The sequence below is a fragment of the Microcaecilia unicolor genome, unplaced genomic scaffold (assembly GCF_901765095.1).
Source record: "Microcaecilia unicolor unplaced genomic scaffold, aMicUni1.1, whole genome shotgun sequence".
In the NCBI taxonomy this organism is placed as follows: domain Eukaryota; kingdom Metazoa; phylum Chordata; class Amphibia; order Gymnophiona; family Siphonopidae; genus Microcaecilia; species Microcaecilia unicolor.
Window position 1 is genome coordinate 25,076 of NW_021962892.1, and position 144,179 is coordinate 169,254.

General features: G+C 45.5%; 1 protein-coding gene across 1 annotated transcript; it reads right to left on the reverse strand.

Annotated features, from left to right (window-relative positions):
* Positions 1–10,788: 10,788 nt before the first annotated feature.
* Positions 10,789–96,839, reverse strand: LOC115458636 (sodium-dependent multivitamin transporter-like). The gene is made up of 10 exons (XM_030188479.1): positions 96,784–96,839; positions 96,194–96,486; positions 74,613–75,272; positions 65,578–65,643; positions 55,838–55,889; positions 53,905–53,972; positions 42,808–42,962; positions 41,979–42,119; positions 19,677–19,806; positions 10,789–10,881 (listed from the first exon to the last, which is right to left on the reverse strand). Exons 3-10 carry the CDS (start codon positions 74,940–74,942, stop codon positions 10,789–10,791), a joined length of 1,035 nt encoding a protein of 344 aa, XP_030044339.1. The 5' UTR covers positions 74,943–75,272; positions 96,194–96,486; positions 96,784–96,839.
* Between the last annotated feature and the right edge of the window lie 47,340 nt (positions 96,840–144,179).

Below are 144,179 nucleotides of genomic sequence, written 5' to 3' on the forward strand. Positions count from 1 at the left end.
TCGGATCTTGCAACTTATTGGCTTCCAGGAAATTCACTATCCTTTCCTTCAGCATCGCTTCCATTACTTTTCCAATAACCGAAGTGAGGCTTACCGGCCTGTAGTTTCCAGCTTCTTCCCTATCACCACTTTTGTGAAGAGGGACCACATCCGCCGTTCTCCAATCCCTCGGAACCTCTCCTGTCTGCAAGGATATATTAAACAAATCTTTAAGAGGACCCGCCAAAACCTCTCTGAAGTCCCTCAATATCCTGGGGTGGATCCCGTCCCATGTTTTGTCCACCTTTAGCTTTTCTAGTTGTTGATATACAGTTGTAAGCATCAGACTACCTAACAAAGGACTTGTTACTTGAACAGATTTTTTACCTACACTCTATAATACAGCAAGATAATGGGAAACTAAAGCATGATTTTTCATTTCATTAATCATTGTTCATTTACAAAACATTATGCCATAATCACCCATCTTATCTGTCTTCTCCTTTTCAAATCCCCAAACACGCACCTCCCTCACCAATCACCAGTGGATGCAGCGACTTACCCAGGAGTTTGGACAAGAGGGTGGCTCGTGCCTCCGTGATGCCTGGGAAGTAGGGCTTGATTAAGTCTGTCATGGTAACTGTTGCTAGGGAGTTAAAAGCCGAGGAGATTGTGCTGCATGGGAGGCAAAAGATACAGAAATCAATAACGGACACTAACATTCAAAGAATGACTAATATACACAGCACCATATACTAGAATGAAGAAACAGGCAAGCAACACGAGGTTATGCAAATATGCTTTACATGTAGTGCCTTGGAAAAAAATGCAATTCCACTAGGCCAACACCAAGAACAGAGATTAAGATGGCAGAAAAAAAAGTCATATGATATTTGATCTACTCAACAGTTAGGCTCTACAATTCCTTCCTCTCCCTGTGAGATCCTCTGCACTTGTCCCATTTTTTATGAATTCAGATACTATCCTCATTTCCATTACTTCTACAGGGAAGATGTTTCATGCCATCTACCATCCTTCAATCTCTGATTTAGATACTCATGAAATAACTGAAATTGGATTAAACCAAGAGTCCCTGAACTTTTGAGATGAGGGCCCTGCTGGACCTTTCAAATCATTGAGAAGGCTGGGGGATGAGGGAACATGCCTGACCCTTTTGATGATTTGAAATTTGAGGATAGAAGGGAGGCAGGGGACAGGGCTTCCAGGGGTGTTGCAGTAAGTAAGAGCATCAATAACAGTTCTAGATTTATCAGAAGTTGGTATCCTGTCACACACACACATCTCACTCCCCTCTCTCTCACCCTCCTTTCCATTTTCACCACTTTTACTCTCACCCCTCCTTCCCCCTTACTCACCTCCTCTTCTCCCTTCAGTCTCACTCATCCACCTTTCATTTCCCATCACTTTCATCCTTCCCCTCTACCTCACTACTCATCTCTCCTATCCTTCTCCCTCTCATCCTCTCTCCCTTCCCTTCCACACTCCCCTCTCTTTCATTCCTCTGCTTCCTCCCATCCAAGTATCTCATACATCACGTTGATCTTCAACTGCCAGGAATTCTTTAAAGTGCAGTTTAAGATTCTGCACTTCACTCAATTTACTTTTTAAACTGGGTATCCTTATATCTATCTAGTCTGCCGACTCCCAATAACCCTGTTAGGACATTTTGGTTCTTACATGGTGACCTTCTTTCTATCCTATCCCCTGTGCCATATGATTGGAAGTGGCTTGATGAATATCCTTTATATATACTTGCCCCGTCTCTCTGGAATAAACTTTCAGAGAAACACAGGCTTCAGATTGTCTAAGACTAAACTTAGCTTGATTATTTGCTTCTTCCTATGGGCCTTTCCCTCCTAGAGCTACTTCTTCTACCTCTTCTGCTAGATGCACTGTATTTGTTGTGTTACCCATTTTCTAGGTTCCTATAGTGCAACTTGTTGGTCTTTTTCATCCAAAGTTTTCAGGTTTTTGTTCTTTTGTCTTTGGCTTACATTATTTATCTAGTATTTGTTATTATATACTGCCTTGTTACTGGAATACGAAAGGTGGTTTACTGAACCAATTAAACCTTAAGAACAGCATTGTAGAAAGAACAAATCAGAATGTAGATATTTAAAAAAAAACAAAACTTACTATACCGCCTTTCTAGCAAGGTCAAAGCAGTGTACAGACTAAAATCAAAACAGAAAGAAACGTCATTGTTTAAAAAGGACAGGGTCATACAAACCATACAACCAGGGAAAAAGGAGAAAAAAAAAGGGGAGGGAGACCAGAGATTCAATCACTGGATTGGAGAAATAGACTGACTTTGTCCTGGAGAAGCTGTGCAAGACTGCAAAGTGTCACAGGATTTCGGTCTGCTCCAGAGTGCCGACAATGGGCCTTTTTCAGCACAAGATGCTACCACTTTCGTTCACTTTGGTCTTGCACCATGCTTGTGGTCCTTTATTGTAAATGGCAATTACAATATTCCTTAGGAGTGTGAATTTTGGCATATTGCTCCTCCTCAAACCAGTGGAACAGTATAGAGGTACTCTGTGCCAATAGTCAAGATGTCTCAGTCGAAATATGTGCTTTGTTTCAAAAACTGTATGGTGTTCTCCTTTTTTCACAGGCACTCTTTAGACCATTGTTGGAAGTACAAAGCTGGACTATTTTTCTTTATTTTCACATTCATCCACAGTCTGAACAGTTTTCTTGATGGTGAGTAGGCCCGGAGCGCGACTTTAAGCGCTGCTGTTTTCACACCTGTGACTTCTGGGCACTGCTGTACTGGCGCCCAACTTTTGGGCACCCATACGGGCAGCTTCTAAGAGTCCTCCCCCCTTCTCCACACTCACTGGGATCTAAGCTGGAGGATGTCTGGGCCGGCAGAGGTGCGGTGCTGCGGGTAGGGTGGACTTTGGAGCATAAGGGAGTGCATAGCTGCTTCAGGAGGTGCCTGTGAGAGAAGACAGGGCAGGATCTTCCCTCAAGGGCACTGCCTGGGGTAGCTATGATCTCCTTTATACTCTGAGGAGCAATGAGGGAGGACATCTTCTCTCACAGACACCTCCTTGGGCGGCTATGCTCTCCCTTATGCTCTGAGGACTGCCCATACTACAGAACCATGCCTCTGCTGGCCCAGCCCCTGGCTCAGATCCCAGTGAGTGTTTGGGAGGGGAGGGGACTTTTACACACCTCTCGGTTGAGTGCCCAGAAGTCCAGCACCAATGTGTTTAGGTGCCCAAAGGCAGTGTCTATGATGCAGCTCCTATTCCCTTGCACCCAGTGGTGCCCAAAAGTCCTGCTTTAGAGTAGGCCTCAGGCAAATGACTCATGTGTATCATGCTTGTCAATTTTTCTGGTTTGCTTGCACCACGGCTCTGTGTTGAACAGTTAGCCAATATGAGTTCTAACACATTTTTCTTTTACTTGAACTAATGGAAAATAAACACACACAAAAAATTGATGAAAACAGCATTGATGGAATATAAAGAAGATATTCTTCAACAAAATTTGTGGACGCAAATGATGGGCAATTCTATAAAGTGTGCCTAAAGTGGAACGCCAATAATATGCACATGACACTAATAATTGGCAATGATGTGTGTAAGTACTAGGCACTATTCTATAAAATATGCACTTAGGTTCCTTAGCATGTAACTGTATAAGGGGGGGGGCATTAACCTCGGCAGACTATGTGTGTCATGTGCATTTTGATTAGCAATGTGTGCAGCTTATAAAAAATATATGTTGCACGCATGCCACACTTAGGGCACTCATGTCTGCCTTTGAGTTGATACAAGTGATTGTGCCTATATTTTGATATAGAATACAGACAAAGTGGCATTGGTACAACAGCTTAGGCACACCTAAGCACCTTTATAGAATTACTGTTAAATGTGGGTTTTTTTGTGGTGCCTAATTTATGGTGCTAGTTTATAGAATTGCCACCTTAGTTTCTGTATCTGTTCAACAGAACAGAAAAACCAAAACTGAGGAGACTGCTCTGTGCAGAATGTCCACTCATACTCAGAAGGAGATCTGAGTTCTGGAAGAACTGTTCTGTCCTGGTGCTATCAGATGACATTACCTATTTGTGTGCCCGACTCCTTCCTTCTTGTTGACAGATTAAATTAAAACAGATTCAGAAAGCAGCATGGACAATCTTGAAAGTCTGACAGTCTAAGCAATGAACAGAACAGGGGAGGCGACCCTCAGGGGGAGGAATGCTGGCTTCGGCCTAACCCCTGGTAAGCCTTTCCTCAGCTGAGAGGTGCCCAGCTCTACCACTGGCTGCCTTTCAGGTGCTGTGGAGGACTTGCAGCTCATCTGCATATCCTTACAGCCTTCTCCGGGGTGACACCCAGGTCCACTCCGATCCACTCAGGGCCTCCGCTCTAGGTGCCGCGCATTTTTCTCTTTACATCTAATCTTCTTCCCAGTTGCTAAAGTACCTCAGTCACTTATGGCCCCTATTCACATTCTCTTCCTAGCCCTGTCCCTTCCTAATCTTTTCCCTCACCCCCTACCTCTCTCTGCTACAGGAACTCACTGCCCATCCATTGTCTTCATTACCTCACCTTCTCTCCTACCCTCTTCCTCCCTCTTGGCTTTTAATCTCCGCCTCTTTCTTCCGTCCATTTTGCCTTCCCCATTCCACCTAAATACCTCTCGCCTTCGACGCCTTCATGGCCACACCTCTCCTACTCTCCTCCGCTCTCTTTTACTCCTTCTCTTACTCTCAGCCAGTGACATCAATCCCAATCCTGGCCCCCCCTCACCAACTATTATCCCAACTCTACAGATCTCACCGCAACCTCTCTAACTTCATCTCTATTTCTCTACTCCCCTCCTCTTCTCTGCCCTTCTCTTGCGCCCTATGGAATGCCCGCTCTATCTGTAACAAACTCGCCTATATCCAGGACCTCTTTATCTCACGTCACCTCCATCTGCTCGCCATAACAGAAACCTGGCTCTGCCCTGATGACTCTGCTTCAGTCGCAGCCCTGTGCCATGGCGGTTATCTATTTTCACATACTCCTCGCCCTGCTGGCCGTGGGGGCGGTGTTGGACTACTTCTCTCTTCCTCCTCCAGATTTCAACCCCTTCTTCCATCTCAATCTCACTGTTTTTCCTCCTTTGAAGTCCACTCTATCCGCCTTTTCTCTCCTCTGCCTCTTCGAATAGCTGTCATTTATCGTCCCCCTGATAAGTCCCTTTCATCAGTGTTGCCAGGTGGGCAGTTTTCCCGCCCAATTGGGCGGTTTTCCGCAACCCGCCGCGGGCAATTTTTGCCCGCGGCGTGTTGCGGTTTTTTGGGGTCTTTCGGCGGTTTTTTTGAGTGGGTTTTCGGGCCATGGAGGGCGGGGCTAGTGACGTTTTGGGCGGGGTTAGTGACGTTCTGGGCGGGGCTGATGACGGGGAGGCGGGCTGGTGACGGAAGAGGTGGGGCCGGTGACGGCGAGGGCAGGGTTGATGACGGCGGGGCGGGGGTTGATGGGGGTGGGGGTGTCAGGGGCGGGGTTTGACTTTGGGCGGGTTTTGGGCTGATTTGGGTGGGGAAAAAATTTTCCACCTGGCAACCCTGCCTTTCATCCTCTCTCAGTGACTTTGACGCCTGGCTTGCCTTCTCTTCCATGATCCTTCCTCCCCCTCTCTCATCCTTGGTGACTTTAATATTCCTGCTAATGATCCTTCCAACTCTTATATTTCCAAGTTACTCGCTTTAATGTCCTCCTTTAATCTCCAACTATGCTCCACCTCCCCCACTCATCAAAATGGTCACTGTCTTGATCTTATCTTCTCCTCCAACTGTTCACCCTCTAGTTTCCTTGCCTCTGATCTTCCCTCCTCTGATCACCATCTTATAACTGTCACACTTAAATCTCCTCCCTCCCAGTCCCGTCCTATCTTATCTAATTTATCTAGGAATCTTCACAATATTGACCCTTCATCTCTATCCTCCCATGTTTCAAACCTCCTCTCTACTGTGGCACCATCCACGTCTGTCAACGAGGCTGTTTCTTCTTACAACAATACTCTATCCTCTGCCTTAGACACTCTTGCACCTTTGATGACCCGCCCTGTAAGGCGTACAAAACCCCAACCTTGGCTGACTTCTAATATCCGCTACCTATGTTCCTGTACCCGCTCCGCCGAATGCCTCTGGCGGAAATCTCGGGCCCTTGCTGATTTCTTACACTTTAAGTTCATGCTGACCTCTTTCCAATCTGCTCTTTTACGTGCCAAACAGGATTATTATATCAAACTGACCAACTCTCTTGGCTCTAATCCTCGATTTCTCTTCACCACATTGAACTCTCTCCTCAAGGTGCCCCCTCCCCCAACTCCCCCTTCATTATCTCCTCAGACCCTTGCTGAATTCTTTCACAACAAAGTTCAAAAGATAAACCTTGCTTTCTCTACCTCACCACCTCTCCCTCCACTAGTCCGTTCCCCTCTCTCTCCTTCCCCTCATTCCCTTTCCTCCTTTCCTGAAGTTACTATTGAGGAAACTACACTTCTCCTTTCTTCCTCAAAATGTACCACCTGTTCCTCTGATCCCATTCCCACCCACCTTCTTAATGCCATCTCTCCTACTCTTATTCCTTTTATCTGTCACATTCTCAACCTCTCACTTTCCACTGCGACTGTCCCTGCTGCCTTTAAACATGCTGTGGTCACACCTCTCCTTAAGAAGCCTTCACTCGACCCTACTTGTCCCTCTAATTACCGACCCATCTCCCTCCTTCCTTTTCTCTCCAAATTACTTGAGCGTGCTGTTCACCGCCGCTGCCTTGATTTTCTCTCCTCACATGCTATTCTTGACCCACTACAATCTGGTTTTCGCCCTCTCCACTCAACCGAAACTGCGCTTACTAAAGTCTCCAATGACCTATTACTGGCTAAATCCAGAGGTCAATATTCCATCCTCATTCTTCTTGATCTTTCCGCTGCTTTTGACACTGTCGATCACAGCATATTTCTCGATACCCTGTCCTCACTTGGATTCCAGGGCTCTGGTCCTTTCCTGGTTCTCTTCCTACCTCTCCCTCCGCACCTTTAGTGTTCACTCTGGTGGATTCTCTACTACTTCTATCCCTCTGCCTGTCGGCGTACCTCAGGGTTCTGTTCTTGGTCCCCTCCTCTTTTCTATCTACACTTCTTCCCTTGGTTCATTAATCTCATCCCATGGCTTTTCCTACCATCTCTATGCTGATGACTCCCAAATCTACCTTTCTACCCCTGATATCTCACCTTGCATCCAAACCAAAGTTTCAGTGTGCTTGTCTGACATTGCTGTCTGGATGTCTCAACGCCACCTGAAATTAAATATGACCAAAACCGAGCTTCTCATTTTTCCCCCCCAAACCCACCTCCCCGCTCCCCCCGTTTTCTATTTCTGTTGATGGCTCTCTCATTCTCCTTGCCTCCTCAGCTCGAAACCTTGGGGTCATCTTTGACTCTTCTCTTTCCTTCTCTGCTCATATCCAACAGATTGCCAAGACCTGTCATTTCTTTCTTTACAACATCCGTAAAATCCGCCCCTTTCTTTCCGAGCACTCTACCAAAACCCTCATCCACACCCTTGTCACCTCTCGTTTAGACTACTGCAATCTGCTTCTTGCTGGCCTCCCACTTAGTCACCTCTCCCCCCTCCAGTCGGTTCAAAACTCTGCTGCCCGTCTCGTCTTCCACCAGGGTCGCTTTACTCATACTACCCCTCTCCTCAAGACCCTTCACTGGCTCCCTATCCGTTTTCTCATCCTGTTCAAACTTCTTCTACTAACCTATAAATGTACTCACTTTGCTGCTCCCCAGTATCTCTCCACACTCGTCCTTCCCTACACCCCTTCCCGTGCACTCCGCTCCATGGATAAATCCTTCTTATCTGTTCCTTTCTCCACTACTGCCAACTCCAGACTTTGCGCCTTCTGTCTCGCTGCACCCTACGCCTGGAATAAACTTCCTGAGCCCCTACGTCTTGCCCCATCCTTGGCCACCTTTAAATCTAGACTGAAAGCCCACCTCTTTAACATTGCTTTTGACTCGTAACCACTCGCCTCCACCTACCCTCCTCTCTTCCTTCCCGTTCACATTAATTGATTTGATTTGCTTACTTTATTTATTTTTTGTCTATTACATTGTAAGCTCTTTGAGCAGGGACTGTCTTTCTTCTATGTTTGTGCAGTACTGCGTACGCCTTGTAGCGCTATAGAAATGCTAAATAGTAGTAGTAGTAGTAGGATACAATTTGGATCTCTTCTTGAACCATAAGCCTTCACTGCCCTATGACATTTGGCAAACTACAATACTTAGAAAGAGTAAGAAATGGAATAGCAGCTCAGCTTTAATATCCAAGAGGAATACAATCATTTCCTGCCACCAAAACAGAAGTAGAAAGATGACCAACCCCACTGGGGGTAATTCTATAAATCAGGGCAGTTAATTCTGAAGAGGCAGACAAGTTGTTGTCTAAAAATCCTTCTTCTCATTGTAATTTGGATATATGTCAGACTTACCTTCTTAAATTTCTATCAGCAACCTTTTTTTTCGTTATTATATTTTTATTCATTTACAAATTTTTCAAGTCAAAAAGAGATGATTAAGAAATTTGAAAATAACAACTTAAATCGATTATTGATGATCCATATTAACAATTATGCAGAAATAAATGTGTCACTTTCGACCATTATATTAAGGCAATTTTGATCCAAGAAAAGGAAAAAAAGAAAAATCAAATAGTAATTTAATGAAACTAGTAATTAAAGAATTAGTTACTACTTCCCACCAAAACCTCCTCAAGCCTATCATAGAGTGTGCTGTTAGTTAACTATTACATTAACATCCTCTTTAGTTAACAAAAATTCCTCTAGTTGCTTAGGATCAAAAAAATTGAAATTGCCTGGATTGAAACAATATTAGGCAAATGCATGGAAATTTAAGTACAAAATTAGCCCCAAGGGCTAAAGTCTTCGGGCGCAGGGCCAAAAAGGCCCTGCGCCTTTTCTGAGTTTCTCTGTAGAGATCGGGATAGACTCTTATTTTAGATCCTAAAAACAGTGAGTCCAAATGTTTATAGGAAAGTTTCAAAACAGAACCTCGGTCCATCACCAGGGCAAAAGAAACCACCACAGTAGTTCTCCGAGTGATAACTTCCAATGAAGATTCTAAAAATGATGTCAAGTTCATGCCTTCTCCTGTTTGCGGTTGAGAAATTCCACCATCCAATTTTCTGTTACTTCGTAAGTACTGTGCTCGAACTATAGGAGGCAGTGAATCACTTAGCATCCCTAATATTTCTACCAAAGTATTTCTTTACCATATCTATTGAAGATATTAAAGGGGATCTGGGAAAATTAGTCTCAAATTAAGTTTTCTAGATTGGTTTTCCAAGTATTCTAAATGACGAAAGGTAAAATTTCTATCCCTTGTTGAGACTTGCCCCAGAGTTTCTAATGTTTGTAATTTTCCCTCTAATTGTTTTAACTCAGAGGTATGTTGGGCAGTTGTCTGCGCCTGCAAGAGGACTGCTTCAGACAATACCTTTATTTCAGCAGTATTTTTTGCAGTTATTTGTTGCAAAGAGGAATGTAATGTAAAGGTCAAATCCCAGAGTGACTCCATTGTCACTAAGACAGGTTTAACCAAAGTCCCCAGAACTGAAGCAGGAGGGGGCGCACCCAGAATCTGGTTCAACATACTCACAATTTGTGAAGGCATAGTTTGTGGGGAAATTCGCTCTTCCATCAAGCCAGTCCTAGGCGTATCGGCATGGGCAGGTTACCTCCCTGCTCGTTTGCGTCCCCGTCTGGAGTCCAAATTGCAGGACCCGCCTCTGCGTCTATCCCTCTTGGCTGTGGGGAAGCCGCACGCTGAACAGCACTCAAGGAAACTCCGTTTACACTGCTGGCCAACTCAGGAACGTCAGCGCCGATAGCAAGAGAGGAGGCTTGCCTGGGACCAGTCGTCATCCCAAACTGCTCCAATGTCAGCTGCTGCTGGAGGTAGGACCCAGTGGGGGTAAGGAGATTATCCCGCACTTTGCCTCTCCTTTTCCCCATATCGCAGGCGATTCAGAGAGCCTTCGCAGCATTTGCTTAGAGAGAGTCTGGGCGCATCTGAAGCCGTAACTCACTATGTGGCCATCTTGGATCCAACTGTCCGCCTTTCAGCAACCTTTTTAAAATGGTTGATGTCCTGGTTGAATTTGTGCTTGGAACTGGGCAACTACCCGGTAATCTGGGCCATATTAACCTTACATCAATTTTAAAGAACCAATCTGGGCCCAAACTTCTGACTAGTAATTACAGACCTGTGGCATCTATCCCCTTGTTTGCAAAGATTTTAGAGGCAATAGTTACACAACAGCTTGTGGAGTACCTACAACAACAAAATATTCTATCCTCTTCTCAATCCAGTTTTAGGAACAATTTCAGCACAGAGACAGCTGTGTGCTTTGATAGCGGAAATGAAATACTGCTTGGTAAAGGGTGCCAAGTGCTACTGGTTCAGTTTGATCTATCTGCAGCGTTTGATGTTATTCACCATGAGATTTTTATGGATGCTAGATTAGATTGCTATTGCAGCTCCTGTTTTAAAATGGTTTAACTGATTTTTATTATTGAGAACATACCAGTTTAGGATGAGAAGTGAACTTTCTTCCCCCTGGGGCCCGGAGTGTGGTGCGCCAACTGGCCAAGGCCAGAACGGCTTATAACCAATAACTGGCTCTATCAGCTGGAAACAAACATCTAAAGCAGAAACTGTAGAAGGAATAAATAAAGGAGCACTATGATGTTACCTCAGAGCACCACTGAAGAGACAGGCAACGAACAGACCAGGTAACCCAGGCAGATCCTTCAGAATGTCCATCACAAAATATAGAACCATCTGAAACCAAAGACAGGAAAACAGATAGTTAAAACAATACAACACATATAGGACGATGCTGACTATGGTTCCAGAGTAGTGCTGCCCACTGCAATGTGCAAGACTTGGGTTTAGGTTCTTCACTTAAGTGGTGGATGCAAAAAGCATTACTACGGATTTAACATGGTTAAACCATGGGTTTTACTGGCTGAGCAATGCAGTAAGAGTTTCAGTGTAGGTATGTTAACTTGCACGGAAATCCTTATCGCAGACTGCATTAAAAATGCATGATAATACGGTCATGATATATTCTGCAGCCATGCATTCAACTGTACAGTACTACTACTTATCATTTCTAAAGCGCTACTAGACGTACGCAGCCCTGTACACCTGAACATGAAGAGACAGTCCCTGCTCGACACAACTTACAATCTAATTAGGACAGACAAACAGGACAAGCAGGGTCAGTCAGCCATATAAGGGAGACTACCAGTAGAGGTCACGGTGGCCATTCTGACCACAGAGCCATAGAGACATGAGTGAATGGGATTCATTCTTGCCACCACTGCCCCGTTGGACCACCAGATAATTCAAGTAGGCTCCGGGGGGCCATCAGACCTGATGAGTGTGGGTGGGAGGAGAGAACATCAGAGAAATGTACTGGCCAGTACCGGAAGTTATTTTATTTTACAGAATTTGATATACCACCCAATCTAATACAGTGCAGTAGAGTGGTTTACAAAAAAATAAAATAAGAAATGAAAAAGAAAGGAGAAATTAGGTCTTTTTTGCTAATTTTCTTTCCTTTAGGCTCTCTAGATGCCTGGTTTATGCAAGCCTACAAGCAGATAGAGACTGAGAACACCTGACTTTGAGAACTGTATAAGAATGCTGTATAGGTCTTAGCCAGTCAGTATATTAATAACAAAGTAGTTGGAACAGGATTAAAAATGGCTGTTCCCTTGACTTGTAAGATTTTAGACATTTTTTTGCCCCTTGTTTTGAACCACAGTAGCAAGTGCCAAGAATAAAAACCAAAAACAAACAAGAAAATCGAGCTATATACATAGAAATCAGCTGTACTAACAGAGTCCTTCTCAATAGGGCTCTGATCTGACATCCATACTTCAGCATCTTCCATCACTTCTCCACATAATTAGGTTATACCTGCTATAACCTAATTATGTGGAGAAGTGATGGGAGATGCTGAAGTATGGATGTCTAATGTAAAGAAAAGTAGCAGGTAAAGCCTAATTTTTCCTTCCTCGCTAGCCCTCCAGACTGGTCCATATGCTTGAGAAGAAGTTAAAAGCGAGATCCTCAGAGGCCAGAAGACAACACTCCAGCATCAAAGGCTGCATCCTGTTTTACTTGCACGTCAAGCCTATAAACCTTTACAAAGGAGTGCAAGGAGGACCAACCCCCACCCCCACCCCCTACTGACAGATCTCCTGTGATGGAGTAAGATTGCTCTTCGTCCACAAGGCTGAAACTCTCCTCACACAATGAGCTTTAAGAGCTGACGGCACTGAACAATCCTTAAGGAGATATGTCAATACTATTGTCTCCTTAAGTCATCGAGCTATGGTCATCTTAATCGATGATGATCTCTTGTTCTGACCTCCAAAAAGCACAAACAATTGATCCAAATGCCAAAATTCCTCCGTCCTGAAATAATCCAACAAGACTCTTTTCACATTCAACCACAACAACCAAGAGTGCTCTTTATCACCATTTCCATCCCCTAAGACCAACAGAAAAATGGACCAATTTACATGAAAGTACATAAGTGCTGCCATACTAGGACAGACTGAAGGTCCATCAAGCCCAGCATCCTATTTCCAACAGTGGCCAATCCAGGTTACAAGTACCTAGCAAGAACCCAAAATAGTACAATACAGTTTATGCTGTTTATCCTAGAAATAAGCAGTGAATTTTCCCCAAGTCCATCTTAATAATGGCTTATGAACTTTTGCCAAACATTTTTTAAACCCCACTAAGCTAACTGCTTTTGTCACATTCTCTGGCAATGAATTCCAGAGTTTAATTACACGTTGAGTGAAGAAATATTTTCTCCAATTTGTTTTAAATGTACTACTCTGTAGCTTCATTACATGCCCCCTAGTCCTAGTAATTTTGGAAAGAGTAAACATGTGATTCACGTTTACCCATTCCACTCCACTCATTTTATAGACCTCTATCATATCTCCCCTCAGCCATCTTTTCTCCAAGCTGAAGAGCTCTAGCTGCTTTAGCTTTTCCTCATAGGGAAGTTCTCATCCCGTTTATCATTTTTGTCACCCTTCTCTGTACCTTTTCCACTATATCTTTTTTGAGATGCGGATGGCCAGAATTGCACACAGTATTCGAGGTGCGGTCGCACCATGGAGCGATACAAAGGCATTATAACATCTTCATTTTTGTTTTCTATTCCTTTCCTAATAGTACCTAACATTCTATTTGCTTTCTTAGCCAAAACTACCTTAGGGAGAAAGGAAAGAACCAGCTGCAAGGTCACCTTCTCTCTGGAAAACACCAAGAAAGGCTCCTGCCATAACAAGGCTTGCAACTCTGAAAACCAATGAGCCGAAAAGATCGTGACCAAAAAGACTGTTTTTAAAGGTAATATCTTTGCAGATACATTGTGCCAAAGGTTCAAAAGGAGACGCAGGGGACAAAATTAGATTTGTGTCCACAGGGTAAGGGAGAGTTTGAAGGCTTATTGGGACCCATGGTTCAAATGGGGACCATCTCCCAGATTTATCATTGTTTAAACCGCAAAGGGCCTAACTCAACATAAGTATATGGACCAATGGGGAGTCTGATCTTACAGCACTTTGTTGCTTTCAGGTGTGCTCCTTTGACAGGGGCTGGAGTCATTATAGAAGTTTGGAAGAGTCCTGTGGATTTTCCAGGATTACGAGCTCTATTTGATTTTGTTAGGTGGTTGCCTTTAGGGGGTGGGGAGGGGTGGGGGTATTGGACTGTGGTACTTAGGTTGTGCTTGTATTAGATAGATGCATTGAAGGAACCACTGTGTAACTGTTATGCTTTGTGTCATTTCTGTTTATGTTAGGTTTGCTAAAAACAAACCAAATTAGATTCAGGTACCACTGAGGGACCAGCGGCCGATGGGGAGTGCGAAGGAGTTTGACCACTCCAAAGAAAATGCACCACATCTGGAAGAGACGCCAAGGATTTTCTCTGAATCATACTTTGGAAACATGTCAAGACCACCATTTGCACCTTGGAGGAAGCCAAGGCCAACCTCTATGCAAACCATCCTGTAAAAACTCTAAAATCTCTGCCACTGATGCACACAAAGGAAGATAACCCTTCTCGTGACACCGGGCTTCAAATATACACCAAACTCTCACAAAGGCCAAAGAAGTAGATCGTCTAAGCAACTTCAATACTGTAGCTATTATTCTGGAGGAATATCCTCTTCCTCAACTGTGCCCTCTCAAGAGCTAAACTGTAAACCAGAATGGAGATGGATTCGGCACCCTCTGTCCTCTGCAGGCAAAGTGGGGCACCCTCTGATAGGCACATCAAGTCCTTGTACCATGGTCTTTGAGGCCATTCCAGATCCTCTAGAATCACCAGACTGACATGCAACTCTATGCACTAAGCAACTCAACCCATTGATGGCCACAGGGAAAAAAAAAAACATACAGAAGAACCTGGGCTGGCCATGGAAGAATCAACTCATGGATGCCCTGACAGTGTATGTCTCCTGCGACAGAAAAACCAGGGCACCTGCGCATTGGTTGCAGTTGCTGTTGCCATCAGCTCCATTACCCCAGGGACAAATTATGCTTTCAAAGGCCTCCCAGCCTAGGTTCCATTACCTGGGATCAAAGGTGTGCCTGCTCAGAAAATCTGCCTGCATGTTATCTACACCTGCCACATGAACCACCAAGAGATGCAGGAGGTGAGTACTGCCCAGTCCAGAAGTCATGTTGCTTCTTCCGCTACCTGATGGCTCTTCATGCCTCACTGATTCTTATAGGCTACCGCTGTCACATTGTTGGAGAGCACTCTTACCAATTTTTCTTCGAGAATCTGCTGGACCAATTTCAGAGCTAGAGAGATCGCCCGGGTTTCCAGTCTGTCAATAAACCACTGAATTTCTTCCCCTGATTACCACCCCTGCACCACTTGACTGGGGCAGTGGGCTCCCTAGCCCTTGAGACTGGCATTCATAGTAACCATAGTCCACTCAAAAGATTCCAACTTCATTCTCTTCTGAAAACTGGCACTGCTAAGCCACAACCAAATGCTGTGCTTTGCCTTCCCCCAGAGGGGAAGCCACATCTTCCTAAGTCCTGACACTGAGGAGCCCAACATGAAAGCAGAGAATGCTGAAAGAGACGCATGTGCGCTCTGGCCCATGGTACCACTACCAGAGTAGCTGCCTTTGAACCCAGACTTTGAAGGTAATCTTGGGCTCGGGGTCTCTTGCCAAGAGAAGACTGAATTTGTCCCCGCTGCTTCAGGATCCTTGCCAGTGGGAGAAACACTCGACCTACCTGCATGTCATACCACACCCCCACATATTCAAGGGTCTGTGTTTGAGAAATATGACTCTTGGAGGGGACTGCCAGAGAAAAAATATCCAACACAAACTCATCATGTTCAGGGGAAGGAGGTGGAGGACTGCTAGCAGAGCTCACCAAAGATTCCTCTCCTAAAATCAGCCCAAAGTCTCCATGGTGTTTTTCTTTTTTAAACTATTGGTATCTGCAGTACAAAGGGCTCTCAAGGCTCCAGACACATGAGCTGAACCACAATGCAGTCCTGCTGGCTGAAGAGAGAGAAGGGGGAGGAGAGACCTAGCTACCTGGGTATGACACCCCAGGGATAAACGTGGTTTCCACAGACCAACACTGAGAAGCCTCAAGGCACAGTCATGAACACAACCAAAACTGTATTTTCTCTCTTTCTCCTTTTTAATATCAAAGGAAATTCTATTTTATTCTACGATTTCTATTCCGCTTTTAACTTACGATTCAAAGCAGATCACAGAGCAAAGAGATATCCCAAATGGATAGAATTACATTAAAATGAATAATCTAATCTTAACAAAAAAAATCCATCTAAGTCATTTTTATAAAACATAACATTAAAAAAAGAACTAATAAGTTTTTAAGACCTTTCAAAAAGAACTGTAAGGAGCAGTTAAGTGAACTGTTTAGGTAGACTATTCCATATTTTTGTGCTTTGCAAGGCAAAAGAATTTTCCCAAACAGACTTCACTTGCATGTTTTTCACAGAAGTGACATTGATGCCCTCTATGACTTGGGAATATAAGCAAGTTTCCTACCATAACTGAATTAGCACCATAAACACATTTACAGACCAGACAGGCTATTTTAAATTGAATTTGAGGTTCCAATCTTAGCCAATGTAAGTTATTCAACATGGGGCTAACTTCACAAAACCTGCCTGATCCAAAGATTAATCTAGCAGCTGAGTTCTGCAGAAGTTGGAGTCGCCACATGTGTTGTTTATTTATGCTGCAATATAAAGAATTACAATAAACCAATTGTGACAGAACAGTGTGTTTTAAGCCTGTAAAACTGCTTTTACAGGCTTAAAACAAACTGTGGAGGAGTGGCCTAGTGGTTAGTGCAGTGGACTTTGATCCTGGGGACCTGAGTTCGATTCCCACTGCAGCTCCTTGTGACTCTGGGCAAGTCACTTAACCCTAGTACAAAATAAGTACCTGAATATATGTAAACCGTTTTGAATGTAATTGCAAAAACCTCAGAAAGGCGATATATCAAGTCCCATTTCCCTTTCCCTTTATTGAATCTTGAAGTGCATTTCTCTAGTTTGGCCAGTAGGTGGTGCATGGTTTATGTTATAGCTGTCATAGAAAAGTGAATGTCCTCTTTTAGTTTCACTCAGTGAAGAAGTGAATCTACAGGACTGTGAGCAGTATTCTTTTAAACTTGTTGACTGGGTTCTGATTGGCCCAGGAGCTCATTTTTCTTTTGAACAGAACTAGCTGTTGCTTCAGTCTTAGCCCGGGAGAAAAGAGAGACAGATCTCTTTGATGAGGCTCGGTGAATTATATGTCCTGATCTTCCTAGGTACTGTTTAGACAGTATGCAAATGTTTAGTTAGTGTTACAAGTGATCCATATTTCAGTTACCTGTTATAGTTTGCTGATTGCACTTTGTTCCACTGTACAGTTTTTTTAGATAATAAACTATTCTGATTGTTGATTCTGCTGTCTGGACTGATAAAGAATCCTGGTGGTTTGTGTGTTGGGTCTGTGAGTGCTATATGGAAACTGTGGGACCACTGGGAGTGTGGCTCTAGAAATCACTGGGGATAATTTGAGAGCAGGAGACTCACCCAGAGGCAGTTGTGACCCAGTCAGTGAGAGGAGAGTGCTAATGTAGAGCACAAGCGGCAGGTGCAAGTGGACCTGAGCTGTGCTGGGGATAGACCTAAGTGGCCACGGGGTAACCCCAAGCAGGTGGCTAGGCGTTTCGTGACACCAATAATGGAAGCAAAATTGCTTGTACTATTGTTTAAAAGTCCACCAGGGCTTAAGGCTGCCCTAATAGCTCTTAATTTCCTTAGATGAAAAAAGAATTTCCTTACCAAAGCATTAAGCTGGTGTTCATAAGATAGCTTAGAATCTAAAATTATACCAAGTACTTTTGATATATTATCAAATTTTAAAGAAGTACCTGAAGAAAGATTTATAACTTTGTTTTCTGCACATTAAGTTTAAGAAATTTAGCTGAAGCCCAATCTTCTACTATTTTTATATAATGCTTTAGTAATAAAGAAGCATTCCCCAAAGAATCTTGAACAGGGCACAAAACAAAAATGTCATCCTCTATGATGACGACAATGTTTAAAGACAGTAAGTAACTTCTCAAATGGCTACCGTAAACATTAAAAAGTTGAGGTGACAATGGAAACCCTTGAGGAATATTGCAGTTCAGCACACTTCCAATCCTTTTGATGCTACACAATTCTTCAAAATGCTATACTGTCTATTTCTCAAGAAGGACGAAAATCATTTAAGAACTGATCCCCCAATATCCATTTCACTCAATCTAAAAAGCAGCAAATCGTGATCCACGGTGTCAAACACTAAAGAAATATCAAAGTGCAATAGGACAGCTGCCTTAACCAAAGCTATGTATCGCTTTATTTCTGTTATACACACTATAAGCATTGTCTCTGTGCCAAATAGATCGGACATCTCTACCCTCACCCTCCACCCTCACCAGGGATAGACAGGATTAATCTAAGAAAATATGCATAGAACAGCATCCCAATGGAAGTAGTGAACACAATGAGAGTTTTGTAATTCAAGAAAGCATAGGTCAAGCACAGGGGGTCTCTGTGGGAGAAGGCAAAACTGTAGAGACTAGGCTGTTGCTTTATGTATGTATGTACTTATTTATTAGAATTTATTTACCACCTTTTTGAAGGAACTCACTCAAGGCAGTGTACAGCAAGAATAAGTCAAACATAAGCAATAGACAATTACAGCAGTAAAAATATTCAAACAATACAAAGTATGGCATAGTATGCTACATTACAATGTCAGTACAAAACATAATAAAACATTCTCATAGATAGCCTAGAGTATAAGCAAAGATGGAACATATATATAGATAGATAAAATAGAGTAACAGGAGTAAGAAAATAATGGAATTAATTTAAAGAAGGTTGCAAATGAGGTCAGATAGGTGCTTGAACATTGATGTAAAAAGACTGGAAGCAGTGCAAAGAAAAGCTACAAAGATGTTATGGGATTTGCGTTGCAAACTGTACGAGGAGACATTTGCTGACCTGAACATGTATACCTTAGAGGAAAGGAGAAACAGGGGTGACGTGATACAGACATTCAAATATTTGAAAGGTATTAATCCGCAAATGAAACTTTTTCAGAGACGGGAAGGCGGTAGAACTAGAGGACATGAATTGAGGTTGAAGGGGGGCAGACTCAGGACTAATGTCAGGAAGTATTTTTTCACGGAGAGGGTGGTAGATATGTGGAATGCCCTCCCGCGGGAGGTGGAGGAGATGAAAATGGTAATGGAATTCAAACATGTGTGGGATAAACACAAAGGAATCCTGTTAAGAAGGAATGGTTCCGTAGAATCTTAGTGGAGATTGGGTGGCGACGTCAGTAATTGGGAAACAAAATGGGAGCTGGGCAGACTTCTACGGTCTATGCCCTGATTGTGACTGAATAGATAGGGACGGGCTGGAGTGTAAATTTTAAGGGGCTTTGATGTTAGCTCCAGAACTTAGTACAAGAACAGTGCTGGGTAGACTTCTATGGTCTGTGCCCTGAGAGAGGCAGGGACAAATCAAATTCAGGTATACATTTAAAGTATCACATACCATGTGAATGAGTTTATTTAGTTGGGCTGATTGGATGGACCATACAGGTCTTTATCTGCCGTCATTTACTATGTTACTATGTTATCATAGCTAGGTTAGGAGTGAGCAAACATGTCCTGCTATAGTACTGCTTTAGATTGACAGACTAGATAGGCTTTGTGCCATCATGCTGTGTGTGGATCTTCACCTGCAGAAAGAAATTATCCTTTTGCAGTATTGCTCACAATGAGATACTGAACAGAATCCACCTCAGGAGCAGGCCCCAAGGCTCTCCACTAAATTATCCTTTTTCCTCTGAATAAACTATTAATCATTACCTTCTGTCTTCTCCCACTCAAACAGTTTTTAATCCAATCTACCACTTTGGGGCCCAACCCCAGCATGCCAGGAGCCAAATACAATTTGTACCACTTGAGGTACTTATCACTTACCTGATCTGATGAGGGAAGATTCTGCAGGTGTGTGTCATCATTCTCCTTATAATATGCAAACATCACCAGACCCATTAAGCAACCAAGAGCCAATACGACCTGCTGGCAAGGGAAGACAGCGTAGCAAGAACTGTGGGAGAAGGAGGTTAAATCAGACATTCAGACCGTATAAGTGCTTGCTGCAATAGCTCACCATATATAAGTACTGTTAGGTTCAAGGTCTCAGGGATCACAAGTCAAAAGGGGAAAAGCTGGTGGCAAGCTCCCAGAAGAGTACAGAGGTGGTTAGTTAGAAGAGCATTGGAGTCTGTGCTAGCTGCCATGATATAAATAGGCCAAACAGTGGCGATCCTAGCCTAGCTGAGGTCTATGCTTCAAGGACCTTCCAGAGCCTTGCAACCCTAAACTTGACCACTAGAAGCTGACACTGTACAATGACTGGGACTGACTTTTTCCTCTTGGGTCACTGAACAATTGCTTTCACAGCATCCCTAGCCTGTTCCGGGGCAGAGGGAGCTGCAGCAAAGTTAGCAAAGTCAGCAAACTCAGCTGACAGGCGCGCGCCGCAGCACCCCCCCAGCGGCGTGCACCCGGGGCGGACCGCCCCCACCGCCCCCCCCTTGGTACGCCACTGAGGCCAAACAAAAAGTAATTTCATTTTTTCCTTCCAAAAACAATTATAATGCCTAAAACAACAAAAGAGGGCCAACCTAGGGACTCAGCAGCAGAATTCAGCATTGAAATGTGGAGAACATGAGTTTGATTCCCAGACCAGGCTAGGGATGCTGTGAAAGCAATTGTTCATTGACCCAAGAGGAAATCAGTCCCAGTCATTGTACAGTGTCAGCTTCTAGTGGTCAAGTTTAGGGTTGCAAGGCTCTGGAAGGTCCTTGAAGCATAGACCTCAGCTAACAATTGGGCAAAAATAAGTTGGCAGGGATATAAGTTAAGATTTAGATTTAGACTTAATAGGACAAAAGCAAGGTTGCTGCCAATGGAGGCTCACAGTACCAGATCCCAGCCCTGTCTCCAACTCAGCTTTAAGCCTAAAAGAGCAGGAACAGCCAAGCCCAAAACACCCAATCTCTTCCTGATCCCCTTTTAAAAAACAGCCCTCAACGATTATTCACTTTAAAATTTAGACAATATATACACTGAACTTGCCTCAACACAAAGGTTCCCCCTTCTCAAAACAAAACCACACACCACAATGTGTTGTGTCTATTTCATGAGGACCTTGAGCTGAAGGAGCAGAGCTGAATCCAAGTATACCATCACTATCAGAGGCAAGATGCTTAAAGGACAGCAACTTTATATCATGTTTCAAACACAAGAGGGATATGCAGGATAAAACCTGTTTTACTGTGCACAAAAGAATGTATTAACTAGCTCTGTGCCAATTTATAATCAGTTCTACATATAAATATTGACTGGTCATATTCTAAGTGATTTGAGCGGGCAGGAGAGCTCCTACCCACTAAATCACCTGTGGCTGCCTACCCCCTGGTATTCAGCACCAGCACCACTAAACCAGGCAGTGCTGCTATTGCCTCTGACCGCTCATTAAAAAATGGGCAGGTCATGGGCAGTACAGGGGATAGTGTTTGGGAGGAATCAGCAGTAATGTGCACTTCTCAGCCCATGAGAATCAAAGCCTACCTAGATCTCAGGGTAGGGGGGAGGCTTTGATTCTTGTGAGCTGGGAGAAGGGGGTAAGAAGAAGAAGGGGTTTCGTTGGAGGCCAGGAGGAGGATCGGGGCTTCTTTTAAAGTTAAAATATAGTTATGCAGGTCCCAGTCAACATTCATCTGAGGCTCACATAACTGTCTTGTGGGCCCCATAGGCTCTGGTGGCCATCCTCACCAATTTTAGCCCCCGATATTCAGTGCCACTGCTCGGCCATGGCCTGGCACCGAATATTGGGGGCTGAGTTATCTCAAGGAATTGTCAATCTTTTCTTCAAGTCAGCATATTCAAAGTCCATTTACTAGCAAATACTCAATTAAATGAACGTATAAAAAAACGTACTTATCTGAAGTCATAAATTAGCATATTTTCCCAATCTTGTAAATCTACTGTGTTCTAATAACAATATTCTTCTGCCTGCTACTGGTACCATATAAGATTATGTTTTGAAGCGAAGTTCTGCATCAAGAAAACATTTCTTTGAAGGGGTGAACAAACATGTGGATAAAGGTGAGTCGGTTGATATTGTGCATGCCTTGTAGCGCTATAGAAATGTTAAATAGTAGTAGTAGTGTATCTGGATTTTCAAAAGACGTTTGACAAAGAACCTCCAGAGGAAATTTGAGAGTCATCGGATAGGAGGGTAGTGTTCTATTGTGGATTAAAAACTGGTTAAAAGATAGAAAAGAGAGCAGGGTTAAATGTTTAGTATTCTCAATGGAGAAGAGTAGATAGTGAGGTTGCACAAGAGTCTGTGCTGGGTCCACTGGTTTTTAACATATTTATAAATTATCTAGATGGGAGTAACTAGTGAGGTAATTAAATTTGCTGACAACACAAAGTTATTCAAAGTTGTTAAATCACAAGAGGATTGTGAAAAATTACAAGAGAACCTTACATGATTGGGAGACTGGGCGTCTAAATGGCAGATGATGTGAGCAAGTGCAAAGTGATGCATGTGGGAAAGAGGAACCCGAATTATTGCTACATAATGCAAGGTTCCACGTTAGGAGTCACCGACCAAGAAAGGGATCTCGGCGTCGTTGTTGATGATACGTTGAAACCCTCTGCTCAGTGTGCTGCGGCGGCTAGAAAGCAAATAAGAATGTTAAGGTATTATTAGAAAAGGAATGGAAAACAAAAGTGAGTACATTGTAATGCCTTTGTATCAGTCCATGGTGCAACTGCACCTTGAAAATTGTGTTCAATTCTGGTCACCGCATCTCAAAAAAGATATAGTGGAATTAGAAAAGGTACAGAGAAGGGCGATGAAAACGATAAAAGGGATGAGATGACTTCCCTATGAGGAAAGGCGAAAGTGGCTAGGGCTCTTCAGCTTGGAGAAAAGATGGTTGAGGGGAGATATGATAGAGGTCTATAAAATAATGAGTGGAGTGGAAAGGGTAGATGTGAATCACTTGTTTACTCTTTTCAAAAATACTAGGACTAGGGGGCACGTAACGAAGCTACAAAGTAGTAAATTTAAAACAAATCAGAGAAAATACTTCTTCATTCAATTTGTAAACAAGTCTGGAATTCGTTGCCAGAGAATGTGGTAAAAGCAGTTAGTTTAGCGGGGTTTAAATGGAAAAGTCCATAGACCATTATTAAAATGGACTTGGGGAAAATCCACAGCTTATTTCTAGAATAAGCAGCATAAAATGTATTGTACTGTTTTGGGATCTTGCCAGGTACTTGTGACCTAGATTGGCCACTGGGCTTGTTGGACCTTCGGTCTGTCCAAGTATGGCAATACTTATGTACTTATGATAGTCTTATTTAAATTTCCCTCTCCCCGTGCAATATGTTTTTAAAATATGTTTTTAAACTAATGACCCAAACCACAACACGAAAAATATGGGTAGAGATATAAACTACCAAAACCATACAAACTCTCCCAAAATGACAAACAAATGTGTATAAACCACAATGGGAGGCTAGATACTGCCACAGCATTAAAAAATGCTCTATAAAACAATAGAGAAATCACTGGCACCAATTCACTCAATGGACATACTAAGCCCAACAGCTTTATTATCTCATAGAAAGTAATACATCATAAAAACTTGCCTCCCAATAAACCTTAACTAATCATCTCACACTGTGAAATATACACACATAAGAAAATCACTCAAGGTGAAGCACACTTTTCAAAATTACCCCACAAAAATGTCATTAATTTAAGTGTCTTATAAAGCAACCACAAAAAAAAGAACATCCAAACAACCACAAGCCTCTCTAATCTCAGCTAAGATCAGTGTTCATGACCCCACAATAAGAAAGACAAGGCAAAAATGGGATTCATGAGAGAGTAGCAAGGCAGAAACTGCTTAGAATATTGTTTCTGGAATTACTGCAATGTCCCAAAACGGGCTGGTGGATCCCACAGGCGGAACACCACTTAACTGCCTTCATGGGAGTCGCCATTCACCCTGTCACACAAGCACACCATAACTTGTCCCAAAGTGGTGAGTCAGGATCACTCTCCTGCACCAAGTAGAACTTGCAGCCCTCCAAGCGGTTCAGAGTCAAATCTTAGTTGGACTTACCACTGCTGGCTGCTTCCTTCAAACTCACAGTCTCCACAAGTTATTACCACCGATGAGAAAGGCTCAGGCTGATACTCTGTTCTACATTCTCCAGCAAATCTTTTTCTTTCTCCTTTCTCTTCGTTTCTTTTTTATATTGTTGTGCTAGGACAGGACAGCTCCACAGGAAACATGGGAGAAGTGAAGGGAGGGAAGAAGTAAATTTGTGGGGCACCACAGACAGAGTTCTGAAGACCTCCAGATATGACTCTGCAGACTCAAGCCACCCGCAAAACTCAACTGGGGACCAGCTGACCAACTGCACCAGGAGCAAAGCACTCAGAACCAGAGGCTGAAAAGTGTGTCCATCCACCTTCAGGAGATAATCCAACTGTGGCGTGGGCAGCAGCTCGTTTGCTTCCCTCCAACTCCCCTTACATCCCTCCTCCAATCCCCTCCTAATAGAGAGAACGCAAAATCTAGTTTGCTATTGTTTTCAATGGTGCTTGCTATTGTGTTGGACAAATGAAGATGGTGGCAAGCTCTGCCAACTGGCTTCAGCCCATGTAACAGGCCCATGTAACATGCCATCTTTCTGTTAGAAAATATTAAAGAGATTGGATTATCTCTATATTTCTACTTTTCCCCCCTAGAATTGTGTTTTTTTTCTTTTCTACAATGCCTGCCCTCGTCATTGTCACCTATGTACACCTTCACTCCAGTTCCACTTATCTTTAAAGCCCCTTTTCTTGTGGTGCCTTGTATGGGTGAAGGTCTCCTCTAAGCACCTGAGGGACCATCACTGCACACAGCTTTCTCCTGTCTCACACAACACTGATGACGTCCTCTTTCAGAGTCTGATTCTGCGCCATCACGACTTCACAATCCTCTTTTCTTGCTGTACTGATTTGGTACCCTGCCTACAATGTTATCATGGTCTTTTCCCTTTTGCAATAACTAAGTATCCTACTGAAAAAAGTATGAGAAAAATCCAAATAAATAAATAAAAACAGAATAGTTGTTGATAGCACACCTGAGGAGCCTGGCCAAGGTGCTTCATCCTTTGCTTCCATCAACATACTCATTCATGTCATGGTACTATTTTATTTTCAATTCTTTATTGAATCAATTATATATAATGTTTCTTCTGTCACAACATATTATACAAATTAATACTTTTCTCCAAAATGTGTGAGAACAGTGCTCAGTGCATCCCCATCATTCCAACCCAGGAACATGATGGTTAACAGATAATAATCGTTGCACCAACAGCTATAATTGTAAAATATTTTAAAAAATTGTACTTATCTTAAGGCGTGGAAACCAATCAGTTCCTTATCAAGCTGCCGGTGTCTTCTACAATTATGTTCCAGAGAAGAAATATATCCCATCCTTGTGCAAAAAATCATTTCTTCTCCTCATAAGTTAATTCTCTTAAAGAATGTCCCCAAAAAACACATGTCCTAAGAGATTATCTTCATGAAAAGCGAATGCTACATACGTGTAGAAGGTATTCTCCGAGGACAGCAGGCTGATTGTTCTCACTGATGGGTGACGTCCACGGCAGCCCCTCCAATCGGAAACTTCACTAGCAAAGGCCTTTGCTAGTCCTCGCGCGCCCATGCGCACCGCGCATGTGCGGCCGTCTTCCCGCCCGAACCGGCTCGTGTTCGTCAGTCCCGTATGTAGCAAGACAAAGACAAGGGAAGACACAACTCCAAAGGGGAGGCGGGCGGGTTTGTGAGAACAATCAGCCTGCTTGTCCTCGAAGAATACCTTCTACAGGTATGTAGCATTCGCTTTCTCCGAGGACAAGCAGGCTGCTTGTTCTCACTGATGGGGTATCCCTAGCCCCCAGGCTCACTCAAAACAACAACCATGGTCAATTGGGCCTCGCAACGGCGAGGACATAACTGAGATTGATCTAAAAAATTTACCAACTAACTGAGAGTGCAGCCTGGAACAGAACAAACAGGGCCCTCGGGGGGTGGAGTTGGATCCTAAAGCCCAAACAGGTTCTGAAGAACTGACTGCCCGAACCGACTGTCGTGTCGGGTATCCTGCTGCAGGCAGTAATGAGATGTGAATGTGTGGACAGATGACCACGTCGCAGCTTTGCAAATTTCTTCAATAGAGGCTGACTTCAAGTGGGCTACCGACGCTGCCATGGCTCTAACATTATGAGCCGTGACGTGACCCTCAAGAGCCAGCCCAGCCTGGGCGTAAGTGAAGGAAATGCAATCTGCTAGCCAATTGGATATGGTGCGTTTTCCTACAGCCACTCCCCTCCTGTTGGGATCAAAAGAAACAAACAATTGGGCGGACTGTCTGTTGGGCTGCGTCCGCTCCAGATAGAAGGCCAATGCTCTCTTGCAGTCCAATGTGTGCAGCTGACGTTCAGCAGGGCAGGAATGAGGACGGGGAAAGAATGTTGGCAAGACAATTGACTGGTTCAGATGGAACTCCGACACAACCTTTGGCAAGAACTTAGGGTGAGTGCGGAGGACTACTCTGTTATGATGAAATTTGGTGTAAGGGGCCTGGGCTACCAGGGCCTGAAGCTCACTGACTCTACGAGCTGAAGTAACTGCCACCAAGAAAATGACCTTCCAGGTCAAGTACTTCAGATGGCAGGAATTCAGTGGCTCAAAAGGAGGTTTCATCAGCTGGGTGAGAACGACATTGAGATCCCATGACACTGTAGGAGGCTTGACAGGGGGCTTTGACAAAAGCAAACCTCTCATGAAGCGAACAACTAAAGGCTGTCCTGAGATCGGCTTACCTTCCACACGGTAATGGTATGCACTGATTGCACTAAGGTGAACCCTTACAGAGTTGGTCTTGAGACCAGACTCAGACAGGTGCAGAAGGTATTCAAGCAGGGTCTGTGTAGGACAAGAGCGAGGATCTAGGGCCTTGCTGTCACACCAGACGGCAAACCTCCTCCACAGAAAGAAGTAACTCCTCTTAGTGGAATCTTTCCTGGAAGCAAGCAAGATGCGGGAGACACCCTCTGACAGACCCAAAGAGGCAAAGTCTACGCTCTCAACATCCAGGCCGTGAGAGCCAGGGACCGGAGGTTGGGATGCAGAAGCGCCCCTTCGTCCTGCGTGATGAGGGTCGGAAAACACTCCAATCTCCACAGTTCTTCGGAGGACAACTCCAGAAGAAGAGGGAACCAGATCTGACGTGGCCAAAAAGGAGCAATCAGAATCATGGTGCCTCGGTCTTGCTTGAGTTTCAACAAAGTCTTCCCCACCAGAGGTATGGGAGGATAAGTATACAGCAGACCCTCCCCCCAATCCAGGAGGAAGGCATCCGATGCTAGTCTGCCGTGGGCCTGAAGCCTGGAACAGAACTGAGGGACTTTGTGGTTGGCTCGAGATGCGAAGAGGTCTACCAAGGGGGTGCCCCACACCTGGAAGATCTGCCGCACTACACGGGAATTGAGCGACCACTCGTGAGGTTGCAACATCCTGCTCAACCTGTCGGCCAGACTGTTGTTTACACCTGCCAGATATGTGGCTTGGAGCACCATGCCGTGACGGCGAGCCCAGAGCCACATGCTGACGGCTTCCTGACACAGGGGGCGAGATCCGGTGCCCCCTGCTTGTTGACGTAGTACATGGCAACCTGGTTGTCTGTCTGAATTTGGATAATTTGGTGGGACAGCCGATCTCTGAAAGCCTTCAGAGCGTTCCAGATCGCTCGCAACTCCAGAAGATTGATCTGCAGATCGCGTTCCTGGAGGGACCAGCTTCCTTGGGTGTGAAGCCCATCGACATGAGCTCCCCATCCCAGGAGAGACGCATCCGTGGTCAGCACTTTTTGTGGCTGAGGAATTTGGAAAGGACGTCCCAGAGTCAAATTGGACCAAATCGTCCACCAATACAGGGATTTGAGAAAACTCATGGACAGGTGGATCACGTCTTCTAGATCCCCAGCAGCCTGAAACCACTGGGAAGCTAGGGTCCATTGGGCAGATCTCATGTGAAGGCGGGCCATGGGAGTCACATGAACTGTGGAGGCCATGTGGCCCAGCAATCTCAACATCTGCCGAGCTGTGATCTGCTGCGACACTCGCACCCGCGAGACGAGGGACAACAGGTTGTTGGCTCTCGCCTCTGGGAGATAGGCGCGAGCTGTCCGAGAATCCAGCAGAGCTCCTATGAATTCGAGTTTCTGTACTGGGAGAAGATGGGACTTTGGATAATTTATCACAAACCCCAGTAGCTCCAGGAGGCGAATAGTCATCTACATGGACTGCAGGGCTCCTGCCTCGGACGTGTTCTTCACCAGCCAATCGTCGAGATATGGGAACACGTGCACCCCCAGCCTGCGAAGTGCCGCTGCTACTACAGCCAAGCACTTTGTGAACACTCTGGGCGCAGAGGCGAGCCCAAAGGGTAGCACACAGTACTGGAAGTGACGTGTGCCCAGCTGAAATCGCAGATACTGCCTGTGAGCTGGCAGTATCGGGATGTGTGTGTAGGTATCCTTCAAGTCCAGAGAGCATAGCCAATCGTTTTCCTGAATCATGGGAAGAAGGGTGCCCAGGGAAAGCATCCTGAACTTTTCTTTGACCAGATATTTGTTCAGGGCCCTTAGGTCTAGGATGGGACGCATCCCCCCTATTTTCTTTTCCACAAGGAAGTACCTGGAATAGAATCCCAGCCCTTCTTGCCCGGATAGCACGGGCTCGACCGCATTGGCGCTGAGAAGGGCGGAGAGTTCCTCTGCAAGTACCTGCTTGTGCTGGAAGATGTAAGACTGAGCTCCCGGTGGACAATTTGGAGGTTTTGAGGCCAAATTGAGGGTGTATCCTTGCCGGACTATTTGGAGAACCCACTGATCGGAGGTTATGAGAGGCCACCTTTGGTGAAAAGCTTTCAACCTCCCTCCTACTGGCAGGTCGCCCGGCACTGACACTTGGATGGCGGCTATGCTCTGCTGGAGCCAGTCAAAAGCTCGTCCTTTGCTTTTGCTGGGGAGCCGAGGGGCCTTGCTGAGGCGCACGCTGCTGACGAGAGCGAGCGCGCTGGGGCTTAGCCTGGGCCGCAGGCTGACGAGAAGGAGGATTGTACCTACGCTTACCAGAAGAGTAGGGAACAGTCTTCCTTCCCCCAAAAAATCTTCTACCTGTAGAGGTAGGGGCTGAAGGCTGCTGGCGGGAGAACTTGTCGAATGCGGTGTCCCGTTGGTGGAGCTGCTCTACCACCTGTTCGACTTTCTCTCCAAAAATATTATCCGCACGGTAAGGCGAGTCCGCAATCCGCTGCTGGATTCTATTCTCCAGGTCGGAGGCACGCAGCCATGAGAGTCTGCGCATCACCACACCTTGAGCAGCGGCCCTGGACGCAACATCAAAGGTGTCATACACCCCTCTGGCCAGGAATTTTCTGCACGCCTTCAGCTGCCTGACCACCTCCTGAAAAGGCTTGGCTTGCTCAGGGGGGAGCGCATCCACCAAGCCCGCCAACTGCCGCACATTGTTCCGCATGTGTATGCTCGTGTAGAGCTGGTAGGACTGAATTTTGGCCACGAGCATAGAAGAATGGTAGGCCTTCCTCCCAAAGGAGTCCAAGGTTCTAGAGTCCTTGCCCGGGGGCGCCGAAGCATGCTCCCTAGAACTCTTGGCCTTCTTCAGGGCCAAATCCACAACTCCAGAGTCGTGAGGCAACTGAGTGCGCATCAGCTCTGGGTCCCCATGGATCCGGTACTGGGACTCGATCTTCTTGGGAATGTGGGGATTAGTTAATGGTTTGGTCCAGTTCGCCAGCAATGTCTTTTTGAGGACATGATGCATGGGTACAGTGGACGCTTCCTTAGGTGGAGAAGGATAGTCCAGGAGCTCAAACATTTCAGCCCTGGGCTCGTCCTCCACAACCACCGGGAAGGGGATGGCCGTAGACATCTCCCGGACAAAGGAAGCGAAAGACAGACTCTCGGGAGGAGAAAGCTGTCTTTCAGGAGAGGGAGTGGGATCAGAAGGAAGACCCTCAGACTCCTCGTCAGAGAAATATCTGATGTCTTCCTCTTCTTCCCACGAGGCCTCACCCTCGGTGTCAGACAAGTTCACGAACCTGTGTCTGCAACCGTGCCCGGCTCGACTCCGTGGAACCACGGCCACGGTGGGAGCGTCGAGAGGTAGACTCCCTCGCCCGCACCGGCGAAGCTCCCTCCGCCGACGTAGTCGGGGAGCCTTCCTGGGAGGCGACCGCGGGACGCCGGAGACCTCACCCCGGGCGATGGACCAGCCGGCGCCACGCTCGACGGTACCGGTGGCGCAAGCACCCCCGGTACCGGAGGGGTAGGGCGCAACAGCTCTCCCAGAATCTCTGGGAGAACGGCCCGGAGGCTCTCGTTCAGAGCAGCTGCAGAAAAAGGCATGGAGGTCGATGCAGGCGTCGATGTCAGAGTCTGTTCCGGGCGTGGAGGCTGTTCCGGGCTGTCCAGAGTGGAGCGCATCGACACCTCTTGGACAGAGGGTGAGCGGTCCTCTCGGTGCCGATGCCTGCTGGGTGCCGACTCCCTCGGCGACCCAGAGCTCTCGGTGCCGACACGGGAAGGGGACCGGTGTCGATGCTTCTTCGATTTTTTGGAGCGAAGCACGTCACCGGCGCTTCCCGGCACCGACGAGGAGGACGTAGAATCCAACCGTCTCTTCCTCGGGGCCGAGACCGAAGAGGGTCGGTCTCGGGGGGCTGTACCTCAGGAGCCCTCAGGGTAGGGGGAGACCCACCCGAAGGCTCACCGCCACCAGCAGGGGAATGGACAGCCCTCACCTGCACTCCAGACGAAGCACCACCGTCCGACGACATCAGCCGACGAGGTCCCGGTACCACCGACGTCGATACAGTTGTCCGATGTCTCAGCGCCGATGCAGAGGGTCGATGCCTCGATACACTCGATGCACTGGCGGCCGAGGATGAAGGTCTGGACGCTGAAGACATCGATGCACTCGATACCCCCGGTGCCGATGCCGACGAAGAGCCCGAGAACAAAATGTTCCACTGGGCTAACTTCGCTACCTGAGTCCGCTTTTGCAAAAGGGAACACAGACTACAGGCCTGAGGGCGGTGCCCAGCCCCCAGACACTGAAGACACGACGCGTGCCTATCAGTGAGCGAGATTACCCGGGCGCACTGGGTGCACTTCTTGAAGTCGCTGGAAGGCTTCAATGTCATGGGCGGAAAAATCACGCCGGCGAGATCAAAACTCGAAATGACGAAAATTGGCACCACAAAAATAGGGAGAAGAAAATTTCGACCGAGGCCTAACTGAGGCCTACCCCGACGACGAAAGAAAACTTACCGGGGCAAAAAGCTCGAAATACGGGAAGGGAAAAACCAAAAGGGGTCTTCCCGAAACACTTTCTCAACTTTCTCAGAAGAAACGAATCGAAAACGACGCGCGAGGTCAACTTTCCTGGGCACGAACGGCGAAACACGACCGTACCGAGCGCGGACAAAAGAAGACTGACGAACACGAGCCGGTTCGGGCGGGAAGACGGCCGCGCATGCGCGGTGCGCATGGGCGCGCGAGGACTAGCAAAGGCCTTTGCTAGTGAAGTTTCCGATTGGAGGGGCTGCCGTGGACGTCACCCATCATCAGTGAGAACAAGCAGCCTGCTTGTCCTCGGAGAATCCCAGAATAAGTTCTAAAAAAAAAAATCCACAAAAAATCTCTCTCAATTCTCAAAAATTCTTGCTCCATCAACTGAAACCGTCCACTGTTAAGACTAAGATGCCGCTTATGCCTCTCTTAAGCCACGGTAACCTCTCTGACTTACGCAGAATAAATGGGGAGAAGACATTCAAAGAAAATTGCTTTCAGAGAAAATTGCTTTCCAATGAGCAGAGACTCATTTTTTTCATGGAATACAGTAAGCCCCAATGGACTTTATAAAGAAGTAGATTGGAGTGTTATCACAATGGGATAGTCAATCAAAACAGAGGCAGCGAACCCTAGTTGCTATCAAGAGGAACTTGAAGGTTTTGTACATGCTTGGGCGTCTTGGGGAGGAGAGCGCCATTACCTGAAAGGCTTGTAGACATGTCTGGCTTTAGCAGTTGGTAAATGTTTAATTCAATAGTTTATGATGTGAAAAAAACTTTTTAGAAGACTAATGCTTTCATTTTTATAACAGTGAAACATGGCCAATGTTGAGACCAAAAACGGTTGGGAAGGATTAAGAATTAAGAAGAGTGCAGAGCAGTGCCGGCATGGTTTTAAAACACAGTGGAGTTCATGTGGAAAGAAAGGTTTCCGCATAAGTCAGACAAGGAGGTTCCCATGGCTTAAGAGAGGCATAACAGTGGATGGTTCCACTTGAAAGAGTAAGAATTTTTGAGATTTGAATTATATATTTTGTGGATTTTTTTTTTAACTTATTCCGGGACTTTATGAAGATAATCTCTTAGGACGTATGTTTTTGGGGGGCATTCTTTAAGAGAATTAACTTATGCGGAGAAGAAAAGTTTTTTGCACAAGCATAGGATATACTTTTTGCACAAGGATATGCAAAGTGGGGATCCACAAGAAACAGTGCGTTTTACTTTTTGGCTCTAGCATTGTTAATTCTTTACCTCAATATATCCAACTTGAAAGAACATATACAACTTTGTTCCCTTCTGAAATCCTCTCTTTTAATTGACCTTCAATTGTCCATGACTGTTGATGGGACTTGTTTAGGATGCTGGACAGACTTGCTACAGTCAAGAGCACAGAGTAAACTTGGTCTGATGTTACCTTTACTGTTTTCTTGAATGAAATGAGAGACGCTTTCCTGGAGTCCTTTCAAAAGTTACTCTTGCTTTCTATTTTCATTTTTTAACTGATGTTTAGCCGTTTTTAATGTTTAATGTTTTTAATTCTGTGAACTGCTTTGGTTTATGTGACAAACTAAATGGTATGTCCAGTTGTATAACAGCTCATCACATTTGTCCATGGAGAAAATAAGGTTACTTATAACAGAGTTTCTTCATGGACAGCAGGACAAGTCAGCCATACAAACCTGCCCACTTTTCCCTCTAAGATGATCCCGCTTACAGTTCTAGGATGCAATGGGTAGGCGGCACATACTTGGAACACCCCTTCTCAGGCCTTTCTGAGCTTTTCCTGTTCCGAGGGAATGAATCCTCAGAAGCTTAGCTGAGATTAGGTGGCAGAGCTGGTGGTGGGAGGCGGGGCTGGTGGTTGGGAGGCGAGGATATTGTTGGGCAGACTTATACGGTCTGTCCCAGAGCCGGTGGTTGGGAGGCAGGGATAGTGCTGGGCAGACTTATACGGTCTGTGCCCTGAAAATGACAGATACAAATCAAGGTAAGGTATACACAAAAAGTAGCACATATGAGTTTATCTTATTGGGCAGACTGGATGGACCATGCAGGTCTTTTTCTGCCGTCATCTACTATGTTACTATGTTACTATTCCACTCCCTTCACCCTTGCCCATCTCTACCTACCTATCTCTTTTATTATTCTGCTTTAATTAACTTATATTTTCTTTATCAATACTCTGTAATCCATAATATTATGTAAGCCCCATTGAGCCTGCCTTGAGTGGGAAAGCGCAGGGTACAAATGTAATAATAAATAAATAAATGACACACTGCAAAGGACAAAGAGGTGGCCATTCTATGAGAAAGGCTGAACAGACCCGGACCAAATATAAGGCAGGGGTGACATTTTAAAAATAACTTTAAAAAAGCAAAGTTACCCTACCTGCAGCGGTGTTCTCCAAGGACAGCAAGACTAATATTCTCACATGTAGGTTGCATCTCCAATAGAGAACCGCTGGGGATGCTACCCAGTGTTTCTATCACTTTAAGAAGCTTTTGATAGGCCCACATCGCGCATGCGCAAGTGCCTTCCCACCCACCAGCGTCATGCGGGATCACCAGTCTAATCCAATAGAATATAGACAAGAATGCAATTCCTAAAGAAGGTGGGAGGGTATGTGAGAATATTAGTCCTGCTGTTCTCGGAGAACACCTGCCACAGGTGAGTAACTTTGCTTTCTCCAAAGACAAGCAGAACTTATTCTCACATGTGGAGAATCCCTAGATACCAAGCTCACCAAAAACAACAAACAATGGTCAATATGGACTTGCAATGGCAAGGCCAATTAGAACCAATAAATCTATGAACAAGAAAAGAACACCAAGCCTGTTGTAGAGGTGCAGCCTGGAACAGAAAAGAATGGGCCTAGGAGGGCGGATTTGAATTTTAAACAACAAACAAGTTCTACAAGACTGTCTGACCAAACAGACTATCATGTCGGCTTTGCTGCTCAAGGCAGTAATAGAATGTGAATGTGTGGACTGAAGACTACATCGCAGCCTTGCAGTCTCCTCAATGGAGACAGACCTCAAATGGGCTACAGACACAGCCATGGCCCTGACTTTGTGGACTGAGATATGCCCATCCAGGGTCAGCCCAGCCTGGGCATAAGTGAAGGAGATGCAGTCCACTAGTCAATGGGATAAAGTGCATTTACCGATGACTGCCTCAATCCTATTGGGGTCAAAAGAAACAAAAAGCTGGGTGGACTATCTATGGACTTTAGTCCACTCCAGGTAGAAGGCTAAGACTCGCTTGCAGTCCAAAGTGTGCAGCGCGCTCTTGCCAGGATGGAAATGAGGCTTGGGAAAGAATGTTGGCAGGATAACCGACTGGTTAAGATGGAACTCCAACACCACCTTAGGAAGGAATCTAGGATGAGTACAGAGGACTACTTTGTTATGATGAAAAAGTGTATAAGGTTACTAGGGCCTGCAGCTTACTAACCCTGTGAACTGAAGTGACAGCCACCAAAAACAAAAAAACTTTCCAGGTCAAATACTTAATGTCACAGGAGTTAAATGTTTCAAAAGGAGTTTTCATCAGCTGGGCAAGGATGACGTTGCGGACCCTTGAAGTGAACAACTAGAGGTTGTACAGAGATGAGCTTACCCCCACCGACAGCACCGAGGTGAGCACCTACAGATTTGGTTTTCAAACTAGACTCAGAAAGGTGAAGGGGGTATTCAAGCAGGTTTTGTATAGGGCAAGAGAGCAGATCTAGGGCCTTGCCTTCACACTAGACAGCAAACCTCCTGCATTTAAAGCGTAACAACTGAGTGGAATATTTCTTGGAAGCCGGCAGAATCCTGGAGACACTCCCAGGCAGCTGCAGGGAGTCAAATTCTATGCTTTCAACATCCAGGCTAAGAGGGCCATTGACTAGAGGCAGGGATGCAGAAGAGCCCCCTCGTTCTGTGTGATGGGGCAGAAAGCAGCCTAGCCTCCACCAGTGACAATCCTAGGTCGGCTGCCACCTGGGGCGGATCACAGATGCGCACCCCCCCCCCCCCCCCCAGGGTGCATTCTTGGCTGCTGGGAGCAGCCGTGCAGCTCTCGGTTCCGCTGGCTCCCTCTGCCCCAGAACAGGAAGTAACCTGTTCCAGGGCAGAGGGAGCAGGGAAACAGTGGAGCTGACAGGCATGCGGCTGCTCTCTGCACCCCTTCAGCGGCGTGCACCCGGGGCGGACCTCCCCCATTGCCCCGCCCTTGCTACGCCGCTCGCCTCCACAGTTCTCTGAAGGACAGAAGTACAGGGAACCATATCTGCCTTGGCCAGTAAGGCGCTATGAGGATATGGTCTCTCGATCCCGCTTGAGTTTCAGAAAAGTCTTCCTGATCAGAAGAATGGGAGGAAAGACATATAAAAAAACCCTTCCCCCAACGGAGGCGGAAGGGATCCGATGCTGGTGTGCCATATGACCCGAGTCTGGAACAGAACTGAAGGACCTTGTTGTTGAAATGAGTGGCAATGAGATCCACTGAGAAGGACTATCATCTGATAATTTTCACACTTAAACACCCTCCCCCCAGTCTCGTCCACTCTCAACCAATACATTTATGAATCTTCAGACTATTGACCCTTCTACTCTGTCCTCCAGTGTTTCAAATCTCATAAGTATTGCCATACTGGGACAGACCAAAGGTCCATCAAGCCCAATATCCTGTTTCAAACAGTGACCAATCCAGGTCACAAATACCTGGCAAGATCCCAAAAAAGTACAAAACATTTGATGCTGCATATCCCAGAAATGAGCAGTGGATTTCCCCCAAGTCCATTTCATCTCAACCACCATGTTATACAAGTCTGTCAAAGAGGCTGTCTCTTCCTATAATACTACTCTCTCCTCTGCTCTGGATACTCTTTCTCCTCCCATTCCCTGTTCTGTAAGGTGTACCAAACCCCAGCCTTGGCTGACATCTAGAATCCGCTACCTACATTCCTGTGCCCATGTTGACTTCATACATTTCAAATTCTTGCTGACCTCCGTCCAGTCTGCTCTTTCACTTGACAAACAGGACTACTACAGCCAGTTGACAAATTCTCTTGGCTCAAACCCTTGACGTCTCTTTGCCACACTGAACTCTCTCCTCAAAGTGCCTTCACCTCCAACTCCCCCTTCACTTTCTCCCCAGACTCTGGCTGAGTAAGGTTCACAAGATTAAACTTGAATTCGCAACCAAGTCACTTCCACCTCTCCACTTCCACTTCCACCTCTCCTTCCCATATTTTGTGAAGATCCTGGAAGCAGATGCTAGGCCAAACAGCAGGATGTGGTACTGATAGTGATGTTTCCTTATTCAAAACCCAAAATACTTCCTATGACCTGGGAGTATCTAACTGTAGATGTAAACATCCTTAAAGTCCAGAAAACATAGTCAATCATTTGCCTGAATTATAGTAAAAAGGGTGCCCATGAAAGCTATACTGAACTTTTCCTTAACAAGATATTTGTTCTAGGTCTAGGATGGGACAATATCCCAACTGTTTTCATGAGCAGGAGGAAGTACTTGGAACAGAATCCCATCCCGTCTTTCCCTGGTGGAACGGGTTCGACCACGTGGGCTGTGACAAGGGAGAAGAGTTCCTCTGCAAACATTGCCTGATGCTGAGAGCTGAGGTTTGACACTTTTGGTGGGCAAGTTGGAGGTCTCTCATGCCAACTGAGTGTGTAGCCCCACCCGGACAATCTGAAGAGTCCACCGGTCTGAGGTTCTAAGGGGCCACCTTTTCAGGAATCGGTACAGCCATGTTTATGGTGGTTATGCTCTCCTGGAGCCAGTCAAAAGGTTGTTTTCTGTTCAGACTGGGGAGCCGGTTTGGACTTCTGAGCCCACTGCTGCCGCAAACGGGAGTGTTGTGGCTGGGGTTGAGTGCAGGAAGGCACAGAGAAAAACAGAGGCAAAAAACCTGTGGAAAACATGACGCGAGAAAGACAAGTCTCGTCAGCTTTGTGGAGAAAAAAAAAAAAAAAAGACTGGCGGCCCTGTGTGACTCCGGCAGTCAAGAAGGCACTCAGACATGCACAGTGCAGGCTGTCATGTCTACCACGGCATTAGGAGAGTTCCAGGGAAGTGAGATGCCCTTAGATCCATGGGATGCCTCCAGTGGCAGTTCTGGATAAGCTTATAATCCTTTGGAGACTTAACAGCACATGAGTCAATTGTAATACACAAAAATAAGGCAGTGCATGTTGGGGATCTGGCGCAACAGTGCTCTCCACAGCCACAACTTTGCCAACCCAAATGTTATTCATCAAAGTCCCAAAAGCAAAATAAAAAGCTTTTTGCAGGGTTGTAGCAGCATAGCAGTATTTAAACCAGGTCCCCTTTCCAATCAAAAGTATCAAGCAGGGCAGCTTATTTCCCAGAGTATCAGCAGGCAAAGTTCTAGCGGGGGGGGGGGGGGGGGGGGGGGGGGGGGGGGGGGGGGGGGGGAGGGGGCGGAGGAAAGGGAGAAAAAAAAACCACACACACAGAAGTTCCTAAATTTCAAACCTTTCAGTCAACCTTGCAGGGAATATGTTGCTGAAAGATCAAGGCAGGCATTTTATTCTCTTTGGCTATAAGTAATATTATTAGAAACAGAGTTTTCAAAATACTGACTGCTTTTCTTGCCAGCAACTCCAGATTCTGCCCCTCCCTCCTATGGCTCACAAACACAGTATCTGACAACCAAATAACCCCCCTGGTGTGGTGCAGGAAAATTAGCAGCCCTTGCTTATACAGAAAATATCTTGCTTATGTAACCCAGGTCTGCCCTTCAATTCTGCTCAGCTCAGTTCCTTCTACATCCTCCTACTACTACTTATCATTTCTATAGCGCTACTAGACGTATGCAGCACTGTACACTGAAACATGAAGAGGCAGTCCCTGCTCGATAGAGCTTACATCCGACCCTGGTCACAGGGATACTATTGTTTTACCATAGCATGCTCTCACTCACTCTGCACTCTCTATTCAACACAGTCCTTCCAGTTCGAGTTTGGGAGCGGGTAAATGGTCCGGAATAGATATCAGGGCCTTGGGAATTTAAGTGGGGCTTCTTTTGAATATCTCAGCAGTCCCAGAGCAAGCATCCTCACTCCCGTTTCAAAGGAAACGCACAGCACTCCGATAGTGTCTTTTGATGCAAACTCAACTTCACTGAACTTTCTGCAAACGGCAGTCAAATCAACTTTTATAACTCCATCTGTACAGTAGAACTCCTCCTGTCCATTCACGATTGTGTAATACAACCTCAACCCTTTTTTCAACTTGATCTTCTTAGTAATTTCAGTATTTACACATTTACAAATGCTCCTGACCTTTACCCATCCCAGAGGCTGGTAATAATCCAAGGCTGCTCCTGTACTTCCTGGATCACAATCCACTTCCCTCAGACACAGTCGCTTTAGGCTGTCCTTCTTCCAGAGATGCACTTCTGGAGCTACACCCTGGCCTTCAACAGGCTTCCCCTGTCCAGGTTCCCCTTACCCACCCCTCAGCTTCGACACCTTCACAGTTGCCACTTAATGGGGCAGCAACTACTTCTTAATCAGCCTGTTTATTTAGCCACTTTAGGATCCCCCTCTCCTTCAAGGGTCCCAGAAGGGGGTTACAGGCAACCAAAGACCATGTTCTTCCCAGTGCAAATCTTTTTATTTCGTGAGAGATGGTGGAAATGCAAACAGTAACAGTAGATGTGGGATACGCACAAAGGAATCCTGTTTGGAAGGAATGGATCCAAAGAAGCTTAGATTAGGTAGCAACACCGCTAATTGGGAAGCAAAGCCAGTGCTGGGCAAGACTTCTGTGCCCTGATCATCCATTATGTTTGTTGATTTTATTCTTAATTTTGATCTCTTATCCTGATCTAAGTTTTATCTATATCATGTTCTTTTCTTTAAATGGGGGGGGGGGGGGGGGGCAAATAGGTTGACCACCCTAAGACTTATACTGCTATAGTAGCTGTTCCTCTAGCATTAGTTGTTCAGCTTGGGACAGACCCACATAGCTTGGTACTGCGGAGGTCTGCTGAGGCCCCACACGCTCTTAAAAAGTTAGCCTTAGTCACTGGCTTTCAATAATGGACTACACACGTGCCTATATTTTTGCACTTTGTTATTCAGCCTGCTATTAATTCAGTTACTATGACAATTTTTGTATTTGTGTGTGACACTATTTTTGCTACTGTTAACTCACTTTCAGCAATTTTCTGAAAAAGTGTGATGTTATATTAAATTACTCTGTGCTTGCTCTCAATAATGAAGAGCCACGAGTGTCCCAAATTACAAGCAGAGTGTCATTATCATGTAGTGGTGGTGAAGAAACAATAGTAGGCATCTTGCTCTGGAGTAAGGATCTTTTGCATTAATAGATGTTTTGGTTGTAGATGCTCATAGAGAGCTGACAGGACTGTATGTGGCACACAAGCATAGAGCCTTGAAAAACTTTCCTCCTAAAAGATTCAATAGTTCTAGTACCTTGCCCCGGGGGCGCCAAAGAATGGGTTCTTGAAATCTTGGCCTTTTGAGAGTGCATTCAACCACCACAGAACAGTGAGGAAGGTGCTGCTTCTTAAATGCGGAAACCTTATGAACTCTGTACATAAAGTCCACTTTCCTGAGGGAGGTCACGTGATGCACTAGAGAGTGAAGGACGTGGTTCTGTGCTCTCTTAGGTCCAACCGTCAAATTTATGCAATTTTAACTTGCAAACTATTGAACTCAAGCCTGAATATCGCTACTAGAGGCGGGTGAGGGATCCATGGATAAATTTGTGGAATCGCAAGGCAAAGGTTTGCCAACCCGTGGTGGAAAACGGGAGAAAGACAAGTTGAAAGCACCGAGCGGAGAAGATGAGCCGGTAAAATGCGAAAGTTTCGTCTTCACGCCGGAACAATTAAAGCAAATCACGGAAGCAGTAAGCCTAGCGTTGGAACCAAGGCTCGCGCAGCTGTCGGCGCAAACTGCCACCCTAACATCTTCTTTGTCAGAAACCACAGCACGGACTGGCGAAACAGAGCGTCGTGTCTCTGAGCTAGAAGACATGTGCGCCCCAATGGCAGCTCGGATAAAAAAGCAAGAAACCACAATTGAAAACCTACTGACCAAAGTTGATGATCTGGAGAACAGATCTCGGCGTGCAAATCTTCGTATCGTAGGGCTTCCAGAATCGGTGGGTGACAGATTCCTGGCTACGGAGCTGGAGCAGTGGCTAAAGAGGGAATTTGCCCTCTCAGACAGCATGGGCCCGCTGTGCTTAGAGTGGGCTCATCGAGTGGGCCGACGACAAGATGGCCGCCAGTCACCGCGTGTAGTCCTAATAAAAGTGCACAATTATATCCACAAGGACGAAATCTTGCGGGGATACCGCCAGAAGAGAGAAGCTACAAAATATGAAGGGAAGCTAATACGAATTTTCCAGGATTACTCATCTGCCTTACAAGATAAAAGGCCAGCAAGAAGCAGATTGCAGTAGTCTAAACGAGAGGTGACAAGGGTGTGGATGAGGGTTTTGGTAGAGTGCTCAGAAAGAAAGGGGCGGATTTTACGGATGTTGTAAAGAAAGAAACGACAGGTCTTGGCAATCTGCTGGATATGAGCAGAGAAGGAGAGAGAAGAGTCAAAGATGACCCCAAGGTTTCGAGCTGAGGAGACAGGGAGAATGAGAGAGCCATCAACAGAAATAGAAAACGGGGGGAGCGGGGAGTTCTTATTTAAGTTAGGTGACAGATACATTATAACAATTAGGAAGAACCAACATAATTTCTGGCTGCATTAAAAAAAACAAACAAAAAAACATGCTAATAGATTAAAGGAAACTGTATTATCCTTATACATAGCAAAAGCCAGTCTACGCTTGATTGAAAATGCAAAGTTGTAAAAAGTTAACCATGACAATGGTCAGGATTTGGGATGGGGTTATGAGAAGGGACTCTGTGAAATAGAATCCATTTTCACTTAGTGGGGGGGGAACCATTTTAAAAGCTAAGGGCCTGACCTCGGTTTATAATCCCCTGAAATGCAAGGTGAACAGGCCAGCACTAATTTGTTTTGTTTCAACAAGGAGAAAAGAACAGAAAGTACTCTCACTCCTTTAGAAATAAGAAAATTCTGCTTATCTGAAATGGTTGTCAGGCTCCAGGACAGTTTACCAGTCAGTATTCTAACATCACTATGTGAGTTCAAGGCCAATGAATACAAGTTAAAATAATATCAGTTATAGTTATGCTTTCCAGTACAATAAGGAGATGAACTTGCTGAGCACTGATTCCTTTCATCCATTCACAGTTTCTATGGCCTAAAGAAAGAGCCAGTGTTAAGGGGACAATCAGAACAATTGCCCTGTGCCTCTATACATTTCACAGGGGGCTCCAAGCTTCCCTGATGCCTGTAGGCAGGATTTGTGGCCCCCTCTACAGTTTCTGCCCTGGGACCCAGCATGACTTAACACCAGCTCTGCCCACAGATGCAGAATAATAAATCCTTTAATATATTTTGAGGTGTTGCTGCTGCTGCTGCTTCCCTCATTTCTGTCTGAAATAAAATGGACTATCACAGATCTTGTGACCTACCCACAAGATGAAATGTACAGTGGTTCATCAGTTGTGCCAGCATATTAATAAGGCAACCAGGAAAGGAACACAAAAGTAACTGATAAGATACAAAAAGCATAATCATGTCGCCTAAGCAAACTCAGATGACTCAGGGAGCAACTCTACTAAACGAATGAGATGACAAGAGACAGCTATCAATACTCACAGAACAGCTTCCTTTTCTGTTCTGGAACTGAGGTACCGCTGGACTTGGGCTTGATTCACCCCATAAAGAGACAGCATCATGAAGACACCCCCAATAGCAAGAGCCCAGAAGGAGTGGCGCTCAAATGGATCTGGGTTCAAGCTGCAAGAAATAACAAAATGTAGTTCCACTCAAAAATAAAAGATGTACATTTTCTTTGACATTTTTTTCCATGGATCCGAAAACTACCCAACCTGATAGAACCTTCATCTTTCCTGGCTTGTCCTGAAAATTAGATGTGGATAAGACCCTAAAATTATTAGGAACATATCCCCCCCATCCCGTCCCCACCGCACACATTTTGATTTGATTTTTTGCCTTCACATAGCAGGCTAAAGTATAAACCCATTTTGAACTACAGCAACTGGGCAGCTTAATAAAATCTTAAATAAACCTCAAAAGGAAAGAAGTTGGGCAAAGGCGTGAGAGGCAAAGGCCTAGCTATTTTGCCTTAAAAAGCACCATCACAAGTGACCCTGTCTAATCCAAGCCTTGTGCATCACCGAATACCCCATGTGTTAAACACATGACTGCAGAGCTTACTAACTACTTTTGCTGATTACTGTTCTATTAAAAGCCTATTTAAACTATGGCTACAGCATCTGTCCCTATTAACAGCCTCCATGCATACAATGCACTGAAATGCAATGTAAAAATTAGTCTGCTAAGTTACAGAGCATCAAAATATAAAGGAGAAAAGTCACACAGTAACTTATCCCATAGGAAAAACATTATTACACCATATATTCTTGGCAAAACACTGTTTATGTGCTGTTCTTTTTCCACTCACTTTATTCCAGAGATCTTTCTATTTTCTGTGGCAATGTGCCAAACCTGCCTGATGCCACCCACTTTCATAGCACCAACGATGATGACAGCCAACTGTCCTGCAAACATGATGAAGGTCTGGAAGACATCGGTCCATATCACTGCTTTCAGCCCTCCCTGAATATATGACAGAGAGAGAGACAGACTCATTCAACAGCCAGACCTAGACAACTTCCCTAGTAAAGTTTCCTGCTATCAAAACTCTCACTGGGAAGTACAGACATTGTCAAAATCCCAAAGACAGTCACACTCTGTGGCCTGAAAGGGCATTCTTCTATCTCACTTCCAGATGTCCGCTCTTATAGATATTGTTCCTCATGAAGGGCTTTGAATGTTCACTGATTTTTGAACCCTACTCGGTGGTACTTCAACTGATCTACATAGTTATCATACTAATTAGTCATATTTATTTATTTACATTTCTCAATCAGTACCTTCCACTTGCAATGCTAGGAGCAAAGTACAAAGAAAATTAATAAATTATATTAAAAAAAAAAAACAAAACATACTAAACAGGTACAAACTAACAACAAAAGTCTACAACCTAGGGTATGCATATACATATCAGAACCCCTGTGAACCTCACCCTGATGATGTACTTCCCCCTCCCCCCCAAACAGTTAAAAATCAAGAAATGTAGGAAGAGGAGGAAAGAGAGGTGCATGCGCTGAGTTTAAAGAAGAGGAGGAGTCAAACTAGCATTGTAATATATCAACAGTAGATGATGGATAAAGTGAACTAGCTTGTCTGGCCAATAAGGGGACCCTGACATAATAGCATGGACAAAATATCCTTGTAACAAAATAGCTCATACAGTCCTTCACAAAAATAAGAAATATAGTAAAAACTCTGTCTCCCTCCCTCTGGGGGTCCAGTATCTCTTCTCCTCCTCTATCCCCCACTCGATCATCTGAGCTCTCTCTTCCTTCAATTCCCTCCCCAGACCCACGTGCTGTCATCCCTGTCCTACTACCCCCTTTTCCTGCATTCTGGCATCTCTCTCCCTTCCTCCCCTTCCCATGTTCTGGAAATGCATCCTTTACCCTTCCTTCCTTCCCTCCCAGCTCCCAACATAGTCCAGCATATCTCTCTCTTCCTCCTGCCAACCCTCCTCAGTTTGGTATCTCGCTTGTCCTTCTCCACCCCCACCCCCCCACCCCCAGACAATCTGTCCAACATTCCTGTGGACCACCAGCAGCGTCAACAAGCTGCTTCGACTGGCCCCCCGGAAGCATTCTCTCTGTTATGTCTGTATCAGATGAAGCAGGACACAACAGAGGAAATGCTTCCAGGACTGGCCAAAACTTGTTTTCCTTGTTGATGCTGCTGGCAGCCCACAGGAATGTTGGATGATTGCTTGGGGGAGGGGGGCAACAGAGATACCGGACTGCACAGGGCAGGCAGGAGGAAGAGGGAGACATTCCAGATAGTGAGCACTGAAAGTGGGGTGGCAAAGGGGAGACATACCTCAGCTCAAAGTAGCAGTGGGACTCAGAAAGACACACAAGCTGCAGCAGCAAGAGCAGAACAGGTAAAGTACTTGGGGGCACGCTCTTTTGTCAGTGGGGGGGGGGGGGGGCTCATTTGTCAGGGGTCAAATTGTCAGGGGCCGATTTGCTGAGGGTTATTTTGTCAGGTGCTTTTTTGTCTGCGCTATTTTGACCAGGCACTGCCTATAAGGTACTTCAGGTTGCAAGTACAGATCCCTGCAGGTTATCCACATGGTTGGGGGGGGGGGGGGGGGGAGGAGGGAAAGATACTAGTGGACAAGAAGGAGAAATTAGGACTTACCTGAAAATTTTCTTTCCATTTGTTCTTCACACTATTCCAGGACGTGTGGGTAGTTATGTCCATCGACCAGCAGGTGGAGATAGAAAACTCAGAACTGAGCTGCCCCATATATATTGTCAGCCAGCCTAGTTCTCCAATATATACCTAAACAAGCAGAAGGAATAATACCAAAAAACCTCTACAACAACTTTAAAAGACCCAACAACTGGACTCCTGGAAGGTTCCCAGAGTCATTTGAGAGAGACAAGAGTGCGACGTCCCATGCACAAGTCAGAAATGTATACCCCAAAAACAGGACCAGGGGTAGGCTTCTGGAATAGTGTGAACTAATGGAAAGAAAATTATCAGGTAAGTCCCAATTTCTGCTTCCATTACATTACTTCCCACTATTCCAGGACGTATGGAATATCCAAAAGCAATCCCTAAACAGGGTGAGACCCCGGCTTCACTGCCCGGAGAAACATCATCCTCAACGGCCCATCCGAACAGCATAATATCCATCCGAGAAGCCCAGCAAACGTATGCAACAACATTCATGCTGCTGCTCTGCAAACAGCCACTGGACCAACAAGTCAGAGCCGGCCAAGAGGATGCCAACAGTCATGTAGCAAGCCATAGACAGCATCCCTACCAACCAAATGGCCATGGTGGCAAAGGACGCCCCGAGATCCAACCTCTGTCACGTCTGTGGCCGTGACCCCTCTCAGACTCACCTTATTTCCTGTGGTCAGCTTCTGAGCTGGCTTCTGTCTGTTCTTTGTGAGTTAGTTCTGTCTCTGTGAGCTGGCTGTATTAGATTGTCGGTGTGCTGTCACCCGTTCCAGATTTCAGCTCAGTCCAGTCTGGATCTTCCAGGCTGCTCGACCCTTAGTTGCCTGGTGATTGTTGCACCTGAGTCTCCGCTGCCTGCTGGGCTTATTAGCCATTTGGAACCTCTCTGCCTTTGCATTGCGTCTAAGGCCCTGGTATGTTGGTGCTTGTTGCACTTCTGCTAGTCCGGTTGTTACCTGAGATTCTTGCCTGTTTCTAGTTAGTCTGTGTTTAGTTTAGTTTAGGGTTTACTTGCTTTCCTTGCCTGGTTTCTTGTTTGTAGTTCTGTGTTTAGTTTCTATTTGTCTGTGTTCTGGCTTTGGGGCTGCTTGCAGCTCTTAGTTCTGTGTCTTGTTAGTCAGTGTTTGTTCCCTGTTTGGTGGCTGTTCTGCCCTTTAGCTTTTCCTTCCTTGCCCAGTCTCCTGCCTTGCTGCCCATGTTCCCCCCTTTCCCCTTTGACCCTCGGTCCCTGTGCTGCCTTGCTGTTATCCAGTCCTGCCCTGTCCAGCAAGTCCTGCCGGCCACCTGAAGCCCAGAGCTCAACTCTGGGTGAAAAGTGGCCAAGTGCAGGTGAAGCCTAAGTGCTTGCCTGAGATTTGCCTAGTCTCCGGTGTGGGGTGGTTTTGCCTGATACTGCCGCTCCTCGGCAGTGGCCCAAGGGCTCACAACCCAGTTCCTGTTTTGAAAACGTGACAGTCACCCCCAAAAGGGCCAAACAAAGGAACCAAACACCGAAAGGAAAGAAAAACAACTCTGACGGATGCCCAGAAATCTCAGAAAGGCAAAATGAACTCCCCCCCCCCCCCCCCCCCCCCCCCCCAGCAAAACACCAAAGGATACAACAGAGCCAACACATGCAGAAAGAGAGGTACAGTCTGAACCAATATCCCCATCCCCTGACAACAGAGAAATAGGTCCCGGCACTACAGCGCCTGGAACTCCGCACTCCAGTGCACCGATACAAAAGTCATTAGAAGCAATGTCTGCAACTTGCGAACCATCACGTTGACCGTACGGAGAGGTCCAAAGGATGGGAGCGGCAGAGTCCGCAGCACAAAGTAGAAAGACCACATTGACCACAAAGCCTAAAAGGAGTGTCAAAAGCGACCCACCCTCCACAAAACAAGACCACCTCCGCATGGAAAGAGGATGAGGAGATGCACGGAACCAAACCCTGCACTGCGCTCAGCCCCCAAACATACGCCACACCCGGCCTCTATACCCCTCATATCCAACAAAGCCCTACCAAGGGCCAGGCCACAAGACTAATGGGGAAGGGATCTGTCAAGAGGACCAGTCCCTACCAAAGCAGGCCCCGAACCTTCGGAAGACCAGGTGGAATACCACTCAACAACTGCACCATCTGAGTACCAAGGCCGGTGCAGTCAGAATGTGGCAACCAAGACCAACTGCCCTCTGTGACAAGCCACGCATCACTATAGACACCTAACAAAGGGAAAAAGAAAGACATGAGCTCCACATCCGGCCCCCTCTGAAAAGGCACAGCCAGACCCAGAGCCCCTGCCAGAGACAGAAAAAAAACTGCGGAACCTTGGCATGCACCCTAAGTGCAAAGAAAGGGAACTCGGGAGCCCCTTCGTGAGTTCGTGAGTCATGAGGAGCCACCGAGGAAGTCTGCCATCCCATGCAGGACCCCCTCAAAGTGTGCTTCCGACAAAGAAGATGCTCCACTGCCCAGGCCAGGAGCAGCCTGGCACCTAATGCCAGTGGAGTGCAGCACGGCACTCCTTGCATGCAGCTGGAGGCCACCATTGCCCCCATTGGAGAACACCCGCATCGGGGGACCCTACAGCAACAGGGCAAAGACAGCCACCCAAAAGGATGGCATCCATGGTCCGCATCCCTCTAGCAAAAAGGGAGAGTGTCTGTGAGAACAACCCCCAGCACACGCCCTGTTCAACGGACCAACACAAGGGCTATAACCCTGAAAGACTGGGAAACCCTGATAGAGAAGGGAACCACCACGGATGCAAATGCGCCCTCTCCCAGGGAACTACCTTCACGGCCACAGACATGGATCCCACAGGCACACAGGCCCAGGCCCTAGGATGGAGTACGCTGAGCGTCAGTCAGATCTGTCTCACCAACAGCATGTGCCGCAACAAATGAGAGGAAACCCGCTGCCCCGAGTGTCAACAGAAGGTCGATACTCCAGCTGCCGCAGAAGCACGAGCCAGCCTCTCCCGAAAAGATCTGAAGTCCAAAGGCTGACTGAAGCTCCAGCTACCAGACATCCGCCCGTCCAGAGAGAGCAGACTGCTGCAGCAGTAGCTGCAAACTACTGAGCCAACTGCCCGCAGCCAGGAAGCCTGTAGCCGATGTAAAAAATCACCGACGGCATCAATGCAGAAGAGCAGATACCATGGAAGCAGACACCTCAACCCTCAAGAGAGGAGACTGCTGCAGCAGGGCAAAGAAGGAGACCGCTGTAACAGACTGCTGAAGCAGAGACCTGAAAGAGAAAACCACCACTCCGAAGAGAGGAGACTGCAAACAGTGAGGTCCCCCAGCTGAGCGCAGCCCTCAAGGGGCAATCGCTGGAAGTTGCAACCACTGGACTCTAGGAAAAGAGACTGCCCAAGGCCAAGGATAACCAGAGCGGCCTGCAACTCCAACGAGAAAGCCCACCATGGAAAGCCCAGGAGGCGTCTGAAAGAGAAAACCGATGCAGCCGTGAGGCCCAGGAGGCAACCACCACTCCAAGGAGAGCAGACTACCATGGTTGGAAGTCCAGGAAGCGACTGCAACCCCAAAGAGAGGAAACTGCCTGGTCTGTGAAGGCCAGAGGTGTCTGCAACCCTGAAGAGGGGAGATCGCTGTAGTTGTGAAGATCAGAGTGACTGCTACCATAAAGAGAGGTGACTGCTGCAGCTGTGAAGCCCAGGAGGCAACTGCAACTCTGTTCAGGAGACTGCTATATCCATGAAACCCAGGTGGCGTCTGCAACTCCAAAGGGGAGACTGCCACAGCCGTGAAGCCCAGGAAGCATCTGCAACTCCGAAGAGGAGACTGCCACAGCCGTGAAGCCCAGGAGGTGCCTACAACTCCGCAAAGAAGAGACCACCAAAGTTGAGTCCAGGAGTTGTCTACAACCTCGAAGAGAAAAGACCGCCATAGCTTAGAAAACTAGAAGACGGCAGCCACTCCGAAGAGAGGAGACCGCCGTGGCTGTGAAGTCCAGGAAGTGTCTACTATTCCAAAGAGGTGAGACATGCCAGTGAAGTCCAGGATGCAGCTGCAACTCCTGAGAGAGAAGACAGGAAACCTGTGGTTCAGGAGACGTCTGCAACTCCAAAGAAAAGAGAATGTCGCAGACTTGCCCATAAGAAGTCTGCCATGCCTCAAATAAATCGCCCAGGGGTGTAACAGAAAAATCCACTATGCAGAAAATAGCCTCTGTAGCAGAGGCACACAGGAAAAGGACGCCCCCAGAAAGGAAGCAACTGTCGCCACACTGAAGCGTAGGAGAGGTCTGCAGGTCAAAAGACAACAGAGCACCACGGCCCTGACAAAAAGAGACTGCCAGTGGTCAGGGACCCCAGCAACAGAGAAGAAAGACCTCTGAAGCTTCACACACACTTGAGAAGTGCCACTGTTAAGGAGAAGACCACAGCGGGGACAAGATCCCAAGAAGCTGAAGCCATTGGGCAACCACCACAGTCCTAAGAGAGTGGCTGCACAGAAACATGAGAAGGTGCTGGCCCCTGCCGAGGCACCAAAGAGGAAGACATGGGGCTGACCAAAGAGCCCGAGGGCTCCCGCAGCCTGACCCTCCAGAAAAGCAGACAGAAGAAACCCACACAAAGTGCCAGAAACAGCCAAGCGGCACAGCTCTCGCGACTATCTTTTGAGTTTTGGTTTTCCTTCCCCCCCCCCCCCCCCCCCACCAGAATATAGTCAGTAGCATGCCAGCCCTCCAAAGCGCACCCAGGCTCTGCAGCTGGCCTAGACCAACAGAAGAAAGGCAGGCCGGTAGAGCAGGGACCCGGCACCGCCGGGACTGACCCCAGCGCTAACCAAGCACCGCCAAAGGAGAGCCGCCACCATAGGAAGGAGTGGCCACTCCACTGCTACCCAGAGACCCCCAGGCCAGGAGCTAACAGTGGAGCGCCAGAGGGCGGTTGTACCCTGCCTCCGTAATCCTTGTCCGCCTGCAGAAATCCCCCGCTGACGCCATCAGCGCTCGCGTTGCTGGGTCTTTTTTTGCATGCAGCGAAGCCTAGAATGGAGGACATGATGCGCCACCAAGCACCACAATGGCGGGAAACTGCTGACCCCACAGCACCCGCCAAGCAAGCAACCAAGGTGCCATTTTTTTTTTTTTTTACAAACCACCAAAGTGGAAGCCCAGCCAACAGTGCTCCTCAACCACGGTTCCAAGGCAGGATTCTGCCTCCCCCCACTCTCACCTCCAAGGCACCTCTCACCTCACAGTCCCCACGACTGGGGGCTGTCCTTTAGCTGCACTCGAGCATAGTCCTGCACTGCCTGCTCCATGTCCTATGAGCAGCTGCAACGAAGAAAGCCCATAAACAGCTCTGTCTTACCTGTTAAGCAGCACTAGAGAGCAGAGTGGAAAGCAGAGAGCGCAGGATTCCGCGAAGACCAGGGACAGGTGGCACCAGATATGACCCCACTAGACCGTCAACTAGGAGACCAGTTGACCATCTGGACCAGGAGTAGGGCCTCAGAACCAGGAGCAGAAAAGCAAGTCCATCCACCTACTGGAGATAGAAAATAAAGGAGAACTGGGATGGGCTGACTGAGCATATATGGGACAGCTCAGTTTTGAGTTTTCTATCTCCACCTGCTGGTGACATTAACTACCCACACGTCCTGGAATAGTGGGAAGTAATGTAATGGAAAGGAGAGGAGAGAGAGAAAGAGAGCAAGCTAGGTTTGTGCATAGGCTAGGGCTGGGCTGTGGGTAGCAAATGTTCGATACTGAGGTGATAGGATCAGGTTGGAGAAGAGATGCCTTAGCAAGGACAACAGGTTGAACAGGCTCCTCTGGTGAATTTCACCAGGTGTCAGCTAAAATTATCCACATTTATTTTATTAATTTGATATACCACATTATATATTTGTATCAACAAAAGATCAACACAATATACAGTGAAGTAATACGAGACAAATAAAATCAGATAGCTCGAGGGAAAAAACTAGGACCAAAAAACAATCACCAAGACCATCTCTCCCTATCTTAAAGACCAGTGTAGGGGCTGATTCAACCGTGGATTTGATTTTTTTATTTTTATGCATGCCTTTTCAACAGCTCAAGGTGAGTTACATTCTCGAATAGTAGGTATTTTCCTGTCATGGAGGGGTCACAACCTATGTTTCTATCTGATGCCGGGGGGGGGGGGGGGGTGTTAAGTGACTTGCCCAAGGGGTCAAAAGGAACATACAGCAGGATTTGAACCAACTTCTCTGGTTTTACGCTCACTGCTCCAGCCACTAGCTAATCCTCCACACCTCAATAGATGCAAAGTTGCCAATATTTCAAACGTAGGGGTTTTTTTTTTCTTTTAAATACGGAACAATTCACATGATTAAGAACATTCTAATTTCAGATCACTGAGCAAAAGGGTTCAGAGTATGGAGGCCAGGAAGCAGAAAATGGGATTAGGATTACTTGCTCCACTCAAAATTGTGGTGATCACACCATGCCACCTGCTTAACAACCTATAAAGAGAATGGAACTCAATATAGCTAACATAAGAATAGTCAAACTGGGTCAGACCAATGGTCCACCTAGCCCAGTATCCTGCTTCAAAACAGTGGCCAATTCAAGTCACAAGTACCTGGCAGAAACCCAAACAGTAGCAACATTCCATGCTACCAATCCCAGTGCAAGCAGTGGCTTCTCCATGTTTTGTCTCAATAGCAGACTATGGAATTTTCCTCCAGGAACTTGTCCAAACCTGTTTTAAACCCAGATACACTAACTGTTGTTACCACATCCTCTGGCAACGAGTTCCAGAGTTTAACTATTCGTTGAGTTAAACTTATTTTCTCTTATTCATTTTAAAAGTATTACTATGTAACTTCATGGAGTGTCCCCCTAATAATTGTACTTTTTAAAAAGATTTAACAATCAATTCATGTTTATTCATTCTACTCCACTCAAGATTTTGTACATCTTTATCATATTTCCCTCAGCCATCTCTTTTCCAGGCTGAAGAGCACTGAACTCTTAAGCCTTTCCTCATATGAGAAGAGTTCTATCCCCTTAAACATTTTGAAGTTGGATTCTAGACCCCAAATAGATTCTGCAACACTGTGTCTGCCCAAACAAACTGTTGCATCGGGTATCCTGCTCAAGGAAGTAGTGTGATGCGAATGTGTGGACTGAAGACCATGTAGCAGCCTTGCAAATTTCTTCAACAGAGGTTGACCTCAAGTGGGCTACCGACGTAACCATGGCTCTGAAATTGTGAGCTGTGACATTACCCTCTTAGGGCCAGCCCAGCCAGGGCATAAGCAAAGGAAATGCAATCTGTCAGTCAAATTGAAATAGTGTGTTTCCCAATGGCAACCCCCATCTTGTTGGGATCAAAAGAAACAAAAAGCTGGGCGAACTGTCTGTGGGGCCATGTCCGCTCGATGTAGTAGGCCAATGTTCTCTTGCAATTCAAGGTGTGCAAGTTGCTTTCACCAGGATGGGCATGAGGTCGGGGAAAGAATGTTGGGAAGACAATCAACTGGTTCAGATGGAACTCCAACACCACTTTCAGAAGGCACTTGGGGTGCGTGCAGAGGACTATTCTGTAGTGATGAAACGTAATATAAGGTGCATCCACCACTATGGCCTGAAGCTCACTGACCCTACAGCTGAAGTAACAGCCACCAAGAAAATGACCTTTCAGGTCAAGTACTTCAGATGGCAGGAATTCAGTAACTCAAAAGGAGCTTCCATCAGCTGGCTGAGAATGACGTTGAGATACCATGACACTGCTGGAGGTTTGACATGGAGCTTTGACAAAAGCAAACCTCTCATGAAGGGAACAACTAGAGGCTGTCCAGAGATGGGCTTACCTTCTACACGTTGATGATAAGCACCAATCGTACTAAGGTGAACCCTTATAGAGTTGGTCTTCAGACTAGACTCTGATAGATGTAGAAGGTAATCAAGTAGGGTCTGTGTAGGGAAAGAAAGCGGATCTAGGGCCTCCATTTAAAAGAGTAACAACTCTTCGTGGAATCTTTCCTGGAAGCCAGCAAGACCCGAGAGACACCCTTCAAAAGACCTAAGGAAGTGAATTCTAGCTCTCAACATCCAAGCTGTGACAGCCAGAGACTGGATGTTGGGACTCAGAAGTAATCCTTCGTCCTACGTGATGAGGGTTGGAAAACACTCCAATCTCCACAGTTCTTCAGAGGATAATTCCAGAAGAAGAGGGAACCATATCTGCCGCAGCCAGTAGGGCGCGATCAGAATCATAGTTCCGAAGTCTTGCTCGAGTTTCAAAATGTTTTTCCCACTAGAGGTATTGGAGAATACGCATACAGAAGACTTTACCCCAATTGAGAAGAAAGGGATCTGATGCTAGTCTGTCATGGGCCTGAAGCCTGAAACAGATCTGAGGGATCGTGTGGTTGAGCTCAGTTGCAAAAAGTTCCACCAAGAGGCTGCCCCACGCTCGGAAGATCTTGTGGGCTATGCCCATGTTGAGAGACCACTTGTGAGGTTGCATTATCCTGCTTAGTCTGTTGGCCAGAGTGTTGTTTGCACCTGTCAGATACGTGGCTCGAAGAAACATGCCATGGTGGCGAGCCCAATGCCACATCCGGATGGCCTCGACACAAAGGGTGAGATCCGGTACCCTCCTGCTTGTTCGTATAATACATTGAAACTTGGTCGTCAGTTAGAGCGTTCCAGATTGCCTGGAGTTCCAGCAGATTGATCTGTAGGTTCGTTTCTTGAGAGGACCAAGCTCCTTAAGTGTGAAGCCCATCTACATGAGCTCCCCAAACTCGGAGAGATGTATCCGTCATCAGCATTTTTTGTGGCATTGGAATGGAAGTTCCAGAGTCAAACTGGATCGAATGGTCTACCACTGAAGGGAGCGTATAAGCTCCAGGAACACTAGGATGACATCTTCCAGACTTCCCATAGCTTAATACCACTGAGAAGCTAGGGTCCATTGAGCTGATCTCATCTGACGACGTGACATGGGTGTAACGTACACTGTAGAAGCCATGTGCGCCAACACTCTCAACATCTGACAAGCTGTGACATCCTGAGAGGCTCGAACCTTGGACGTGAGTGCAACTAGAATGTCAGCTCTTACATCATAAAAAGTAACATACCACATTGTTTAAAAATGACAAGGATTAAAAGTTTGCACTAACAGTTTAGAAGAAAATATGCTCCTGTTCCTCTATCATTCCTTTTTCACAGAATAAGTGCTCACATGCTGTGCTGATCACTTACCAGGGTTGTATAGAGGGTGCAGACCAAGCCCATGGTTAACACCGCTCCCCAGAGGTCAAACCCTGTCACTGCACAAAGAACAAACCAGAAAAATCAGGTTAAACCTTTTCAAAGGCAAGTTATTATTTAGAGCCAAAGGACTGCATTGTCGTCATGGAAATACACACAATGGTTACCTGTCTCATCAATGCTTTATCTACACAAACAGCAGGTTCACAATACTAATTACATTCTATTCTGTTCATCTCTAACCCATTTTTCTTTTGATGACTCAAAACATCTAACATCAAAGTGCAATACACACAATAACAAATTACACAGCCAATAACTAATACATATGAAACTTAACTGAAACCCAGCAACCCAATGCCTTTCTACTGACAAAGTATCAGAGGTCTCTCTATCCTCTCCCTCCCCCTCTAGAGAGACAAATATGTAGCTCACTCGACAGAGTGTGCAATGGTGAGCTTATAAGCTGTTCACTAAATTTTCTTACTTGGAGCTTGTTAGGCAATGCTATATCCAGTTAGTTTAGAGAGCCTTAAACATAACGCCAGTTCTGAGCTGGCGTACAGTTAAGGTGCTATTCCACTTGTACGATCAGAGCCCTGATCTCTTACAGATACTTTCCAATGCTGACTGGCTTGATCCCAGACCCCGGGGGGGGGGGGGGGGTGTCATATGATTAAAAGCTTTATGGTTTCTACATTGCAAAACAAAAACTGTCTAGCTCAATCTATAATCAAACTTCTGATGCACACCAGCAAAGTCTCCCCTATTGGGTACTCTTCTGCAGCCTAATGCGGGAGATTTCAGAGGCATACAGCAACAGCTCTAGAGGTACAACCTCAGGCCCCGACGATCAAAAGTAAATGTGGGCGCTAGAAGCTATTATCACCAAACTAGTGACCACATTTACCAGCACAGGATGATCAGAGGAGTATGGCTCACCACAGAGCTCATTTAAATTATATTCAAATGAGCTCTGCAGTATTCCATCCATATGATCAGAGCACTGTGCTCTGATCACACGGTTGGAATAGCGCCTTAACCCTACGCCAGCTCGGAATTGGCATTAGGGTTAAGGCTCTTTTCCTCCCCCATCCATACCAGGAAGCCCGAGCTGTCACTATAGTGCCCCCCCCCCAGGGCCCTGGACACTGACACAGGGGGGCTGGAGGTCTGGTGGACCTCTAGCTCCCCTAAACCTCCCCTGGCAGAAGAAAGGATCTAGCAGCTCCCCCCCCCCCCCCCTTCCGGCACAAATTTGCATGATATTAGTTTTGATCATCGGTGTGTATTGTTTCCTCGCACTTTTCCAAGTGCTAATTTTACAGTGCTGTTTGGAACATCACAGGGAAACTGATCATTGGGATCTCAGTGAATAAACACGTTGCACAACAGCCTGCTACTCAATATCATGGCTGTGGCACCATGAGCATGAGCAATTAGAAATCTCGCAGTTGACACTTCCTGCTGCTGGCCTCTTAAGATTAACAGGCAGAAAATGTCAGCCATGAATAATTGCAGTGCTGACTAAAACAAAACTAGTTCAGGTACTGCCACTCATGGCAGTGAGTGAATAAGTAACGTATTTCTCTGGATCATTTGGGTGGGGGGCAGAGATCAGGGCATGGGCTGGGGCTGAAAAATCTCCTGCTTAACAGCTTGGATGATACCAAAATCAGGGGCCATGATGTGGATGAAAATCTGTTAACCATTTCCATATTTGTCTGAAATTTGGAAAATGTCAGTCCTGTGAGCTCTTATGAGAAGAGTGAGCAGAAACTTTAAAACAAAACAAACAAAAAATAAAAAAGGAAAGGAACCTGCTGGACAATAATGAATGAGGAAAAAAAACAAACAAATGTAAGAAGAAAAAAAAACCTCAACATACCAGTGAAAGAAACCTTAGGAACTCTGAATTCTTTACCTGCATTGAGAGCCAAGGCTGGTGCATAGAGGACTACACCCATGTAGATAACCTGCCATGGGAAGAAATGAGAGGCAACATTGCTATGATCAGTTCAACAGAATAGGTGGGAAATGTACTCTCTATCTCTGCCATCCGATGCCAACTCTATACAGCTGAAGCCCTCCCCTCCATCTCTGGCCTACAACATCTGTATAATCCTGGGATTCAGACGTTCACGTAACAATTATAATTACATTATACAATACTTCAAACTAAAACACACTTTACATACTGGCTTCATGTAAACACTGCAGGACTGCCAGTCATTCCCTAACAGTTTATGGCAGCAAAGCAGATACTAATAAACATCAGCCTCACTGCTACTTGTTAAGGATATACATTTGTTTTCGGACAAATAGCAGAATGCAATGAGTAAGGCCGTTTTCGGTTCACATACTAAAAGATCATGAATCCCAAATGATTCAAACATCTATTCATTTTTGGCACCAATTACAACTATGGGGCCATGGTCAGAGTGAAGTTCACTGGGGAGCAAACTCATGGCCCCTGAGAGTAGAGGCTAGAGAATTACAGCTGAAAGCTGCACAATCAAGACCGAAGCAAGTTCTTCTCTGGGAAGCAGGAGACAAGTGCCCTGAACCATCATTTGATCCCTAATCAAGGGTATGCCTCTGCTGGTCCGAAGGGCTACTTTGAGGGCAGGCTGCCTGGAGGGTAACTATTCACTGCCTCTATCCTGACTGTACAGATCCTGTGGCTTCCATTAAAACATAGCAACTTAGTAGATCACAGCAAATAAAAGACCTCATGGTCCAGTCAGTCTGCCCAAATGTCACATTCATTATCAATTCATGAGTAATTCAACAATATCATGAACTTCAACTTTAAGATTATTCCCCCCCCCCCCCCATTGAGATACTCACCACCTGCACTCGTACCATATGATATGAATGTAGTATAAAATATATATACTTGATCCTGATCTTTCATTGTTATTTTTGAGACACAAACCGTAAAAAAGTCTGCCCTTATATTCCAACAGGGCAAGCTTGTAAAAAATTCCTTGCCCCACTGACTTTAATGGAAATGAATGAAAACTCATTTGGTATCTGAAAACAAACTGAGATAGGTGATTGATAAGACAACAAACTGAACCAAAATGTTTCCTGTGCAATCCCTACTACTTGTGTTTTGGGCTTATATTTAGATTAATAGAAATTCTATCATAGAATACGGTCCTTGGTATTTTTTTTCAGGCCTTGTAAGCACCCACTTCTCTCCCTCTGCCCACACATACTAATCACTAACTGTGGAAGGGGGAGGGTTGAGGCAGTAAGCCTGCATTACAGCCATATGCTGACTGCTTAGCATACAGCTTCCTAACGAAACACTAACACCAAATTCTTGCTCACTAATGCTAACCTGGGATTCACCGCTAAGGGCAGCTCAGACTTAGTATTAGAGCCCCAGCATTGTACTCAGCCTTTCAGTCTTCTGAACACTTAAGACTAGCTAATAGCCCCATTACCATGGTTTCAAATAGGGCTGCATTTCATTAAAAATTTTAAGCGTGATTAATCACACAATTAAAAGCATTTTATTTATTTCCCACTGCAGTTCCTTGTGACTCAAGGCAAGTCGCTTAACCCTCTATTGCCCCAGGTGCAAGATAAGTACCTAAACTGCTTTGATTGTAACCACAGAAAGGTGGTCTATCAAATCTCAACCCTGTTCCCTTCCCAAGAGGGCTGAATCTCCCTCCCTCCCACCCCCAGATCCAACATTTCTCCCTTTCTCTTCCTTCCTTCCCCTCCCTCCCTTCTCCTCTTCCCCAGGTCCATTATCTTTCTCTCTCATTTCCTCCCTCCCTCCCACTTTCCAGCATCTCTCCCTCCCACCCTCCAACCTTATGAGCAACAACACCCAGCACCAGGCTCTTCCTGTGGCTGCTGGAGCTCAATGCCTCAGCCATAGATTTCACCAGTGGCCCCTTCCAGTTCTGCTCATGGGTCTGCAGTGCAGTCTTCAACCCCCCCACCTGAGGGCATCTGCCCTCCCCTCTCAATACCCCCTCCCTCTGCTGGTTTACCTTACAGGTAGCCTTCTGTTGGTCCTTGGCAGCAGCAGCAGCATTGCAATCACACTGCCTGCGGCCTGCTCCAAGGCTTTCCCTCTGGCCCATCCCGCCTCCTATATCACTTTCTGTTTATGCATGGGTGGGATGGATCAGAGGGAAAGCATCGGATCAGTGCACAGGCAGTTTATTTGCAACACTGCCACAGACCAATAGAAAACCACCTTTAAGATAGACCAGCATGAGTGGGGAGAAAGATGCTGCATGGCGCCAAGGACAGGACTTGGCAGTAGACGAGAGCAGAAGAGATATTTGGAGGAGACAGGAGATGCTGTATTGTGATTAAATATTTTAAAACTGTGATTAATTAATGCATTAATTGCAAAGTTAACTTAAATTAACTTGCAGCCCTAGTTTTAAATAATTTGTGTATTGTTATCTAACATGTCTTTGCGTAGAGTTAGCTCCTATGCCAAACACTTTTTTTTTTACAACTGTGACCACAAAATTGTGTGCTAAAGCCATGCTAACCCTGCACAAAGTCATGCACACTTTATTGCACTGACCCCTGATACAGATCCTTTCAATCAGATTAATTCTTTACCTTCTGCTATAATCCCTCCTAACAGAAGGCTGCAGCTCAGCTTCATTCCCTTTCTCGCCTGCTTTGCCAAATAACCCTCATCCACATTTTTTTACATGTTGCTTCAACCAGTTCACTGATACCAACTTTATGATATCTTCATAAAGTAATGATTCATAACAATCCATTGACTTCTACCTCCAAGTATCATCCATTATCCTTAACACCTGGATCTGGGACCTGTTCACCAGGGCACATACCACCCCATCTTTCTCATCTCTCCCGCCCGCAAGACCTCATTAATCAATAAAACTCACATACAAACCAAACTGGGTTATCAGCAGGCCGCAGCTTAACTGGAGCTGCTGGCTGTGTTTCTGCCAATGGCCTGCAGTGGTGCACTACATGCCTAATTTACTAAGCTCTCTTGTTTTAGATGTGAAATGGGAAAACAGCTTTAGTAAATTAAACTCTAAAGGAGCTGTGGTGGTAGGGAGTGGAAGGAAACGCGTAGCTACTGATGCCAAAATCTAGAATTCCGAAAAAAACTAAAAACTCACCTGTTCAAGAAGGCATACCCCACAGTATCTGACATAAATATCGAATAATGAAATATGGCATTTTAATCAGGAAACGGGCAGTATTCAACCCCGACGCATGATCACACCCTAATATTTTGTCTGTATCACCCCAACGTATTTACCGATACTTCTTTACTGTATTTGTCACTGTAATAGTACCCCTATACTGTACTGTTCACACTAGAGTCACTAATCACCTCTCCGGAACTATGTATGCCACTTTGAGCCTACTAATGTGGGAAAAGGTGGTATACAAATGTAACAAATAAAAATTAACAACTTTCAAACAGGCCCAGCCCTTGTGTAATCGGGCCCGTCCAGACAGGCTCTTGGGCTTGTCTTTTCCTATAATGTTTCTGGACTCATGCATTACACCAATGGTCTCTAATTGTTCTCATACCTCACACTAACATTATCGGCTTTTGTCTGACCTAGAACATAAACTGCACTGAAACCTGGAAAGGGGATATTAACGGTATACAAGAATTGATCTGATCTGATCATGATTCACTCAGCTGCAGAAATAGTTATGGTCTCGCTGCTCTTTTTTTGCTGTACTGTAGCATAACATTTTATTACCATTAGACAGTTACAGAGTACACCTCTGCAGGGCACGTTGCATAATCACTCCACAAATACAGCACATGTTCATGACAGGCCACAGCCAAATGCATCAAGCCTGAACTGCCCCTGTTTGGCAGTAGTCAATAACCAAATATTTAAGCTGGCATTTCAAACAGCACCTAAATGCAGCTTTTATTTTCACTAAAATCTCTCTAATCACAACTGGTCTTCTAGAATTCAAAAGACCTTAACTCTTTGCTCCAAAGAATTATTCAGAGTTTAGAAACCTTCCTGCTAGGTATCAAAAAGTTAGCACCAATTAAATAAACAAGTTGTTCAATTCAAGTAATCAATACATTCCATATGGGAAATAAAAGCAACCAGTGGTGGGGAATCAACAAGGCAATAAATAAATGTAACAATTACTCAAAATTGCCCCCATTATGTTTTCACTTGAAAATGTTGGGGCTTCTACTATATGTGATCCCTATAAATTGGCTGATCTATTTGCTGAGTTATCACTAATGCTCAAGAACCTGGACTCTGCAAAAAGTCTGAGAGATGCCTTAGAGAAATGTAAGCTGGGGGACTAAGTTCAGAAAACTTACCAAAGTGCTAGTCGAATTCACAGAGACGCAAAATTCCCAAACCTGACCTCAGGGTATGGGGCTGAATTTTACAGTCCCACCGTCCTCTCAAGACTCTTACATTCCTCACAACCGTATTCGGTTACATAAAAGAGCAATGTCTACTGCATGCAGCTTTTCTGTGATTTCCAGGTAAATAGTTAAAAAATAAATAAATAATTCGCCATTCCACACCATCAGCTACTGCTCCACATCACCATGTCTGAAATGCTCAAGTACATCACCTTCTTTGCATCTTTCACATTCATCCATTAAGGTACTTACAAGTTACAACAAAATCCAGCATCTTGCCTTATACAGCCCAAGTCTGAATTTTTGATTTTAGGATGAGGAGGAAGGATGGAAAACAAACTGAAAGTGACCCTGGCCAGCCAGTAGCATATAGAAGGCACCGAGGTTTGGGTTTTTTTTAACCTTTAAGTCAGGTCTGCCCCTCCCAGCATCATCTAAGGCCAGAGAAGCTGTGGAGGCTTGGAGATTTGTGAGGGAACATGTCATGGTCAATTCTTAAGGACGACACCTAATAACTGGATTCAGGGCCCATAATTTGGTGGTCATTGCCCTGGAAACAATCCCTACAATGGCCACACAGAGTAGCAAATAAAAGGCTCATGACGCTAGATCCCAGCCCCAGTTCTGATGGAACTACAAGGGAGCAGAAGGATACAGACAGGCTAAGGAAGAACATTTGAAATAACCCCTCCCAACCTATAAGAATAGCCATACTGGCTTCACAACAACGGTCCCATCCAGCCCAGTATCCTGTTTCCAATAGTGGTCAATTCAGGCCACAAGTACCTGGCAGAAACCCAAATAGCAACATTAAGATCTTTGGATCTAAGAGACTTGATCACATTACTCCTGTGCTTTATCAGTTGCATCGGCATCGGCTGCCTGTTGCAGTATGTATTCGTTTTAAGCTGTTGTGTTAGGTTTATAAACCATTTCATTTGAGACATCCAGCTTATCTTTGCAGCAAGTTGCAGAAATAGTTTCTTAGCAGGAACTTTGTTCTTCACAGAAAAATTGCAACTTCCCAGTCTTAGTGTTATAAAACTCTTATTTACTAGGACGCATGCATTTTCTTATGTTGGTTGTTTCGAAGACTTGGATGTTTTATAAATATTTTATTTAATTAGTTACAGATACTATTTGCTGGGTAGTGTTAATTTATAAAATTTGCAATGCAGCTGTTATTTTATGTATTTTTAACTCGTGAACACTGACACTGTGGTATATATAAAATGAATAAATCCAATCCAATCTTCTGTCTCCTTTTCTTCTACTTGCCTTGCCTTGTTCACCCACGTCTCATCAGCCTCATCCACTTACATTTTTGTTTATAGGTCTCCCAGCACTGTCCTTTTTCAGTCTCACTCCCTATAGGTTCTTCATTCACCTGCCATCATTAAAGGCCTGCCTAGTTGGCAGCAATGAGGGAGTGCTGCTCACAAACTAAGAGTGCCCTCTGATGCTCAACAGGAAGCACACAGAAGGGGATACTTTGGGTACATCTCCTACATCAGTCTGTGACTTCTCACCTGTCATTGTATGGGCAATTCTATAACAGGGCACTTACACTTACGTGGTACTTGTGTGTACCAATGTACTGAAAACTGGTACTTACATGTAAGTGGAAGCAAATCGAATGAGCGTTATTCTGTAAGGGCACACAAAAGTGATGTAGCACGTAAATGCAAGGGGGGACTGGAACTTACAGAATACAATAAGTGTGCCCTTACTGCATTTAGGTAACCAGAGTTACACTAAGTTTATTAGGCACACTGATACTGGATTACACTTATATTGCCCAGATGCCATTGCAGAAATCGCAAGTGGAATCGGTGTGCCTAAAAGGAGGCACCCACTTATAGAATTGCCCCAATATGCATCACAACATTTACCTCCATTAAATCCATATATTACTTTCCCTCAGTCTGCTGCAGCCAGTTGCTAGTTCCAGGCCAAACTATGGGCAGCCCCCTGCCCCACACCCACTTCCTTGCCACATTCGTGCAGCATGGACTTTGTTTAATTTCCCAACACTTCTCATCAGTCACTGGCATCTGGCATCCTGTGGACTGCTTCAAGACTACTCTTTGCCCAGAGGAAGAAGCCACCAGCATCAGTTAGTGTTTTCAGCAGTCACTCTTCTACTTTCTCCTCTTTAGCTGATGCTTGCTGCTTCTTTTTCATACTGCTTCTACCCTTTTCTGGCCAATGCTACCTCATTTTAGTTACTACATTTATTTTACCTTGATTCATCTTCAATTTTTGCATTTTTATATTTGCCTCTTCCTTTCTCATGAACTTCATAATCACTATTTTAAGACATGAATTCAGAAGTTTGTATGGACTACTACAATGCAACCAGCTATAGATAAACACACATCAGATTTGAACAGAACACAGAGAGAAGACAGAATGGCACCAGACTTGGAGTTACAAAGATAAAGGAATGCCTAGATACAGATACAAACAGTATAACTGACCTCCAAAGATAAGGAGCTGGTCTATACTCAGAATCTCCTGTTCTAAGGGTAGTAGGTGGCTAACAGATAAGGAGAGACTTTGAAAAATAGCTGACCACACAAATTAAACTTGTCCCAGAAAATTGCCTGTAAGGGAATTCAGTCTAATTGGAAAAAATGTAGTAAATCTCTAATCAGTTAACAGACGGTGCCTCAATATGAACCAACAAATCATGCATGAGCAACTCATACACTTCTCTACTGAATCACTCTAGAGATCAAACTTTTTTTATTGCTATTTGCTGCTTCACAGACCAACACCCAAGGGAAGAGAATGCACACTGAGGGGTAAAGGAATTTGTCTGGTCATCAGTTCCTTTACTATATGAAAACTGTTGTAAATCAGGACAACTCCTAGCAGGAGCTATATGGTTCAGTAATTATTAAACATGGACATAAGTACTGTTAAACTTTAATTCATAGACAGATGAAAGGAGAAAGTCTATGCAAACCTAAGTGGGAGGCCCTAAGTTTCATGACAAAATTCTTATTGAGGCGACAATGGTGCCCTAACTCCAATCTTTACCCCCACGTCCCAATTCCCTCACTACAATTTCCCCTTTACATTTAGATCACCCTCAAACACAGCATAACCCTTCTAATTGTATCCCAGTATCTTCATCTTTTAACTCTACTCCTCCCTCTTCCTTCAGTTGCACAGTCTGGAACTGCTGATCTGTCTCGTATGTCTACTATAGTTCTTGACTTCTTTCTCCACTTGCAATCATAAAAACCTAAATTTATCCTCCCCTCCCAACTCAGCAATAAGTAACTGTCTTCTTTATATTCACCCACATTTCCAAGACTTCTGGTGGTGAGGGAAGGAGAAGATGGTGGCCCCGTTTCTCTTGTTGTCTTAGTGTTTCCCAACATCTATTCTTCTGCCCTTCACACTTTTTTTCATTGAATACCATTACTCTATTATCCTCAAAGCTTTACTAATTTTCTCTTTGATTATCTAGACATGTAGTGTCTCCACTCATACTAGATGGCAATCATGTAAGTAAACTTATCTGATGCATCATAGCCTGACACACAGAAAGCTATTCTAAAATTGCCCCCCACATGTCAGAAACTGAAAGTATATTCTCTGTTCAGAATATACCCAGTTGAGGTGGTCCTTCAGATAAGCGGGACCTTATAAGAATAAAGCTGTAAAAAAGAAAATCAGCATGAGAACATTAAAATCCACTCCAAAAACAGAGAGACAATGGAGACTATTGAAACTAGAAGTAACGGGGCCGACATTCAGACCATGGGAGTCAGTCTGGCTAACTCCATCGGTTAGCATACGAAAAAGAAGTCCAAATCTCCCGTGAAAACAAAACGAAACACAAAAAAGGCGGAAGATAAACCAAAACAGACCAAAAACAAGGGAGTAAGAGCGCCAGAAAAGTTTAATAGGACCCTACACGGTCCGTGTTTCGGCCAACAGGCCTTCCTCAGGGGTCCTGAATCTGACGTTTACAGGTACACCTCCAAGATATTCATGAAACAAAAACCAAAATACGCTGAATGCTGTCTAATGGCGAACGTAAGCGTATGTACTGGTACACCTCCAAGATATTCATGAAACAAAAACCAAAATACGCTGAATGCTGTCTAATGGCGAACGTAAGCGTATGTACTGGTACACCTCCAAGATATTCATGAAACAAAAACCAAAATGCGCTGAATGCTGTCTAATGGCGAACGTAAGCGTATGTACCGGTACATACGCTTACGTTCGCCATTAGACAGCATTCAGCGTATTTTGGTTTTTGTTTCATGAATATCTTGGAGGTGTACCTGTAAACGTCAGATTCAGGACCCCTGAGAAAGGCCTGTTGGCCGAAACACGGACTGTGTAGGGTCCTATTAAACTTTTCTGGCGCTCTTACTCCCTTGTTTTTGGTCTGTTTTGGTTTATCTTCCACCTTTTTTGTGTTTTAACTCCATCGGTTGGCAGTGAATCCGGCTATTAAAATATCAGGCCATTTCCAGTGACTGGAATTAAATATCTGGTTTATTTTTGGCCGGTTTAAACTTGACCAGCCAAGCCAATATTCAGCGCTGGCTGGTTAAGTTTAAACTGACCCAAGATTTGGGCGTCCTGATTTGGTCACCAAACTTAGCCAGCGATGCGCTGAATATTCACAGTTAGCCAGTTATATCACGCGATATAACCGGTTATCCGCTAAGCGCTGATCATGAATATTCAGAAGATAACCATCTCTCTCCTGCTGAATACTGGTAGATAGCATTTTAGTTCTGCTTGTCAGTAAGAGCAGTTTAGCAAATTTTTAATAAACTATATCCATAAGAGCAACAAAACAGACATATACAGGTGAGGAACAAGGATTAGAAAAATGAATGTCAACCAAACATTTTTAGAAACCCCTTTTTCATTTTATATTTTGTTCTTTATTTTCTTGAGTAATATGCCATTTTCTTTTTATGGACCTTGCCCTTTTTTTTGTATTTTTCTTGCTCTCTCCAGTCTTCAGGGCCCTTCTCCCTCCCTCACACCCACTCCACCTCCTACCAAGCTTCGTTCCCTTCTTCCAGGCATTCTCCCTCCTCTTTTCCTCTCCCATCCTCCTCCTCTTCTGTCCTTCCTCATCCTTTCCCCTCTCTGGTACTGTTCATCTTACAGACCAACAATAGGGTCTCACCAGCAACTGCTGCACCTTCCTCTCTTCTGGCCCACAGCAGGCCCCAAAATTGTAGGCACCCAAGAAAACCAGTTCCTGGGAATTTTCCAACTCTCCAACTTACCATTTGGAATATGAAGGTCAGAGTGCCACAGATACGGACAGTCTTGTTGAATCGGAACTCCAGGTACTAAAATGTAATAATAATAAAAAAGATCTGTCAGGATTAGCTACCTTGTAAACAGTCACTATACCTTAACAGTCTAAAATAATTTAATCTTCTGAAACAATCACAACTATGGCATCCCATTGTCAAGACACCTTTGTTATCAACATTTAAAATGAAATTTATAGATGATTAGTTAAATTTCAACTCAAGATGGCTTGGTAAGATGGTTATTTAACCATCACCTCACAGTTTCCATACAGTCTCATATTTCCCTAAGAATCAAAATCAATGCTAAATGTCTACTAGCTAAATATGTCCAAGGAATTAGACTACTGAGATCCAACTTGTCACAGAGACTGGAGGAATAAGTATCTCAATGGTTACAATAGGCATGGTAAAGGGTATGTTGGTTGAGAATAAAGCTACATCATGCCAGTCTGATCCAGTTCCTATCGATTTTCTGCTGGAGTGAAAACAATGGGTAGCTCCCATTGACTTATGTGGTCAGTATAGCAGTTATGTGTGTATTTGAAGGCATAAACAGCCAAAAACAAACGCAGAAAATAGAGCAGCAGTGCTCAAGGGGTGTTCCATATGTAAGCAGTGGTATTTACATCTGTTAAGTGCCAATTTTACAACTGATATCTTGTAAAACTACACAGACAAGAGAAGCCAATGAAAGAATTGAATTTTAATCATCAAAGTTTGGATGTTTGAGGATTTCCTTTTTTGTTTTTTCAAGCTAGATAAGCACAATGCCCATTCACTCAGTCCTCTAAACCCCCAGTCTGAAATGAGCAGTTAGCTCACACACATGATTCAGAGGACCTGTAAATGCTGAGAAGGGTCATTTTTTGACACACACACATGCATTGCCCTTGAAAAATTGAAAGAGCACATATATTTTACTAGTCCATCCACACTAATGCCTCCCCCCATAGAAATGTATATGTGCTGCAGATATACATGTGTAGTAGAGGCTTTCTAAAATTACAGCATACACGTATATGCCCATTTGCATGTGTAAAAACTATTTAACACATGTAAATGCCACCAACTCCTAAACATTTAAAAAGAAGAGGGAAAGCATGCAAAGCATTGCTCATGGATTTTTTCCAACATCTCTGCACATGCGTGCATGTGTGTATAGCTGTGTTAGCTCTATGTGTCTGTCTTAGAGGAGAGAGAGGAGGGAATGGTTTTGTTCATGGATAGTGGAGGTATTGGAGATATGGGGTAGTTTTGCAGGGCGGGGGGGCCAAGTCCCTAACTGCAATGTTTCACTATATATCTAAGTTTCTATGCTGCAGAAGTTGAAATTGCTTCTCCCATAGAAATGCATAGAGCCATTTTTTTAAGAAGAACTTATTTCTCTGAAACCCCACTCCAATATGGCCCATTTGTTAACTCTGTCTATCTTCACTAGTTTTTCCCCCATGCCAACTTTTCAATGTTGATTTTCAACTGGTTATGTATCATTCTTTCCCACTTCCATTGAGTTGGAAAGAGTAAAAGTTAGAGCACCTACCAATATAAGTACCAATAAATGTAATATTGGGGGGGGGGGGGGGGGTCCCGTGACACTATGCTCAGGAGCAGCAGCTAGTTTTTCTGCTCCTGCCACCTCTCCATAAAACCTCTAATTTTTACATAGCAAACCTCAGATTTTAGGCTGTTCCTGCTCTATATGAGTCTCTGAGGGGCAAGATTCAAGGAATTGGCGATTAACAACTAATGGCGACTAAAAATCTCCGGAAAGAGAAAGACAAACAGAAATTACAGGGGGACAAGATGGTGGTGCCTGCTAGCCTGCCCAACTCTACTGTCAGCTCCGTGTCGGTAGCAGAAGTAACAACGGAAGTAATTGGAGCAATGGAGCATGTCTTGGACAATCGGCTGGGCCCCATAGACTCAAAGTTAGAACAACTTCAAAGTAATCTCAATCGTATCACTGCAGATTTAGCAACCTACCGACACTGCACTGAGGAGTGGGAAGACAAGATGACAAAGGTGGAGGAAGCCCAGATTCGTATGCAAAAAGTCCCTCCTAAATCGAGGTCTGGCTATGCCTCCGGTAGAGGCTTGCATTTACATGGTTATATATACTTAGATAAGCATGGACAAATCTTCTGGGTTAACAGCAAGTGTATGTGCTTGCTTTCATTTTGAACATTTACCAACGCCTGCTCAGGAAAAATATATGTGACTATTACATTCCAAGTGACTAGCCCCATGTATTGTACTCTGCTCGCTGTAAATGGTTTTCAGAACATTGCTCAAATCTTACAGTTTTCACAAACAAGGTATTTGGTTGCCAGCTTAAATACTTCAGCATTCAATTTGGGATTAGTTAAATCTGGCTTCACTCCCTGTTCACTCCCTCCATTTGCTGTGGAATTGCACCATAATTTTTTATTTGAATGTTTCTATTTCTTTTCATAGGTAAATCCCAAAGAAGACTGGAACATCATTATATGAATATTGCCCAGCATCTTTTACTCCTACAATTAATCCAAGCATAAAACTACCTCCTTAGGTGCTACAATTTACTCCTGAGGTAAGTTTTCAACATGTGTATCTGGATTTTCAAAACGCATTTGACAAAGTACCTCATGAAAGACTACTGAGGAAATTAGAGTCATGGGATAGGAGGTAGTGTCCTATTGTGGATTAAAAACTGGTTAAAAGATAGAAAACAAAGAGTTAAATGGTCAGAATTCTCAATGAAGGGTAGATAGTGGGGTTTCACAGGAGTCTGTGCTGGGACCGCTGCTTTTTAACATATTTATGTATGATATAGATATGGGAATAACTAGTGAGGTAATTAAATTTGCTGATGACACAAAGTTATTCAAAGTTGTTAAATCAGAAGAAGACTATGGAAAAATTGCAAGAGGACCTTACGAGACTGGGCATCCAAATAGCAGATGACATTTAATGTGAGCAAGTTCAACGTGATGTATGTGAGAAAGAGGAACCCAAACTATAGCTATATGATACAAGGTTCCACATTAGGAGTCACCAATCAGGAAAAGGATCTAGGTGTAATCGTTGATGATACGTTGAAACCCTCTGCTCAATGTGCAGCGGTGGCTACGAAGGCAAATAAAATGTTAGGTATTATTAGGAAAGGAATGGAAAGCAAAAATGAGAGTGTTATAATGACTTTGTATCGCTCCATGGTGCGACTGCACCTCGAATGCTATGTGCAATTCTGGTCATTGCATCTCAAATGAGATACAGTGGAATTAGAAAAGGTATGGAGAAGGGCGACAAAAAAGATAAAGGGGATGGGACGACTTCCCTATGACGAAAGGCTTGGCTAGGGTTCTTCAGCTTGGAGAACAGATGGCTGAGGGGAGATACGATAGAGGTCTATAAAATAATGAGTGGAATGGAATAGGTGGACGTGAATCACTTGTTTACTCTTTCCCAAAATATTAGGATTAGGGGGCAAGCAATGAAGCTATTATGTAGTACATTTAAAACAAATTGGAGAAAATATTTCTTCACTCAACGTGTAATTAAACTGTGGAATTTGTTACCAGAGAATGTGGTAAAGCAGTTAGCTTAGCGGGGCTTAAAAAGGTTTGGATAACTTCCTAAAAGAAAAGTCCATAAGCTATTATTAAGATGTACCTAGGGAAAATCCACTGCTTAATTTTAGGATAAGCAGCATAAAATCTATTTTATTGTTTTGGGATCTTGCCAGGTACTTGTAACCTTGATTGGCCACTGTTGGAAACAGGATATTGGGCTTAATGGACCTTCGGTCTGTCCATGGCAACACTTATCTCTCTATATAAAACGCACCTCCAACGTTCTAATGAAGCCGGAAGCCTGAAAACGGAAGCTGTAGTTGTGTAGATCGCTGTTTGCCCATGAGTGTCTGCCCCGCTCTCACGTCACAACGTGATGACGTCGAGGGCGGAGCACTGACACTCATCATAGTAACATAGTAGATGACGGCAGAAAAAGACCTGCATGGTCCATCCAGTCTGCCCAAGACAAACTCATATGTGTATACCTTACCTTGAATTTGTACCTGTCCTTTTCAGGGCACAGACCATATAAGTCTGCCCAGCAGTATTTCCCGCCTCCCAACCACCAGTCCCACCTCCCATCACCGGCTCTGGTACAGACCTTACAAGTCTGCCCTCCCCTATCCTCGCCTCCCAACCACCACCCCCTCTTCCCCCCCACCTGCTCCGCCTCCCAATTTCAGCTAAGCTTCTGAGGATCCATTCCTTCTGCACAGGATTCCTCTATGCATATCCCACGCATGTTTGAACTCAGTTACCGTTTTCATCTCCACCAGCTCCCGCGGGAGGGCATTCCAAGCGTCCACCACCCTCTCCGTGAAAAAATACTTCCTGACATCTTTCCTGAGTCTGCCCCCCTTCAATCTCATTTCATGTCCTCTCATTCTACCACCTTCCCATCTCCGGAAAAGATTCGTTTGCGGATTAATACCTTTCAAATATTTGAACGTTTCACCTGTTGCTACGCCACAAAACGTAACGTCAGACGCATCACGGACCTATGACGACGGGCATGAAAAAAGTAAGCACTATCACCAGCTCCTGGAACTTGGAGGGAGGAGGGGAGGATCCTGGAACTCGGAGGGAGGGGACGACCCTGGAACTCGGACGCAGAGAGGGAGGGGGGAGACGGCCCTGCAACTCGGAGGGACGGAGGGAGGGAACGGCCCTGCAACTCGGAGGGAGGGAGGGAAGTTGAGAACACATTTAGCCTAACAATCCCTTTCAAAACATTTATTGCAGAAAGGCAATACCTTGCTAGCGCCAGTTTCATTGGTTTCAGAAATGGGCCTTTTATCCTAGTGTTTTATAAAGCCCTTGGGTACCCTCTACCATACAGCATATGCACTCTTCATTATACAAATTGGGAGGAAGAATGAGGGAAAAGAAGGGGAAAGTGCAATTTTTATATAGCATTTTACATTGCTAATCATGTTTTAATCCATGAATGGCTTTTCATAATTACTTTTTCTAGGATTAAATATGGAACCTGTTCTCCAGTTACCTTCTAGCATGAACACCAAGCCACACCGAGAAGCTCTTCTACAGCAAATGCGTATTCACTGTGGGGGACAGTGAACCTGGGAAACCCAAATGCCACTGCAGCTCCTTGTGACCTTGGACAAGTCACTTTACCCTCCATTGCCTCAGCTAAAACAGATTGTTTCTCTAGCTTGTAGCTCGCCTTAAGCTCAAATTTGGAAAAAGTGAATAACAAATTTAGAATTAAATTCTACTACTAGACCAGAGGCATATGAAAAGTCTCTCTATTTGTAGAAAAGGGCGCTTATATGTGTACACTTTTCACAGAGATAAGGCCTTATTCTATAAAGGTTATGCTCCTAAAATTTATGCTCCTAAATTTATGAGCATAATTTATGCTCCTAAATTATAAACCTAATCTATGCTCCAAAATAAATTATGCTTGTAATTTAGAAGCATAAATTTAGGAAGTAAATTTAGGAGCATAACCTTTATAGAATAAGGCCCATAGTGTGTAGGTATTCCTGAGGTACAGTTGAAATGTGTGCACTTATTTTATAAAATATGCAGATACGTGCACAGAATGTACATACAAATTTACACCATACTTGGAGGAGGTGTAAATTTTTTGCATGTGAATTTACTAGCTACTGGAGCTGGCTCTGCAAGTTTACAGGCACATAGCCACATATGCTGCCTTTAGAACATAGGCTTAAAATAAGCACATTTTTGGACTTTTCAAATATGCTCCTAGTTATAAAGTTACCCCCCAAAAAGCTTCAGCATGTCACACTATGATTCAATACTAACACACTTTTGATCAGTGTAGTTCTTGCTCTGTTAACAAAGGAAAAATAAAGACTAATGGAATTAACAGAAATAAATAGCTGAAACATTTTTCTATTTCCTTTGTGCACCCATTGGAGGGATTTAGGCAAACTGCAGGCTGGGGTGTGATTGAGGTAGCAGAGCTGGCCCTGTGAGCAGTACACTGAGCCCAGCTGCCCACACCATTAAACTGCTGCCAGCACATACATGGCCAGATTCAATACATGGTGCTCAAAATTAGGCACCGAGAAAACTCCACATCAAGTGCTATTCTCTAAAGTGTACTCTGGGCTGAGCACACTTTATAGGATAGTGCTTAGCACAGATTCTCCTGCCAAACTTTGGATGCAAGGACTTACATCTGCTGAAACCTGGTGTAAATCCTGGCTCACAAGTTGGGTGCATAACCCCAGTATTCTATAACACTGCGCCAAAATTTTTGGAATGCCCCTGACCTGGCCATGCCCCTCCTATGGCCCCGTCCCTTTTTGGGTTGCGCACAAAACACTTTGGGCATGCAGTGTTATAGAATAGCACGCAGGCAGATCCGTGCATGTCCAAATTAGTGCCTCATTAACTAGTCTACATGTGGATCTCAGATCCGTGCCCAAATATGGGCACTGTTGGGGTGGCTACTGATAAAGAGTCTGGTGATTTATTTTATTTATTTACTTTTATCTGGATTTGGCTAATTTTTTTCAGCAATAGCCAAGGTGAGTTACATACAGGTACATTAGGTTATTTCTCTGTCCCTAAAGGACCCACAATCTGAGGCAATGGAGGGTTAAGTGAGTTGCCCAAGGTCGAAAGAAGGAGCAGCGGCAACAGAATTTGAACTGGGCTTGCCTGGCTGTCTGCCCAGTGCTCTAACCACTAGGTTTCTCCTGTCACATTTTTTTCTGGTTAGGAATATACAAAATGTGCTTATGGTTGAAGAATCTGCTCACTGAAACAAGTCTACACAGGCCTCCTGGGTGCCTCAGCTGCAGTACTAAAGACTAAAGTCCAATTCCTGGCTCTGGTTTCTGATCCCCATGCCAGCCAGCGTGGAGGATTGGGGGGAGACCACGACTCCATCATATTGTAATAGTACTACCTACTGGATGAACCCAATGTGCATGTGTATTATGTTCCACACAGGGGATCTGCGATCTGTAGCTCTGCTTGGATGCTCTTTATGATCAGCTAGAAGAACTATGATCTCTTATCATTAACTTACTCTCTGATTTTTCTTCTGGTACATAATCATCTCAATATACTTCAGAAAGAATAATCACTCTTCTACTGATATCTCTGTTAAAGTTATTCTTTGATTTTTTTATTCTTGCGTTTTATTTTCCTATCATTAAGCTTTCTATTTGTTGGTATAGGGATATCACATATGATTACAACTTAATTTTCTGCAGTGTTTCCCAGGATGTTGTCTAGAAAGCTCCCAGTGGATGAGCCATGTTCTTTATACAAGTTTTCTGACAAGAGATCACTGTATCCAGCAAGGATCATGCTGGGGGAGGGGAGGGGGGGCTGCAGTTCTGTACTGAACAATTTGCAGTTATCTGCTTCTATAATTTTTTTGGAAGGGTTTTGGCCCAGACTATTCCTCTCTATCCCAAACCTTCTCCCTCCATTCTCTTCTGATCTGGGCTGCTTGGCTCTCAGTTTGTGTTGTATAGTATCTGAATCCCAGAACCGAGACCACCCCATCCAGCTGAACCTCCTTGAGAACCACACATTCTGGATCCACAAGAATGGCTATTCCAAGGTGGTGACAGTAAACTACAGCAACGTAAAGTGTTTTTACGCCCACATTTTTCAGAGCTGATGCAGTAGTATATGACTCCTCTGGCATCTTGTGGGGAGGAGAGTAGATAGAGTAACGAGGGGAATGGGGGTTGGCTGGATAGCAGTAGGGATAATAGCTGGTTAGAGGTTGAGAGAGAGGGGGAAACTGGTGGGAGAAAGGGGTTAAAAAGGGAAGACACGGGTGGGGACCTGCTTCACAACAATAGTGCATTATGCAAAGAAGAGGGCAGCTGCATTTTCTATTGTGGGATCACATTTGTGGAATAGTTTGCTAGGGTACTTATGTCTGGTCATGAATGTTACCCCATTTTAGAGGCTGTTGAAGACCTATTTGTTTCTGTTAGCATATCCTCTGGCATAATGACAGTACAGGTATAGTGTGGGACAGCTTCTCAGTTTATTTTTTTCTTTTATGTTGAATTTTACTGTTGTGTATGTGTAAAGCTTTTATGGATGTTTTATTGTGATCCGCCTAGTAGTCAGGTGGAAAAAATATATATAGGTGATGTGCAGGAACATTAAGGGCTTGATCTACTAAGCTCCCCCACCCTATAGTCACAGAATGGGAAAATACCTTAGTTAATCAGACCATAAAGGCATAAAGGCAGAGAAGGAACCCAATGTTGGAAGATCAAAAACCCCTCCTCCCCTCACTCTTCAGATGTAGTATGAGTGTCAGCCACTGGCTCCTACGTGTTTAAGCTAGCTCCTAGATCTTACAATTTATGAAGTGGTCATATTAAGGGAAAGGATATAGAAAATCTCATGCTTTAGAGTTAATCCCAACATGGCACTATGCACGTGGAATCTGATAAACACAGAGAACAAATGTTTTCACAAGAGCTTGACTGTGTAACTGTTAATGCCAAGATATTATGCCAACAAGCACTAGCAAGGGGCCAGTCATCATCTGAGTCAGTCTGTAAAGTGAAGAGAGATTTCTTAAACAAGCCTATCCAATACCTTTCAGAGAACAATGAAAGGGAAATTAAAAATCAGCGATTGGTTACATTTGCCACATTGAGCCTGGAATAGGTGGGAAAATGTGGGATACAAGTGCAGCAAAAATAAACATTTGTCCAGTGACCCCTCAGTTAGTACTTAGCACTGTAATACCTTTCACAGCCAAATGTTCCGCCAACACTGCTCAAGTAGCAGCTTTTCAAAGTTTCTAGTTTTTTTTTTCAAAATTAAAACTGTATTCTATAAAATCATAAGTGTACCCCTTTCTGAATTATGAGCACAGCATTCTAAGCACTTTGAGATGCAAGTTAGATGACCCCTCATTTTATGAGCTCTGAATCAAAAATGGGGTCCGACAGTTCCACAGCTTACCTCATAGGTGCTGGTCAGCCTCAGACGGTAGAACATTGGAATGAAGATATGTGCTGGGATGATAAGGCCCAATATATAGGAGCAGCCCAAGAACCAGTACTCAGTACCAAACTTGTAGATCTCAGAGGGAACCCCAAGGATAGCCACTGCTGACTGAAAGGTGGCCAGCAGGGAAAGTGCCACAGGCAGGAAAGTCATGCTGCGATCCGCCAGCAGGAACTCCTGCGTGGTACGCTGCTTCCCACCGCTAAATGCATAGAACAGCCCAATCCCTGAGGAAAGGACCAGGAGCAGCACAAATATTATATAATCCACCGTTGTGAACGTCATTATGGCAGGATGCAGTCAAAGGCCCCTCAGTTGAAGAGTTCTGGCTACGACAAAAATTGTGAGAGTCTTGCCATTCTTTCCAGCCCTGAACCCCAACTTCTTTGGAGTCTCTGATTGCAGTGCAAATTAGGCAGTCCAGGTCTGCCCTAAAATTTCTGTACCCTGTAAAACAATTTTTCCACTTTGCTAATCCTTCCTGTCAAATGATGCTTAGGAATATATCATTGGATCCTGCCAGAAATCTTTGTGCTTCCGAGTTACAGACAGTAACACCAAGCCTTCAAGCACTGCTGTCGGTTTTGGCAATCCTCTGAAGAAAGGGGTTGATATCTGAAAAATAAAATAAACAGTGTCACTGCACTTCCATTTAATTTCTTAATTTCATATGAAGCCTGTTCAGATCAGGCAAACCTTGCCATCTTTATACAAGCGAGAAACAAACGACTGCTCTCTATAAGACTGGATATCAAGAGACACAATAGGGAGGTTTTGCAGTCTAACTAGTTGGGATCAGAGCCAACTGGAATATAACAATGTAGGCTGTAACCTCAACTGGGGGAGGATCAAAGGTTGAGAAAATCCCCTACCAATCTGCTCTGATAAACTAGCTCCAGTGTCTCTCTCTGCAGTAAAGATTAAACTTTTACATATAACTGCTTTCAGAGGCGTCCAAGCTTTCTTATGCAAACCTTTGAAGGTCATATGACACACTTTCACCTAGATTTACTGGCACAGCAAGAAAAGGGCCATGTAATCTATAAAGTAAATCCCAGTCTAACAACAGTTCTATCACCCACTGAGAATCTAATGAAATTCTGAATGTATAAATGTCACCCTTCATTTCTTCTGTATAAAATCACCAGAAGGAAGTCAGCCAGCCAGATTGCTGCTGGACTGCCTCTTTACCTTTGCATCATAGTGGCAATGGATAAAGAAGGGTCAACAAGTTTGCTCCATCCTGAGCAACAGGGAGAAGCATTTCCTCCCATTGCTTTAAAACAAATCTGAAATTTATACCTGCTGCACACCACAAATACAGAGATTCATGGACACACATCTGAGCAACGCTGTTTTGTTTTCTACAGCAGCAACTTGGAGGATAATTTTTGAAGAATCTCTTAAGAATTGAACTCTTACATTGTCATTTCACATAGAAATAAACTGTTTCATTTACAAATTAAGGGCTCAGTTTACTGAGCCTTGCACACTTTTTATCGCACGCTAATGCTAGAGACACCCATAGGAATATAATGGGTGTTCTATCATTAGCGTGTTTTAAAAAGTGTGCGCACATAAAGCGCAGCTTAGTAAACAGGGCCATAAGTATTGAAAATTGTTGAACACTTTCCTTTTTTCTTCCTGCTTCTATTCTTTGGAAGACACATAAGATTTGGTTGGAGGCATGACCTAATGGTTAGTGCAGCAGGCTTTGATCCTGGCAACCTGGGTTCAATTCCCACTGCAGTTCCTTGTGACCTGGGGCAAGTCACTTAACCCTCCATTGCCCCAGGTACAAAAACTTGGATTGTGAGCCCTCTAGGAACAGAGAAAGTACCTGCATATAATGTGTACAGTGCTGCGTACATCTAGTAGCGCTATAGAAATGAGTAGTAGTAGCAGAGGCAAACTACAATTAAAGGGGGCTTTTACACTTCTAGAAAGCAATGTAAGAGAGTATTTTGAAAATCTACATGAAGCTTTGCTGCAGAAGAAAAGGAGGGCTGGGAGGAACTAGAAGTCAACAGCAGAAGCTCTGTGTGTCTGTACAGTACTGCATGAAATCTAGTACCTCTATAAACATAATATTTATTAACAGAAAAAGGAGAGAGGTGACTACATCTAAGTAGGGTGAGGGGGAAAGGGGTAGAGGGAGGAAGAGGGCAGCACAGGGCATGCACCTTCCAAGAAAGCTCACTCACTGTATACTCCCTCCTCCCCAGCAAAAAAAAAAAAAAAAATAGTTGTAGGAGGGTTCACTTCATCGCTAGCAAGCACGTTCTGTAGAAATCAAAACTATGATTATTATTTCTGATCTCATCTGTAACCAACTAATTAAGATCTTTGCAGTCATGACTTTGCTGTCAAATTCACAGCCTTTCATTTTATTCCTGCGTTTATCTTGATAAGACAGTAAGTTGTAATGAGTATGGACTGTCCATTACCCTCCTTCTATAACTTTAGTGCCTAAATATAAGTGCTATTATAGCACGTTAAGATTGTACGGCCTGGCATTGAATTTCCAAGTTTGCAGATCTGCTAATGCAAAGCCGGTTAAATAGGATATACAGAACTTAACCAGTTATAGGTCACACATAAAAATAAAACTGACCTTTATGTGGTCCTATTCATGTGGTTGCCCTGATCAGTTAAGTGCTGAATATTGGCACTTAACTGGCTAAGTGCTGACTTCATCCCCAGAATGCCCCCAAATAGCCAGTTTTCAGTGGTATTAACCAGTTAAGTGCCACTGAAAATTAGTAATTAGTCCTGAACAGGCGATTTAACCAGCCAGGAACCATTTCTGGTTGGTTAAAACATTTTCACTATCAACCTGATATAATACTAGCACTTAAAGGTGTAAATGTTACATTCACACACGTAACTACCAGCTGGGCACTAAGCAAACTAAACATGCACCCTATATAGCAGGGGTTTTCAACCCAGTCCTCGGGGCACACCCAGCCAGTCAGGGTTTTCAGGATGTCCCCATTGAATTTAATGGTGATATTCTGAAAACCCGACTGACTAGGTGTATCCCAAGGACTGGGTTGAAAACCCCTGCCATATAGCATGCAACTGCAAGAGAACATACACATGGGCAGAGCAGGCCAGGGCCCACATTTACCCATGTGATTTATAGAATACCATAAGTTATACACTAAAGGGCAATATTTATACTAAAGGCCAAACGAATTTCAGATTTGGTTATGGATCAAAACTGGCTTAAAATCCTTTTTCTGCCTAGTTTCCGCCAAAAGGTTACTTTAATTTTTGTAACTACTCCCCTAACAAGGCTCATATATGGTTTTAACCTCCACCTTAACCATATATCATATAGAAATCATTCATATGTTTTTTATGTTTTTTATCGCCTCAGCAGTGCACATGACCAACTTCACTCTTTTATTGGACATTCAACAGCACCCAAATCCTCACTGGCGATAATATTTTATTAAACTGTTTCTTCATTTACTTATTTAACTGTTCATTTTACTTTTTAATCTCTAAGTTACTTATAAGCAATACTTAACTTGCACTGAACGGTCAGACCAGGGGTTCAACAATGCCCGACATGCATGTTTCGCCCTAAAAGGCTGTGTCAAGGGCTCCCCCTTAGCCGTTCTTAGTACCAGCCTCGCAATGTTTTCTTTCTGGATTTCCTCCTGCTTAGCAGAAAACATTGCGAGGCTGGTACTAAGAACGGCTAAGGGGGAGCCCTTGACACAGCCTTTTAGGGCGAAACATGCATGTCGGGCATTGTTGAACCCCTGGTCTGACCGTTCAGTGCAAGTTAAGTATTGCTTATAAGTAACTTAGAGATTAAAAAGTAAAATGAACAGTTAAATAAGTAAATGAAGAAACAGTTTAATAAAATATTATCGCCAGTGAGGATTTGGGTGCTGTTGAATGTCCAATAAAAGAGTGAAGTTGGTCATGTGCACTGCTGAGGCGATAAAAAAACATATGAATGATTTCTATATGATATATGGTTAAGGTGGAGGTTAAAACCATATATGAGCCTTGTTAGGGGAGTAGTTACAGTTGAAGGGCTCTTAAAGAGAGAGTTAGTAGTGCCAAGTACGTGCGGTACCTTAATTTTTGGCCATGTTTTCATTTTTGCTGAAAATACCATGTGTTTTCAGTGGAAGATGAAAATTTGTGCTTTGTCCCACTTGTCTACTTCTCCCTTCCTCCTGAACAGGAGTTGTCCTTCTCCCCCCCCCCCCCCCCCCCCACTCCGACACCCATAGGCCCCCCCCCCTGATGGTCAAGGGGGTATAAGTTAGGGCAGGAGTGGTCCCCAGTTACTCCTGCTCATTCCGGCTCTGCTCTCAAAATGGCTGCCGTGACTGGGGCATCACTCCTGCCCTGACAAGACCACCAGGGATTGTAAGATAGTCTGAGGGAAGGGTATACTACTTTATATTCTTTTTTTTTTTTTGTACTGAAATTTTAAGTGATACACTTATGATCTTGCACAATAGTTTCTATGGGAAATAGAGTGCTCCAAATAAAATTTGCACTTGACACCCTGTATTTTGGCATCTAAATCAGGGTGATCTTTAAAGAATTAGCCTGTGTGTGTATTCAGTGCTGCACATATCTGGAAATGCAGTATATGTCTCATGATAATTATAAAGTCCTGTATAAACATCTGCTTTATTCAATTTTCCATCCTTATGACCACCTTTCTCTTTTGCTTGATACTGCCTGAGGTGGTTGGGGGAGGGGGATTTCAAAGGGGAAAAAATAACTTCTGTATAACAAATGAAAGTCAACTCAGCATTGACCCACACTTCTGAAATGAAAGGGGATGGGACTTGATATACAGCCATCTCCCGTCCCACAAGGCGTACTAATCCCCAGCCCTGGCTGACCCCTTGCACCCGATACCTTCGCTCCTGCGCCCGATCAGCTGAACGCCTCTGGAGGAAATCTACTACTACTACTTAACATTTCTCACACCCATACTGATTTCATCCATTACAAATTCATGCTTTCCTCCTTCCAGTCCTCCCTATTCCTCACCAAATAGGACTATTTTGGGTGTAATAGTGTAATACACCCGATTGACTAATTCCCTCAGCTCTAACCCTCGTTGTCTCTTCACCACCCGTAACTCCTTCCTCAAAGTGCCCTCCGCTCCCACCCCCCTCACTCTCTCCTCAATCACTGGCTGACTACTTCCGCGACAAGGTGCGGAAGATCAACCTCAAATTCACCACCAAACCATCTCCTCCTCTTCACCCTATAACCCACTCCCCTCAACCAACCAACCCAAGCCTCCTTCTTCTCTTTTCCTGATATCACCGAAGAGGAAACCGCCCATCTTCTTTCCTCCTCGAAATGCACCACCTGTTCCTCTGACCCCATCCCCACCAACTTACTTAACACCATCTCTCCTACCGTCACCCCCCCCCCCCTCATCTGTCATATCCTCAACCTTTCTCTCTCCACTGCAACTGTCCCTGTCACCTTCAAGCATGCTGTAGTCATACCACTCCTCAAAAAACCATCACTTGACCCTACCTGTCCCCTCCAACTACCGCCCAATTTCCCTCCTACCCTTCCTCTCCAAGATACTTGAACGCGCAGTTCACAGCCGTTGCCTTGATTTTCTCTCCTCTCATGCCATCCTCGATCCGCTTCAATCCGGCTTTCGCCCCCTACACTCAACAGAAACTGCACTATCTAAAGTCTGCAATGACCTGTTCCTTGCCAAATCCAAAGGTCACTACTCCATCCTCATCCTCCTTGACCTATCCGCCATTTTTGACACTGTCAATCACGATTTACTTCTTGACACACTGTCCTCATTTGGGTTCCAGGGCTCTGTCCTCTCCTGGTTCTCCTCTTATCTCTCTCACCGTACCTTCAGAGTACACTCTCATGGTTCTTCCTCCACCCCCATCCCGCTCTCTGTTGGAGTTCCTCAGGGATCTGTCCTTGGACCCCTTCTTTTTTCAATCTACACCTCTTCCCTGGGCTCCCTGATCTCATCTCATGGTTTCCAATATCATCTTTATGCTGACGACACCCAGCTTTATCTCTCCACACCAGACATCACTGCCAAAACATCGGCTTGCTTATCCGACATTGCTGCCTGGATGTCCAACCGCCACCTGAAACTGAACATGGCCAAGACCGAGCTTATTGTCTTCCCACCCAAACCCACTTCCCCTCTCCCTCCTCTATCTCAGTTGATAACACCCTCATCGTCCCCGTCTCATCTGCCCGCAACCTCGGAGTCATCTTCAACTCCTCCCTCTCCTTCTCTGCGCATATCCAGCAGATAGCCAAGACCTGTCGCTTCTTCCTCTATAACATTAGCAAAATTCGCCCTTTCCTCTCTGAGCACACCACCCGAACTCTCGTCCACTCTCTCATTACCTCTCGCCTTGACTACTGCAACCTACTCCTCGCTGGCCTCCCACTTAGCCATCTATCCCCCCTTCAGTCCGTTCAGAACTCGGCTGCACGTCTTATCTTCCGCCTGGACCAATATACTCATATCACCCCTCTCCTCAAGTCACTTCACTGGCTTCCGATCAGGTACTGCATACAGTTCAAGCTTCTCCAACTAACCTACAAATGCACTCGATCTGCAGCCCCTCCTTACCTCTCCACCCTCATCTCCCCTTACGTTCCTACCCGTAACCTCCGCTCTCAAGACAAATCCCTCCTCTCAGTACCCTTCTCCACCACCACCACCACCACCAACTCCAGGCTCCGTCCTTTCTGCCTCGCTTCACCCCATGCTTGGAATAAACTCCCTGAGCCCATACACCAGGCCCCCTCCCTGCCCATCTTCAAATCCTTGCTCAAAGCCTACCTCTTCAATGTCGCCTTCGGCACCTAACCACTACACCTCTATTCAGGAAATCTTGACTGCCCCAACTTGACATTTCGTACTTTAGATTGTAAGCTCCTTCGAGCAGGGACTGTCCTTCTTTGTTAAACTGTACAGCGCTGCGTAACCCTAGTAGCGCTCTAGAAATGTTAAGTAGTAGTAGTAGTAGTGGTTACAATCAAAGTGGTTTACATATTATATGCAACTAGTAAAAAAGCCCCGTTTCTGATGCAAATGAAACGGGGGCTAGCAAGGTTTTCTTCAGAGTGTGCATGTGGGAGTGTGTGTCCCTGCCCTCTGCCCTCTCTCCCTCCCCCTCCCCCCTTGGAGTCCAGTCTTTCAGTGTTAAGTTTCCTGCTGTTCTGTGTTACAGAGAGAGTGAGGGCATCTCTCTCCCCTCCCCCTCTGTCCTTCACTGTTACAGAGAGAGGGATTTCGTGCTGTGCTGTTTTCCTTCACTCATGGGGAAACCGGATATCTCTGGCGCTTCACACTTCCGGCTGGAGGCTTCAGAACGTTGGTCTTGCCTTTTATATATATAGATTACTTATTTTGTACCTGGGGCAATGGAGGGTTAAGTGACTTACCCAGAGTCACAAGGAGCTGAATTGGGAATCAAACCCCATTCTCCTGGTTCTCAGGCTGCTGCACTAACCACTAGGCTACTTCTCTACTCCAAGCACCCTTAATTTTCAAAGAAATTAAAAATCTAAGTTTTCAGATTCCAATTCATCATCCTCATTTTGGCAAAGAACATTATTTTGGGGACCACTGCTCTCCTACAAAATCTAAAGCATTTGTTTTTTAGTGTTTTCCCTATATTTTGAATAATTTGACTTTTGCTGGGCCCTGGAAAAACACTCCTGGTTCTTCAGCTTGCGGAACTCCAGCCTTGGGCTGTTATTTTCCATGGATATTCATACAGATGCTAAATTATACCTTGTGGTAATTCTTGTGATTTTGCTTCTGTTCAGTATGAGGCTTTTTTGAACAACTGTGAACAAAAAAAAATTTTCATCATATCTGGATTTACATAATGCTTCTGATACTTGAAGATACGTATTTCTTTTTTTTTTTTTTTTTAGCACAGTGTCTCTGCATTTGCTCCCCTCCTTTCATAATGAAATTGGCAAGAAGAGCAGGATTTTATTTACCAGCCCACATTCAATGCTAAATCTTAAGGTCCTTTTGATAACAACCTAACTTAAACAATGTAACAATGTTAATTTAAAATCTTATCTTCCTCTACTTCTTTTTAAGCAACTCAAACTAATTATGCAGAAAGGACAAAAGTGTTTTGCTGAATCTTGTTAAGATAACCAATCTGTTCTCCTGAGGTGGGGGGTTATATCAATTCTAAACCTGCGTTAAGCATTCCAAACTATGCACAAAAGTTCCATTTGATTCTGAACAATAATCAATATAAAAAGTGATACTTATGTTAAAAAAAAGGAGGTTCTACTGTGGAATTCTATAAAGTCAGAGACCAAGCGGAACCTATGATACCAACAGGAAATAAATTGAGCAGATCAGACAAGACTTAAAACTTTTATTTACGAGAATGGTAAGGGATTTGCGTTACAAGACGTATGAGGAGAGACTTGTTGACCTGAACATGTATGCCCTGGAGGAAAGGAGAAACAGGAGTGATATGATAAAGACGTTCAAATATTTGAAAGGTATTACTCCGTAAACGAACCTTTTCCGGAGAGGGGAAGGCGGTAGAATGAGATGACATAAAATGAGATTGAAGGGGGGCAGACTCAAGAAAAATGTCAGGAAGTATTTCTTCACGGAGAGAGTAGTGGATGCTTGGAATGCCCTCCCGCGGGAGGTGGTGGAAATGAAAAAGGTAACTGAATTCAAACATGCGTGGGATAAACATAAAGGAATCCTGTTCAGAAGGAATGGATCCTCAGGAGCTTAGCCGAGATTGGGTGGCAGAGCCGGTGGGGGGAGGCGGGGCAGACTTATACGGTCTGTGCCAGAGCCGGTGGTGGGAGGCAGGACTGGTGGTTGGGAGGCGGGGATAATGCTGGGCAGGCTTATACGGTCTGTGCCCTGAAGAGGACAGGTACAAATCAAGGTAGGGTATACACAAAAAGTAGCACATATGAGTTTATCTTGTTGGGCAGACTGGATGGACCATGCAGGTCTTTTTCTGCTGTCATCTACTATGTTACTATGTATCTGTTCTTCTTAAATCTCTTTGTTACAGGGACCTTACTTGTAAGTCTAATAGAACAAATCACTCCTGTAGTACATGGTCATTTTGCTAAAGCAATGAAACCACTTTGGTAAGACTATGGTCAGGGCCGGTCTTAGCAAGTGCGGGGGGCCTTGTGCAGACCAATTTGGTGGGGTCCCATCCTAGCCCCGCCCCAGCTCCACCCCATTGATTATTAAATTTTTAGAACATTTATGAAATTTCAAATAAAGACAAATGAAGCTAAATTTGTACAGAAAAACTGATTGAAATAAGCACAATGCTATCATGAACCCCCCCCCCCCCCCCAGAAATTATTCAGTTCAAGTCCACTACAATTAGTAGTTCCAATTCTCATAATCCCGAGGGGGGGATACACAATCTCTCCACTGCAAAACACTATACACAAACTTGTGCAAAAACACTCATAACCTTACCAAACCATAACAGCACTAATTCCAAGGACAGGCCGAGCTACAACCTTATGCGTGGAAAGGCAGAACTGTAATTACACCAGGCTCTAAAACACCAATACATTACCTCGTGAAAAAAACAAAACAAAAAGGGCTGCAAATGCTACACGCTAGCAGGATACTGAACCTTGATCACACATGAAAAAACACATGACAACATATATGAAGGCAAAATACTGAACTAGAAAGTTACCTCAAGAAGTCCGACTCAGCATGCAGCAATACTAGAAAAATTGAAATTTACATGCAAAATATCACAAATGCACATTTCCAAAAGCTAAGGAGGAGGTGATCCACCAAGGTGGATGAACACTAACTCCCACGAAAAATCAGTTAGGGGTAAGTGGACCAATGACTCCAGGTGGATGTGGTAAATGACAATGTATGTACCTAAGGAGATTGTTGATATATATATATATATATATATACACACACACAAAAAAGGGGCATCAATTGATGCACTGATATGTAAAAAAATAATAAATGTACCCAAAGAAAAGGCATCCATTGATACATTGGTGTATATATATGAATGTATATGTACCCAACATATAATTGGAAAAATATGTGAAATGGCATCAATGTAAAAAGCATGATGAATCACGTATACCTAGGGAAATGAAGTACATGAATGCTGATGTACTAATGAATCCTATATGTGATAACAACATAAAGTGCTGAATGGAAAAAAAAACACAAAGTACTGAATAGAAAAAACATGGTAGGGCTGAGTAGATCACATGACTGCACTTGATCTGCTGAAAAATGCTGAAATAGAGATCATGGTTCAGTGTGTTTGTATAGATAAGATTTATGGCATTATCTCATCAAGGGAAGAAAAGTTTAGACCAACCGTCCTTAAATGATTCTGGTACTCCCACGGTCTGCAGGTTAAATGGTCTGGAAAAAAAATAAACATTGAGAAAAAAGGCATGCCGTACAGCAGAGAGCAGGGTAGGAAAAGATAAACAAAGAACGTCTGGATAAAAGAGCATGAGTGTATCGCAGAGCAAGGTGTGAAAGATCTAAGTGCAATGAAAGAGATTCGAAGGAATAAATGAAACCGAGCATGAACAGATGCAAATAAACGAAAGGGAGCATGGACAGAAGCAAATAAAAGAAACGGAGCAGCATGGACAGAAGCAAATAAAAGTGCCAGTGGTGTGAGTACCGTTGCAGGCAGGCAGGCATCAGTGAAAACGCTGTCTGTCTGATGTCCCACCAGGTCTTCCCTTCGCTGGTTCGTTCCCTCAGTGTCCCGCCCCCCAAGGAAATGATGTCAGAAGAAGGCGGGGCACTGAGGGAACGAACCAGCGAAGGGAAGGCTGGTGGGACATCAGACAGACAGCGTTTTTACTGACGCTGCCTGCAACAGAGGTAAATTTAAATACCGCCGGAGCAAAGGAAGCTGACTGAGGCACGGCGCGGGGCCCCCTTAAGCGCGAGGCCCTATGCGGCCGCCTCGGTCTAAGACCGGCCCTGACTATGGTTTAGGGCAGTGGTTCCCAAATCTGGTCCTGGAGGCACACCAGCCAGTCAGGTTTACAGAATATCCACAAGAGATCTGTATGCACTACCTCCACTGCATGCAAATTTCTTCATGAATATTCATTATGGATATCCTGAAACCCTGACTGGCATGGGTGCCTCTAGGACCAGGTTTGGGAACCACTGGTTCAGGGGTTAGATGGGTAAATCATCTAAGATTTACAATTGTTATGCTGTTAATACAAGTTGTACTTCAGTACACTGTATCTGTTATTTATCTATTGTGTTCTTTCTTCATAAGGTGAAATTATATCTTACCTGATAATTTCCTTTCCTTTAGTTGGGCCGTAACATTCTGAACCATCTGCTGGTAGGAAGGGATAACGGATCTTTTCCAGTGAACTCACCAGTATAACCTTCTGGTGCTCAGTGGAAAGTTCTGGTATGCATCTGCCAAAGAACAATGATCATCAAGCAAGCATAACACCATAGCATGGCACTCGCTACCCTGCACACAAGAATTGTCCTTTAAAAAATAAAAAGAATTGTCCTTTAAAAAATAAAATACTGTAAGAACAGCAGAGTACCCCATCAGCTCTGGACCGTAGTCTTCTGAGGGCAGGTCTCAGAACAGTATGGCCCGATTAAAGGAAAAGAAATGCTCAGTTAAGACATAATTTCACTTTCCTTGTCGTCTGTGGCCATATTGTTCTGAATAAGTAGGATGTCCCAAGCAGGACTACCTGGCAGGAGAAGACAAAGCCCCCTGACAGCTCTGCTAAAGTCCGAGCTGGTCCTAGCCAGAACACTGAACCTGTAATGCTTCCCAAAAGGAGTGGGGTGACAACCACTTTGCCACCCTACAAATCTCCTCTGCCCAGGAGGTCACCTGGACCCTCAAACCTGGAGGCACCTGATGAGTCCTACAAATCTAGGCAGATTCAATAGCCGCCTTGATCCACTCCACAATAGTGGCCTTAAAGACCACTTGGCCCTTCTGAGGGCCATGAAAATGGACAAGTAATGCAACAATGTCCTCTGGACGTCCCGCTTGTGCAGCCTCCAAGCCAAGGAGTTTGAACCATCCTTCTCAAAGAGAGTAAACAGACCTCCTGGTTCACACAGTCACTTTGGGCAGAAAGGAAATCAGTCCTACAAAAAGAGAGGTACAGGTCCCAACAAGATAATGCCTGTAACTCCGAGACTCTCCGAGCCGAGTTAATCAAAACAAGGAAAATCATCTTGAGCGTAAGGTCCCTAATGGACACAGACCACAATCAATCAAAAGGAGCCCCAGAGAGCACAAGGAAAATCATATTCAGGTCCTAAGATGGAAAAGCGAAGGACAAACTGGAGGCCACAAATGCATTACCCCCTTCAAAAACCGGGCTATCTGCCTATGCGCCGTCAAGGAAAGGCCCTTCACCTTGACCCAAAAATTGAAAGGGCAGCTGCCTAGACCTTTAAGGAGCTCCGTAACAAACCCTTATCGTGACCCTGCTGCAAAAAGCCAAGAATATCTAGGACCTGTGCCTTCCAGGAGAACAATGCCTGCCAGGCACACCAACCCTCAAAAATCTTCCAAACTCACTTGCAAGCCTTTTGGGACATAATCAAGGTAGAGGCAACCACAGTTGAGAAACTATGCCTCACTAAACGCCTCCTTTCAAGGGCCAACTGTAAGCTAGAAGGGATATAGATCCTCCATTTCTACCGGATCTCGGAGTAAGCCACACCCTCAGAGCAGGGGGAGGGCTCAACCAACAATAGATGCACAAGGTCAGTAAAGCATGCTCAACGGGGCCAATCTGGAGCTACCAGAAGGACCAGATGAAGACACCACACAAAGCTGTGCAAGAGCTAGCCTATCAGAGACCATGGAGGGAACACATATAGGGCTCCTTCACTGGCCTAGGCATCTATCCTCTGCGAGGCTGCCTACATCCTGTGGCTGAAGAAATGTTCTGACTTGGCACCGGAGCGTGTACCCATCAAGTCAAACACAGGGGGACCCCACTGGGTTTGAAAGAGCGAAAAGGCCACCAGCCCCAGCTCCAATTCCCCTGGATCCAATAGGTAACGATTGAGGAACTCCACATGGACACTGTCCATGCCAATTATATGAACTGCTGAAAAGGCATGCAGATATCTCTCCACCCAATGGCAGAGGTTCACAGCTTCCAAGATCACTGCCTAGCTCCTGGTACCACCTTCTTTGTTGAGGCTGCTTTGATTGGTAACCGCATAAGTAGTAGTAGTAACCCTTATTCACTTGTTCAGAATCCTTATTTTATCATCCTCACTTTAATATTCCCTTATCTCTTGTTTCTCTGTCCTAACTAGATTGTAAGCTCTGTTGAGCAGGGACTGTCTCTTCATGTTCAAGTGTACAGCGCTGCATACGTCTAGTAGCGCTATAGAAATGATAAGTAGTAGTAGTAGGTAAGCCACCACTGTGGAATAGTCCTTTAGACTGCCTTCTCCTGGAGCAGAAGGAACTCTATAAAGGCCAGGGGCACTGCCCAAGTTTCCAGGCAGTTGATGGACCATAAAGCCTCCAACAAAGACCACCTACGCCACTCAGCCCAGGTAACTCGCCCCATGCAATGAGACTCATATCAATGATAACCACAACCCACTCTGAAGAGTCCAGCATAACACCTCACAGGGAAGGGAGGGGAAAAGGAGCTCAAAATCATAACACATCATGGCCCATGGAGGCGAGAGAGCTGACTACAGAGGCTGCATGTACGCTTATGCCCAAGGTACCACCCCCAGAGACGCTGCCATGGAGCCCAGGAGCTGTACATAGTCCCAAAACTTGGAAAACTGCAAGATGGCTCTGGTGCCCCCCTCCCCAAATCTCTGAGACCATTTCCAAAATCAGAAACAGTCCATCACAATTGGGGCACACTGCTGTCAGTTCCTGCAGACAGTATAGCATCTGCCAGCAGGCATGCCTGGCCATGTGGCCAGTATATGCTGGCCTGCCTGACTGCTTGGGCTGACCTCAGCCTACATCTCTGGTGTCTCCGCCATCCCCCCTGCTCACTGTGGCATGCTCTTGTCTTTTTTACTGAATGAACTGTATTCCCCCAACCTGAGAATAAAGCCAAACATTTTGATACATTTAATTGTTCCACTCCATTTTGTGGTGCTATCTTTGAGTAACCTTTCATAAAATATGTACGTGTGTGTCTATTCTTACCAAGGTATATAAGGCAGGTGTAAATCCATGTGCCTTCCTTCCCTGTTGTAACTTTAAGAAGACGCATTAATGAAACAATAAACTGACTGGGTAGCAAAATAGGTTGGGGTTTTTTTTTCAGGGACAGTACATTCAACCACAAACCAATATTTTAAAATTTCTGAATATTAGTGAAAATTTAAAGACTTTGGCTCGCTTTTGAAACAGAAAAATGGCCAAAAAAGCAGCACAAAGCGGCAGATGGATGTTTTTCTTGCAAAAACATCCAAATCGCTATTTTCGAAACACATTTTAAAGAAATTTTCTATGCAGTTCGTCTGCAATGCGTCCATATTTATTTATTTATTAGGATTTACTTACTGCCTTTTTGAAGGAATTCACTCAAGGCGGTGTACAGTAAGAGCAGATCAAACATGAGCAATAGACAATTACAGCAGTAAAAATATTCAAAAACAATACAAAGTATGGCATGGTATACTATTTACAATGTCAACACAATACGTAATAGAACATCATAATTGATAGCAAAGGGTAAAGCAAAGATGTAACATATAGAAGGGTAAGAAAGTAGGAAGAGTTAGAAAGTAAGGTGATATTTCTCTGGTAAGTGAACAAATTTTGCTTGTGCTTTCGGAACTTGAAGATTGGGGTTTAAAGGAGGAACTGTAAGTTAGTGATAGGCTGATATCCTTAATACTTTAGCAAGTTTTAAATTACGGAAAAACTCAAAAAAACACTAAGATGGAGTCAGCAGTCCAGCAGCGAGAGGGGTGCTATCCAGTCTTTTGCATTGAGTGTCACATGTATGATTATCTCCCAATTGGTGAGGTGTCATATGTGTGTGCCCGATGCAAAGAGCTCCTAGCTCTCAGAGAACGTGTCCGTTCCCTTGAGGCTAGAGTAGCAGACTTGATGGAGCTGAGGGAGACAGAGAGGTACATAGAGGAGACCTACAGGGATGTTGTAGAGAAGTCCCACCTCCAGTCAGGTAGCCCCTGTGCTACCTTGGAGGAGGGAGGTCTCCTAGAAGGAGAGCATCACCCTGGTGAAGTAGGAAGTACTCCTGTAGCCAGGACCTGCCCACCAGGGGATGTATTATCCTTTCGCACCGAGGATATATCTCCAAATGTTGCCCGGGAGGGAAAGGTTAGGACAGCTGTTGTACTTGGTGATTCGATCATTAGGCATATAGATAGCTGGGTGGCTGGTGGACGTGAGGATCGCCTGGTGACTTGCCTGCCTGGTGCGAAGGTGGCGGACCTCACGTGTCACCTAGATAGGATTCTAGATAGTGCTGGGGAGGAGTCCGCTGTCTTGGTACATGTGGGTACCAATGACATAGGAAAATGTGGGAGAGAGGTTCTGGAAGCAAAATTTAGGCTCTTAGGTAGAAAGCTGAAATCCAGATCCTCCAGGGTAGCATTTTCTGAAATGCTACCTGTGCCACGCGCAGGGCCCAAGAGACAGGCAGAGCTCCAGAGTCTCAATGCGTGGATGAGACGATGGTGCAGGGAGGAGGGCTTTAGATTTGTTAGGAACTGGGCAACATTCTGGGGAAGGGGGAGCCTATTCCGAAAGGATGGGCTCCATCTTAACCAGAGTGGGACCAGGCTGCTGGCATCGGCGTTTAAGAAGGAGATAGAGCAGCTTTTAAACTAGAAATGGGGGGAAGGCCGACAGTCGCTCAAAAGAGCATGGTTCGGGATAAGGTATCTTTCAAAGATATCACCATAACAGGGAAGATAGAGTATCCTGATAGTGAGGTTGCAAAAGAGATTGTAGTAGATCGGGTATCTTTAAATAACAATAAAAATCAGACAAAAGATTGCCAATTAATACTGTCAAGTACTAAGCATGATGTACTTAGGAACAACAAACATAGTTTGAAATGTCTATATGCGAATGCCAGGAGCCTAAGAAATAAGATGGGGGAGTTAGAATATATTGCACTAAATGAAAAATTAGATATAATAGGCATCTCTGAGACCTGGTGGAAGGAGGATAACCAGTGGGACACTGTCATACCGGGGTACAAATTATATCGTAGTGATAGGGTGAATCGGATTGGTGGAGGGGTAGCATTGTATATTAACGAGAGCCTTGAATCAAATAGATTGAAAATTCTGCAGGAAGCAAAACACTCCTTGGAATCACTGTGGATTGAAATTCCATGTGCAAAGGGGAAAAGGATAGTGATAGGAGTGTACTACCGTCCGCCTGGCCAGGACGAACAGACGGATGCGGAAATGTTAAAGGAAATCAGGGACGCAAACAAACTGGGCAACACAATAATAATGGGGGATTTCAATTACCCGCATATAGACTGGGTTAATGTAACATCTGTACACGCAAGGGACATAAGATTTCTTGATGAAATCAAGGACAGCTTCATGGAACAGCTAGTTCAGGAGCCGACAAGAGAAGGAAAAATACTAGACTTAGTCCTTAGTGGTGCTCATGATCTAGTGCAGGGGGTAACGATACGAGGGCCGCTTGATAACAGTGATCATAATATGATCGGTTTTGATATTGGCATTGAAGGAAGTGAAACTAGGAAATCAAGTACGCTAGCGTTTAACTATAGAAAAGGTGATTACGACAAAATGAGAAAAATGGTGAAAAAAAGACTGAAAGGAGCAGCTCGCAGAGTAAAAAACTTGCATCAGGCGTGGATGCTGTTTAAAAACACCATCCTGGAGGTTCAGGACAAATATATTCCACGTATTAGAAAAAAGGGAAAAAAGACTAAACGTCAGCCGGCGTGGCTAAACAGTAAGATAAAGGAAATCATTAGAGCCAAAAAACAATCCTTCAGAAAGTGGAGAAGAGAACCAACTGAAAGTAACAGGATAGATCATAAGGAATGCCAAGCCAAATGCAAAGCGGAGATAAGGAGGGCAAAAAAGGACTTTGAGAAGAAATTAGCGTTGGAAGCAAAAATACATAGTAAAAACTTTTTTAGATACATTAAAAGCAGGAAACCGGCCAAAGAGTCGGTTGGGCCGCTGGACGAAAATGGTGTTAAAGGGGCGATCAAGGAGGACAAAGCCGTAGCGGAGAAATTAAATGAATTCTTTGCTTCGGTCTTCACCGAGGAGGATTTGGGGGGGACACCGGTGCCGGAAAGAATATTTGAAGCGGGGGAGTCAGAGAAACTAAACAAATTCTCTGTAACCTTGGAGGATGTAATGGGTCAGTTCAGCAAGCTGAAGAGTAGTAAATCACCGGGACCTGATGGTATTCATCCCAGAGTATTAATAGAACTAAAAAATGAACTTGCGGAGCTACTGTTAGAAATATGCAATCTGTCCCTAAAATCGAGTGTAATACCGGAAGACTGGAGGGTAGCCAATGTTACTCCGATTTTTAAGAAAGGTTCCAGAGGAGATCCGGGAAATTATAGACCGGTGAGTCTGACGTCGGTGCCGGGCAAGATGGTGGAGGCTATTATTAAGAATAAAATTGCAGAGCATATACAAAAACATGGACTGATGAGACAAAGTCAGCACGGATTTAGTGAAGGGAAGTCTTGCCTCACCAATCTAATGCATTTTTTTGAGGGGGTAAGCAAACATGTGGACAATGGGGAGCCGGTTGATATTGTATATCTGGATTTTCAGAAGGCGTTTGACAAAGTGCCGCACGAAAGACTCCTGAAGAAATTGCAGAGTCATGGAATCGGAGGTAGGGTATTATTATGGATTAAGAACTGGTTGAAAGATAGGAAGCAGAGAGTAGGATTGCGTGGCCAGTATTCTCAGTGGAGGAGGGTAGTTAGTGGGGTCCCGCAGGGGTCTGTGCTGGGTCCGTTGCTTTTTAATGTATTTATAAATGACCTAGAGATGGGAATAACTAGTGAGGTAATTAAATTCGCCGATGACACAAAATTATTCAGGGTCGTCAAGTCGCAGGAGGAATGTGAACGATTACAGGAGGACCTTGCGAGACTGGGAGAATGGGCGTGCAAGTGGCAGATGAAGTTCAATGTTGACAAGTGCAAAGTGATGCATGTGGGTAAGAGGAACCCGAATTATAGCTACGTCTTGCAAGGTTCCGCGTTAGGAGTTACGGATCAAGAAAGGGATCTGGGTGTCGTCGTCGATGATACGCTGAAACCTTCTGCTCAGTGTGCTGCTGCGGCTAGGAAAGCGAATAGAATGTTGGGTGTTATTAGGAAGGGTATGGAGTCCAGGTGTGCGGATGTTATAATGCCGTTGTATCGCTCCATGGTGCGACCGCAGCTGGAGTATTGTGTTCAGTACTGGTCTCCGTATCTCAAAAAAGATATAGTAGAATTGGAAAAGGTACAGCGAAGGGCGACGAAAATGATAGTGGGGATGGGACGACTTTCCTATGAAGAGAGGCTGAGAAGGCTAGGGCTTTTCAGCTTGGAGAAGAGACGGCTGAGGGGAGATATGATAGAAGTGTATAAAATAATGAGTGGAATGGATCGGGTGGATGTGAAGCGACTGTTCATGCTATCCAAAAATACTAGGACTAGAGGGCATGAGTTGAAGCTACAGTGTGGTAAATTTAAAACGAATCGGAGAAAATTTTTCTTCACCCAACGTGTAATTAGACTCTGGAATTCATTGCCGGAGAACGTGGTACGGGCGGTTAGCTTGACGGAGTTTAAAAAGGGGTTAGATAGATTCCTAAAGGACAAGTCCATAGACCGCTATTAAATGGACTGGAAAAATTCCTCATTTTTAGGTATAACTTGTCTGGAATGTTTTTACGTTTGGGGAGCGTGCCAGGTGCCCTTGACCTGGATTGGCCACTGTCGGTGACAGGATGCTGGGCTAGATGGACCTTTGGTCTTTCCCAGTATGGCACTACTTATGTACTTATGTACTTATGTAAAGATATCACAGTTGGGTGCAGAATTTGAGCATTCCCACAACTTGGATGTTTTTCTGCCATAATAGACTTTTGGTCTGGACCTTTTCAATCAAGACTAAGTCATAAAAAGGTACCCTAAATGACCCTCTTACTCCCCCAGTGGTCACTGACCCCCTCCCACCCCACATCCCCAAATATGAAAGAAACAGTATATACCAGCCTCTATGACAGCTTCAGATGTTATGGCCAGTCCTATTAGAGCAGCAGCAGGTCCCTGGAATAGACTAACGGTCAGTGCACTGCCCTGCAGAGAAGGGGACCCAGGCCTAACTATTACACTTGTGATGGAAAGTGTGAACCCACCAAAAACCTAATATACCTTCAAATAGGTGACACCTACAGACATAAGGGCTATTATAGTGGTGTAAAGGAGGATTTTGGAGGGCTCCCTATACAACATAAGGGGGTAACAGTGAGATGTGTACATGGGACCTTTTATGTGAAGTCCACTGCAGCGCCCTCCCTAGGGTGCCCTACTGTTCTGGTGGGATGTCCATGTGGCCAGTCTACTAAGAATGCTGCCCCACCCCACCCCCACATGTCCCAATAGCTCGTTTTTACGCATTTTTCCCTTGGATTTTTTTTTTTTTCTGAAAATGGTCCCAAAAGAAAAACACACCGAGCACATACATCTAAAAACATCTAGGAAATGGCCATTTTCAAAACTAAAAGATGTTTTTCAGGATCAAAATGGATTTGTCACTTTATTTTTGGGAGTGGAGGAGAAGCCTAGTGGACTTTGATCCTGGGGAACTGAGTTTGATTCCCACTGCAGCTCCTTGTGACTCTGGGCAAGTCACTTAACCCTCCATTACCCCTGGTACAAAATAAGTACCTGAATAAATGTAAACCGCTTTGAATGTAGTTGCAAAAACCTCAGAAAGGCGGTACATCAAGTGCCAGTCCCATTTCTGGACATTTTCAGCAAAACGTCCAAAGTTGGATTTAGATGTCATATCGAAAATGGCCCTCCACATTATTTAGAACTGAAATTTCTTTCACAGACTTAAGAAAAATATTTATAAAAGAAATAATTATAAAAGAAAACTTCACTTCAGATCTATGAGAAAGTATGGTGACAGCTTTCTGATGATTTCCAGCTAAGCTGATGATCTGATTGAAAACATAATTTTAAATAGTAGGGGACTTTTATAAAACAGGCATAACATGTGCTGTGTGTCTTATTTATTTATTTGCGAGTGCCTGGTATACTATCACAGGAGAAACAGTGTGGTGCACAAACCTGGTTGAAACTTCAATGCAAGAACACCAAAACCACAAGATATAACCATATAAAAATAAAAGTGGGGCGCATATAGCACAACAATTAAATCCAGAATACAAATTATGATAAACAAAGTGGGACACAAAAGGAAGAACAGTCTCCCAAGAGAATTAACTAAAGACAATCTTACTCTTGCTGGAATTCTGTGCCCAAAGTTTGCAAATCCTGCAAAATTCTGCACAGATTTTTCAAAATTTTTTTGCAGCCCCCTCCCTTCCACAGCATCCTTCTTTTTTTTTCCCAGCCCCTCCCTCCCTCCAGCTTCCCCTGCACTCACCCATGAGGTAGGGGTGAAGGAGCTGCAGTGAGAGAACATCTTCAGGGGCAGGAAAGAACCCCACTCTTTCCTGACCCACTGCCACCGCTCTCTCGCTGGTGCTTTTTCCAAAATGCCACCGAGACTTCAAACAGTAATCTAATGAGATTACTGACTGAAGTCTCGACAGCCATTTTGAAAAAGCACGGCGCCAGCAGGGCAGGAAATATTGGGGTTCTTTCTTGCCCCCGAAGAGGCTACTTGACCACCACAGCATTCAGTGCTTAGGTAGGTAGGTAGGACAGTTGGTGGGTGAGCAGGCGACCAGGTGGCGGCATTCTGCAGAGAAATTGTGAATTTTGTGCAACTGGGTAATTTTATGCAAATTCTGCACTCCACAGTCATGCAGAATTCTGGAAGGAGTACAATCTGGAATAGGCCTGATGGAAAAGTAACATCTTTAAAGAGAACTTGAACCTAGAACACATGGAGACAGGTAGTTTATTCCAGAGTGTAACGGCTATACAGCTGAAAGTGGATGATCGAGAAGAATCAAATACCAATTTTCTCTGATGGAATTGAGAGAAGATTATTCTCTGAGGAACAGAATGTTCTAGTTGGATGATAAGATATAAGCATGTTAAACAAGCGTACAGATATGCTAGTATATTAAGCTTTAAGAGTATGAAGGAAAATCTTAAATTAGATTCTGCTTGATATTGGTAGTCAGTCAATGTTAATCAATCATGTTGTTATGTTGTCAAAGTGATTGGTGTTAATAAAGTAGCCTCACCACAGAATTCTAAAGTAATTGTAAAAGCATAGCACAGCATATGTCACGGTCACCCCCGCGCTCCCTTACCTCTGCATCGGGGTCTCGTGTGATGTGCCCCGCTGCTTTATGCGCTGATCCCTCCTCCAGCTTGTCAATAGCTGTGTAAGTTTGTTTGGGGGAAGCTGGATTCGGGTTGACACTGCTCAGGTCCGCCCCTTGCTGACATCATCACCTTGGGCCTTCTTCTGCAGCCGCTGCTCTCTACCTCTTTGCCTTGCAACAGGTCATCCTGGTTCCAGCTTCTAGCAGTTTCCAGCACAAGGTTCATCTTCCAAGCCTGGTTCCAGCTTCCAGCACAAGCTTCAGCTTTGAGTTCAAATCTTTATTATTTTTTTTTTTAAGTAACAAAAATATGTATACAAAATGATGTTCCATCAGATAAATACATTACATGCTCAAATGAATAGAACTATGAAAACAATTATGGAAAAAAAACAATACTAAAATACTAAAAAATATATATATAATATATATATTTTTTTTAAAAAGGGAGATGCTATATAAAGAAATAATAAACTGGTTGCTTTCTGTGAATATCAAAGGGTATCAGTAGATAGGACACTGGTTGCCTTGAGCCTTTCTAGATTCATACATAGAATGTCAATGTGATTACAAACCTTGTTTTAAATATCCAAAGGTTTCCATGTCCGAAGAATGGCCTCTCTGTTATTTTTTTCAGCAGATTTTAATTCAAATTTTGATATCATACATATTGTGTTCCACCAGAATGTAGCATGTTTGCATTTTTCCAGTTGCCTAGAATCATCTACAGGGCTTCAGCTTCCAGTCTTGGTTCCAGCTTCCAGCACAAGCTTCTAGTTCTGGTTCCAGTTCCCAGCACAAGTTTCATCTTCCAGATCCAGATCAAGCTTCCTTCGATGCCTCTACTAGAGCAATCCATTCTGCAGGGACTTGCCCATTGCTTGCTACAGTCTGTCTGTCCCCTGGGCAGGCAGGCAGTGCTGTTACACCGTAGTCCAAGGGCTCACTCATCCTGAAATATGACAGCATATTGGGGTACCCTGTTACAAAATTATCCAGCACCTGAGAAGCCAATGCAACCCTGCCTCCCCCCCTCCCTCAGCATACCTTCAAGAGGTCAGAGCAATACCTACTTGTTCCTTTCCCTCTTGAAGGTATGCCATCTTGGAAAATGGCAGCATTTGACCCCGTGAAGTACATTCTGGGAGAGATGGGTGGAGACTACCAAATAAGATACAAAATCCCATATTTAACAGACTGACTCCACACGCTGTATCTCAGGATGTACTCTACAGGGTCAGGTGTCGCCACTGTCCTAGATGGTGATGTGGAGGCAGGAGCAAGTGGGAATCACTCTTGCCTCTTGAAAATGCACAGGGGAGAGGGGAGTCGCCACCCTTCTGGTGGCAATGGTTGGGAGATGGGAATCTGTGGGTGATCAGCAGATCAGGGGTCATCTCGGGATTGGAGATTAGAGACCTGGGGTGGCGGCTATTAGCATTTCTGCCCCGAGACAGGGGACGAGCTAACCCTTCTATGCCTCCTCAGACCTGATGGTACATTTCTTGTGTTGCGCTTGCCTTAAAATCTGTTGTGTACTCTGCATCGGGGCAAAATAGATAAAAGCCTAGTTAGCATTTACTTTAATATGCTGTGTGCTTATATCTACCATGCACACTAACTCTTGTGCTGAACCCATTTCTTCATTGTTCGCCCGCCAATGTGCACACATTCCTCTCACTAACCATGTGCTGCTGCTGCTGCTGACGCAGTAGCTTTCTGCATCACCCCCTCAGTCAGCAAGGGGAGAGGCAAAAGAGTAGGGAACAATGTGAACTCATGTAGGTCAAGTGGAAACAAAAAAAATGTTACCTTCTCAAGGTTCCATAGTTACAACAGTACATAGTTTACCAGATTTAAAAACAAGCTATATCCACAAGGTTCTTCCTGTTGTTTACAGCAAGCAAACCTACCCACCATGAATATCAAACCCTATGCTCAAGAAATTAATCCATTCCAGTAATTCTATTGAGCACCGATATCAAAAAATGTTAACAAAATTAGAATTAGGTAGTTAGCGGGGAAGTGCATTTACCAGCTAACTACCTAATCCTAATTTTGTTAACAGCGAGAGTGAGGACTTCATTTACTATTATTAAATGAATTCCTCACTCTCGCTGTTAACAAAATGCATACTGCATTAGGCAAAATAGTAACTAAACTTCAAAACAGAAAAGAGTTCTTGTTCAAAGAAGCAGTTTTTTCATTTTGGTGCAGAGGTTTCCAAGGAGTACAATGATAGGGCTTCTGGTTTTCAGCATTTAATTTTTTAGCAATCCAAGTAGGGTTGCCAATTGACTCTAGATTCACCTAACAAGGTTGATCCAGTCTTGGGTTTACCCCACTGTATGCAGGGACTCAGTCTTGCTTTTCTCAGAGAAATATTAATTGGAAAATCAGAGATACGAGTCTCTGTGTGCAATGGGGTGGATACAAGACCCTGCTGGATGAAATCAGGGGCCAGTTCGCAACCCTAAATCCAAGCTGTCTCAGGAGAACTCTGAGCTGAGGCAGTGCTGAATTTCTTGCAGCTCCAAATACTTGAGACAATCCAGTTTGTGGCTGTTGCAAACACACCAGTGCTGCCTGCAACTCTTCTTGTGCTCTGCAGAGTGTTAAAAGAAACGTTCCTTTGTAGTAGGCAGCTTAAGTGCACCCCTTTTCTGGGATACTGAAGGAAGTGCTGGAGCTAGAGAAACATTTTATTTGTTTCAGGTTCTGAGAGACCGGGGAAAAGATTTTCTGTTCAAGGCCTTTGTCAAACCTCAGAGTCAATCATTCACTCTCTACAAATCCACTTTACTTCAATGACTTGGTTAAAACATTAAATTAACCGTGAGACTAAAAAGTAGAAACAGAATTCACAGCTCATTTGGGGGGAAAATACAACTTTGCATACTTGTGCAACAGTTCAGTGGATTTGGGGGCGATATTCCTCAAGGAACTCGTCTCCTCCTGTAGCTGGTTTTCTCCTCTTTTCTGAGTCTCCTTTCCTTTCTGACTCCTTAGCTTCTGTTCTAATGCCTTTGCACTAGTGTAACTCCTCTCTCCACACTGTACTGTTTGCATACTCCTTTAGACTTAATGCAGTTTTTCATAGAACAGGTATGCACTTCTCACACGCTCATCAGGGTCCCTGCCCTCACTGTGCAATTCCTCAAGCAGATAGAAAACACTCTACACTCGTCTCCAAATAAGGCTCTCCTTTCTCCTCTCACACTCACAGGCCTCTAGAATCTCTCTACCAGTGTGCATCCAAGTAACCTTTGAGTAATCCCCACTTTATTTTGGTATGAGCTTTAGCCAGCACCCAACCCTCAATGACACCGGAGCAATGCTTCCAGCTGTGAACATGGCAGAAAAAAAGGAAAATAAAAACAGTTTCTCTAAGTACATTGTCTTTATTTTCCTTCTTTCTGCTACGCTCACAACTGGGAGAATTGCTCCAGTGTCAGCAAGGGAAAATAAAGACAGTTTCCAAGGGAATCTGTCTTTATTTTCCTTCTTTCTGCCTTGCTCACAGCTGGGAGCATTGCTCCAGTGTCAGTGAGGGAAAATACAGACAGTTTCCAAGGGAATCTGTCTTTATTTTCCTTCTTTCTGCCTTGCTCACAGCTGGGAGCATTGCTCCAGTGTCAGAGAGGGTTGGGAGCTGGCTAAAGCCCATATCAAAATAAAAAAAGGAGATTTTTGGGTGCTACCCTAGCCCCAAGAAAATGCAGTGGGGGAGGAATTGGAGCCAGACAAGGAGACGTAATATTCCTAGTGGAGAGGGCTAAGAGGCCAGCGAGCGTGAAAGGAGGTATGCGGGGAGGTTCATAAATTTTTTAATTTATGCGGAAGACACATTCTTGTTTGTGAAAAATCCCAATGACTCTCTGCTACCCCTGTTAGATGAAGGGAAAATTAGGTTCTTACCGTAATAATTTTCTTTCCTTTAGTCATAGCAGATGCAGCCATTACAGATGGGTTGTGTCCATCAACTAGCAGAGGGAGATAGAAAGCATACTTTTTTCAGTGCCTCATACCAGCTTGCTCCACTGCCTCTCTTCAGTATTTGAAGCTTCCAAAGCAGTATGGTAAACCGCAATGGGAATAACATAAGCTTTCCTACAACAAAGGGCATTAACTCAGAATGGAGGGAATGAAACTTCCTCCCGGAGGGCATAAACTCATCCTCCACTGAGACATAACTGGAGGGAATAAACTCATCCTCCCGGAGGGAATAAACTCATCCTCCAAAACATGAAACTGGAGGGAATTAAGTCATCCTCCTTTAATTGAACAAGAATCCTGAAGACTGTTTTCCGACTTTCTCCCAAGGACAGAATCTCCAGGAAACATGAACAGAACCTGAAATAGATTTACAGCAGATAGCATCAGACAGGGAGGGATCATGGCTGCATCTGCTATGACTAAAGGAAATAAAATTATCACGGTAAGAACCTAATTTTCCCTTCCTTGTCATCAAGCAGATGCAGCCATTACAGATGGGATGTATCAAAGCAATCCCTAGATAGGGTGGGAACAAGCCACACCACGCGCCAGCATTTGCGCTCCAAAATGTGCGTCCCTCCTGGCAGCCACATCCAGCCTGTAATGTCGGGCAAAAGAGAGCTTAGAAGCCCATGTTGCTGCACTACAAATCTCTTGAAGAGAGAGTGCTCCAGTTTCAGCCCAAGAAGAGGAAATTCCTCTAGTGGAATGCGCCTTAAAGGCATCAGGCGGAGGCCGGCCAGCAAGCAAATAAGCTGAAAAGATAGATTCTTTAAGCCAGCGGGCAATAGTGGATTTAGACGCTGGAGACCCTCTGCGAGGACCTGATAGCAAAACAAACAGATGATCAGAGGTCCTGAAAGAGTTAGTAACTCGCAGATAGTGCAGCAGAGTCCTGCGCACGTCCAACAGGTGCAATTGCCCAAAAGATTCTAGAAACTCCTCCTCGACAAAGGAGGGCAAGAAAATAGGTTGGTTTAGGTGAAACGCTGAAACCACCTTAGGCAAGAAGGAAGGCACGGTCCGAACCGTGACCCTGGACTGAAAACTGCAGAAAAGGGTCTCTACAGGACAGCGCCTGGAGCTCTGACACCCGTCTCGCCGAAGTAATGGCCATTAACAAGACGGCCTTCAGTGTCAAATCTTTCTCTGAAGCATGCCGAAGCGGTTCAAAGGGAGCACCCTGAAGGGCCTTCAGCACTAGCCCCAGGTTCCAAGCTGGACAAGGTGCACGCACGGGAGGACGGAGCCGAAGCACCCCTCTAAGAAACCGTGCCACATCCGGATGAGCAGCTAAAGACACGCCTTCAACCTTGCCATGCAGGGAGGCCAATGCTGCCACTTCCACCCGCAGGGAATTACAGGCCAAGCCTTTTTGTACACCATCCTGCAAAAAGTCCAGAATCGGCGAGACAGGAGCCCGCAGGGGTGTGATCTCTCTGGAAGCACACCAGACTTCAAACTGGCGCCAAATCCTGGCATAAGCCACGGAAGTGGAACGCTTGCGGGCTTGCAGGAGAGTGGTAATTACTTTATTGGAATAGCCTCTGCCTCTCAATTGCGCCCTCTCAATCACCAGGCCATAAGACCAAATCGGCCAGCGTCCTCCATGGTCACCGGACCCTGTGACAACAGGTTGGGAACCAGAGGTAACTGAAGGGGATCCTCTACGAGCATCTGTCGGAGGTCCTCATACCAAGGCCTCCTGGGCCAATCCGGGGCGACGAGAACCATTTCTCCTGGATGCAGCCGAATCCGCAGGAGCACTCGCCCTATCAAGGGCCACGGAGGGAACACATACAGTAGGCCCGGAGGCCAGGGTTGAACCAAGGCATCCAACCCCGCCGCGTGAGGATCTCTCCGTCTGCTGAAGAAGCATGGGACTTTGGCACTGGAGCTTGTCGCCATTAGATCCATCACGGGCTTGCCCCACTTGGCACATATCTGCAGGAACACTTCGTCTGCAAGTTCCCACTCCGCTGGATCGATCTGATGCCTGCTTAGATAATCGGCTTGCACGCTGCTCTGACCTGCAATGTGAGCTGCCGACAGAAACTGTAGATGCAGCTCGGCCCAGTGGCAAATTTGTTTGGCCTGCGCGGCTAGAGCTCTGCACTGAGTGCCGCCTTGTCGATTTATGTAGGCCACTGCTGTCGTGTTGTCCGACATCACTCTGACAGCCAATCCTTCCAGGGTCACTTGAAAGGCCAGAAGCGCCTGAAACACCGCTTTCAACTCTAGGCGGTTGACGGACCACTCCGACTCCTCGGGTGTCCATAGACCCTAGGCATGCTTCCCCTTGCAATGTGCACCCCAGCCTTTCAGACTGGCATCTGTCAGCACTAGGCACCAATCGGGGAGCGCCATTGGCATTCCTCGCCGCAGCATGCTGTCTGAGAGCCACCACTCCATGCTGAGTCGGGCCGCAGGGAGCCAACAGAGTCTGCATTGCTAATCCTGAGATACTGGAGACCATCTTTGGAGTAGAGCATACTGTAGAGGTCTCAGGTGCGCTCTTGCCCAGGGCACCAGTTCCATGGCGGCCGTCATCGATCCAAGCAGCTGGACAATGTCCCAAGCTTGCGAGCAGGGCATCCTCAGGAGCAGACGGACCTGATTCTGAAGCTTGCACCACCTTTGCTCGGGTAGGTACACATACCCCGAGGCTGTGTCGAACCTGGCCCCCAAATATTCTAGAGACTGCGAGGGGGTCAGGTGACTTTGGGCCAAATTGACGACCCAGCCCACAGATTGAAGTACTGAGACCACTCTGGCTGTTACATGCTGACTCTCTGCAGCAGAGTTTGCTCGAATGAGCCAGTCGTCCAGGTACGGGTGAACCCGAATACCCTCTCGCCTTAGAAAGGCAGCTACTACCACCATAACCTTCGAAAAGGTGCGGGGAGCTGTGGCGAGGCCAAAAGGCAAGGCCTGGAACTGGAAATGCTTTCCCATCACCGCAAACCTCAGAAACTTCTGGTGCGGGGGCCAAATTGGAATGTGCAAGTAAGCTTCTTTCAGGTCCAGAGACGTGAGAAACTCTCCTGGCTGTACCACCGCAATGACGGAGCGCAGGGTTTCTATGTGAAAATGCCGCACTCTCAGGGACTTGTTTAATTCTTTTAAGTCCAGAATAGGGCAAAAAGACCCTCCTTTTCGCGGCACCACAAAGTAGATGGAGTAGCAGCCGTGTTCGGCGGAAGGTACCGGGGACACGGCCCCTATCTGAATCAGGCCTTGTAAAGTCTCCTCTACCGCCGCCCGTTTGGCGGCAGAACCGCATCAGGACTCCACAAACACGTCTCTCACCGGGGCATCGAATTCTATTCGGTATCCGTCTCTGATCAGGTCCAAGACCCACTGATCTGCGGAGATTTTGGCCCACTCCTCGAAAAAGAGGGAAAGTCTTCCTCCGATGACAGGAAACGAGGAGGGGGCCGGCGCACCATCATTGAGAGGGTCGCCCCTGAAGTCCAGGCCGTGAACCGGCAGCTGCGGAACGTTTGTCCGAGCGAAAGGAGTTTCTCTGCTGAAAGCGGGCACGAAAAGTGAACCCAGCAGAACGCCCCAGGCGGTACCTTCTAGCTTCACGGAAGCGAGGTCTGTAAGAGGAGCGGACCGCCTGACCCTTAGAGGAAGGCTTTGGCCTATCTTCGGGCAAGCACTGAGGTTTAGAATCCCCCAGGCATTTAACAATGTTTTCCAGCTCCTCACCAAACAAGAGAAGACCTTGAAAGGGCAACTTCACCAACCTTTGCTTAGAGGCCATGTCCGCCGCCCAATGTCGTAGCCAAAGGGTACGGCGAGCCGCCACTGCTACAGCCATTTGCTTAGCCGAAGCTCTGACCATATCATAAAGGGTGTCAGCCAAAAAGGACAAGGCCGACTCCATCCGCGGAGCCACTTCAAATAAGGGCTCCGCTCCAACACCGGGCTGTTCCACTGCCTGCTGTAACCAAGCCAGGCAGGCTCTAGCAGCATAACAACTGCATGCAGACGCCCGAACAGTGAGACCTGCCAAATCAAAGGACCGCTTCAGAGCTGAATCAAGCCTGCGGTCTTGAATATCCTTCAGGGCAACACCTCCTTCAACAGGGAGGGTAGTTCTCTGTCACAGCCGTGACCAGGGCATCCACTTTAGGCATTGCAAAACGAGCCAAATGTTCCTCACTCAGAGGGTATAATTGCCCCATAGCCCTGGCAACCTTCAAAGGTCCCTTGGGGTCAGCCCATTGAGCCGAAATAAGCTCTTGGATGGAGTCATGCAAAGGAAAGGCTTGAGCAGGCTTTCTGGTACTAGCCATCCTTGGATTAACAGAGGAGGCTGTGCCACTCCCAGGATCTTCAATCGAGAGGGCTTGTAAGGCGCGCTTGGCTGCTCCTCGCGGTTGAAAATCCTCACCGCAGACGGATCATCAAGATCCTGTGGCAATTCTGCACCCGACTCTGGCTCCTCAGACCAAGAAGTTCTGCCAGACCCCTCAGAATCCCCATAGCCCGACCACGGGGGGGGGGGGGGGGGGGGGGGGGGGGGGGGGTGCGCCACACTCAGAAGGGGAATTAGCCCTTCTGCGTTTATCAGGAGGATAAGAAACAGGCAAAGCCAACTCCAAAAGGCCAGGATCCACCGGGGGGGGAGCAGGCAGAGGGTCCGAAGATACCTGTGGAAGAGCCCTTTTAAGCATGTATGCCTTATGCAGCATTAAAACAAAATCAGGGGAGAAAACCGCTCCCTGACCGCCCGGATCCTGCCCAGGGCTATCAGCTCTATAATTAGCCTCACTCAGAGGACCCCCCCCCCCCCGGATTCAGGGCTCTCCGTCACAATGGAGGCCGCGCCATGTGGAAAATCCAAAATGGCGTCCGCTGCCAGCTCAGAGCGCGAAAGATCGCCGCTCGCCATGCTCAGGCCGGCTCTACCGTCTGTGCAGCACGATTTACAGAGCCCCGCTGCTGATTTACGCTTGCCACATTTAGAACAGCACTTTACAGTCTCCGCAGCCATCGCCGAAAACAGCGGTAAAATTCCAAAATGGCGGTTCGCGCCAAAAACGTCCCGATCACGGGCCCACCCTGGAGGAGTCAGAAAACACTCTTACCTCACTGGACTGAGTATCACAGCTCCGGTCCTGCAGAAGAATCTCAAGAAAAACCTCTTTTCCAAGATCGCTGCGCTAAAACGCGACGCAACTTTTTTTTTCTTTTTTTTTTAAAGCTGTGAGGAAAGCAGAGGCAAAAAGAGGTAAATAAAATCACTCCGGAGGCTCAGATAAGTGGGAAAGGCAGGGAAAGGCGAACTAATGTGCCTGCATCCACTGAGTGGGAAAGGACAGGGAAAAGCAAGCTAATATGTCCACATCCACGGGGGCATGGGTAAAGCAGGGAAAGGGCTGACCTATGTGCCTTCAAAGTGAAGCTGCTATAGCCTCTAACACCCCGGCTAACAACTGGCAAGCCAGGAGCCACCCCCCAGGCAGAATTTTGATGGAGCTCGAAGAAGCTGCAGCCACCCTGCTTGGGGAGATAGAGAATACTGAAGAGGCAGTGGAGCTAGCTGGCCATGAGGCACTGTGAAAAGTTGAGTGCTCTCTATCTCCACCTGCTGGTTGATGGACACAACCCATACGTAATGGCTTCATCTGCTTGATGACAAGGAATGCCTGTTGCAAAAAAATGCAGAGATAGGGGAGATAATGAACACCTGTAGTGGGCATGTCTCAAAGTGCAAGCTTTTTGGGGAGCAATGTGGGATGACATTCATCAATGGAAAAGAGTGGACTAGAGGGGTTCACCAGGAGTGGCAAGTACACAAAGACTTGGAAAAACTGGTCTTGACTGTTTGCTGCAAAGATAGAATCTGACAAAAACTAAAAGAATATACAAAGCCTTACAACTAATTCATGGAGAACCATATGTGGATTGAAAGGTAAATATGAACAGCATGAGAAAACATGGTTTATAGTTTATTAAAGGTTTGCTATACCGCTTCATTTGCACACTCAAGTCAAAGTAGGGAACAATTCACAATTAAAAAACCAAGATAGAAAAAGAAAAGCTCCAATGTACTTAGAGAAAAGAATCAATTACTCCACAACAGGCTAGCAGAATGGGATTTAAAACAAATCATGGCCATAATACCCCTGTAGCATCTTGTGGACGCTCATTTTATTAATCTTTATCATAAGAATAACCATAACTGGGTAAGACCAATGATCCATCTAGCCCAGTATCCTGTTTCTAACAGTAGCCAGTCTAGGTCACCAGTGCTTGGCAAAAACCCAAATAGTAACAATTAAATGTGTTACCTTGAATATTAGAAACTGAGTTTGTGAATCATGCATTAAGGGGTCAGTTGGGTAGTCAGTGGGGGGGGGGGGGGGGGGGCTGGGGGAGTTACAGGGGTTAGGCATTAATGTAATATATTTCTAGTTCCTCTGTAAAGATATGGAGCTGTACAGTTATAAGTCCATTAGGCTGTGTTGGCCAAAAGCACTCTTCTGGGAAGTAGTCTTTTACAGTGTAAAGGGGAACAATAAAGTTTTGGTTTGCTGTTGGCTTTGTACTTAAAATCCTTGAAGATTAAAGTTGACCCTCCCCCCCCTCTCAGTCCCACATGGGTCCTACTCTCAGACAGATATGTGGTGGTAGATGATCACACAATTCCCTAGAACTAAGGGCGGGGAAAGAACAGGGAGTCAACTCAAGAAGGAACCCATACAGGCTCTGGTGGCAAGCTGCAGCAGCAGCACCGCTTCCAACAAGGACGCAGCATCCAAGTTGAACATCGCAGCCTCCTGGTCAGAGTGGTACCTGGTCAAGAGCCAACTCCAGGTAGAAACAAAACTGCAGGCCACCTAGACCCACACACACTTTAGAACTCACAACTAGCAAATCTCACCTGGCTGGGTGATACAGATCCTGAGACTAACTATATAGTTTGATTACCTCCTTGTGCCTTAACATACTTCAAAATATCCAATATAAGGACATGTTTTTTTCTACTATATGATAATAATATGGATAATTGGATTACAAGCTGCCTCACCTAATGAATGAAACAAAATCCCTGTACACATTTCTGTCAGATGACGCTCCCATCATCAACTCGAAGAGCCAAATTACAATCCTTACAGCAAACCAGACACCAAAATAACAACCACCAGCAACACGTTAAGCCAGCATAACAATCAAATCGACCACAATCTCAAAAAAGACAGACCACACAATTACAAACTGTTAAGCACACCAACATCAAACATTATACATACATTCTAATTCCCATAGGATAAATAAACACAAGGTTGGCAGTTAGTAAGTCAGTAATACTTAGAGACTGGATAGAAATGGAACAACTAAGGTTACTGTTCATAACAGAAATATGGCTACATCTTAAAGACGACCCAGTATTGCTAGACATATGCCCACCAGGCTATAACACAATACACATCAACAAAACTAAAAAGAAGGGAGGTGGGGTTGAATTAAAATATAAATCCTTCTTCACAGTACAGCCTGTTGCTAAACATACAGTATATCCCCGGCAACTGAAATTTTGGAATGCAAAATCACTGATACAACACTGTCTGGTCAACTCTCTCTCTATATAAAAGGCACCTCCAACTTTCGAATGAAGCCTCAAGCCGGAAACTTGAGGTGGGCAAGATATCCGGTTTGACTATGAGTGTCTGCCCCGCCCTCGCGTCACAATGTGATGATTTCGAGGGCGGAGCAAACACACTCAACGAATCAAGGAAGCCCATTGGTTAATCTCTGTTTCCACTCCTCAACGCAGCTATCATTCCCATACACTCAAAACCAAACAAAATCGCCACTGCACCCCGTCCCCCCGCCCACACTCCCGCAGCCGCTCGCTCACCGTTCCGCCACACCCCCTTCTCCTCTCCCACTCTGCCCATGCAGCAGGACGATTACTACACACGAGTGGAACTGACCCAATCAACTACAATGTAAGGAAGGAGCCCCACTGGTTAATCTCTATTTCCACTCCCCCAACACAGCCGTCATTCACATACACTCAAAACCAAGCACACCTACGAGCTGCTGATACACATTGTCAATTTTTTTTCCTTCTTCCATCTGAAACACGTCTAAAGATGTTTCTACTGGATAAACTGCGCCTTAACAGGTAAAGGACAAAAGGTTTTTTCTTTTTGGTTTCTTACTGCACACCTTTTTAATTTATTTGAAAGCTACACATCTGTACATATGAATATCATGAAATCTAAACTAAATATCATTAAACAGTTTATCCAGCCTTTGCCTATCAATGTGTGTCACTGAAAGAGTATGAGGGAGCTCCAGCTGCCTGTGGGTCAGGACAGGACTTAGCTGCTGGATGCCAGAAGCAGTGCCTCCTTAGGTTGACAGCAAAGAGCAACCCCCCCCCCCCCACAACAACCACCTCGGAGGGAGGAAGGAAGGGAGGGGACAGGACCATGGAACTGGGAGGGTGGTGTCGTGTTCTCGAGGGCCTTGGCATCCTATCAGGTTCTCGAGGCGGAACTGAAGTTCGTGAGCCCTTGGACCACTGCCGAGGAGCGGCAGCGGCAGGCAAGACCACCCTGGAGCTGGGCATACAGAAGGACCGGACTGGAACTCTGGATTGGAAGTAGGCAGCTGGAACCGGCAGGACAGGATCCGCTTCACCTGCGCTTGGCCACCGTTCCGCTAGAGTTGAGCTCCAGCGTGCAGGTGGCCGGCAGGACTTGAAGGACAGGGCCGGAACTGGAGAACCAGAGGACCACCCTGGGTCTAGGAAACACGAGGGAGACTAGACTAGGAACTAAACACAGACAGTGTGCTGCTGCACAGCCACTAGCAAGACCCAGAAGACAGACCAAGGAACACAAGGCGTACAGAAGCTTAGCAGGAGCAAGGACTAGGGCAGCATACACACTAGGCAGAACGGGGATCCGGGAATAACCACAGGGTAAACCCTCTAGCTAGGTGGAGACAGGAAACAGGAATAATCACCCAGGAAATACACACTAGCTAGACAGATACAGGAATCAGGATATACAAGCAGGGTAGGCACACAGGCTAGGCAAGGCAGGAGTCAGGGTAAAGAAAGCAAACCAGGAATAACAGGCCAAGGGTCTTGGGCAGGCAGTACAGCAAACAGAGTAACCAGGAAGAACAGGCCAAGGGTCTTGGGCAGGCAGCAGAGCAAACAGAGTAACCAGGAATATCAGGCCAAGGGTCTTGACAGGCAGCAGAGCAAACAGAGTAACCAGGAATACAGGCCAAGGGTCTGAAGCCACACTGACTGGGGAACCCACAAAAGTTGAGGCTTCGTATACAGACAGAGAACAAACCCGGACAAAGGCTTCACCCCAACCCAGGGTAAGCCAGGGACAGAGGCTTCACCCCAACACAGGGTAAGCCTGGAGCAGAGGCTACACCCCAACACAGGGTAAGCCTGGAAGGACCCGCAGTCCACAGACAGAGGCTTCACCCCAACTCAGGGTAAGCCAGGAAGGACCCGCAGTCCATAGACAGACAGTGGCAGGGAAGACCCCCCCATGGAAGGACAACAGACACAGACACAGGAAGAAGCTGGGCAGGAACCCAGAAAGAGGCTAAGCAGTAGTGCAGCAGACACTTACTAACCTGACCTGGCCCAAGAGCATAACACTTATGCAAAGGCCCTGACTGCAAGCACAGCACTTCCTTATGAAGGCTCTCACTGATGAGTCACCAGCAGCAGGACAGAAGCAGAAAGTACACTGACCCCAAAGAGAGGCTTGACACACATAGGAAGTGAGCCCACAGGAAAGACAAGCAGGAGCCATCTTGGAAGCTGGCACAGAGCCGGTGGCAGCCATCTTAGATGCTGGCTCTCTAGAGAGGCATAGCCCACACAGGTGAGGTCTAGTGAAGCAATCAGCACACCCGGACAGAGACAAGACTCACACAAAGACAGACAGAAGCCAGCAGAGCTGCTGACCCCCAGAAAGGTAAGGTTGAGGGTGGTCACGGCAACAGATGTGACAGGTGGGGACCCTGAAACTGGAAGGGACCCTGGAACTCGGAGGGAGGGGGGGGGGATGACCCTGGAACTCGTAGGGACGGAGGGAGGGATGGAGGGGGGACCCTGGATCTGGGACGGAGGAGGGAGGGGCCCCTGGCACAAACTCTGATTCTCACACACACACTGTCTCTCTCACGGACACCCTCGCACCCAGTCTCACTCTCTCTCTGTCACACATACACACACTTGCACATTCACTCTCTCTCTCACACAGTCAATCTCACACACTCTCTCTCAAACATACACACTCCAAGGAAAACCTTGCTAGCGCCCATTTCATTTCTGTCAGAAACGGGCCTTTTTCACTAGTGTATCATATTGTTTACTGCCACCCCAGGAAGCTGGTCCTACACTCAAAATGATTTATTGGATTTCATATCAAATATCTGTATAAACCAACCAGATGTCCTACTACTAGGAGATATTAATCTGCACCTAGAAAAGCAGCACAACACCAACACCAGAACTCTAATGGATTTCCTAAAACAATGGCATTTCAAAACGGCACAAGCCACTTCATCCCCACACAAAGACCATCAAATTAGACATACTAGCTCACAGGTTCTCAGCCAACAATAATAATATATTAGAAAACCATAACTGGGAAGAGGTATTATGGTCAGACCACAGAAAGCTCACATTTACACTTCAATGGAAAGAGAATGGCAAGAACAGAGAACCAACACCACACACTTTCACAGCCATCACAGCCATAGGAAAGGTGGATAACACCCCCACTAACATCCACCTCATGAGAAATTGGGATGAAGCAAGCGAAAACACACTTAACAAAATAGCACCACTCAAAATAAAAACAAGAAATAAAAAAGACCACATCCCTGGTTTAATGATGAACTACTCACATATGAAAAAACTTTGTTGAAAATTAAAAAGAAAATGGACCAAAACCAAAACAGACAAACAAAATCATATGGAGGAAAGCTATGTTATAATGTTATAATGCCGTTGTATCGCTCCATGGTGCGACCGCACCTGGAGTATTGTGTTCAGTACTGGTCTCCGTATCTCAAAAAAGATATAGTAGAATTGGAAAAGGTACAGCGAAGGGCGACGAAAATGATAGTGGGGATGGGACGACTTTCCTATGAAGAGAGGCTGAGAAGGCTAGGGCTTTTCAGCTTGGAGAAGAGACGGCTGAGGGGAGATATGATAGAAGTGTATAAAATAATGAGTGGAATGGATCGGGTGGATGTGAAGCGACTGTTCACGCTATCCAAAAATACTAGGACTAGAGGGCATGAGTTGAAGCTACAGTGTGGTAAATTTAAAACGAATCGGAGAAAATTTTTCTTCACCCAACGTGTAATTAGACTCTGGAATTCGTTGCCGGAGAACGTGGTACGGGCGGTTAGCTTGACGGAGTTTAAAAAGGGGTTAGATAGATTCCTAAAGGACAAGTCCATAGACCGCTATTAAATGGACTTGGAAAAATTCCGCATTTTTAGGTATAACTTGTCTGGAATGTTTTTACGTTTGGGGAGCGTGCCAGGTGCCCTTGACCTGGATTGGCCACTGTCGGTGACAGGATGCTGGGCTAGATGGACCTTTGGTCTTTCCCAGTATGGCACTACTTATGTACTTATGTACTTATAAGAACATATAAAAACACAACATAAAGAAAGCTAAAGTAGAATATTACAGCACATATATGAACCCAGAACAGATTAATATGAAAAAAATATTCAAACTTATGAACAGTCTATTGAAAACCCAAGCTGTACTAGCATCAACTGAAATACCACCAACTGCAGATGAGCTTGCACAATATTTTGAACAAAAAATAGTAAAGACAAGATACACAAACATCCATCACAGACTTCCTACACGAATGTGAAACCAACGATGCTCACATCACAGCAGACAGAATCTGGTCGCTTTACTCATACTACCCCTCTCCTCAAGTCGCTTCACTGGTTCCCTATCTGTTTTCGCATCCTGTTCAAACTTCTACTAACCTATAAATGTACTCACTCTGCTGCTCCCCAGTATCTCTCCACACTCGTCCTTCCCTACACCCCTTCCCATGCACTCCACTCCATGGAAAAATCCTTCTTATCTGTTCCCTTCTCCACTACTACCAACTCCAGACTTCGCGCCTTCAGTCTCGCTGCACCCTATGCCTGGAATAAACTTCCTGAGCCCCTACGTCTTGCCCCATCCTTGGCCACCTTTAATTCTAGACTGAAAGCCCACCTCTTTAACATTGCTTTTGACTCGTAACCACTCGCCTCCACCTACCCTCCTCTCCTCCTTCCTGTACACATTAATTGATTTGATTACTTTTTTTTTTGTCCATTAGATTATAAGCTCTTTGAGCAGGGACTGTCTTTCTTCTATGTTTGTGCAGCGCTGCGTACGCCTTGTAGCGCTATAGACATGCTAAATAGTAGTAGTAGTAGAAGTCCTCCTTCAAAACACCCACAATCAGCACAGTTAAGACATTACTGACAAAATACTAACATGCAAACTGTCTGCTAGATAACTGCCCTAACTATATTTATATGATGAAAATCCACCAAACTGGTTCATCAAATGCTTTACTGAACACATCATAACATGTTTTCAAATGGCCAGGTCCCATCTGATATGGTTGACACTGTACTTACCCCAATCCCTAAAAACACCACTAGTAAGATCAGCAATCTACAAACTACAGACCAGTGGCTTCAATACCACTATTGACCAAAACGATGGAAGGTAGGGTAGAACAATTAATGGAATACTTGACACAATTTTCAATCCTTCATAACTCTCAATCAAGTTTCAGACCACACAACCACTGATAAAGTTCAGAAGTTTAATATGCCAAGGACAGAAAATCTTACTACTACAATTCGATATGCTTAGTGCGTTCAACCTAGTGGGACTACATAACACTAATGGCCCTGCTCAACAATATGAGAATCTGCGATGCACTGGCAGCATGGTCCAGTGGGTTTTAAAGGACTAGATCCTACATTGTAAAGATGTCTAACCAGCTATCAGCCTCTCAGATTTCTAAGTGTGGGCTACCACAGGGTTCTCCAATATCACTTATATTGTTCAATGTTATGATGGCTCCATTCGGCAAAAAAATGGAATTAATGGGCTTTAACCCATTCAAATACACAGATGTCACCATTTACATGTCTTTTAACAACAGTATCACAGAAATATTGGACAAGGTTGAAAAAGGTCTGGACCTTAAGGAAAATTGGGCCACAATTTTCAAACTCAAGTTAGATAGAGACAAAACCAAATTCCTGGCTGTACCTAGTCTGCATAACTCAACATATCACCAAAAATTCACAATCAACCAACATAACAAATCGAAACACAACTAAAAATATTGGGAATTATTCTTAATAAGCATCTCTCTCTGGAAAGTCAAGTACCAGCAGTCACATCAAAATGCTTCAGAACACTATGGAAACTGAGAAGGATTAGAGAATATTTTCCTAGATAATCATTCCGGCTAACGGTGCAATCGATGACATTCAGGCTTATTTTCGAAAGAGGATGCCCATCTTTCGACACAAATCGGAAGATGGGTGTCCTTCTCACAGGGTCGTCCAAATCGGTATAATCAAAAGCCAATTTTGGACGCCCCCAAATGCTTTCCGTCGCAGGGGTGACCAAAGTTCATGGAGTGTGTTGGAGGCGTAGCGAAGGCAGGACTTGGGCGTGACTAACACTTGGACATCCTCAACCATAACAGAAAAAAAAAAAAAAAAAGGACGTCCCTGACGAGCACTTGGATGATTTCACCTGGTCGTGTTTTTCTTACGACCATGCCACAAAAGGGTGCCCAAACTGACCAGATGACCACTGGAGGGAATTGGGGATGACCTCCCCTTACTCCTCCAGTGGTCACTAACCCCCTTCCACCCTCAAAACACATCTTTCAAAATATGTCCTGCCAGCCTCAGATGTCATACTCAGCTCCATGACAGCAGTATGCAGGTCCCTGGAGCAATTTTAGTGGGTGCAGTGCATTTCAGGCAGGCGGACCCAGGCCTACCCCCCCCCCCCCCCACCTGTTATGTTTGTGGAGGAAACAGCGAGCCCTCCAAAACCCACCACAAACCCACTGTACCCACATCTAGGTGCCCCCTTCACCCATAAGGACTATGGTAGTGGTGTACAGTTGGGGGTAGTGGATTTGGGGGGAGGGTTTGGGGGGCTCAGCACACAAAGTAAGGGAGCTATGTACCTGGGAGCAATTTATGAAGTCCACTGCAGTGCCCCCTAGGGTGCCTGGTTGGTGTCCTAGCATGCCAAGGGGACCAGTGCACTAAAAATGCTGGCTCCTCCCACAACCAAAGGGCTTGCATTTTGTCATTTCTGAGATGGAAGTCTTTGGTTTCCATTATCGCTGAAAATCAGAAATGACCAAGTCTAAGGATGACCTAAATTTCAAGATTTGGACGTCCCTGACCGTATTATCGAAACGAAAGATGGACGTCCATCTTGTTTCGATAATACTGGTCTACAAAAAAAACCTTTTTTTCTGTAACAAGAACAAAACATACATTTCCTGGAAGATAATTCTTCCCTGAATCCAGATCTCATTTCAGAATTTCTGTATCAGCCTCAGTTTTCATGTGATAATGTTTTTTTATAATGCTTGTGTCGGCGTATGTAGCTATTATATGTATGTGGCAAAATGACACGCTTCCTTAGCGTCCCTCCGGACCGGACCAGGATTGGACTGATGGGTTGTGCTCGCCTACCAGCAGGTGGAGACTGAGAAAAACTCTGACTCTTGAGAGCCAATAGGAGCCCTGGCCATGTGACCTTAGCCTCAGTATTTTCTCAGTCTCCCAGCAGGTAGGAAGTGAGCCCTTTAGTCTCTCTCTATCTCTTTCTCTTTTAGAGGTTCATAATTACAACAACAATAATACTACCTCTTCTTCTGTGCCTAGGAATTCTCTATTAGACGCTGGGCAGGTAGGAATTTCTTTTTCCTTTCTTTTACAGCCTCTGGGGGTGTTAAACTCGGGTGTCCCCGGGTCCCTCCCCCCTTCCTCCCCATCTCCCACATGTAGCTGGGAAGGGCTACCCTTTGTTTAGAAAGGTGTATGTCTTTGGGAGAGGCAGCCACTCTAGAAAGTCACAATTTTAATGAGCAAGCTCAACTGTTTAAAAAAAAAAAAAAAAAAAAAAAAATGTATATACCCAGGCTGTTAACGAGCAGGCAGCTCTGTGCTAGTCTACTTCTCTTCAGCACTGTCTTTTCTAACTCGAAAAAAAAAAAAAAAAAAAAAAGAAACTTAAGAGAATATTTCTCTTTGGGGATTGTACTTTAAAGGAGTTAAAACAAATAGAAGTAGACTTTAAAGGGCGATTTTTTATTTTCACAATTATGTTCCTCCGTTTTTTCTGGCGTTTTAGTAGCTGTGAATTGAAATAAAAAAAAAAAAATGGCGCGAACCGCTTCGGCGCGCGCCCGCTCTTCTCCGATCGGTCTGAAAAGCTCAGGATGTGCTGCGCTGTCTATTAGCGTCGGAGGAGAGGCTAAAGCATGTTTTTGCTCGGCACTGGAGGGTAACTTTTTGCTTCCTCTACCAGCGGCAGCGATTTCCGGCTTCTTCGTTTGCGATCGCATCTCCTTTCATGTCCTCCGTGTTTTTTCTTCTTTGATCCTCGTTCTTTTACTTTGGGCGCGCTAGGTAGCCATGTTTGCCTCCAGCTGCAGTTCCCTTTACGAGGCAGCGTTTCTCCGGTTCGGTTTTGTTTTTCTCGGGAGTGTAGAAGGAAATGGAGATGTTGTTTCTGGGGTAGTCTGGGGATTTGCAGACGGGTATTTCCCTCGGGTCTTTTCTTCTTTGGCCCAGGGTCTGGCCATGGGTCAATGACTGCTTCTCTATACTATATGTTACATAAAGACTCATGTGGGCTCTTTGGAGCAGGGATTGTCTTTCTGTGTGAGGTGTTCTGCGCTGCGGGCATCTGGTACCGCTATACAAATGTTAATAATAATTATAATAATATTTTGCTTGTCCCTTATGTTCTTAATGTCAGGTCACCCTTTAGGAGATACCTGTATGTTTTGGTGTCGATATCTTTTGCTTTTGTATTTGGTCAGACTGTTTGATATTTGTGTGTGAGTAGATAGAGCACAGTGAGGATAGAGCACAGTGAGGACCTCTTTCACAGTATTTTTTGCCTTTTCTCATGTCAGGTATTTGATTTTTGTGGCAATTCAGGTAGCTGCACTTGCTACAGTCCTGTCTACCAAGCTCCCAATCATTCAGCTGCCTTAGCAGGCATGCTTTATTCATGTCTTCCCTTCTTTTCCAACTGCCTTGAAGCCTCATATTTCATTTTAGCTTTCTTCTGGTTTTTACAGGACATATGGTCACTTACAGAATAAAGTCATCCTTTCACTTAAAGATAGTGGACGGTCCTCAAACCATCTACTCGTGTTTTTCTCTACTCTATCAGTTCAGCATTGGCAGATTATAAACATCCTGGTTTGGTCCAGTATGCCTATATATACCATCTGCTATCTCTTCCTCTTCCTTAGAGACCTGATGTTATATCAAGCTTTCTTGAATTCAGATACAGTCTTGTCTACACTGCCTTCACCAAGTGGCTGTGGCACAACTTCACTTTTTTCATTTTCATTCTATGCGCCTTCACTCCAGAGTGTTCTTTCAATTGGAAGGGGATTCAATCACTTCCTGTGTATTTAGGCCATAGGTACATAAGTATGGTTATGCTGGGTAAGGCCTAAAGTCCATCAAGTCCAGCATTCATATCTAATGGGCATAGGTACATAAGTTTTGCCATTCTGGGGAAGCTCAAATGTCCACCTTTCTACAGCCAGAACAGCATTAAAGAAAAGAAAAAAAAAAAAAAAAAAAAAAACCTCTCACGAGAGTATCGAACAGAAATCTCTGCTCCAAAAGCAAGGCTGTGCAGTAATTCTGCAAACTAATGCATACAATATTTGTCATGGCTGTTCACCACTAAGAATACTGGGGACCCTGGGCCTAGGTTCGGTGTTTTAACCTGAAACAAGCTCAACATTCATATCTATTGGGTGTGAGTCTGGTACTACTACTACTTAACATTTCTAGGGCGCTACTAGGGTTACGCAGCGCTGTACAAATTAGCGGAGAGGGACGTTCCCTGCTCAGAGGAGCTTACAATCTACATATCAGTGAGGGAGGACGCATGACCGTGGTACGTGGATTAGTGGTTTGTGGATTAGGGAGATCCAAGAAATTACAGGCCGGTGTCTCAGACGTTCATACTGGGACAGTTTTTTTCTGTCCGGAGCGTACTACCATAGCTGGTGGACTCCTATAGGGGGACTCCTATATTCAGAACTTTCTATATTCAGAACTTACCCAACTATGGAACGCCATAGAGATAGGGTTGGAGTTTGTAGCCCTATTTCACTGGTGTCCTTGGTCACCCTTCCTCTTCTCCTCAGGATCCAGAGAATGGTTAATTTTTTTTTTTTTTTTGCTTATGCATTAACCGGTCATTTTCAGCAGTACTCTCTCTTCCGTTTTTATAGATCTAAGAGGATGTTCATTGCGCTCTTAGGGTCATTTCATTCTTACCTAGACGACTGCCTAATTGGAGAAAGTCTTATCAGCAGAGTTCTCAGGTCACGCACCGGGTGTTGCATTTCTTACAGTCTCTAGGTTGGGTGGTGATTGTAGCCAGGCCTCTCATTTGATCTCTCATCAGATATCTCTGATTTTCTCTTTGTTTAGTCAGGTTGGCGCACAGTCTTTTGTCTCCTCTGGAAACATCCCAGTTTATATTTTTCTTGGTGACCTTGGGCCTTCGGCCATTTCCTCACTCTATTCTGCGGAATGCAATTTTACTTTCTAATGCACAAGAAGGAATTTTCCTTCATCCTATTGCGCTATTTAAGTGTCATCTAGTTATCTCAAGAACCTTAGTTCTGTCATTGGGATGCTTCGTGCAGTACACTTTTTGGCAGAAGCTTGGCCTCAGCAATTCGTTTTACCTTCGGGTGAATTTTGTTTTCCCTACTGACAAACAAGGCGGAGAGAGCTATGTTGGTCCTTGCCATGGCAATGGGTTATGTCTTCCGCCAAGGAGGAGTTAAGAGTATACTCTTGAGTTTGTACGCATTTTTTCTTAGTTGTGTCACCCTGCATTTAGGTGAATGGACTCTCATTTTTTCAGCCTTACTTCCTCACTGCGACACTTCAGGGCTATCTCTTTTTGCCTTCAGGCTCACGAACATTTCTTGCTTCTTCCGTTCAGCAACAGTCTTGACGGAGACAGGGACAGATGCCAACGTCCAGCAGGGGTTTTTCAACCTTCTTTATGCGTTTCTTCCGTCATCTCACTAGGTGTTTACGCAGAACCAAGGCACCCTTCTACATCCGGACCCCCAGTCACTCAAACTTATGGCGTGGTTACTGGGTCCGCAACATCTTTGATATTTTCGCAGGAAGTACTTCAAGTTTTAATTGCTTCCAGACAGAAATCTACATTAAAGTCCTATGAATCAAAGTGGCGACAGTTCACTCTGTGGTGCTCCTCTCGCCACTTCATTCCACAAACAGTACCATTTTGCATGTTTTGGAATGTCTTCTGCATCTTGCGAAACCTTGTCTGTCTTACTCATCCATTAGAGTTCATTTGGCAGCTCTATCAGTGATGCATGATACTGTTGACAACCGCACGCTTATGCAGCATCCACTGTCAAAGCGGTTTCTTAAAGGAGTCCTGCACCTGTACCCCCCGCTTCGTCCACCAACTAGGTGAACAGACTCTTAAAGTTCTGTTTTCTAGTAGCCATAATTTTTTCTATAAAGTTTTCCTCTTCAAGCAGGGTTTCCTAGTAACCATTGCAGCAAGTAGATCTATGTGTGGAATACTTCTACGGTTGGTAACTTCTTTTTGGTCTGCTGTAGTTTAAAGTTTTCACCTTTCCCAATCGGTTTTTTCTTATTGGTTTTGTCCTTCTAGCCAGTAGGCGTAAAAGTCTTTCATTGTTTCTAACCCGCTATATCGCGAAGGATCAAGGAAATGAGAATGTCTATTTCTCTTCTCGCTGAGAGGGCAGTTCCACAGCGTATTACAACATATTCCACAACTTCAGAAGCGGGCTCTATTCTTACTATGGCGATTTTTGGTGCTCTCGGTGCACATTGATAAGTTGGCAACTTAGTCCTAGTTTCATTTTATTTTTCTCATTGGGTCACACTACATGTTAGTTGTCGCCAGGTGGCCTATGCAGCATGAGCATTTCTCTGCAGTTTTCATAGGGTCCCTCCCTTCAGATTACTGCTTTGGTACTTCCCATCAGTCCAATCCTGGTCCGGTCCGGAGGGACGCTAAGGAAGGAGAAATTAGATCTTACCTGCTAATTTGCTTTCCTTTAGTCCCTCCGGACCGGACCAGGCCCCTCCCATGTTCTCTCTACTCTTTAGCTTCTTTTATTAAGTAGAAAGTGTATTCAGTAGGAAGGGTATTCATTCCTTTACGATTCGTGGAACAATACTATATATATACAGAACTTTACCTGGTTTATATTGCTGGTGAGTTCAATTGCTGGAATCTATCTATAAAACCTTAAATACGCCATACCACTTTTCTGGTGAGAGTTGCTGGTAAGCTCAGTTGATGGAATATATATATAAAATCTTAAGTGGGCCATACCACTTCTCTGGTGAGAGTTGCTGGTGAGCTATAAGACAAGTGAGCCATACCACTTCTCTGGTGAGAGTTGTGGGTGAGCTATATTATACGTGAGCCATACCACTTCTCTGGCGAGAGTTGCTGGTGAGCTATAGTACAAGTGAGCCATACCACTTCTCTGGTGAGAGTTGCTGGTGAGCTGTAATACATATCGGGCCATACCACTTCTCTGGTGAGAGTTGCTGGTGAGCTCTGATACTTGGCATTGCCGAGTGCTTTGTGGCTGCTAGGATTCCATATGGCACAGAAGGTCTTTCTTTCCTGCTTTGTTATTCAAATACTGAGGCTAAGGTCACATGGCCAGGGCTCCTATTGGCTCTCAAGAGTCAGAGTTTTTCTCAGTCTCCACCTGCTGGTAGGCGAGCACAACCCATCAGTCCAATCCTGGTCCGGTCCGGAGGGACTAAAGGAAAGCAAATTAGCAGGTAAGATCTAATTTCTCCTTCTGCTACAACAGTTCCAAAAAAACTGTGTCAGTTCACAAAGAAATCAAAGATATAAGCAACATAAGAGTAAAAGATCATTACAAAAGACCATGTCACCTTCCTTGGAGAAATATTCAGAAAAAATAGCATGTCGGTCACGAAAAACACTCACTTTCGTATCGCAAGAAAGAAGATTCCATCCTTTTAATCTCGAACCTAAAAGCTCAGCCTGTTGCTTCAACAAATTTAAATCACGAACAAGATCGTTGAGATCCCCTTGTGTCAAAAAGTGGGGCACATTTGATTCACAGAGGACCTGAAATGATGGGCCGGTATGCATATCCCCTTCTCTGTCTTCTGCATGTTCGTCACTGTATTCATCTTCACTCACTATCAAATTCTCAGGAGGCACTGGTACTGGCAATTCTTCAGGTCTTATAGCAGATGGTAAGTTAGGATATTGCACAGTTTTCCTTGTTTTCAAGGTGATTCCTGCTATTTTTGTCAGACAGAAATAACAGTCTGTTGTGTGATCCGTTGGTTCCCTCCAAATCATGGGAACAGCAAAGAGCATGCGACGTCTTCCTTTTAACCAGCCTGTCAGGAGTGTAACACACATCAAACAGCAAATGTGAGGAGCCCATTTGCGGTCCTGTTCACCAACCTTACACCCGAAATATAGTTCGTAGCACTTTTTTACAAGACGATTAAGTTTTCGTTTTTGCGATTTCAGAGTAAACTCTCCACAGATATAACAAAAAGAATTTGGGCTATTTGCACAGGTACGAGGCATTTCTTCTGAAATGACACAAAACACAAACCTTCACAAACGTAGAACTACAAGCAGTCACTTCCAACAGCAATTGTTGACTGAACTCTCAATGCTGAGATACAGGTGGCAACTGACGCAACAGAATGTGTTTGAACATGTTCGAGCATGACTCATGAGCAATGTTGCCAAACCTCCCTTATTTCCTGGTGGTGGCTTTCTAAACTAAGGGTTTTGTATTGTAATTCCTAGTATATTTCAATTGTTTTTCCAACAATTACAACTGCTGAATTAAAATTAATCCACAGCAGCAGGGCCGCCAAGAAACTTGGCCGGGCCCGGGACAAGGCCGCCTCGCCCCCGCCCCCGAGGTCGCCGCTCCCCTCCCCCCTCCGAGGTCGCCACTGCTGCTGCTGCTCCCCCGAGGGCGGGATACAGGGAGGGAAGGAGACCCGAAGGGAGGAGTTCCGCCTCACAGGGAGGTGAGAGGGAGAGTCGCACCGCGCGGTGATTTAAATACAGGGGGCCAATTCAATGGAGGTTATCACAGAGAGGACGACACTCTTGGTAACTTTTGCTCTGGAACTGGACCGTAATAACATTTTTAGGTTGTATTTCCGACATAATTCTACACTTTTCTTGGGCTCGAAAATTCAGGTTTTTCCGGATCTCTCTCGAGAGACTCAAAGAAAAAGGAAAGACTTTTTATTATTAAAAGCAAGGATCCTACAATTAGGTGGGACCTTTAATCTAAAGTTTCCATGTAAATGTTGTATTTCCTTACAATCAACTAATTATATTTTTTTCGAACCTGAAAAACTAAAAATATATATTGCTAGCAAGGAGTAATTTGGTGTTAACTTGAATTGTAATCATCGGCTGCCCCGACTTGTGTTCTCTTCCTTTTCTGATTTCTTTATATTTTTGAGTTTAAGTACCTATATCTTGGATCAATAATATGTGGTCTAATATAATATATTGTTTGTTCCTTTCTTTACTTTTTGGATATATGTCTATGAAAATTAGACTCTTGTAATACCGTTTATGTTTATGATGTAAATGTAAATAAAAATTAATAAATATAATAATTAAAAAAAAAAATACAGGGGGCCAGCCCGGTGGCAGACGGTCAGAGGGTTGGTGGGACTGGCACCAGGCCCCCCTTGAAGGCCCGGGCCCTGGGGATTTTGTCCCCCCGCCGCCCCCTCTCGGCGGCCCTGCACAGCAGGGTACCAAAATACAGCGTTTTCAAGGATTTTTATAAAAAGGGTAGCGTGTGAGGAAAGCAGAGGTAAATAGAACTCCGGAGGCTCAGGTGAGTGGGAAAGGCAGGGAAAGGGCGAACCTATGTGCCTGCATCCACTGTTGGTGGGGAAGGACAGGGAAAGCTAAACAATGTGTCCACATCCAAAGAGGTATGGGTAAGGCAGGGAAAGGGCGAACCTATGTGCCTTTAAAGTGAAGCTGCTATAGCCTCCAACACCCCTGCTAACAACTGGCAAAAGCACAATGAGGGGCATAATCGAAAGGGACCTCCAAGTTTTGTTGAGGACGTCCTCGCAAAACATCCCGATGGAAGGGCGGGAAAACACGTATTGCACTGGTAAACGGCATTTTTGTTACAAAAAATGTGAATGGTGTTCTTAGCTAAGTCATGGGTGCTGAATTCGAAATTGAAATCAGTTTTTGCCTATCGGGCTCAGTTGTAATGCAGCATATGTAAGGGGTAAAGAAAACACACTAAAGTCGTTGCAAACCGTCTAAACATGGCAGCAAGACTGATATTTAAAAAGTAAAAATACGAAAGAGCAACTCCACTGCTTGAAATGTTACACTGGCTTCCAATAAAGGCAAAAACTATTCTTCAAAACTAGCACCCTCATTTTCAAAATACTATTTGGAATGTCTCCTGAATATATGCTAGATCTGATTGAACTGTCCCCAAGAAATGCAAGCCCAGAAACCAGAGGCTACCTACTGCTTCACTTACAAAACCATCTACATGGCTGGATTTAGTTATCTGGGCTCCAAATGGTGGAAATCAATACCCAAGGCCACAAGAACCGTTACTAATTACCTTCAGTTCAGAAAAGAACTGAAGACCTACCTTTTCAAAAAATTCTACAGTTAACTACATAAGCTACCAATGTTCTACACCACTTTGTAATTGTCAAACATTACTGTAATTTCACCTAAATGTAAATTGTAAGCCATATTGAACCAAAACTTGTTTTTGGATAATAGTGGGATACAAGAATGTATAAATAAGTGATATAACTCACACTGAGCGGGTCAGGGAGGAGATATTAACCAAATAGTGCCACTTAATATCCCATCTGACCACTGTGGTACTCTCCAAGCAGTGTCGGGACAGTCCAGGAATGGGGTCTTAGTGGAGACGAGTTATACAAGTACCAGCATTATTCTGTGCCAGTGCCCTAATAGCTAGATGGGTAAGTAAGACAACACAAACAGAAGTCCTATATTTGCCCGGTTAGCTATGTGGGTATAATGAAAATACATACCTGTAGCAGGTATTCTCCGAGGGCAGCAGGCTCAATATTCTTACATGTGGGTCGTCGTCCGCGACGGCCCAGAAGACGGAAGAAATCCTTCAAAAGCTCTGGAACCTTCCTGATCGTTCCATCGTGCGGGCCGACCCACCACGCATGCATGGGCGGCTTCCCGCCCGCGACGCGAACGTGCAGCAACCAGTTTAATAGAAAGCAAAAGAAGATAAATGTAAACAACTCCAACGGGGAGGAGGGAGGGTTGTAAGAATATTGAGCCTGCTGTCCTCGGAGAATACCTGCTACAGGTATGTATCTTCATTTTCTCCGAGGACAAGAAGGCTCTAATATTCTTACATGTGGGGGTATCTCTAGCCCCCAGGCTCACTCAAAACAAAGAACATTGGTCAATTGGGCCTCGCAACGGCGAGGACATAACTTAGATTGACCTGAAAAGAAACACAGCTAAGTGAGAGTGCAGCCTGTAACAAAACAGAAATGGGCCTAGGAGGGTGGAGTTGGATTCTAAACCCCGAACAGATTCTTAAGCACCGGCTGCCCAAACCGACTGTCGCGTCGGGTGTCCTGCTGAAGGCAGTAGTGAGATGTGAATGTGTGGACTGATGACCACGTTGCAGCCTTGCAAATCTCTTCAATGGAGACTGACTTCAGATAAGCCACTGACGCAGCAATGGCTATAACATTATGAGCCGTAACATGGCCCTCCAGAGTCAGCCCAGCTTGGGCATAAGTGAAGGAAATGCAATCTGCTAGCCAATTGGAGATGGTGCGTTTTCCGATGGCAACTCCCCTCCTGTTAGTGTCAAAAGAAACAAACAATTGGGCGGACTGTCTATAGGGCTTAGTCCGCTCCACGTAAAAGGCCAATGCTCTCTTACAGTCCAAGGTGTGCAACTTGTCCTCACCAGGGCGGGTATGTGGACGGGGAAAAAATGTTGGCAAGACAATTGACTGATTCAGATGGAACTCAGACACCACCTTCGGCAAGAACTTAGGGTGAGTGCGGAGGACTACTCTGTTATGGTGAAATTTAATATAAGGAGCATGGACTACCAAGGCTTGGAGCTCACTGACCCTACGAGCTGAAGTAACAGCCACCAAGAAAATGACCTTCCAGGTCAAATACTTCAGATGGCAGGAATTCAGTGGCTCAAAAAGAGCTTTCATCAGCTGGGTGAGAACGACGTTGACATCCCATGACACTGGAGGAGGTTTGACAGGGGGCTTTGACAAAAGCAAACCTCTCATAAAACGAACTACAAAAGGCTGCCCAGAGATAGGCTGACCTTCTACACGTTGATGATAAGCACTAATCGCACTAAGGTGAACTCTTACGGAGTTGGTCTTGAGACCAGACTCTGATAAGTGTAGAAGGTATTCAAGCAGGGTCCGTGTAAGACAAGAAAAAGGATCTAGGGCCTTGCTGTCACACCAGATGGCAAACCTCCTCCACTTAAAAGAATAACACTTTTTCGTGGAATCTTTTCTGGAAGCAAGCAAGACTCTGGAGACACTCTCCGAAAGACCTAAAGAGGCAACTTCTAAGTTCTCAACATCCAGGCCGTGAGAGCCAGAGACTGGAGGTTGGGATGTAGAAGCAACCCGTCGTCCTGGGTGATGAGGGTCGGAAAACACTCCAATCTCCACAGTTCTTTGGAGGACAACTCCAGAAGAAGAGAGAACCAGATCTGACGGGGCCAAAAAGGTGCAATCAGAATCATGGTTCCGTGGTCGTGTCTGAGTTTCAGCAAAGTCTTCCCTACTAGAGGTATGGGAGAATACGCATACAGAAGGCCTGTCCCCCAATGTAGGAGAAAGGCATCTGACGCTAGACTGTCGTGGGCCTGAAGTGTGGAACAGAACTGAGGGACTTTGTGATTTGCCCGAGTGGCAAAAAGATCCACCGAGGGGGTGCCCCACGCTCGGAAGATCTCGTGGACAACGTCTGTGTTGAGGGGCCACTCGTGAGGTTGCATGATCCTGCTCAACCTGTCGGTCAGACTGTTGTTTACACCTACCAGATATGTGGCCTGGAGAAACGTTCCATGATGGTGAGCCCACAGCTACATCCTGACGGCTTCCTGACACAGAGAGCGAGATCCAGTGCCCCCCTGCTTGTTGGTGTAATACATTGCAACCTGATTGTCTATCTGAATTTGGATGATCTGGTTGGACAGCTGATCTCTGAAAGCCTTGAGTGTGTTCCAGATCGCTCTCAATTCCAGGAGGTTGATCTGAAGACCCTTTTCCTGAAAAGACCAAACCCCTTGAGTGTGAAGTCCATCTACATGAGCTCCCCACTCCAGGAGGGATGCATCCATCGTCAGCACTTTTTGTGGCTGAGGAATTTGGAATGTACATCCCAAGGTCAGACTGGATCAAATGGTCCACCATTGAAGGGAACTGCAAAAGTCTGTGGAGAGATGGATTACATCCTCTAGATCCCCTGTGGCTTGGCACCACTGGGAAGCTAGGGTCCATTGAGCTGATCTCATATGTAGGCATGCCATGGGAGTCGCATGAACTGTGGAGGCCATGTGCCCTAAAAGTCTCAACATCTGCCGAGCTGTGATATGTTGAGACGCTCAAGCCAAGGACACTAGGGCCAGAAGATTGTCTGCCCTTGCCTGGGGAAGATCAGCTTGAGACATCCGTGTATCCAACAGAGCTCCAAAGAACTCCAATTTTTGCACCGGAACAAGATGGGACTTGGGATAATTTATTACAAACCCCAGTAGCTCCAGCAGTTGAATAGTCATCTGCATGGACCGAAAAGCCCCTGCCTCCGAAGTGTTCTTCACCAACCAATCGTCGAGATAAGGGAACACATTCACTCCCAGTCTGCGCAGCGATGATGCGACAACTGCCAAGCACTTTGTGAAGACCCTGGGCGCAGATGCTAGGCCAAAGGGCAGTACACAGTACTGAAAGTGCTGAGTTCCCTGTCGAAATCGAAGGTACTTCCTGTGAGTTGGGAGCACCGAGATGTGAGTGTAGGCATCCTTTAAGTCCAGAGAGCATAGCCAATCGTTTTCCTGAATCATAGGGTGCCCATGGAAACCATCCTGAACTTTTCTCGGACCAGGAATTTGTTCAGGGCTCGTAGGTCTAGGATGGGACGCATCCCCCGTTTTCTTTTGCACAAGGAAGTACCTGGAATAGAATCCCAGCCCTTCTTCCCCTGGTGGAACGGGTTCAACCGCATTGGCCTTTAGAAGGGCGGAGAGTTCCTCTGCAAATACTTGCTTGTGCTGGGAGCTGAAGGATTGAGCTCCCAGTGGGCAATTTGGAGGCTTAGATGCCAGAATGAGTGTGTATCCTAACCGGACTATTTGAAGAACCCACCTGTCGGAGGTTATAAGAGGCCACCTTTGGTAAAAAAATACCAACCTCCCCCCGACAGGCAAGTCGCCCGGTACGGACACTTTTACTGCGGCTATGTTGTACTGGAGCCAGTCAAAAGCCCGTCCCTTGCTTTTGCTAGGGAGCCCTAGAGGCCTTAGGCGCAAGGCGTTGACGACAACGCACATGCTGGGGCGGAGCCTGAACCGGCTGCCAAGAGGCAGGAATGTACCTACGCCTATTATAGGAATAGAGAGCACTCCTCCTCCCTCCAAAAAACCTCCTGGATGAGGAGGCAGTAGCAGAAGATGTCTGGCGGGAGAGAGAATCCATGGCATCATGATGCTTTTTCATCTGACCAACCATATCCTCTACTTTTTCTCCAAAGAGATTATCCTCCCGGCAAGGAACATCTGCCATTCGCTGCTGGGTCTTCTGATGCAGGTCAGAGACACGCAGCCATGAAAGTCTGCGCATCACTGTACCTTGAGCAGCTACTCAGGATGCCACATCAAAAGTGTCGTAAGACCCCCTGGCCAGGAATTTGACACGCCTTCTGCTGCCTGACCATCTGGTGAAAAGGTTCAGAAAGATCCGCAGGAAGTGCTTCAACTAAACTGGACAGTTGTCTCACCGAGTTCTGTAAGTGAATGCTTGTGTAGAGCTGGTATGTTTGGATCTTGGCGGCAAGCACTGCAGCCTGATACATTCTTCTTCCAAAAGAATCCAAGGTCCTAGACTCTCTGCCTGGGGGCGCCGAGGCATAGTCTCTAGTACTCCTGGCTCTTCTGAGAGCAGAGTCCACCACCATGGAATCGTGAGGAAGTTGGGCCTTCACCATTACAGGCTCTCCATGGACTCTCTACTGGGACTCGAACTTCTTAGGGACCACTGGATTAGAAAGAGGGCAAGACCAATTCCGCATTAGCACTTCCCTGTGTATTGTGCAGGGGCGCCGTTGCAACCTCTGCAGGTGGAGAAGGATAATCCAGGGCCTCGAGCATCTCAGCCCTGGGCTCATCCACAACCTCCATGGGGAATGGAATGTCCTTAGACATTTCCCGTACAAAGGATGAGAAAGTAAGACTCTCAGGTGGAGACGTCCTTACTTCAATCGGTGGAGTAAGATCAGAGGGAAGCCTACAAGACTCCTCCAAAAAGTACCTGGAGTCTTCCTCTTCACCCCATCAGCGCTCCTCTTCTGTATCAGAACAGAAGCTCCCTAAGAGCAGCTTGAACCAGAGCCTGTCTCGACCTCAAGGATCGACGACCTCATGGGGAGCGTCGAGAAGCTGATCCCTGCCTAGACTCCGGTGAAGCTTCCTCCACCGAAGTCGAGGGGGAATCAACCTGGGTGGCAGCCGGCACCACAAGCGATACCAAAGACAGAGACCTCCTCGCAGGTGATGGCCCAGATGCCGCCCCTACAGTCGGTGCAGAAGGCGCAAGCACCCCCAACACCGAGGCAGACTGGCAAAGCAAGCCTTCCAGAAGCTCCGGAAGAAGGCCCCGGATGCGCTCATCGAGAGCTTCCATCAGAAAAGGCTGGGGGGCCGGTGCAGGAGTCGGTGCCAGAATCTGATGGGGTTCGAGAGCCGGTACCAGGCTGCCAGACGACTGACGCATCGGCACCTCCTGTATGGAGGGTGAGCGGTCCTTCCGGTGCCGACGCTTCTCTGGTGCCGACTCCCTCGGCTCTCCGGAGCTCTCGGTACCGTGCCTGGAAGGAGATCGATGACGATGCTTCTTAGCCTTCGCTCGACGCCCGTCATCGACAATCCTCGGTACCAACGAGGAAGACGTGGAATCCTCACGCCTCCTCGGGGCCGGGTCCGATGAAGGTCGGTCCCGGGGGGCCTTCAATAGCAATAGGCCTCGAGATGGGTGGAGACCCGCTCGATGCCTTGCTGCTCCCAGCTCGATGCAGTCTCTCAGCAGCCATTACCTGCGCTCTCGGCTTCGCTGCCCCCCTCGACGTCGACGCCAATGTCGATGCCCTCAGTACTGAGGTCGAAATCGAAGGACCGGACCACTCAGGAAAAAGTTTCTCACACTGAGCCTCTCGAGCCACTTGGGTCTGCTTCTTCATCAACTTACACAGATTACAAGAAGCTGGAAGATGGTCGGGCCCAAGACACTGAAGACGCCACGCGTGAGGGTCGGTGCTCGAGATGATCCAGTTGCAAAGAGTACAATGCTTGAAGCTGCTGAGAGTCTTCGATGACATGGGCGGAAAGATAGCGTTGGCGAAATCAAAAGGCTTGATGGTGCCAATCAAAAAGGGCACAAAAAGAGGGGAAAAGACCTGGCCGAGCTGCATAAGAGGGCGGCTGTGACGAAAAAGAAAGAAAACTTTAAAGGACGAGAAAATCTAAGGAAAAAATAAATAAATAAATAAATAATGGGAAACGAAAAAGTTTGTTTTTGATTTTTTTTTTAACACTAGGATAAACTATGAAGTAAGAGAAAAGTTGGTGATAAACGCTCACAAAAACATAGTCTCCTGAGCAGCAAGGAACAAAACCCAACCGTCCAGAATCACGTAAAAAAAAGAGACTGGTTGCTGCACGTTCGCGTCACAGGCGGGAAGCCACCCACACATGCGCGGTGGGTCAGCCCGCGCGACGGAAGGATCCAGAGCGTTTGAAAGATTTCTTCCGTCTTCTGGGCCGTTCTCGACTAAGTATAAAACCACGTATGCTTCCACCTTTTCCTACATCAGTACTCATTTGTGGAATGCATTGCCCACATCTGTAAAAACGGTTCAAGATCATCTGACCTTCAGGAAGTCTCTCAAGACCTACCTATTTGGGCAAGCTTACCCTAATGATCCCGTCTTGCCTCTATGATTCCTGGACTCCGACCCCTCTAGTGATCTTGTGGACTTACCTACTTTCTCCTATCCCTATACCTTTCCGCCCCACGTATCCCTCTCCATTTATTGTACTTGCCTGTTTGTTACTTAAATGTTGTAAGCCACATTGAGCCTGCCAGCGGTGGGAAATTGTGGGGTATAAATGATATAACTCTGTCCTCGGAGAAAGCACACTATTGGTCATACCCAAATTGCTTCCAGGCACCACCACTGACCCAGATATTCAGTGTCTGTGCTTAGATATGGACAGGTACTGAATATCCGGGTCTGAATTATAAAAATGCAGACTATTGCCAGCTCAATACTGAGTCTGGAAATGGTCACATTGGATCTGTGATTCCAATGCAATAAAGTTTTTAAAAAAATGGCCTAATGCAGTTTTATGAAAGGAGGAGTTCAGTATTTGCAGAATTTTTTTTTGTTGTTGTTTCATTTGTACCCCGCGCTTTCCCACTCATGGCAGGCTCAATGCGGCAGGCAATGGAGGGTTAAGTGACTTGCCCAGAGTCACAAGAGGCTGCCTGTGCCGGGAATCGAACTCAGTTTCTCAGTTCCCCAGGACCAAAGTCCACCACCCTCCTCCACTCTAATACAATAGAAACACTGCAGCTACACACACACACAGTTCAATTCAATTCTATCTCCACCTCCACCTGCTGGCAGATGGGCATAACTTACCATTTCTGGACTGATCTGCTGGTGACCCCAAGGAATGAGTGGTTTTTAAGCAAAAACAGATTCTGATAAATCCTCATATCAGGAATTTCCAGCAGAAACAAATACTTATTTAATTGTATTTATAGTAAAAACTTTCTATATCACCATTCCAACTACAAAGTCCATCACAGTGACTAACAATCCTAAAAGAAACAGGGTGTCATTATTACAATAAAGGCAACTCAAATACAAAATAAAGTGACATAACTGAGGAGGGTCTGAAAAATCTAGTTGCTAGAATAGTAAGTGTCAAGGGGGTAGGAAGTGATACTGTCAGGGCAAAGAGCACATCATAGGCAGGATAGGGTAATTATGAAGGATACCTTTAGCCTCAGCTTCATTTCCAACAGCAGCAGCCCCCAAGGAAGCAGAAAGTAAGTTTAAAACAATAAAATGGCTGCTATTCCTGGAAAAAAAAATGTGGAACTGCCACAGCCTGGTTTGCCAAAACCAGAGAAGCATCCAAAATTGCCTGCACAGTCAGAAGTGGCTTTAGTAGCTCCCCGAAACCACAAAATTACTGCTGCCATGTCACCTCCCACCACAATCAATGCTGAAGAAGCTGGCAGGAGCTACTAACTAGCAGGCTTCCATGTGCACCGCAGGGCCTCTGGCCATCATCACCCACTACCCCAGACCACAGTTCCCCCTCACCCCAGAATCCCCAGAACCTGAGCCAGCTTGCCTGCCCCTCTTTGCAGAACTAAGCCACTCGCTACCTGCTTTGCTAGGCTTTGTTTTTTGTTTTACTGAACTTTATTTTTAAAAAACCCCAACCTGTAGAGGGAAGGGGTTTGGAAAGAGGGAGACAGACACTCAAATCTGTGGCAGAGGTCCCACAGGACCCTTGCCAGGAATGCTACCACAAGCGGAAGGCCATCAGCTAAGGCTTGGAACTACAGAGAGGCACTGGCCTCTCCAGGCTTAACCACAGCAAAAGTCCATGGGACCATCCCTAGGAACCATCACGGCCAAGTGACATACCTCTGGGCTACAGGCTATGGATTGTGAGTACGGGAGTCAGGTCTGTCGAACAATCCTGCTGCACTAGTTCAACCTGCACCATCTTCTGGAGGCAGAGAAATGCTGACTAGTTACAGGCTGCACTACTCATTATACTGGTCATATCATAATAAACCAAGTTTACACCCTGTTTACAACTCAGAGTAAAGCTGTCCACTTCATTGCAACCATTTTATAAATCAACTATAAACTTAACATTTTTGGCATACACAAAAATTCCTGATATGTTTCTCAGTATTAAGAAACCATAATATGCATGTAGTGTGTTTCTGACAAGGAAGAGGATTACGAGAGTAGCTGCCTAGACTTGTCTTTCCCACCTGCAGTCTGGCTTACCAAAAGGCCATTACACAAGCATTAGAACAAGTTGATTAAAAATCTTAGCAATCAAGTTAAATCTGACAGGCAGAAACTGTGTCCAGCTGCGACAGTGTTTGCAACTACTTCAACTGACAAATAGTTGTAAAACATGAAGAGAACACCATTACATTTTAAAGGCATTGAACTACTAATACAAATCAGGATCCCTTCCCAGTTTTCCATGATTTTGCTGCAATTATGGCCAGTTTTTATCATCATGCTGAAGAATTACAGCAAAATCAATCTACAGCAGCATCACTGAAATACTGCATTCAGTGGTTACTCTCCATGCTAGTTATTTTGAAGGAGATTAAGAGGATCATTTTCAAAGTACATTGACTTACAAAGTTACATAGGTTAACTAGGGGGTCATTTTCAAAGCACATAGACTTACAAAGTGCCATAGGTTACTATGGAACTTTGAAAGTTTAAGTGCTTTGAAGGTACACCTCAAAGTAATTTTATAAGTCTATGCACTTTGAAAATGAGCACCTACACATGATAATTAGGGCTGCACACATTTAACACGTTTTTAATGAGATTAATGCATTAAAATTGTAACTTGCGTTAATAATCTTCACACATTTTTAATCACAAGTTGCCCGATCCTTGCTCCTCTACCTATTTTTCTCTCTCGCTCTCCTGCCACCCCACGTTCTCTCCTACTATACCCCCCCACACATACACACGCTCTGTGGCATCTCATTCTCTCCCACCCTCCCCCTGGAGGCCCTCTCAACTTGTCTGTACAAACAGCAGCACTAAGCACATGCTGCTCCTCTCCAGCACCCTGCTGCAAAAAATAGGAAGTTTCATCAGAGGGAGCAGGATGCTAGAGAGGGAGGGTTCTGGCTAGAGAGGAGCAGCGTGTGCTTAGTGCTGCCGTTTGTACAGACAAGATCAGAGGGCCACCAGGGGGAGGAAGAAAGAGGTGCCAGAGAACGCAGGGTGGCAGGAGAGAAAAGGATGCCAGAGTGCGCCGCTGGGAGGGAGGTAGGAGATAGAAATATGACGGAGGGGAGGTGTTGGGAGAGAAAAAGATGCCGGAGCGCCGGAGGCAGTGGTACAGAGCAAAATATGCTGGTTGGGGAGGCGGGAGAGGAGACTTACATGGTAAAATTATGCCTTACCTGCTGATAATTTTCTTTCCTTTAGTAGCAGCAGATGAATCCAAGAACTGGTGGGTTGTGTCCATCTACCAGCAGGTGGAGATAGAGATTACAAAGCTGAAGGCAGTGATACCAGATGGCCAGCTCCTCCTTCACCTCAGTACATGTCTCATCGCCAAGCAGAATCAGACAAGAAACCAGGATGCCTTCCTCACCAACCATTCAGATACTGTCTTTGCAGTGGCGGTTCTGTCTCGGGCGACTTCCCACCCTACTTAGGGATTGCTTTGGTACATCCCACCAGTTCTTGGATTCATCTGCTACATACGCTAAGGAAGGTAAAATTATGCCTTACCTGCTGATAATTTTCTTTCCTTTACTAGCAGCAGATGAATCCAGGATCCTGCCCTTTGTCAGCCGCGCTTGTTTTGCCTATCTGTTCTTGTCCTGGTCTTTAGTTTCTAAAAAAAAAAAAAAAAAAAGGAGAGGAGGAAAGAGAACAGAAACCACTGAAGAGGACTCCATCGTAGTTTCTCTTAAGTCAGACTGACAAGTTTCTGTTTTGTATGATTGGTGAGGAAGGCTTCCTGGTTTCTTGTCTGATTCTGCTTGGTGATGAGACATGTAGTGACGTGAAGGAGGAGCTGGCCGTCTGGTATCACTGCCTTCAGCTTTGTAATCTCTATCTCCACCTGCTGGTAGATGGACACAACCCACCAGTTCTTGGATTCATCTGCTGCATACGCTAAGGAACAAAGCATCCTGCCTCCTTACTCGGTTGTATGTAGAAGTGAGATGGTGCAAATGGAATGGAGGGGGAAAGGAAGAGAGAAGGGATTAGATGGTGCCCATGGAGAGGAGGGGGAAGAGAAGGTACTCATAGAGGGGAAGGGAAAAGTGGAGATGGTACCCATGAGGCTGGAGGAGACTGTGCCCTTGGATGAATGGGAAGGGAAAGGAAAGGGAAGAGAAGAGATGGAAACGAGACAGATATGAGGAAGAAAAATGGAAGAAAGTTGAATGTGAAAGATGGACATAGGGCAGGAAGTAACGAAGAAAAGAGGAGAGAAAAGAAATAGTGACTAGAGAGGAGATCCTGGAAACAGAGCACAGAGAGTAGGAAGCAGAACCAGACAACAAAGGTTAAGAAAAACACTTTTTTTCAGTTTAGCAATTGAAATATGTCAGTTTTGAGAATTTACATCTGCTGTCTATATTTTACACTGTACAGGTAGAAATGTGAGGGAGACACTTTGTGATTAATTGTGCAATTGAATATTTTATTCACGATTAATCGTGCAATTAAACACTTTTATCAATGTGCAGCCCTAATAATAATTATTATTATTTATTTAGATTTTGCTCACACCTTTTTCAGTAGTAGCTCAAGGTGAGTTACATTCAGGTACACTGGATATTTCTCTGTCCCAGGAGGGCTCACAATCTAAGTTTGTACCTGAGGCAATGGAGGGTTAAGTGACATGCCCAAGATCACAAGGAGCAGCAATGGGATTTGAACCCGTCACCTCTGGATTGCAAGACTGGTGCTCTAACCACTAGGCCACTCCTCCACTGTTTTGCAAGAGCGGAAAGTAGTTTACCAGTCTTGCTTATGATAGGCTTTGGTGGGTAATACTGCACACTATAATAGAAATGTCACAGTTCTAGGGAGTTGAGCACTTAGGCCACAGCCGGCCAATGGCAGGTGTAGAAGCCCCGGCTGGTGGCAGGCGAGTCACTCCAAGAAGTGTGGAATGGCCCTGAAAAGGACCCTTGGGGGCAGACCCCGCAGAACTGTTGCCTGGAGTGGCACTGAAAAGGATCAACGAGGACAAGCCCGGCGGAACCGGGACCTGGAGAGGCCCTGAAAAGACCTTGAGGGCAGGCCCAGTGGACCAGGACCTAGAGTGCCCCTGAAAAGTGCCCTTGGGGACAAGCCTGGCAGAACCAGGACCTGGAGTGGCCCCAAAAACGACCCTTAAGGGCAGGCCCAGTGGAACCGGGACCTGAAGTAGAAACAGATGAAGGCAAAGCAAGAAAGTAGGGCAAGGTGTGAGGCATGGCAGGGCTAGGTAGGTCAAGGTGAAACCAAGCAAGGCTAGGCAAGACAAGGCAGGACTAGAGACAAGACTGGTAGGGCAGGAGAAAAGGCAAGGCAGAGCTAGAAACAAGACAAAAGGTGAAGCTGGAGGTAGGGCAAGGCAAAGCTAGAGGCAGAAGACAGGAACCAAGGGTGAAGGTGTGTTGTGAAGGCAAGGCAAGCCATAGGGGCCCTGGATTGCCTTAAAAAGCCCCAACTGGATGTCATCTTGGAGCGCCGGGGCCTGTCTCTGGCTGCTGGCCCTTTAAAAGTATGTCTTCGGTGTGCATGCCGAAGGGAGTCAGCTCTTGCCAGTGTGGTGCAGCAGACTGAACGCTGGGCCCAGGGGATGCCCCAAGGATCAAGAGACAGCCGGACAAGCAGCCCACCAAGGTGGGGAGACCGCTGAGGCCCTGAGGGGGTAGCAGAGCTGGATGAGATGAGTCTGGGAGGAATTGGAGCATGGCCGTAATAGTACCTCCTTCCCCAAAGGCACCCCACTCCCGGGTCCAGGCTTGAGTTTGTGAGGAAACAAAACGATGAAATCTTCTGAGGAACGCCAGGGCATGGACTTGGCTTGCCAGTTCCCAAGATTTCTCCTCGGGTCCAAAACCCTTCCAGGCAATGAGGTATTGGAGCTTTCCCTGTACTTTCCAAGAGTCAAGGATGCTCTGGACTTCAAACTCCATGTCGGAATCAGCCTCAGTAGGAGCAGATGCTGGAGGTACTCTGCCCAAGGGATTTCAGAAGAAACACGTGAAACGTGTCATGGATCCGCAGAGTAGCAGATAACTTCAGTTGGTATGTAAGATCCTACCTGTTGGACAATAGGATATGGCCCAATAAATCGGGGAGCGAATTTGGCAGAGGGAGTTCTAAGGCGCAGATTATGGGTGGATAGCAAGGCAAGACTTCCTGGATGGAATTGGGGAGCTGGGTGCCTCTTCTTATCTGCCTGCCTTTTGTATCTCTCGGTTGCCTGAATCAAGAGTTCCCGTGTGGTTCTCCAAAGGTCAGAAAGAAATTCAGTGGTGGCCTCAGCGGCCAGCATGGTAGGATTTTGTGGGATAGGCAGGGGTGCCCTTAGGTGTTGCTCGAATACTATTTTGAACAGTGATGATACAAAGGACTCGTAGTCATGGTTATTATAACAGAATTCCGCTCAAGACAGTAGTTGTAACCAGTCATGTTCAGACGAGATGCAGCTGCATAGGAAGGACTTCAAGATCTGATTAACCCTCTCAGTCGGGCTATTAATTTGAGGATGATATCCAGAAGGATAGTTTAACTTGACCTGCAAAGTCCTGCAGCGTTTTCACCAAAATCTGGATGTGAACTGCACTCCCTGGTCCAAGACAATGGACTCTGGTAGGCCATGAAAGCAGAAGACTTCCTTAAAGAAGTGTTGGACCAGTAGTGCAGAAGATATTCTGGTCAAAGGGATGAAATGAGCCACCTTGGAAACATGATCCACAATGATCCATATGGTGGTGATTCCATCAGACTCCGGAAGGTCCGTGATGAAGTCCATGGCTATGTGGGCCCATGGTGCCTCAGGTACAGGAAGTAGTTGCAGGAGTCCCCACGGGCGAGAGCAGGCTTATAACGGGCACAGATGGGACAAGACGTCACGTAGTTGAGTACATCCCTCCTCAGCTGCGACCACCAGTAGACTCAGCAAATGAGCTCCCACGTTCCCCAAACTCCCAGATGACCAGCAATCTTGGACTTATGCCCCAATTTCAGTACAGAGTCCTAAAGCCGCTTGGGTACCACCATCTTGCCAGAGGAACCAACACCGAAACAGCTGTCTGGAGCTTGGCAGGGTACAATATGGTCTGAAGATTGGGACTCTCCTCAGCAGTCTTCAGTGATTGTGAGAGCGCGTCAGCCCATATGTTCTTTTTGGTCGGGTGGAAGACCACCTGAAAGTCAAATGAGAGAACCGAGACCACCGGGCCTGGCAGCGGTTAAGTCTTCAGGCTTCCCGTAGATATAGAAGGTTCTTATAGTCCATAGTCACACTGTAAAAGAGTGTTTGGGAGCTACTAGCTGTCAAGATGGCGTTAGAGGAATGGCAACATCTCGAGGGAGCCAGTCTCCAATAGTGTAATTTTTCTCAGCAGGCGAGAACTTCCTAAAGAAGGCACAAGGTAACAACTTGCCTTTGACATCTGGCTGGGACAGGATAGCACCAGCCCCTATGGAGGATGCATCAACTTCAACAAACAGCAGCCTTTCCACATCAGGATGACGGAGTATTAGTGCCATCGTGAAGGCTTGTTTCAAGAGGTCAAAGGCTGTTATCGCCTCTTCTGACCCGTCTTGGGTGTTAGCCTCTTTCCGGGTCAAAGCAATAAGAGGCACAACTATAGAAGAGTAGCTCTGGATAAACTGACAGTAGTAGTTCACGAAACCCAGAAACTGCTGTAAGGCGCACTGCCCCTGTGGGCGAGGCCAATCAAATTATGGAAAGTTTTGCAGGATCCATCTTCAGGCCCTGGTCTGATATAATGTAGCCCAAGAAAGGTAGTAATTTTGACCAGTCATTATGTTCAGACTTTTCAAAGTTGGCGTATAGGCAATTCTCACGTAGGTGCAGCAGGATCTGTTTGACGTGCTCCTGGTGCTAGGCAAGTGTTTTTGAGAATATCAGGATGTCGTCTAAATACACCAGCACACAGTTTTATAGCAGTTCCCGGAAGAAGTCGTTTATAAAGTTTTGAAAGATGGCTGGAGCGTTAGAGAGGCCGAATGGCATGACTAGATATTCATAGTAGCTGTCCCTGGTGTTAAACATGGTCTTCCATTCGTCTCCTTCTCGGATACAGATCAAGTTGTAGGCTCCCCTCATGTAGAGCTTAGTGAAAATTTGAGTCCTTTGAAGGCAGTTGAACAACTCGGTTATCAGAGGTAGTGGATACTTATTCTAGATCTCAATGACACTCAATCTGCAGTAGTCAATACAAGGGCATAAATTGCCATCTTTCTTCCCCACAAAGAAGTAACCCATCCCAGCTGGAGAAGAAGATGGTCGGATGAAACCCCTATGTAGATTATCTGACATAGCCTGGGTCTCAGGAACAGATAGTGGGTAAACCCTTCTCCTAGGCAGCATCTTGTCTGGCCGGAGTTCGATGGGGCAATCGTATTCCCAGTGTGAGGAAAGGTCTTGGCCTGTTTTTTTGAGAACACATCGGCATATGCCCTATAAAGCCTGAGGTAACCCCTCCAAGACTTTTATCCCAGTGGTGGCTTCAGGCATGGCTGGGAGCACAGACTCAAGACAACAGTGTTGGCAGGAAGCACTCCAGGCAGAGAGTTCCCCATTATACCAGTCTATTCCCAAGTTATGTTTGTGAAGCCAAGGGAATCCTAAAATAATGGGGTTAACTGCCATCCAAAGGATGTACAAGGCAATAGCCTCTCTGTGGAAAGCCCCAATTCTTTGGTAAAGAGGTATTTATTTATTTTATCGTTTTGGCCTTGATATGCTCTTGAATACATCGAAGTTGCTGTAATGCTGAACGAGGTGTAGAAGCCCCAAGCTGGCAGCAGGTGAGTCACTCCAAGAAGCAGAGGAGGTGTACAGTGGCCCTGAAAATAACCCTTGAGGGCACGCCTGGCAGAACCAGGACCTGGAGCAGAAATAGATGAAGGTAAAGCAAGGAAGTAGAGCAAGGCAAGGCGCGAGGAACAGCAGGACTGGGAAGGTCAGGGTGGAGCCAGGCAAGGCAGGGCTAGAGACAAGGCTGGCAGGGGTCGAGACATGGCAGAAGGTGATGCTGGAGGCTGGGCATGGCAAAGCTAGAGGCAGAAGTCATTAAACAAGGCTGGAGCTGGAATCGGGAACAAAGGCTGGAGACATGTTGTGAAGGCAAGACAGAGGGGACCCAACTGACTTAAAAAGTCCCAACTGGATGGCATCTCGGAGAGCCGGGGGCTGCCTCTGGCTATTGGCCCTTTAAAAGGGCATCTTCAGCGTGCATGCCTAAGGGAACTGACTCTTGCCGGTGAAGTGCAGTGGGCTGGACACTAGGCCCGGGGAATGCCCCAAGGAACAGGAGACAGCCAGAAGCGGCCCACTGAGGCAGGAAGACCACCGAGGGACAACAGAGCGGGACAAGGTGAGTCGGGGAAGAATCGGAGCATGGCCGTTGCCTCGACTGGAAACAGCATCTCTCTATATAAAACGCACCTCCAACATTCTAATGAAGCCTCACTTTCCCAACGTTCTAAAGTGAAGTGGCTGAGAAGTTTTCGTCCATGAGTGTCTGCCTCGCCCACGCGTCAAACGTGATTACATCGAGGGCGGAGCAATGACACTCAACGAATCACATCACCCACCCACCCCCAACATCAAACATCCCCCTCCCACCACCTGAAGCACATCCACACACCTGCCCCCCACACACACACGTCACTCCCTCCCTCCCAGTTCAAGGCCCATCACGCACCTCCCACCGAGTTGCAGACTCCCCCCTCCCTCAGATTTAAACACCCCCCCTCAGCGTAAATGACCCTGCTCGGCGCATCAACAACCCCCCCACAACATCAAACATCCCCCTCCCACCACCCAAAGCACATCCACACATCCGCCCCCACATACACACACACATCACTCCTTCCCTCCCTCCCTCCCTCCCAGTTCAAGGCCTATCACGCCCCTCCCACCTAGTTGCAGACTCCCCCCTCCCTCAGATTTAAACACACACACCCCTCCGCATTGACACCTGCACCCCCAACCACGGCACTCTGGACACCACCCTTTCCTCCGAAATACCTCCCCTCTGCTGACGGATCCAAAGTTCTGTCCTGGCCTGCTGGGTGTGGCTTGATGAATCACCATCTGTTGAAGTCTCTGTGCTTGCGTCTGACATCAGACGCACGCACAGAAACTTCAACAGATGCTCATTCAACAAGGAACGCCACGCAGCCCAGAACACCACTTCGGATCTGTCAGCAGAGGTACGCGACGGCTTCAGGGGGAGGTATTTCGGGTGGTGTCCAGAGGGTCGCGGCAGGGGGGTCCAGGGGTCAATAACACGGAGGGGGGTTGTTTAAATGTGAGGGAGGGGGGACTCTGCAACTCGGTGGAAGGGGCGTGAAGGGGGCCTTGAACTGGGAGGAAGGGGGGTCTGTAACTCTGGAGGGACTGAAGGGGGGGGCAAGGGACCGAGCAGGGTGGTGTCCAGAGAGTCGCGCCACGGGGGGGCCACAATCGGAGGGAAGGGGGAGTCTGCAACTCGGTGGGAGGGCGTGAAGGGGGCCTTGAACAGGGAGGGAGGGGAGTCTGCAACTTGGGAGGGAGGGAGAGGGGTATGGAACTCGGCAGGGAGGGAGGATGGGCGGGAGCTTACCTTGCTAGCGCCCGTTTCATTGCGTTTCGAAACGGGCCTTTTTTACTAGTTATTTTATAAAGTGCATATTTAACATTATTGAATTGAGGATTTTCAAACATGATAAACCAATTTTTGTAGTAGTGGTACACTGGCCACAGAATTTGAATAAATACATATATTCAGTGGTGCGGAATATATTTACTTGCTAATGACCACCACAGCCACTATTTATGTTTAGGCCTACCTTTTAGAAGGTCGGGACTAAACACAAACTCTCTATAAGGCAGATGAAGATTTCCACTACATGGATGGTATCGGATTGCCACTCTAACTTCTCCCCTCCATTACATCGATGGGGCGAAGCAGTTAGCCAGATTTTCAACCCAACACTATCCATATAAAGGCTGGAAAAAAAGTGATGTTTAAGGAAGTTAAATGGCATACCAGGCTATAATCTATTTAGGAAGGATAGAGAGGGTCGTAAAGGTGGAGGAGTAGCTCTGTATGTGAGAAATGATATCATGGCGACTGAAATGACAGGGACCTGGGGAAAAGAAGAAGCGATATGGATCACCTTAAAAAGAGAGGATAGAACTTCTGTCCACGTGGGTGTTGTCTACAGACCCCCCACACAATTAGAGGAACTAGATAAAGATCTGATTGCAGATATTCAAAAATTAGGAAAGAAAAAAAGAGGTTCTGTTGATGGGAGATTTCAATCTGCCGGATGTAGATTGGAAGGTTCCGTCTGCCAAATCGGAAAGAAGTAGAGAGATCGTAGATGCTTTCCAAAGTGCTCTGCTCAGACAGATGGTGACGGAACCCACGAGGGAGGGAGCGATGCTGGATCTGGTGCTCACAAATGGGGATAGTGTGTCAAATGTGCGAGTGTGTGCACATCTGGGAAACAGTGACCATCAAACGGTTTGGTTTGATATAACAGCTGAAGTGGAGGGCGGCCACTCTAAACTCAAAGTCCTGGATTTCAAGCGTGCTGACTTTAGTAAAATGGGGGAATACCTGAGGAAGGAGATGATGGGCTGGAGGACGAACAGGAAGTGGAAGGGCAGTGGTCCAGGCTGAAAGAAGCAATAAATAGGGCCACAGACCTTTATGTAAGGAGAGTAAATAAAAGCAAGAGGAAAAGGAAACCGATATGGTTCTCCAAGCAAGTGGCTGAGAAAATAAAGGCTAAAGAGTTGGCGTTCCAGAAATATAGAAAATCTCAAGAAGAGGAACACGGGGAGGAATACCGGATGAAACTGAAAGAAGCCAAGAGAGAGGTACATCTGGCGAAGGCACAAGTGAAAGAACAAATGGCTAGAAATGTAAGGAGGGGCGACAAAAATTTCTTCAGGTATATTAGTGAAAGAAGAAGGACTAAAAAGGGAATTGTGAGACTAAAAGATACAGCGAACCGCTATGTAGATAATGATGAAGAAAAAGCCAATTTACTAAATAGATACTTTTGTTCGGTTTTCACTGAAGAAAATCCTAGAGAAGGACCGCGAGGGACTGGCAAAAGTACACCTGAGAATGGAATGGATATAGCACCGTTCACGGAAGAGAGTGTGTATCAACAACTTAGAAAGCTAAAGGTGGACAAAGCCATGGGACCGGACGGGATCCACCCCAGAATATTGAGGGAGCTCAGAGAGGTCCTGGCGGGTCCTCTTAAAGATTTGTTTAATAAATCCTTGGAGACTGGAGAGGTTCCGAGGGACTGGAGAACGGCGGAGGTGGTACCTCTTCACAAAAGTGGTGATAGGGAAGAAGCTGGAAACTACAGGCCGGTAAGCCTCACTTCGGTTATTGGAAAAGTAATGGAAGCCATGCTGAAGGAAAGGATAGTGAATTTCCTAGAAGCCAACAAGCTGCAAGATCCGAGACAACATGGTTTTACCAGAGGGAAATCGTGCCAAACGAATCTCATTGAATTCTTTGATTGGGTAACTGGAGAATTGAATCATCGACGTGCTATAGACGTAATCTACTTAGATTTTAGCAAAGCTTTTAACACGGTTCCTCACAGGAGGCTCTTAAATAAACTAGATGGGCTGAAGATAGGTCCCGAAGTGGTGAACTGGATTAGGAACTGGTTGACGGACAGACGACAGAGGGTGGTGGTAAATGGAGTTCGCTCGGAGGAGGGAAAGGTGAGTAGCGGAGTGCCTCAGGGATCGGTGCTGGGGCCGATTCTGTTCAATATATTTGTGAGTGACATTGCCGAAGGGTTAGAAGGTAAAGTTTGCCTATTTGCGGATGATACTAAGATTTGCAGCAGAGTGGACGCCCGGGAGGGAGTGGAAAGCATGAAAAGGGATCTGAGCAAGCTAGAAGAATGGTCTGAGGTTTGGCAATTAAAATTCAATGCGAAGAAATGCAAAGTGATGCATTTAGGGAGTAGAAACCCACGAGAGACGTATGTGTTAGGCGGGGAGAGTCTGATAGGTACTGAGGGGGAGAGGGATCTTGGGGTGATAGTATCCGAGGATCTGAAGGCGACGAAACAGTGTGACAGGGCGGTGGCCGTAGCGAGAAGGTTGCTAGGCTGTATAGAGAGAGGTGTGATCAGCAGAAGAAAGGAAGTGTTGATGCCCCTGTACAAGTCGTTGGTGAGGCCCCACCTGGAGTATTGTGTTCAGTTTTGGAGGCCGTACCTTGCGAAGGATGTTAAAAAAATGGAAGCGGTGCAAAGAAAAGCTACGAGAATGGTATGGGATTTGCGTTCCAAGACGTATGACCAAAGACTTGCTGACCTGAACATGTATACCCTGGAGGAAAGGAGGAACAGGGGTGCTATGATACAGACGTTCAAATACTTGAAAGGTATTAATCCGCAAAAAAATCTTTTCCAGAGATGGGAAGGCAGTAGAACGAGAGGACATGAAATGAGATTGAAGGGGGGCAGACTCAAAAAAGATGTCAGGAAGTATTTTTTCACGGAGAGGGTGGTGGATGCTTGGAATGCCCTCCCGCGGGAGGTGGTGGAGATGAAAACGGTAACGGAATTCAAACATGCGTGGGATATGCATAAAGGAATCCTGTGCAGCAGGAATGGATCCTCAGAAGCTTAGCTGAAATTGGGTGGCGGAGCAGTGGGGGGAAGAGGGGTTGGTGGTTGGGAGGCTAGGATAGGGGAGGGCAGACTTATACGGTCTGTACCAGAGCCGGTGATGGGAGACGGGACTGGTGGTTGGGAGGCGGGAAATACTGCTGGGCAGACTTATACGGTCTGTGCCCTGAAAAAGACAGGTACAAATTCAAGATATGAGTTTATCTTGGGCAGACTAGATGGACCATGCAGGTCTTTTTCTGCCGTCATCTACTATGTTACTATGAGGCATATTTTCAAAGCACTTAGCCTTCCAAAGTTCCATAGGTTTCTATGGAACTTTGGAAGGCTAAGTGCTTTGAAAATATGCCTCTATGTGTTTACCAGCAACTAATAAACAAATCGACGTTTATTTATAGTCCGCTCTACCTTAAATTTCTAGGTGGACTATAAAAAAAAATCTTACACAAAATAATCTAAATACATCAATAATATATAAGCAAAATATCAACAGAAAATACATCCAAAATTATAAAATTTCACGAAAGGTCTTCTAGTATCAATATGTCAGTAGAGAAAAAAAAAAACAGAACCTAT

Bases quoted from the DNA above. Each gene is read 5' to 3' on its own strand.
- LOC115458636 (XM_030188479.1), bottom strand. From the start codon at position 74,942: ATGACGTTCACAACGGTGGATTATATAATATTTGTGCTGCTCCTGGTC. The intron at 65,644-74,612 runs GTAAGCTGTGGA...ATTACATTTTAG, and splicing joins GGCTGACCAGCACCTATGAG to TACCTGGAGTTCCGATTCAA. The intron at 10,882-19,676 runs GTAAGTGATAAG...CTTTGGTTTCAG, and splicing joins ATCTTCCCTCATCAGATCAG to ATGGTTCTATATTTTGTGAT.